This window comes from Callorhinchus milii, unplaced genomic scaffold, assembly GCF_018977255.1.
Source record: "Callorhinchus milii isolate IMCB2004 unplaced genomic scaffold, IMCB_Cmil_1.0 Scaffold10, whole genome shotgun sequence".
Taxonomy (NCBI): domain Eukaryota; kingdom Metazoa; phylum Chordata; class Chondrichthyes; order Chimaeriformes; family Callorhinchidae; genus Callorhinchus; species Callorhinchus milii.
The window spans coordinates 15,605,101-15,719,678 of record NW_024704751.1 but is presented as its reverse complement, the minus strand read 5'-3'; the positions used below and the strand labels follow the sequence as shown (position 1 = coordinate 15,719,678).

General features: G+C 47.1%; 4 protein-coding genes, 1 long non-coding RNA gene and 4 other non-coding genes across 14 annotated transcripts; 8 read left to right on the top strand and 1 right to left on the bottom strand.

Annotated features, from left to right (window-relative positions):
* Positions 1–12,840: 12,840 nt before the first annotated feature.
* On the top strand, positions 12,841–18,104 carry LOC103179532 (endothelin-2). Its single transcript, XM_007894869.2, has 5 exons — positions 12,841–12,950; positions 14,674–14,818; positions 15,965–16,084; positions 16,705–16,821; positions 17,371–18,104. Exons 1-5 carry the CDS (start codon positions 12,884–12,886, stop codon positions 17,477–17,479), a joined length of 558 nt encoding a protein of 185 aa, XP_007893060.1. The 5' UTR covers positions 12,841–12,883; the 3' UTR covers positions 17,480–18,104.
* Positions 18,105–47,165: 29,061 nt separating this feature from the next.
* phactr4b (phosphatase and actin regulator 4b) lies at positions 47,166–87,709 on the top strand. 2 transcript variants are annotated; one of them, XM_007894864.2, is made up of 14 exons: positions 47,166–47,295; positions 56,520–56,562; positions 69,062–69,226; positions 74,941–75,021; positions 77,000–77,209; positions 77,367–77,705; positions 78,327–78,867; positions 79,493–79,701; positions 80,251–80,407; positions 80,949–81,004; positions 81,506–81,567; positions 82,161–82,298; positions 82,594–82,670; positions 83,007–87,709. In XM_007894864.2, exons 2-14 carry the CDS (start codon positions 56,547–56,549, stop codon positions 83,020–83,022), a joined length of 2,067 nt encoding a protein of 688 aa, XP_007893055.2. In that variant the 5' UTR covers positions 47,166–47,295; positions 56,520–56,546; the 3' UTR covers positions 83,023–87,709. The 2 variants fall into 2 exon arrangements, with proteins under 2 accessions (XP_007893055.2, XP_042194388.1); XM_042338454.1 differs by lacking the exon at positions 74,941–75,021.
* Positions 87,710–88,369: 660 nt separating this feature from the next.
* Positions 88,370–93,204, top strand: LOC121849777. Its single transcript, XR_006085327.1, has 5 exons — positions 88,370–88,421; positions 90,240–90,313; positions 91,411–91,510; positions 92,172–92,243; positions 92,992–93,204. It is a non-coding gene; the product is annotated as an uncharacterized LOC121849777 (long non-coding RNA).
* Positions 89,849–90,071, top strand: LOC121849824. The gene has a single exon (XR_006085383.1). It is a non-coding gene; the product is annotated as a small nucleolar RNA SNORA73 family (small nucleolar RNA).
* Positions 91,078–91,299, top strand: LOC121849800. The gene has a single exon (XR_006085359.1). It is a non-coding gene; the product is annotated as a small nucleolar RNA SNORA73 family (small nucleolar RNA).
* Positions 91,545–91,767, top strand: LOC121849823. The gene has a single exon (XR_006085382.1). It is a non-coding gene; the product is annotated as a small nucleolar RNA SNORA73 family (small nucleolar RNA).
* Positions 92,277–92,497, top strand: LOC121849799. Its single transcript, XR_006085358.1, has one exon. It is a non-coding gene; the product is annotated as a small nucleolar RNA SNORA73 family (small nucleolar RNA).
* Positions 93,205–95,985: 2,781 nt separating the features above from the next.
* Positions 95,986–105,212, top strand: rcc1 (regulator of chromosome condensation 1). 5 transcript variants are annotated; one of them, XM_042338842.1, is made up of 10 exons: positions 95,986–96,065; positions 97,508–97,601; positions 98,698–98,888; positions 99,529–99,708; positions 99,802–99,898; positions 100,677–100,799; positions 101,335–101,487; positions 102,654–102,773; positions 103,309–103,461; positions 104,668–105,212. In XM_042338842.1, exons 2-10 carry the CDS (start codon positions 97,520–97,522, stop codon positions 104,841–104,843), a joined length of 1,275 nt encoding a protein of 424 aa, XP_042194776.1. In that variant the 5' UTR covers positions 95,986–96,065; positions 97,508–97,519; the 3' UTR covers positions 104,844–105,212. The 5 variants fall into 5 exon arrangements, with proteins under 5 accessions (XP_042194776.1, XP_042194775.1, XP_042194777.1 ...); XM_042338841.1 differs by having other exon boundaries at positions 97,423–97,601; XM_042338843.1 differs by lacking the exon at positions 95,986–96,065 and adding an exon at positions 96,100–96,139 and having other exon boundaries at positions 97,423–97,601.
* A 3,757-nt stretch (positions 105,213–108,969) lies between these two features.
* Positions 108,970–113,913, bottom strand: LOC103179617 (delta-type opioid receptor). Its single transcript, XM_007894992.2, has 3 exons — positions 113,838–113,913; positions 110,361–110,716; positions 108,970–109,496 (listed from the first exon to the last, which is right to left on the bottom strand). Exons 1-3 carry the CDS (start codon positions 113,852–113,854, stop codon positions 108,970–108,972), a joined length of 900 nt encoding a protein of 299 aa, XP_007893183.2. The 5' UTR covers positions 113,855–113,913.
* Between the last annotated feature and the right edge of the window lie 665 nt (positions 113,914–114,578).

Sequence of the window (114,578 nt, the reverse complement as noted above, 5' to 3'; positions counted from 1 at the left end):
CGAACCCAGCACTAGATCCGCTCGGAGTCTGTTGGAGCAGCACAGCAGCGGCTCGGTGAGGCAGGACGGCAGCCCCGACCGCTCGGAGCCATCTCCCCAGCCTTCCACCAGCGGAGAAGGAACCTCAAAGGATCCGAGCGAGTACCAGCGCTCGGTCGCCTGCTACGAGTCGGGCCGCACTTTAGCCACCAAACGCCGTCCGTTAGACGGAGTCGGCGGCGGCAGCAGCAGCAGCTCCTGCTCGGAACCCTCCAGCCCCTCGCACTCTTTCCAGCCCGCCAGGACTTTGCCCCGAAGGCAGGGTCACCCGTTCAGAACGCACAGGGACGCCGGCCCATCGCAGGGCGAGCACCATAGCGGCGCAGCACAGCTCGATGCAAAAAAGGACAGCAGTGATGCAGGAACTTCATAGCACCAACCCCACCGCCCCTTCCCTTCCCCCGCCCCCACCCCCCAGCCTGGCCCACTCCCCCACCTCCACACCCACACGTATACCCTGCAGGGTGGTCCAACCCTTTTGGCTGCTGAGGGACAGATGCCCCTATTTCCGAAACGTTCGCGGGCCCCATAAGCAATATTTTACACTTGATTGTCCAGTGCCATTGCCGGGCAGTGGCTGAGCCCCTGGTGAGCGACGGCCGATCGGCTCGAGGCCTGCGGGTGGGGCCCATACCTGCTCGTTCGGGGTGAGGAGGTTGGAAACGGTTTTCGTGGGCCAGATGCGGCCCGTGGGCCGCCAGTTGGACCACCCTGCAAGTTAGAGGAAACTTAACGGACATTTCTCAACACTAGATACCTTCTCTACGTCGCCGTGAATGTTGGTCAGGTGAAGCATTGTACAGCATGACCAAAATCTCCACAAGGTTTTTCCCCCTGTCTATTTCCGAGTCCAGTATTATTATGTACGCAGTTACTTGTGCCTTTCTTCTTTGATTTTTTTTTGTTCCTCCAAAAATAAAAATGTATTAGAGAGAGAGGGAGAGAGAGAGAGAGAATTAAATAAAATTATTGAGGCTGTGAATTTTTTTTATATATAAAAGGAGCTACTTAATCGATTCATATTGGCTTTTTTTTGGGGGGGGGAGCGGTGTTGGGTAGGGGGTGGTGGGGGATCTCTTTGGATCGGGGGAGGGAGGGAGTGAGTCACTATTGCAAAAAGAAAATATAAAAGGGAAAGCAATTTGTGTGATGAATGCACTGAAGCTGTATTTTTATATGGATAAAAACAGAACATTGTAAAACTTGTTTCCGTGTGTACAGAAAATAATTCTATGATGCATATTTATTGTATTCCTGTATTTAATTGTTTTTATAAATGGCTAATTTTTTCAGCATCCCGGTGGTCTCTGTGCGTTTTGGTAGCTTTTTCGAGTGGAGAAAACGAGTTACTTTTTAATCCGGACGAGAGAGAGAGAGAGAAAGAGAGAAAACAAATGAGGAAGAGTAGGAGGGTGTTTACCGTTTAATGGGTCCCACTCCCCTGAACTAAAAGAACAGAGGAATTCCTGAGTGGTACAGCTTTAAGAGCACCCGGGTAGGGGGGGGGGGGGGGGGGGTAACGGGAGAAAAGATTTGCTCCACCTGCCTCAATTTGGGGGTGGTGGGGGGGGGCGTGGGGGGACTTCACGAAAATAATTTAACAGATTAATCATTTACATCCTGAATCGCCGGCCGGTTCAGCTCTCTCCCTTTCTGAAGAATTCTATCCTCGTTTGCCCGTCTCCTCCCGTTTAATCGCAGTTTCGAGCAGACGAGGGGGAGATTGGGGGGACGGGGGGGAGAAGGGTATTTTAATAAGCTTGTGTTTCTTTTTTTTGAAAGACTTCTTCCCATTCGTTTTCCTTTTGACCTTCGATCTATTTCAAAGTCCCTTTTCTTGATGATGACGGGTGAGAGAGGGAGTGTGGGGATGGGTGAGGTGAGGGCGGGCAGTGGGTAGAGATCTTTTTGGCTTTTAATCACGTGATTCCCTCTCCGTCTCCAATCTCCCCGCAGCCCCCCCCCCAACCCATCCCCAAACCCCTGTCTCAGTAGAGCAACATACCTCAGAACGCAGTTGAACTTCTCATGACCAGCGTTCTGGAGCCATTCTCGTCAGTGCTTAACGAATGTAATTTTATAAATAAAATAAGTTTTAATATATTTTTTCGAAACAAAATGCACTTAGAGAACTATTTCAGGTACATTTTCCGATGGAATTGGTTGATGTGAAAAGAGTCCTTACTATTTTCCCTGGTTGGCAGTCCATAACCTTTGACTGCTCACATAATGGCTTCAAAGCACAGTATTATTTTAAATTTAGGTAGTGGGAAACTTTGTTTTAAAAAATAGAAAAGTTCCCCATCAGAAAGCAGTGGTGCAACAGCTTATCTGTGCTGTTTGTTACATTAAATCTAGCTGCAAACGCAGTATCATTGATTCACTTCCCGACCGTGTCTCTCAAACATTATTTCAATACTCTTGTTGTTAAATTGTAAGTTTTATCTCCAGCTTTTTGTGTATCTCTGCAGGCGGATAAGTATTGCTCCACTGTGCTCTGTGATCTTAAAGAGACAGAGAACCTTGTTTCCAGGTCTAACCGGGTTTGAGCACAATTGTTTATATGAAATAAAAATATGAATTTATTCTATAAGGCACTATATCAAATGCAAGGATTATTATTATTATTATTCATTCTTTCAAAACAAAATCAACGCCGTTATTTGGCAATACAATCCGACACAGTTTACATTGACACAGCGCCTTTCACGTCGGGAGGACGTCGCAAAGCATTTGCACTGCTGGTGGGCATCCGAGCCCGGGGGAAGGGGTGGGGGGGGGAGAGGGGAGAGAGAGGTTGGGTTGAGAGCCGAAGAGGGTGGATGCGGAGGAAGGAAAGGCGACCAAAAGCCCAGTCGTAGAGGCCATGACTCGGAATAAACGTAATTTAGGTAAAACTGGAAAGCAGGAAGGGGAATCTGTTCGCAGCTTAGTTTTATTGGGGAAGGTGCGGGGAGTGGGGTGTAATGGGAAGAGCGGGGTTATAGGGCAAGCCAGCGAAAGGGGGAATCTCATCTCTTTAAACATCAAACTCAAATTGATACCTGTTTGTTTACCGGCGCGCCCTTGAAGACTTTTATTATTTTTTAAGAAAAACAAAATAAAATCTTTTTTTATATATATATATATTAAAAAAAATGTACATTTGCATGATATCAACAGTATGGCACTTAGTCCCACTTTAAGTGTACGTCAGTATATAATATGTCTTGGTAAATTTGATATTTTTTTTGGAAGAAATAATGAATTGTTTTTTCCCCTTTGCAAAGGTTGTATGTAATCTTTAAAAACAAAATCATTGATTTAGTAAAAATGAATAAATAAATAATAATTCTATACATTTGGGGGATTCTTAAACTGAGGCAATACATTCCAAATGATAGTGTAAATGATGTATAGTTCTAACTGTGTATTTGGATTCATCTTATAACTTTATGTCTTGACAATAGATCTAGATTTTTGCACTTTTTTGCAACACTTGATCATGGGGACGAGATGTTATTACCTTCGAAAGCGAAAAATGCAGGTATTTAAAAAAAAAAAATGTGTGTGGAAAAAAAAAAGCACAGGAGCCGGTCGTTAATGAATTAATTCATATATAAAAAAAAATGTAACCAAAAAAAAAAAGGGAGAGAGGGATCAAAAACTAGAGAAAAAAAAACTCCCCACGAAAAACTGCTAGGATTCAGCATTGGATGTCTGTAATTTTATTGTAACATTTACATCTGTACTGTGAATGGATATGTTTTTACCAGGTATTCGATCAGCCTCTGCCATAGTTATGGATGGCAGAGAGATCGGGCATATTTTTTAAAAGCATGTTGGAATAAATTTTACAAACTCAATGTGTTTCCAGGGTTGTCTCATTACCTCAGCCACCCCCATCCCCCCCGCTCACTCTCCTCCTCCCATATCTCTGTCTTTCCTTCGCCTCCCTCCCTCTATTCCCCTCTCCCTCCTCTCTCTTTCCTGTTCTCCCCTCTCTCTCTCTCTCTTGTGCTTTGGCCCAACAACAGCCTTTCCTAATGATCGCTGGCCTATTTTACAACCTGTGTTAAATCATTTCTACTTTCCCATCGAACGTTCACTTTCACTGCTCTGAACGATTGAAAAATATTTATTTCAGGACCTTCAGGAAATAAAATATAGATTTTCCTTGCAATCTCCAGCCCAGATAGCTCGGACGCTACCCTAACGTGAGGGGCACTACGTAAGATGCAAGTTGTAATAGTGGTTGGTTGGGTGCTTTTAATGACACGTTTTAACCAACAGAGCGTGAGGAGAGAATTTTAATGGGCAAAATCGTCCTGAGCTAAACCCAGAAGATTTGTCTGAAGATTTAATATTGCACAGAAATGTGCCGTAAATCTAAGGGCAGATTCCGTGAAGTGCTTCTTTACATGATGACTGATCAGCAGCTGGAAGAGATTATCTAGAAGGTTGGTGAGCCAGGACACTGGGAGGGAGGGCAGACTGACAGGCGGGGGTTCTGGAAGGATGAGGCCAAAGAGCTTTCTTCAACCCAACCAATAATAATAATCCTTGCATTTGATACAGCGCTTTATCACGCCTTCGAGGCAACTCAAAGCCCTTCACAGCAATACGCTGTAAAGTGGGATGTCCTCCCGACGTGAAAGGCGCTATACAAATGTCATTTCGTTGTTGTTTAAGGGTGAAACACAGCCAATTGCGCACAGAGGCGTCCCACAAACTTGTGGATTGAGTGACAAAATTATTGTTATTATTTTTTCCTCGTTCAGCCCATGTGAGGACGTGAGAGCGAGGACAAAAAAGAAACCCAGGAATCTTCCTTTCTTTCTGGCGCCGTCCTTCCTGGAAATCTCAGGAAAGGGAGGAAATAGAAAATGAGCGTAAAGGAGCCGTCTCCATGGCGATGAGCTTGCAAGGATGCATGCGAGTTTAATGGTACTTGATCTCTCACGAGCCCGGTCCCTTTGTGTTGCTCTTATTACGTTGCTGTTTGCGACATTGTGCCGTTGGTGGCTGTGCCTTCGGAAGGTAAACACTCTCCAACCCAACTCTCTCAGGGCCTCAAAGGGGTCTCTGTCCACCTTTGATAACCTGCAGATGTCACAATTAAAAGCAGTGTACGGCTAATTTGCAAGTTATGAAAAATAGCCTCGGGCAGGTTTCTGTTTGAACTCAGGAGACTGTGGCTCTTGCGGTTTGGGATGGGAACTGGTCATTCAGCGCCACCTATTGGGGAGTTCATCTGCATCATCGTCATCCGTACGTACGTGTGATACAGCGCAGGGTCTTCCACGTCGGGAGGACATCGCAAAGCACTTCTACAGGACAATTTGTGCAGAGCGGTGTTCTGCAAACAGCCATAGTACAAGCTTGTTAATTCAGGGGCAGTTTAAATGTTCAGTATTAATAATAATGACAATACTAATACATTGGTCACTTCAATCCCCACTGTTTGCGGGGACGCCGCTGTGCGCAGTTGGCTGCCGCGTTTCGCCCACAAATATACAGAGTCAATTCGCTTTACAGTCTATTGTGTGAGGCGCTTTGAGGCATCTTGAAGGCGTGAAAAGCGCCGTATCAAACGCAAAGATTATTATTAATATCATTATGGTAGACGACTCGTTCAAGCGCTCCGGGATCGCTACCCCGCGTGAAGGGCGCTGTGTAAATGCAAATTGTTGTTGTTGTTGAGCTCCTTGATGTGCCCTGGGTGAATACACAAACCCTCGGTCGGTCCTGATCTGCTTCAGATTAACTCATTAACCACAAACCAACCTTAATGCCAATGCAGAGGCCTGAAAACAGTCTTCGCCACAATATCATTGACCTCAACATTATGAGTGTGCAGAACTTCGGAAAATCTTTGAATTGGGTTTGAATTTGGAAGCCATTTTTCTCAGTTCCTTTGTGTGGGCGGTGGTGGTGGTGGTGGTGGGGGGGGGCGGCAGAGAGGGAGAGAGGCGGTAACCCCAGAAAAACAAAGCGGATTCGGCTGTCTCAAATCACTTTACAGGAAATCGCTGCCAAGTATAGTGACTGTATTTTCAGGCAAACGCATAGCAAAGTCTCCCAAACAGTCATGAGATGGCTTATCTGGTGGCCAGGACACAGGGAGACACTCCCTCCAGGGAGCAGAACATTAGCTAATGATTTTACTGAACTTTTGATGATTTTCCTGCCCTCGTGGCACGTTTTTGGCAAACTTTATATCCACTGCTGATTGAATGTTCTTAACTCTGATCTTCTCACATTACCCTATAGTAACAGCAGGTGGAGTCAGGAGCTGAAAACTACTGGAATAATCGCTGATTGCTTGTGCAGGTACAATTCAATTCATGTTTACGCAGCGTCTTTCACGTCAGGAGGATGTCTCCAACGGTTCGACAATGCTGGATGGCTGCCCAAGGTGGGGGTAGATATATAATAATAATACATAAGTGTGTGTTGTTGAGATGTTCTCTTCTGGCCAGTGACTGTATCGTTGCTCTGAATCTGGAATCTCGCTGTGTTTTACCTCCATAACAGCCTGACATGTTAACAACAACAACTTGCATTTATACAGCACCCTTCACAGAGAGGGGGTGATGCCTCGGCGAGAAGAACAATGTCATAACTTGACCTGAGCTGGGGGCGGCGGTGGGGGCAGGTTGAAGGAAGAAAGAGGTGTTCACCATTGGCGGTCAGGCCTTCAGCTTTTCTGCCCCCACCCTCTGGAACTCCATCTCAGTGCCCCTTCCACTTCGCCCCCTCCCTTGCCTCCTTCAAGGCACGTCTCAAGACTTTCCTCTTTGGTCATGCTTTCAGCCACGCTCCCAGCCCCTTACCCTCCAAGTCTCTTCAACCCTCGCTTAGGTGCAAGTTATTAAATGTCCAGTGCCTTGGGAAGTCCTTCCGATTTGAAAGACGCTGTTTAAGTGTCATTTGTTGTTGTGACTGAAGCCACAGTTGAAGAGTGTGTCTTCAGGTATGATCTGAAGATAGGTAAAGAGGGGCAGGAGGTTCAAGGCGGAGGGATTGAGGCAGAGAGTTCCAGAGGGTCGAGGCATAGTAGTTGACATAACAGCAATTCCCGAAGGTAGCTTTGCTTGTATACTGTATTTACTGTGTTTTTTTATGTGCTAGATTTACTTAGAAATCTGAGTAGTACTTTCCTCAATTCACTTATTTTTAAATGAAGAATTAACTGGATTTCTGCTCTGGGATGCATGTTGAGAAAAAACAGGGGCATTCTTATTATAAGGATAAAAAACATAACTTCCTTAACTTTTATCTGAAAGTATCAAACTCTTGTAAATAAACTCATATTAATTGAAACCAATGTCTTTTCCAGTACACAGATGTGTGGTTTATTCTGAGTTTGTACACATTGCTGTACTTGCATTCCAACTTGGATGCGTTTTTAATCCAGTGTATGATTTTCACTGAGAAATATTTTAACACTAACTAGAACCGCTTCTTCCTCTTTCTGTTGATCTAAATGTACTGCATTCAGCCAGTTTATAGTAGTACCAAATGTGATTTAGTTTCTTTGAAGGATCTTTGTTCCATAGCTTGATTTGATGGTCCATATTGCAAACTGTTTTAATTTGCTACATGCACACCATGATGATTGAAAAGGAAAATATGTCCTTGATGACTCGGTTGGTAAACCTATTGTGTGGAGTGAAACTGAGTCTTAAGACACCGAGTTTGATTCTTGGTCTGTTTTAGCGTATTAGGCACGGTGGGCATTTGGGTAGAGGAAGCTACACACCATCATGAATTGGTTTTCGAGAGGGAAGCACCATATACAAAGAGCTGCTCACAATATATAGTGAAGTACTAAAGTGTCCAGTAAAACAATTTTGTTGCTAATCCACTGTAATACTTATACAATTAGATTACACAATTAAGAAATCTACAATGTTTATTCTGTTTCCTATTGTGGAGTCCTGTAGGTCAGTGGTAAGAGTACTCGCCTTACAAGCAAGACACCTGGGTTCAATTCCAGGCCGGGCGAAACCTTGGGCAAGTTTCCTTACTCCGCACACCTGATAATAATCCCTCCAAAACAAAACAATAATAAATTGGTCATTTTCAATCCACGACTGTTTGTGGGACATTGCTGTGCGCAATTGGCTGCCGCGTTTCGCCCACAAATATACAGTCAATTCAGTTTACAGTGTATTCTGTGAAGCGCTTTGAGACGTCGAGAAGACGTGAAAAGCACAATATCAAATATCAAAAGATTATTATTATTGATATTATTACTGAGAACTTCTCAGAAGTCGGCAAGACTGCCCAGTGGCTTCATGCAGTCAGAGTGAAATTCTACACATTTGCGCTGTTAAGAAAATAAAGGTGAAGCCGCTTGCCAGCTCCTACCACTTGCCGGACTGAGTAACCTTTCAGGTTTAACATAACAGGGCAATAAATCAGGGATTGAACAGGAGTCTCCCAGGAACACTCGGACAGGCTGCCAGGATGTAATAACACTTTGTACGAGACTCTGGCCTCTCACCAGTGGGTGAGATTATCAAAGGCAAAGTATACACTGAGTAACGCACTTCCATAGAAAGTAAAGCTCTTTCAAAGGGTCCAGTCTGCACTTAGAGCAAGACTGCATGGGCAGGAATGTGACTGAGAAGGATGTGTGAGGGTATATGATGAGATTGACTATATTAATACCTGGACTGTGACTGTGATGACTGTGATAAGCGGCTGGTGGTGGGGTGGGGGTGGGGGGAGCTTGCTTTATGTTCCCTGGTGCTGAGGAGGAGCTGAGGAGCTTAAAGGGTTGTTCTGATCGAGGTGCTTTTGTTTTTTCTATGGTCAGCCGGGTGTCTGACACATGCAGAAACCTATCAACATGCTTAAGAGTGTCCAACAGACTGAGAATTCCATGCATCCCACCGAAAGGTGGAAATTCCAGAGATATTTGTTGCAATGGAATGGAATGCGCACTATTTCCCTGGAGAGACGCATCCTACTTAGCTAATTCCAGGAAGGACCAGGGTCGATTACTGGCCGGGACACAGGGTCAGTGCTAACCCACTGGAGGGCAACAGTGAGGTAAATGTCAGCTCAATGTACCTGGGACGTGAGGGGTTGGGAGGTGGGGGGTGGGGGGGGGGGGTGTAAAAGCAGGTGAGCTGCGACGTCATGTGCAGAATGGTCTCAGGAGACCAAGAGAGATCTGGTGAGTTTGCGAAACCAAATGGATTGGCGGATGGGGGAGGGAGGGGAGTAAGTAACAAAACAAAAACATAAGTTAATCAAACTTCCTACATAACTTCTCCGTGTGCATTTTTTGCCCATATTCCCCCCGTGGGGCGTGGGTTGTATATTCTCCCCCCGCCCCCCCCCCCCCCCCCCCCATGTGTATGCATTCCTGAGATGTGAGTATTCCAGGAATGTAATTGTTTCCATCCTTTGTGCTCTCACGCTAGTTCACACTGGAAAGTCACCAAGGAAACAAGGGCAAAACAGAGGAGAGTTTGCTCGTCTGATTTTGATCTCACAACCCTGGGAGGGTAAACCACAAATTATGAAAGACATCAAGGTAAATCAGCCAAGCTCACACCATCCCAGAGCTTTGAGTTCCTTTTAGCTCCCTCCCTCTGCCTGTTGACATTCAAGGCCACAATGTGGATGCAAGCAAACTCACCGTGACTGGCAGTTATGCAGTAAGTTTCACCCGGATGGCATCCGGGAAGCACTTCAGAGAGAGCGAGTGAGAAAAGAAGCAGAGTGTACCTAGAGTGCACCTGGAGAGGTAGGAGGGTGGGATAGTAATATTATGAGCATAATAATTATATAGCTGTTTTAGCTTGTATTGAACAGTAGAACCAGAGGACACGATTGAAAGGGGAGTAAATTCAGAACAAATCTGCGGAAACACTACCTCGGTGAGCGAGCAGTAAACATGTGGAACAGGGCCCCTAAGGAGACGGTGAAGGTAGAAAACGTCATCTGTTTCAAGAACAAATTAGACAATTTCTGTTAAAAAAAATAGTATCTCAGGATACAGTATACAGTTTGGGACACGACCTGTCAAAATAATTGCCAGGATGGTGGAAGATGAACTGGATGGACCTTGGTCTTGTTTCACCTAGCAAATTCTTATTGTTGTTATACAATGAGTGAAAGCAGAGCTTAGGACAAAATGTCTTCATACCGAAACTTGATGGGGTGTCGCCAAGTAAAGTGTTGGAGGCAGAGTCCAGTGTGGGGTTTCGAGAGGGAAGTGGACAGTTTACATGAAAGATAGAGGCTTGAAGGAGTTGAAGGATAGGGTGGGCAGAGGGATATAATGAAGCTTTCAAGGTAGATATCTTCTCATCCATCAGCCAGACACAACAACGACAAATTGCATTCGTATCGCGCCCTTCATGTCGGGAGGACGTCCCAAGGCGCTGGACAATGAGGGGTTTGGGAATCAGAGCGTGGTGGAGGGCAAGGGGGATGGCTTGAAAATTTATGGAACGCACAAAAACCCAGTCACTACACTTTGCAATAAATTCTGCGAAGCGCTTTGCACCATCCTCCTGACATGAAAGGCGCTGTAACCAAATGTAAGGTTTTACTTGAGCGATGAACTTTAAAGCAGATATTACTGAGTTGCGAATCAATTAAAGTGTGTTGTAATGAAATAAATCTTTATTTGGTTTCAGTGGCTTTGTTGAGTTATCCTGTGTTTAAGATGAACTTGAATTATAAATCCCCCAGATTTTAAAGAAATACTCACCTCAATCAGTGCTGATATCAGACCCAAACTATGTTTGTTACACACACCTGCATACCAGTCACACACATTCATGGCTTGAATATTGCAATTGCGTCGGTATCATTGGTAAATGATATGGATCTGATCATCGTTCAACAATAAAGTAGCATTTTTAGGTGCAACAGAGGCGCCAGATGATGTGTTCAAAGGGGGTGATTCACTCCAAGTGCTTTTCAGAGTGACACATGAATTCGTTTTATGATTCTGATTGTATAATCAGTTTAACTCTATCGACTGGCAATGGGTGTACCGTAATGAGCAGCATGAGTTGGATAGATTTTTGTTTCAAGGGATGTTGAGCAAAGGTGGGTTAATGGAATTGAGGTGCAGATCAGCCATGATCTAATAGATGGCCTGAGTGGCCTACTCCTGTTTCTATATTTCTTTGCATTGCGTTGGAAAGGTTAGAACAAGAAACTTGTACAATTCAGGACGAGGTTTGGAGGCAGACCTATTACACATCATGTTTCGGGGTCTATTTATGGGTAAACCATGTCTAAACCCCACGTACCCACCCTACCGCTGCGACCTCCTAACCCCCTACCAGCCCGCCCTTTCCCTCCGCTCAGTCGGCTCTGGCCTGCTCCACGTCCCCCGACCCACCTGGCCCACCATTGGCGGGAGAGCCTTCAGCCACTCCGCCTCGCCCCCTCCTTACCCTCCTTCCCGCCTCAAGACCCTCCTCTTCCACCATGCCATCGGCCACCCCCTTCCCCGCCCCCCAACCCCAGCTCAGGTCTGAAATGCTGTACACTGTCCAGCGCCTTGGGACGTCCTCCCGACGCGAAAGGCTCTGTACAAATGTAATGTTGTTGTTGTTGTCATAAAACTCCACCTTTCGCTATCCGACCTAGCCCAACACAGGGGGCTCTGGGTTAATCAGAGTGGAGGGAAAAGCGTTCAATGTTTAGACAAGCGCAGGCCTCCTGCCCGGCCTCAGGAGGCCCCCCCCCCCCCCCCCCCCCCCCCCGCCCCACCGGCCCGGGAGTGGGAGATTCCAGGCTAGCGCCTCGCTGACTGAGAAGTGGGAGATTTTGTGGCTTTCTCGCTTGGATTCCCAGTGAATATTTCACCTCTTGCACTAATAACTCAATGATTTTAACCCACAACGTCCTGATTCGCAAGATGACTAAAGCCAGGCTGATTGACTATTGAGTAATTTTTGGGTAAGATGCAATAAAAAAAAAGGTTCAGTACTGGTCAGTGTTTATGATATATCCGTTTGCTTCCAAAACACGCAGTCACTACACTTCCCGGAAAACTCTGCAAAGCTCTCTGAGATGTTTTCACACCGTTAAGGTTACATTGATTAATTGCAAGGAATCCTCGGATTTGAGAGACCGCCTAGAATTCTGAAATGCCTCAAAAGGAATTGTGATCAAGTGTAGTGACTATTTTTTGTAGGCAATGAGCCAGTGAGCCTCTCTGTCCCCTGGAGGATTCTTGGCCAGGATGTGGGTAAAACATTCCCTTCTCTACATTCTAAATATTTCGAGAGAGAGAGAGAGAGAGCGAAGGGAAATGGGTGACAGTGTGGAATGTGTGAGTCAGTTACACTCTGTCCCTCAGACACAAATCACCAAAAATGGCATTTCACCCGCAATATAAACTCACTGGTGTGTGTGTGTGTGTGTGTGAGGAAGTCAGTTATTATAACAACAACAACAATTTGCATTTATTTAGCGCCCTTCACACCGGATAGCGTCTCAGAGCGCTTAAAATCCCAATCTGTCCCTCAAACTTGGATCACCAAAAATGGCAATTCATGGCAAAGTGGAAGACTGTGTGTGTGTGTGTGTGTGTGGAGAGTGGGGGGGGGGGGGGTGAGGGGGAGTGGGGATGAATGGCTCTGTATATGATTGACATTTCTTGGTGATTGTGTACCAGGAAGGAGGGGACTGACCCAGTAAGCTGGTTTCTCTCAGAGTCTGTGTGCCAGCAGGTGTTTCCTCACTCAGTCATATATAAAGGAGGCACTGGAGCACAGAGGACAGCATAAAGCCAAACTTAGCGACTGCTAACAGCTACTCCCTGTCTCTGCCTCTCAGTCACTCACTGATTCACTAACTCACCCCCTCCTCAGAAGCAATGATGATGCCCGACCTGAAGGATCTGCTGTCTGTCACCACCACTCTGGTTATTTTACTGGATATTGGTAGGTTTGCTTTATAGCTGTATTTTTGGATGTAAAACCCTCAACACTGGGAATGCAATGAATGTCTTTGTGAGTTGTTGGTGGATTTGCACATTATTGTTTGCACCGTTGTTATATATATATTTTTTTTTGGGGGGGGGGGGTGATGCAGTTCAATTTGCAGTGCAGGGCAAGGGGGAGGGCAAATAGATTCTTTTATTTGAATTGCAAAATTATTTTTATTTGCTTTCGTTTCTCCCCCCCCCCCCCCAATAACGGAGCTTTGCAATTGGCTCCAACTCCGTTCGCTAAGGGGTTCGCTAATCCGGGGAAGTTTGCGCACAGCGCGTCTCAGGGACTTTGCGAATCCAGGATTCAGTAGTTGCAGAAATCTGCAATGATTTTTTTTTCCCCCCCTCTGAGGATTATTTCTATTTCTATCCCACAAGGCTGTTTTTTTTTTAAAATTTAATTGGTGTTTAATTCAATTTATTAAATGCATTTTCTCTTGGCAGAACGATTGCATTTTCTAAACCCTTTCAGCCGAGTTGTTGCACGTTTTTTTAATTTAACAAATAACAGATTAAATCGTTTTTTTTTCCCTTTTTAAAAAAAAATCCGCTTGAACCACTTCCTCGAAGCCTGTGCTCAGGGTATGTATGTGTCGATGAGATACAGGCACTTTAATAGTCACTTTAATAAGCTGCTCAATTACAAAATAGATTGCACACACGTTTAAAGATATTTCTATTAGCAAAACTTTTCCTGAAGGAGTTGCAAATCTGATTGCAACGCAAAAAAAATCTTCTGTGGCTGCTAGAAATGAAGCAAAAAGAAATAATAATCAAAAGACGATATTTAACTGATTAAAACTCTCGACAGCATTGCATTTGTTTGGAACAAGTAATTGCACAATTGAGTATTTTATTTATTGGAGTTCAAATCTGCTGTGAGGTTCTCTGGAGCTGCTGTGAGTGCATCAATTGGGACCTGAGGGGAAAGGGGAAAAAAAAAAACTCACGTTGCAAATAACCACAGGGAAATCCTGGCCACAGTTGGGTTGTTTTTTTTTTCTCGGTCCCTTTAAATGCAAAGCTATTAAAAAAAAGGCAACAGAGCTGAGAGAGGTTCCTGTCTGGAAAGAGAAGTGGATAAAGTAATTCGAACCCTCTACCTGTGTGTCTGTCTGTGTCTCTTGTGTGAAACTTGACGTGTGTGTGTGTGTCTCCTCTCTCACACTGTGTGTGTGTGTGTCTCTCACTGTCTGTGTGTACATCTCTCGCTCTCTGTGAAACTGACCCTCTATGTGCGTATCTCACTCAGTCTGTGCGGTCTATGTGTGTCTCTGTGTATGGGTGTGTCAGTCTGTGTCTGTCTGTGTATGTGTCTCAGTCTGTGTGTGTGTATGTTGTGTCTCGGTCTGTGTGTGTGTGTATGTGTCTCAGTCTGTGTGTGTGTGTGTGTATGTGTCTCAGTCTGTGTGTGTGTATGTGTCTCAGTCTGTGTGTGTGTGTATGTGTCTCAGTCTGTGTGTGTATATGTGTGTGTGTGTGTGTGTCTCAATCTGTGTGTGTGTGTATGTGTCTCAGTCTGTGTGTGAGTGTCTCAGTCTGTGTATGTGTGTGAATCTGACATGAAAACGGAAGTATTTTGAAAAAAGATTTTCAGTCTCCTTACACTACAAAAAAGGTGGATATTCCCCTCCCGATAACTTGCTGTAATCTTTCCGCATTCCTTTCTCCAGGTCATGGCTTCCCGCTGTCCGGATCCAGCCTGGGAGGCTCCAGCGGCCAACACCTGCGTGTGAAGCGCTGTTCCTGTAATAACTTCCGAGACAAGGAGTGCATCTATTTCTGCCACAAGGACATCATCTGGATCAACACACCAGGGTGAGCAGAGCAGTCTGCGGCATTCTGTGTGCCTGCCGGACATTAAAATACGCAGTCACTACACCTCACAGTGAAATCTCCACCACCTGATAAGGTGCAGTATTAAGTGTGAAGATTACAATAATAATAATCCTTGCATTTGATATAGCGCCTTATCACGTCGTATAGACATCTCAAAGTTTGTCTCAAAGCAGTTCGCAGGGTATACTGGACTGTCTTTTGTGCGCTCAGCAGCCAATTATAATACATCGCATAAACAACCTTGAAACAGTCACCTGTTGGTGAATTTAATAATCCTATAGCAAACCTTGTGTTTCTTATAACAAGTAACTGCATTTATACGCCATCCTCCATGTAGGGTAGCGTCTCAGAGCGCTACACAGCGACTGAGTTAGACGCCGAGCAAGAAAGAGGGAGGGGTTGAGTTGCAGTGCCTTTCATGCAGTCTCTTTCAGCTCTCCCTCACACCGCCCCCCCCCCCCCCAACCCCAACGTCCCCCCATTACCTCTATAAATTATGTCAAGAACCTTTAAGGGTTTCGGAATCCGCTCAGCGTGGCCAGGACAAGGTGTGGGAGTTTCCAAGCTCTCTCTCAGAGGGACTCACTGGTGCGGAACTGATGGGAATGGGCGGATGCTCTGGGGAATTTGACATTCAAAATGTGGAGATCTGGAAAGTCCCAGGGAATATTCCTGCTCCGTGCCCCGGAAACTGACCATACTCCCGGTGACGGTCGGGGCTCAGCGGGAACTTTAGAGCAGGAGAAAGCTGTTCCACCTAACCTTGGAGCTTAACCTTATTCCTTCTCCCCCACAAAATTCACTTAACAGTATATTCTGCGAACCGCTTTGAGATGCCTACTGACACGATAAGGCATTATATCTCGTCCCCCTCCCACCACACAAACATACCTTAGTTTCCCCCCCCTCCTTCCAAGAATACATTCCCAGTCCCATTACTCTCAGAGAAGCTGCCCCGGAGTTCGGTGCATTGGCATTTACCACAGCAGATGAAAACAGTACAATAAAAAGCAATTAAATGTCTGAATTTGCTGCTGATAGCCGGGCACTGTAGACTCTGGAGCTATAAAGGCTGGTTTAGAGTTGTTGCTAATCATATCCCCCCCCACCCGTGTTTTCCTACAGAAGGACTGTGCCTTATGGTTTGGGAAGTCCACCAAAGCGACGCAAGAGATCCAGCGCCCGGTGCCAGTGTTCGAATTCCAAGGACGGAATGTGCTCGCAGTTTTGCCAGTCAGACAACCGGTACGCGACAACGATTAAACATTAATGCTGCAGTGTGTACCCTTTGCCAAATGGCACCCAGTTACCCTGATCGGATGTCTTGATCAAGTAGAATGAGCGTCTCGACAGGCTTTGCAGGGATAATAATAGTAATAATAATACAGCACCTCAGCGCGTCACGGGATGTACTGTAAAGTGTAGTGACTGTGTGCTTTGTGGGCAAAACGAGGCAGCCAGTTGCTGCACAGCAGTGTACCATAACAACAAAATAAAAATGAGTGACGCATTTTATATTGGGAGGATTGTTGGCCGGGGGACACCGGGAGATAGAAACTCCATTCTCTTTGCGAATAGCGCCACGGGTTCTTTACCGTCCACCTGACCAGGCAGGCGAGACCTCAGTTTAACGTATCATCCGGAGGACAGGATGACGGGGAGGGGGCAAGAGGAGGGGGGAGAAGAGAAATTAATGGGAGTGGGCCAAAGTAGTGTCAAGAGAGAGAGAGAGATTGTTAAGAGAGAAGGAGCGAGGCTCCATCGAGTGACACCATCAGCGCTGGGAAGCGAGTTGGCAAAGGCTTCAGGCAGAGGTTTGCTGTGTGCTGACAGGCGGTGTGTAACCTGCCCTTGTTTCCCCTCAGGAGAAGCAGCGATACTCCAAGTGTTGGAAGGGAAAGTCGCCCACTCCACTCCCGAGGGCTCGGGGATCGTTCACGGTCCAGCGCGGCCGAGGGAGAGAGGATTCTCCACATCTTAAGGTCAGTTTTGAGTTATGAGAGTTATAATCGTTGCATTTGATACAGCGCCTTATCACGTCTTCGAGACGTCTCAAAGCGCTTTACAGTATATACTGCAAAGTGAATTGACTGTAGATATTGCGGGCGAAACGCGTCAGCCAATTGCGCACAGCGACGTCCCACAAAGTTAATCACAGAAACAAAGAACATCCCTGTAAACTTACTCCACGGCGGTTCGTGGGACGTCACCGCGTTTCACCTGCAGAACACACAGTCACTACGCTCTACAGGAAATCTCGGTGAAACGCTTTGAGAAGTCCACCCGATGTGAAAGGCGTGAAGCTTCTTAGAAGTAGTAACAAGGAGCTGGGGATCTTGTAACACATTAAAAGTACCTTTTTTTTTACAATGCGCTTGACAAGCGTGAGAGAGAGACAGCGAAAATACAATTTTAGGAGGTCATTGAGCGGATTGAGTGAGAAATTGTGAAGTGTTGCAGTTCGGGATTCATGCACTTGATGCTCTGTTCTTTCGGGCCCTGATTAAAGCTGTGCTTTTGACCCTCCACAGACGGATTTCTGCGTCGAACGCCCAAACCGTTCGTAGGAAAGGCCCCGTGAAGTGGGGAGAAGACGTGCCTTTAGCACGGAAGCGGCTGGGGGGAGAGGAGGGGAGATGACTCTCCCGCAATCGATGGCACTCGTTCCCGAGAGAAGACGGCACCTTTGCTTTCGGTCTCAATGGCCGTCCCAGCACTGGGGGAAAGAGAGCGAGCGAGATAGAGCACGAGGGCGAAGCAGAGAGGGAGCAATGGGCTCCCAGCAAGAGATCCGCATCACCCTGTGCTAAGGAGCAGACACCAAGGCACTGACTGTGTCAGACATCAGGGGGAAGAAACGTAGAGAGGCTGGGAATCCGGTCGAGTTCTGTGAAATCCCCAGAGAGGAGGGTCAGGAAACACTCAGTCGCTAGTGGTGGTAAGGCAGCGAGCAAAAGGCTGACCCCCTCCGCGAAGACTCCAGGAAAGGCAGATTTTGTCCTCAAACTGGAGCCAAAGTGATGACAAGCGCACTGGCCCAGATGCAGTAATGGAAGCGGAGACCTTAACCCGCTGAATTGAATGTCCGATCGTCCCAAAGCAGGGACGTGTCGGAAGCAAGTGCAGCAGCAAAGTCTCATGCACAGCCACAGAGATAACAACAACAACTTGCGCCCTTCACGCAGGGTAGCACCTCAGGTAGTTTAATTTAAGAACAACCAATTTTATCCGGGGTGATTGTTGGCCAGGACACTGGGAGAGAGGAACTTTAACGTCCGCCTGAACATTGCCGATGGGAACTCGGTTTAAAGTCCCGTCGAAAGGACGTGCTGTGGCTGACTAAGTTCAGTGAGTTGAAGCTGCTGCGATCACTTCTGTCCTCGGCTGGAAACTCGACGCAGTTTTGCGAAGCATTGCTCTGCCGATCCGAGGAATTCTTCTCAATGTCTATGAGAGAGAGAGAGAGAGAACTTTCACAATCTGTACTGTGCGATGTTTAGTCAGCACCTATTTGATTGGATACCTTTGGCTCTTTGATTGGTGCTATAGAAATAACTAGTGATTGGTACTGTGTTGTTGTTAATCCGATTCAGTTTATTCGCCTGTGTGGAACCTTTTACTCAGGGTGAAATGTATTTTACAATAAGCCTGTTAACAAAGCAGTTTAACCCTTTTTGGGGCGGCATTAAAAAAAACCGCGGGACCTAAATTGCAATTTTTTTAAAAAAAAGAACCAAGAAATCCATATTTATTGAATTTGATGCGTGGCAGATACTTGTTAATCTTGTGATTTGGTTACCGCAGTTCTTTAAAACCATGATGAAATGGCACAGGGTTTGAGCTCACAGGTCCAAGCTGATGCTCAAGTGCAGTGCTGGGGTGGGAGAGGTGCACGTCAGAGGTGTAGTCCTTCTGATGAGAGGTTAACCTGATGCCCTACCTGTGGCCTGTTTAGGTGGACGTTAAAGATCCCTCGGAGCTAATCTAAAAGAGATCTTGCCTCGCTCCCCCCCACCCCGGTAAAACCGCTTACTCACTTCGTGGGTGTTTGTGGGATGTTGCTGTGTGCAATTGGCTCACTATAAATACGCAATCACTGCACTTTACAGTACCTCCTGTGGGACAATGTGATAGAGCAATGCAAAATCTAAAGATTATTATAATTATTATTACTCTTGTTAATGTGTAACCAGTGCCTCCCCTCTCTTGTTATCTAGTAACGCACATAGCGGTTGAGGTGGTAACAATCTGTATGTATCCATATTAATGTAATAGCTTAACTCAATATTGTAAACCTTATTTATTTACAACTACTGTTGCGTAAATCTGCTGGTATTTAATTAATTTATGATGCACTGTAAATTATTGTATGTAATTCCGAGCTAATTATTTTGCCACATGAAATGTCTACCGTGGAAATAAAAGCACTGTGTGTTGTCACTAACTAACGTGTGTAGTCAGTATTTAGATATATACGATTGAATGTCTACAACTTAAACTCTTGAAACGTTTCTGTCCTCGGGTGAAACCTGTAATTCATATAGATTCTTTCCTAAGTGGGGAAGTGTGTGATCCCAGACGCCACACGCACAGTAGAGTCCGTAGCATAGTGGTTAGCGCGAGAGGTCCCAGATTCGATTCCCGGGCCGGGGCGAAATCTTAAGCAAGTGTTCTTACTCCAAATGCCTCTGTTTACCCAGCAGTAAGTTGGAACCGAGTTGTTATCGAGTGGCCGATCGTTTACCGGAGGTAATAAAAAAAATTGGTCATTCAATCCACAACTGTTTGTGTACAATTGGCTGCTGCATTTTATCAACAAAATACACAATCACTCCACTTTACAATATATTCTGCGAAGCGCTTTGAGATGACTCAAAGATGTGATAAGGCTCTATTTCAATTGCAAGGATTATTATCACTAAGTGCGAAGTTCTGGGTCATCCTCACACTCTGTCTGCCCGACCAAACACTCACGCTCAGACACAACATTGCTTACGCATCTTTTGTGTCTTTACCGCAAGCAGAAAGCCAGGAGTGGCCGCGGGTTGATGTAACGCAATGAGAAATTCCTCTTTTTTTATACAAAGTGGTGGGAGAGATAATCCGGTCGGCGCTAACATTGAAAAGTCGGTGAGAGAGGTAGCAGAAGGGAGGAAGGGATTAAGAGCGATGGAGAACGAGAGGGAAGGAGCTTGAAAGATGAACATTGGAACAGACAGGTAGGCTTAGTTAAAGGGTCTCCGTCCCATTTAAAGATCTTGTTTGACAATTACGGTTTGTTTGAGAGGGCTCAGGAGACGAGCAGTGCGTGATACGTAACAGTATTTGACCTCACCCCTTGGTTCGTGAAGAACAGAAGATGCAAAATACAGTCAATTCACGTCACAGTATATTCTCCGAAGCGCTTTGAGACATCTTGAAGACGTGATAAGGTGCTATATCCAATGCAAGGATTATTATTTTATTATCAGAATTGTTTGGGTCCAAAAATCACTCTCCCATGAAGATGCCCCCTTTTTAAAGTAACTCCAGGGCTTTACCCTCTTACCCTCGAGCCCTTTGGCATATCCTCCCGAGGTGGAAGGTCAAAGTTACCTTTCTGCTTTTTTGTCAGCTCGGAGGCAGAATGGGGGGTCACGCTGAGTCTAGGTGAAAGGTTAGTTCCTCGGAATAGTTATGCAAACAGTTGTTATTCTCTCTCTCTCTCTCTCTCTCTCTCTCACTCTCCCCTCCCATCCTTCCCCATCCACGAATGTCCTGCCCATCACGTAATTCGGTGAGAGTTGAGCTGAGTAAATAACTGCCGATGGACCATTCAGACGGTATCTTCCCTTTGTGTTTCCTCGCTGACTTGAGACGTTCGCCTCTGTCTGAGTTTGTGCAATGCAAATCCAGTATTTTTGCATATTGCAATCATCTCCCCTTGTGCAGGGCGGGCTAAGATAAGGGCTGCTGATATCCATCAGATATTCATGTTGCAGCTCACGAGGAATCAGAAACTTGATCGGAATGCTTACCATCTCTTGTGCCGGAGTCTATTCAATGCCTACGTGCAGCAGTGGATGTCCTTCAGTTTACTCCGAGTGTTGTAAACAGTTAGGAACTTGGGTGGTTGTCTGCGTCGCATAGCTCCAATCCGACACGGGATCTCTCAGGGGGAAACCTGGAGCACCGTAAAGCCGGGGTTTGCCCATAACTAGGACCTGGAGTGCATGGTGCATTCCAGGCTGCTTCCCCCTTCCCCCGTGCCCGTACCCTCATTCATTCCTGTGGTCTCTGAGGACACATCACTTCACCGTTAATATTCAGTGTGACGTCACTGCTCTTGCAGCAGCAAGGAGAGCAGAACCTGTTACAATCCTGGGTTTGTGTTGAGCGTCCTGAGCCACTGAGCTCGGCCTCCCTTTTGATGAGCTGCTGTTTGATGCTGGCCAGTGCAGCAGGTTGGAGTCCTGCAACGTAGCGGTTAGAGTGCTCTCCTCGCAAGCGCTAGGACCCGGGTTCAATTCCCAGGCAGGGCGAAATCTCGAGCAAGTTTCCTTGCTCCACACGTTTCTGTTTACCTAGCAGTAAATAGGAACCTGGTTGTTCGACAATTGATGGATTGCTTTCCAGGGGGTAATAATTCCCCTTTGAATGTTTACAATCAACAGATCGACAGAGCAGGGCTGGGACAAGGTAACGTCACCTCGCATTGCAGATCTCGACAAACAAGTGTTTTCATTGTTACTGCTATAATTGGAACATTGCAGATCTCTGTAAAGATTGTGCTCAAAGGGCAACATTCCTGCTTGGTCTCGGACCACTTTTGGTGCCAGTGAAGCTCTATTTTCAGGGCCGCTGGTTCCAGGTTGGGGTGGGGGGGGGGTACGTGTGTTGGAGGCGGGGTTGCAGCTCTATGCAGGTGTATTGTCTGTTCCTTGGAATAGTTATGTAAACAGTTGTCTGTAATACATAAATACATAATACATAAATAGTTATGTAAACAGTTCTTGCTCAACTCTTACCGGATTACGTGATGGACAAGATGTTCGTGGGGGGAGAGAGGGAGGGGGAGAGCGAGAGTAGAATAACAACTGTTTACATAACTATTCCAAGGAACAGACATTTCACCTTTCAATCTGGATTGTAAAATCTGTTTTACTGATTGTAAACTGCTCCTGATATCCGCTTGAGCCTTGCCATCCAATAAAGCCACCTCAATGTGGGCAAGTGTGCCTCGGTGTTTGGAATTTCAAGGCACCATCCGTAAAAATGTCCCATCCCCATTTACCCCTAGTTCCCCACCCCCTCACCCCCTTTCCCCCAGTGGTCAGCGAGAGAAAATCATCCTGGGAATTCTCGCCCATTTCCTAATGACTTGTTCAACATTGGCACAAAAGCCAACTTTGAGTCTGCGAGATAATAATAAGAATAATAATCCTTGCATTTGATGAGGCGCCTTATCACGTCTTCGAGACGTCTCAAAGCGCTTCACAGAATATACTGTGAATATATAAGTGAATTGTGATCCTCTGTGTAATGAGTGGAAAGGTGAGGTGAGAGCGGTCACATTGTTGGGAGACTATGGTATGAAGGAATCTTGAATAGACGACAAAAAACAAGCCAGGTTTACTCCTGACTCAACACGTTCACGGCAACAGTGAAACAATTTGGATCAGCGGATCTGCAATCTGACTTCCCTGAGGATGTTGCTCTCTTGCCTTGACTCGTCTCATCCGATCTTGCCTTGTTTTCATTGTCCCCCCCCACCACTTCTCTTTTGGGAGAAAAAGGGCAAAAACCCAGCCGGTGTAACAATCACCATTACTGCCTCCGGCAACAGTAATTCTCAGTATTTTGTTTGGTTTCAGGCATCTGCTTGTAGTTTGTGATGGACTTCAATCAAAGTATTTTTATCTGAATTGTAGCGATTACTAATCTCATTAAGGAGTGGAAAATATTCTCCCTTTTCTAAATTCAGTTCTTGGTTTAACTCTGAGCCTCTGACCTCTCTCTATCTCTCTCTTTGATCCAGCTCGGTTGAGTCTAGCCCTCTTACCTCTGTGTCAGAAAATTGTGGGTTCTAGCCCAATGTCTGGACTTTGTGCTCTGGGGTCGAGGCTGGCGCTTGGGGATTAAGACTAACAATTCTTGCATTTGATATAGTGACTTATCACGTCGTTGAGACGTCTCAAAGCGCTTCACAGAATATACTGTAAAGTGAACTGACTGTATATTTTGTGGGCGAAACGTGGCAGTCACTTGCGCAGAGCAGCGTCCAGGTGCAATGTTACAGATCCCACAGTGCTATTCGAAAAAGAAGGGAGAATAGGCGAGGGGATTAGGAGGAGGAGAGGCTGGCTGGTGTGAGATATAAACACCGTATGGATTAGTTGGACTGAACAGCTTAGCGTATGCATTGTGTCGTTCTATGGCTGTACTATTTATAGCAGTGGTTAATGATTGTTTATTCCCGATAGTGTCGTGTGGAGCCTCGTTGTTCGGTGTTGCTGATATTGAAGTGAACGCCTAAAGGCCAATAGAGCAGTGAGAACAATGGCCTTTCATCCCACGTTTTACAATCCAATCACAAACCATAAACCGATTGACACAGGAAAGTTAGAGAGAAGCAGTTCTCTGCCAGGCTGCCGTTTCTCCTTCTATCTGCCAGGCTACCTTTCGTCAACCTCTGTCTCTCTCTCTCTCTCTCTCTCTCTCGTTCCAGCCTCCCCCACTCCCGTGTCTATTTGCACCCAAACCTCATAATTCACAGGATCTTGGTGTATGGCCAGATTCCATTGCTGGAAATGAGACAAGAGAAGAAAGATAATAACCTGGTTCTTTTTATACTTCGGTATCAAAGCCGAACATCTCAAAAAACATTTCCCCATCATTTCTATGAAGTGAAGCGAGGGTTTTGGAGGCAAACGTAGCAGCCATTGCGTGCAGGGCAAAAGGTACCCTAAACAGCCACGAGGTGAACAAGTCCTGGGATTGTCGGCCAAGACGCCAGGATAGGGAAATCTCCAGTCTCTTTTCCAAAGCCTTGCAGGATCTTTATCGCCCACCTGAACAGGTACAGACAGATTTAATGTCTTATCTGAAGTACAGCATCACAGACAATGCAGAGCTCCCCCTTCACACCAATACTGGGCTGGAAAGTCAGACTAGACTATAAACTCAGAGACCCTGACACGTGGCTTGAACTTACTGTAAGTTATAGAAATATTTCTGATTGTGCTGGGTTGTTGCCCGCATGATTCTAGACTGATATCTTGGTGACATTTCCTCATGTGCACAATGCGCAATATAGGGAAGGTCTAACAGACTGGAATCTAATCACCAACATTGAAGGCTCGGTAACAATTATGGTTCGTTCTTATTGACAAATATCAGCTCATTGTATAATTGGAGCTTTCTCAAATCATAGGCTTAAAATTTCACCTGTAAAACCATTTTGCCTCACTGTCTGAGATTTCTCACCATTGTGGATTGNTTTTTTAATCCTTGTCTTGATTAAGTCCCGAGGCCAAATGACACTTTAACTTTGACAATTCTCTGCCAAAGATCGCGAGGTGCTATTGCAACCAGAGAAGCCAGCACTTCCCTGGGGCCTGGCTGATAATGCCTCAGATTTAAATGATAGTTTTCCTCACTGCTGCGTGTGGGACCTAGCCAAAAGGCTGCCAACCTCACAGTCACTGCACTTGATCATAATCAGTGCAAAGTGCTTTGATTGATTTGGCGTGATGCGCTCTGAGAGATGCGCCAGCCAAAGCACTTTTGAGAGGTCCTCCTGACTTGAAAGGAATTATGTAAATAAATGTACATTATATTGGAAGCCCTCGCTCAACAGGGTACCAGAGTCCTGTGAGTTGCGTGTGAATCATAGGGCTGGGGGGGCAAATGTACACAGGTGTAGTGGGAGGGTGAGAAAGAGAGAGACTAAGACTCGACCCCATTTCCACTCATCCAAATTGCACTCTTGTCAAAAAGAAAACACATGCCAACCTGCAATGACCATCTATCTGCGGCCAGATTTTATGGGTGGCATTTTGCAAATGCCTGCACCAGCCTAAGACGTAGTTTGTAAATGAATGTCCCCTTTCACATCAAGACATACCTCGCTGATTCCAGGCGTGCCCTTTGCTGTGCAGTATACAGCTAATAAACATTCCATTTCACAAAGTCCATGATCCAGAACCCTAACCCTTGGAGTGGTTTATAACTCACGCTTTGCTTATGGGTCTCTAACCTTAACCTGTGGCCCACTTTGTACGCAGACCGTGCTAGCTGCTCTCCAACTTCTGCACCCCCCCTTCCCCCGCCCCCACCACCTGACCCCTACACCCCCCACGTACCCCCCCATGAGCAGACAGAGACAATAATAATCCTTGCAATTGGTATAGCTTCGGAAGGACGTCTTCAAGAGCTTTACAGTATTTACTGTGAAATGGAGTGACAGTGTATTTGTAGGCAAACACAGAGGCACAATTGCACGCAGCAATGGCCCACACACAGATGGAGTGGAGTGGGTGACCAATTTGGGGGGGTGTTCTTGGCCAGGCACCGGACCAACAATCCTTTCCCTTTCAAATAGTACTGTGGGATCTTTAACGTTCAAGAACTTGGTCTAACGTGTAACATGACTACACTACAGTACAGTGATGCTATGTTTGGTGTGGGTTGGATTGGGTAGGGTAGAGTAGGAATGCCAGGATAATGGCATGCTTGACACAAACCACTGAGTGCTAAAGCCTATCCCGAATCCCAGCTCTCCAAATTCCCTCTGCTCTCAGCCTGCGGGACCATCTTGCCTTGGAGTCAGTGAGAGGCGCACAATCGTGGAAAATTCCCAAACTCAGCCTTCGTTCGGGGGACTTTGCTGTTTGGAAAAAAAAGGTCAGATTGTGACTTGCGCAAGAACATTTCCGAGATCCGATTGTTTCCTTATAAGGGAATCCCATTAAAAAAAAACCAGCTCGCCTTCCCCTCTCGCACGTCATTTTAGCTAAGAGGCGTTGTTATCAGCGAGCTTTAACGTCGGTGTGGAATGAAGGAAGGAATCCGAGAATGACCTGTGTATTCGTTCGTCTGAGGCTTCAGGTGACCGTTAGGAGAAAGCGCTCCAGTTTCAGAGCCAACACAGCAAAGGTCAGGCTCTTTATGACAAAAACAAAGGACGAAAAATAGAAAATAATCCCCCTTGAAGGCTTATTGTGTTCCACCAAAAGACTCTGTTCCAATTACACTAACTTCATCTGATGCTCCACACCCCATTAACTAGAATTACCTTGATCCTGGGCCAATTTGCTCAGTGTAAATTCCTCGCAATTTTCAGACTCCAGAGCCTCGTATTGCACTGGCTGTCACCTTGTTCTCAACATACTTGACGACGTTTGCCTCAAATTTGTCTTAAAAGGAAGTTTTCTGACAAAAGGTTGGGGGGTGGTTTTCCACTCGCTCGCTCGCTGGCTGTGAGGACCTTTTTAGCCTCAGAAGTGGAGCATGGGGGGGTTTGGGGGGTGTGGGGGAATCATAGGAACAGGAGAAGGCCATTCAGCCCCTCGAGAGTTCTCTTGAGTTCGGCTAAAATATCTGGAACAAATAAGGATTTTTATTACTCGTTCGAAGATTCGGTTTAACTTATCGGTCGAAGGACTGCGCTGCCCTCAGCTCTCCCTCTCCCTCTCCCCCCACACCCCACCCAGCACTGCACTGGGGCGTCAGTCTAAACCGTGAGCTCAAAGTCCTGACATTGTGATCTCTGAACCAGAAGAGATTGTGCCACTTTACGATGGATCCTCCTTACTCCTCCTGGACTTCCCGACTTACTAATATTGAATAATCAGGTCATTAAAGTGTGTCCTTGGTCTTTATAAATTGGAGTTAGGCCCAATGAATACAACACTGATTAATCTCTGGGTCCAGGGTGCAATACAGCAAAAACAGCTGTCAAGGACAACAACAACAACAATAACAACTTATATTTATACAGCATCTCACTTCTTGGCTGTTTGCAGGACCTTTCCATGTGCAAATTGTCTCCCGCTTCTGACTACAAATACACAGTCACTACACTTGACAGCAAGTTTTGGGACATTTTGCCATTACGGGCATTGCATTTAACGCGTGGATTCTTATTTAACACGATATGAGACACTGGTGTTTAGATGTAGACTGAGCCACGGGGTGCGGGTGGAGGAGAGGGCAGGAAGGTGATCAGTTGTGTTTCTCTCTTCCCCAGAGCTGGTGAAGTCAAGGAAAGGAACGCAGTTTGGCCGCCAAACAGCGTGTGATGGATTGATGGAACGGAATCTAAACCACGCAGAGTCCAACCCACCCCCAATCCGCTCCTATGCTCCAGCGACTGGCATCAATCCTGCTGCCGTCAGAAAATCAGTGACACCAGCTGTCGTGTTCTTACAGGCAAGCGAGGGAGCTTCTGCAAACAAACTGAAGAAAGCTTCCCCTATACACTGAGCGTGTCGTGCCGACCCTCTTATGTGGGCTACACATTGTGTGATGTTCATTTCTAATATCCCATGTCCCCAGCCAGCCTCTCGGCACGCTAACATTCTCCCCCTCCAAAACCGAGACTCTTTCTACAATTCTGGGGGTGAGGGTAGCGTGGGGGGGGGAGTAGAGAGAGCAACAACACAGACCCGATGGGCCGAATGGCATCAATGACAGTGGAAGAGTCCTGTAGCTCAGTGGTTAGAGCACTGGACAGGGCGAAATGTTGAGCAAGTTTCCTTACTCCGCACGCCTCTGTTTACTTAGCAGTAATCGGTTCTTAGTCGATTGGCGGATCACTTTCAGGGGGTAATAATCCCTTCAAAATTAAATAAAATAATAATTTGGTCACTCAATTCATAACTGGTTTGGGACACTGCTGCGTGCAATTTGCTGCCGCATTTTGCCCATAAAATGTACAGTCCATTCACTTTACAGTAAATCCTGTGAAGCGCTTTGAGACAGCTCAAAGATGTGATAAGGCGCTGTATCAAATGCAAGAATTATTATTATTGTTATTATAAATGGAAAATTCCATTGAAGCCCAAATCACATGCAAGGAATGCATCAGAAATATGTTAGCAAACCCAGTGCACCAGTATATTTGCGTGCATGCCTTTGTGTCGCCGTGTAAGCCAAGCATGGCTAAGAAAAACACATTTGCCTCGATTCACTCGAGAGAGGGCGAGAGAGAGAGATAGAGAGCGAGAGAGACGGCAGGGGGAGTGAGCATGCTGGGTGGGTGTGCGCTCTATATACCAAGTGCAACTTTCGCTGTCAACACAACTTGTTGTCATTCATCAATACCTGATGGTCCCAACGTATTCTGTCATCGAGTGCCGTGTGTTTTGCTGTGGGTTTGGTATATTCCCCTCTGGAATGTGGTTACATGGCACGAAATGGTTTGTGTAAATATCGCAGGTTGAATTGAGGATATTTTTTGTATTTCCCGATATTCCCCCACTCGCCCTCAACCACCACACCACCCCCCCCACCGCCCCCTCCCCCCCACCGCCCCCCACCCCCCCCAACCAACCACTGCCACCAAAGAAAATGGCTAAACACGGATTTTCACATGATCTGTCATCACCCAGGTGGGGGACAGAGGTCAGAGTGTACGGCAATTACTGATAGCACTCATCCATGCCATCAGCCCTGCATCCATTACCCACTTCACGGCCGATGGCTGCTGAGTGTAGTGACTGTGTATTTGGAGATGGCCAATTCCAGATGCAGTGAGGTGCGGATGAGTGATTAATCTGTATAAAGGCAGTAATTAATATTTTGTGGATGAAATGTGGCAGCCAATCGCACACAGCAGTGTCCCACAAACAGGCGTGGATTGAAGTGACCAATTTATTATTTTTTTTAAGCAATTATTACCCCCGGAAAAGCGATCTGCCAACCGGCTAACAACCGGGTTCCTACTTACTGCCAGGTAAACCGAGGCAAAGACCGAGAGGTTTAAAGTTAAGTGGAGAGGGTGAAGGGGGAGAAGGTCGGGGCGGGGAGACTAGTTCAGAGCTGCGGTAAGATATATCAGTGAATGGCAGTGGATCTCAGGAGCTGAATTGACGGCATCCATTCCCAACATTGCAACAGAGAGCTCTCAGGGAGGTGGAGAGCTTATTGTTCCAGTGTCTCATTTTGGTGGTGCGGGGCATGGGTGGGGGGGAGAAAGAGGGGTCAGATTGCCCGCTCAGGAATGCACTTAGAAATAAGCTGGTAAAAACAAAGGCACCTGTCGCTGATTCCTCCTCCCCATTTAACATCGGATCGTCCTCTCACCCCACATTGCATTCTGTGGAGAATGACGTTATTTGTCTGTGTGCCCTGCGGTCGATAAGGAATGCGGACTGGTTATTGTGTGGCCACTTCGAGGAATGTCTGAGCCGATTGCACAGTGAGCGGATAGTTTCGATCACCGCATTGTAAAGGTCATCAGTGATCAGGGAGCCAGAGAGAAAGAAAGAGAGAGAGAGAGAGAGAGCACACCTTTCACTTTCAGAAATAGTTCACATGGGAAATTGACAGACATTCTATCATCAGCTCATAAGCCTTCCACACAAAAGACTTCTCTGTGTTCCCACTCTCGCTATATTTCTCTCTCTCTCTCTCCCTGACTCAGCCCCGCGCTTTCGTCTGGCCCAGAAAGTTGTGGTTACAAGCCCCTCTCCCCCCTTTCTCCCTTCATCAGGAATATAGGATTAGGCCATTCAGCCCCCGGAGCCTGTTGCGCCCATTCTATTAGTTCATGGCTGATCTGAGTCTCTAACCTCACTGACTAGGCTGATGCTCCAGTGCAGCAGGTGGGAGTCCTGCATTGTCGGAGGAGCTGTTCTTCGGATGAGATGTCAAATCGAGCTCCCCTGCCCCCACCCGCCTCGCTCAGGCATTAAAGATCTCACATGGTTAAAGATCTCACAGTGCTGTACATAAAGAGTTTCTCCCGGTCTCCAGTGAGTGGGGGGAATAGAGGAATGAGCTGTTGCTTTGCTTGGAGTGAATGAGACGTTCGGAATTAAAGGTAAAGTCCATGTCAGGGCAAGTGCCAGGCTGTAAATGTCAGAGATTCAGGCACAAACAGGCAACAGCGAACACATGAGGTGAGAGCAGAGGGGAAGGACAGAGAACAAAGTTATAAACCTCGTTATCAGTCGCTGATAAAGCCTCGCTTTGTGTCGGTGCAATCGCTTGGTAGCTGTTCCATTTTACCCAAGATTCGCCCGTTCCCATCACTGCTGCCATTGCCGAAATGTTAACAGGTTGTGGACAACTTGGTTTGATGGAGTATGAACGATCTTTGGATATTAGCTGGCGGGAAAGGGTGGACCCCCACATTGAGAAGGGTGGGGGAGGTGTCTGTGTGTGTGTGACCTGAGGGTCTCCAGGTGCTGAGAGCTTTTGCCTTATATCTTCGGACCCCGTAGGCTGTTCCCAAGCCTATCGCGTGGGGCAAAGGTATATGAGCAGCAAGGATTAACGGTAATAAAACAAAGTTTCCACACCATTAAGTTTCCTCCAGGCCGAAACAATCAGCACCACATCAATAATAGTGAGCCTTGAATTTGATATGGAACCTTATCACATTGACTCAAAGCGCTTCACATAATTGTACTGTAAAGTGGAAGCGACTGTGCATTTTGTTGGCAAAGGCGGCAGTCAATTTGCGTACAGCGAGTTCCTACAACGGGCTATAAAGTGACTGAGTGATTTTATCGGGGAGCGAAAAATTAACCAGGACACTGACTGGAAGAAACTCTCTTCTCTTTCCCGATAGCGCACCGGGATAATTAACCTCCCCCGTGAACAGACGCAGACGTGGAGCTCAGTTTAACGTCTCACCCTGAAAGGTCTGCTTCTCAGGAAATGCAGGGTTCCCTCCCCTCCTCCCCTATCACTTTGCCTGTACTGTGAGTTTAAAGTCCCAGGCGTGGGGCTCGAACCCACAAACTTCTGATGGGGTTGGGTGGAACACTGCAAAGTGAGCCAAGCCACAATCTGTAAACATCGGACAATAAAATTGCATATCACGGGAGCTTTGCTGCCAAGCGAAACTGAACACTAACTGGGAAGCTCTTTATGACTTTCCAGCAGCGGAAAAATTCAGTGAATGTGTCACCACCTTTCACTGTCACCACAGGTCACAGACCAACCACAACAACAGCCCCCCCACCCCCCCCCACCCCCCCCCCCGCCATGCAGGGTAGAATCCCAGATCGCTTGACAGTGGGGGAGCACTACATTAGATGAGGAACAGCAAGCGGCTGTGTCAACGCAGAGCTCAGATAGTGTTTTGTTTCAGTCCCTTCTCGCAGGGAATGGCTGAGGAAATTTAGCCATTTCACCGTGTGTTTTGTTGGGACAAAATACACAGTCAATTCACTTCGCAGTATATCCTGTGAAGCCTTTGAGACGTCTCAACGATGTGATAAGGTGTTAAATCGAATGCAAGGATTATTATTTATTATAATAATATTATTATTATAAATCTTGCTTCGGGAATCAGCGATTAAGAAACTACACTCGTTCCACCTCGTTCCCCGATCGTAAACCCACGCGCATAAAAAATGTTCACTTTAATCTTCGCTTGCTGAAGTGTTGCAAACAAAGTTGATGTTTGAATGTGTTAGGTGATCTTTTTGATATGGAATTCTTGTCTCGGATCGTGAGTTCCAGGTCATTTCATGAATACAATGATGAGTGAGGCTCCAGTGTAATTTCCTCTCAAATAATACACTCCTCATGCAAGTCAGAGTTTCTTGGAAAAGGGCAGGGCAGAAGGAGTTATATGAAAGAGGACCGATAATTCAGGCTTTAATTTAGTCTTATTGTGTCACTAAGTGCTTCACGGGACAAGGGACTTTGAGCTCACAATCCTGGCCAACAATTCCACCCCCGCTCCCCGGCCCAGCTAAAAATGTTTGTTCATTTCATAGCTGTTGGCGGGAGGTTTATTGATATATATTGTATATAGTGTACATCTGGTGTAGTGTGTCTGTCTGGGGCATTTGGCGATTGGAGGTGGTGGGACACAGCGCTGGGGAGCGGTGGGTGGGGGAGGGGAGGGGGTACCTGTAAACATCGCAGGAAATGTTGAAGGTTGGGGTGAGCCTGGGATGTTGTAAGATAACGAGAGAACCTTCAAACCCTTCCTGAAGAGCATTTGGCAAACACAGCGTGAGAGAATGAGTCTAGTTTATTGCCATTCAGCACAATTCCCCTCCGTCTGGCTGATTCAGCGGTGATTGTGCCCACGGTAACGACGTGACTTTTTTTTTCCGATGGAAAAATTGCACGGATATTTCATTTGCGATAACTCCTGGTCGCGAGCTGTCAGAGGTCAATTAGTTTAGAACTCAATCGTTTTCATCCTTAACTGATCTCAAGTTACAGTAACTGAACCGTCAGGAGGGTGACGATTGATTGATACTCATCATACAAAAATGCGATCTGGTTGCTGGAGGCACTTACTTGTGTCCAACGATGGTCAACTGCAGCCTCGCTCCACCCTCCACCCCCTCCCGGTCCCAGCTTTCTTACGGTCTCAGCCTTAAGACCATGGCTTTCAAATTTCATGTGTTTTTTTTTGTGTGGAGCAAATTTTGAAGCATTTTCTCGGTGAACCAAAGCTCCCGTGTTCTCATATCACAAGAGCTCGTGAGAGTGACCAGCACACCACACAGTAAACCTTGTGAAGCGCTTTGAGAAGTCTTCCTGCGCTGTAAGGGATGCAAGGATTTTTCTTTCTATTCTTTCTCTCTTTTTCTCTACTCTCTTTCTCTTCGCTCACTCAGTCGCTGGACCAATTGAAATTTTCAAGAATGAGGTTGGTATGTAGATTTTTCTTAGGTCAGGGCATCAAGGGGATATGGAGCAAAGGCGGGTAAATAGATAGAGTTGAGGTGCAGATCAGCCGCGATCTAATAGAATGGCGGAACAGGCTCGAGGGGCTGAACGGCCTGACACCGTCACATGGATTGCACACACTTGACACCGCAGTGCGCGATCGATCTCAATAACAATCACAGGTGAAGGGCAGCTCGGAGAATTTTTTGCAGCTTTTTATGGCATGTTTGTCACACATCATCCAGCAACCCAGTCTCCGGGGTCTCGAAAAAAAACACATCCCAAAAACATCATTTGCCAAAAGTAAAACTTAACAGCGCATATAAAAAGATATAAAACCTGCCTGGAATTCCTCGCGTCAATGGAAGGGCTGTTAAAATGCCTTGTTATTATTGCAGTTAGGAAGATGTGGCAATATTGCACAGGCAATACAGCCAGCTTGTTGACCACTTGTGAATGGACTTTGCTTTGTTGTGGATCACAGAACACTGAAGGAGCTTCCTCGTTCTGCTCCACGTGTCAGTTTGGCTCCGTCAGTGATGTTCTTGTCTCTGGGTCTTAAGGAGGTCCCGTCTGTGCCTCTTCAGGACCCTAAAGGTCCGGAAATCGTAGATGGAGATGGAGGCCACATTTGGCCCATCGTGCCCGTGCAGGTTGTTTGAAAGAACTACTACCTCGTCCATTGCCCGCAGGACCCTGCTGTGCGTTGAGGTGCCCTCTCTACCCCTCGGGGCGCTCAGGCCAATTGTAGTGCTAACGGTGTGCACCAGATGGTGCCCTGACCGTCCGAACCCGAAGGCTGTAAGCGATCAAAGTGGCCACTGGATGGCAATGCTCTGCACGTAACCAAACCTCCATCTCTCTCTCCCGTTTACGCATCCCAGTGGATTCTCCACGTACAGCCTCTCTGGCGCTGCACATTCCCACAGTTATCAAACAGGATTTCCAAGATTCAGAACTGGAACCAGGGCTTATTTATTTACCCTTGCTAGCTCGTCCAGGCTGACCCCGCAGCACAGTGCTGGGGTGCTGCTTTGTTGGAGGTGCCGTCCTTTGGAACGAGAAGTAAACCCGTCCCGCCCATTCAGGTGGCTGTTACAGATCCCATTATTCCAAAGGAGAAGGGGGTTTCTCCCTATATGTCATGGCCGACAAACCCCCCAGATAAAATTGGTCGTTCGCTTCACGGCTGTTTGCGGGACTTTGCTGCGTTCAGACGGGTTAACGCATTCGCCTACAAAATGCACCATCGCTGCACTTTACAGTAGTTCCTGTGAAGCTCTTTGAGATGTCTCGGCGATGTGATAAGGCGCTGTGTGAAATGCAATGACGATACATAGAATCGTACAGCACAGAAGGAGGCCATCCGGCCCACAGTGCCTGTGCCAGGTCTTCTTTGAAAGAGCTATCCAATTAGTCCCACTGCCCTACTCTTTCCCAATAGCCTCACAATTTTTGTCTTTTCAAGTAAATATCCAATTCCCTTTTAAAAGTTATCAATGAACCTGCTTTCACCACCCTTTCAGGCAGTTCATTGCAGACCATTACAACTCGCTGCGTAAAAAAAAAAGATGTCTCCTCATCTCCCCTCTGGTTCTTTTGCTCCAACGATGAAGTACACCCCCAACTCTGTCCTGGAACGTGTAACGCGTAATGCATCCAAGAGCCTGACCTGGACAGGAAAGACTGTCTGGAAAATGAGAAGGAGCTGAGAGAAACATATTACAGCAGGCTGGAGAGACGGTAGCTTCAGCCTCAGAAAAAGCAACATTATATGACCTGAAAACATGATTTATTAATAAACACCACTGTGGTAAGTGGTTTGGCAACCGGAAAGACACTGACCTGATTAACGGGCTCCACATTAACCCCTTAAGAGCTCCATTAACCCCATTATTGCTCGCATCTATTGTTGTGAGTCATGCAAAGTGGTTGGAAGCGGGTGGGTGGGGGGAGGCGAAGAGTTATGTTGTACAAGATATTCACAAAGCCTCCCCCACCCCCCATCGCCACCATTTGGTTACTGACAGTTAATTTTTATTTTCTGTGGCAGATGACTCGAGTGTAACAATGTCTGATATGTGGTGACAGATCACTATCTGCCATGAAAATGATGGCACTCACACATACCGATCTTCTGGACGTTCTAAATGCAGTTGAATACTTGTACTGAATACAATTAATTACTTCTAAATACAGTTCTCATCATTCCGCCACTATAAAACAAATTATCATTCACTTCTTCGCCCGTGTGTGGAACGTTGCTGTCTGCAAATCGGCTGCTAAGTTCGCCTACGAATACACAGTCACTACACTCCAGGAGGCCGAATGGCAAGGATTCGTATCTCCTTCCTTGCTCTGCCCTGTGCTTAGCCTCTTTCCCTCCAGTGAGGTGATGTTCTGAGCGGGGAGGCTGGTTTGTGCATTGCCTTTGGGTCCTCGATGGCAGTTCTCCAGGGTCTGAACATCTGTTGCCTGGAAGAGGCTGAGGTTGGCACTGCTCCTGTTGTCCTGATGCCCTGGACCAGCGCCACAGTTCATGGCTGCGGAGTGAGCTTGGCCGCGATGGAGAGATAGACTTCACACGTGGTCTGGAGAATGGGTTGAAAACCAGAACACAGCAGTGATAAACTTGCACTAGTTTCGCCCACAAAACATACAGTCAATTCACTTTACAGTATAATCTGTGAAGAGCTTTGAAACGTCTCGAAGACGTGATACGGCGCGATATGAATTGCGAGAATTATTATCGTTAGATACAGCGCCTGACTTCACGCAGTGACATCGCACAGTGTTTTTGGCAGCAATAATCCTGTGAAACTTTGTGACGTTTCAACTACGTGATCAAATGCAAAGATTATTATGATGATTAACAATTATTTATAACAAGTGTAGTGACTGTGTAGGCGAACTCGGCATCCAATTTGCACACGTCATTGCCCCTCCCCCAGCGGACAATTTTTTTTAATTTGGAAAATTCTTCGGCCAGGACAGGGGGAGAAACTCACTTAAATTCATGGTGGAGTGGGGGGAGTAGGTGGTGGTGGTGGGAGGGGGGGATCAAAAAAAAAAGGGTACCCGGCCGCCTCACTTTTCGTTTCCAAAATTGACTCCGAGAACCAAACAATCAACTTCACGCCCGCCCGCAGGACTTCCACTGCGCATGAGCGGATGCGGATGCACGCCGGGAGTTGTAGTTTGCGGCCGCGGAACAGCGCTCTCTGACTACAGCTCCCGGCGGGCCGCGCGACCGGCTTCCGGTGGGTTAGGCGTTCGCTGCTCGGCGGCGACACCGAGAGACTCCGCGGTCGATCCCCGTCCGCCAACGCCGACAGAGGAGCCCCGGAGCCCGGGAGCCGCCTCCTCTCCCCCGACACAGGCGCCAGCTTCGCCCAGGTAACCCCTCGCGACCGGCACTGGCAATGGGGGCAATGGGGAGGCTGGCAATGGGGACATTGGGGGGGCTGGCAATGGGGTGTTGGGAGGCTGGCAATGGGGGCAATGGGAGGCTGGCAATGGGGGCAATGGGGAGGCTGGCAATGGGGAGGCTGACAATGGGGGCAATGGGGTGGCTGGCAATGGGGGCAATGGGGAGGCTGGCAATGGGGGCAATGGGGAGGCTGGCAATGGGGACATTGGGGGGGCTGGCAATGGGGGTGTTGGGGAGACTGGCAATGGGGGCAATGGGAGGCTGGCAATGGGGGCAATGGGGAGGCTGGCAATGGGGAGGCTGGCAATGGGGGCAATGGGGAGGCTGGCAATGGGGGCAATGGGGAGGCTGGCAATGGGGAGGCTGGCAATGGGGGCAATGGGGAGGCTGGCAATGGGGAGGCTGGCAATGGGGGCAATGGGGAGGCTGGTAGTGGGGGCAATGGGGAGGCTGGCAGTGGGGGCAATGAGAAGGCTGGCAATGGGGGCAGTGGGGAGAGTGGCACTGGGGCTGGTATCTGGCACCAGGCTGTTCGAACAAGAACTTTCTCATTTCCAATGGTAATGGACAGTGATGACTGGGGTGGATGGAACACTTTGCACAGGTGTTTGTGCCCCGGAAATATACTTGAGGCATCGGTGTGGATGGACAGTGATGGTTTTCCTGACATACTGACCTTTCCTTCTCACCACCCCGCGCCCCCCTTCCCTTCCCTCAAGTTGTTACCATGGTTTGCCAAAGGCTAGGGACCAAAAACGAGTTGGTTCTAATGGTGATTGCAGGATGGACGCAGGTCAGAATTCCTGAGATTTTTAATGATGCGCATCCTCCCACAGCTGTCTGCAGCTTTTGTTATTAACCTTGTAAACCCATTTTTAAGCAGTTGGTCTTGAAGGAGCAATGATTTGCCGGCTCTCATGGTATACGACAACTAAGGTTTATAGCCTCTGTGACCTCTGTGTCTTTGCGTGGGGTAGAGGAGGAGCCAAAATCCTAATGGGTGGGGTGGTCCAAGCTGGACAAGCGGCAGGAAAGCTTGCCAGACAGTGATATCGATGGCAAGCTATGTGGTTTTAGCTGGTTAGACTCCAGCAGTTACCCCCATTGCACGCTTGAAAAACAATTTGGCCGTTGCTGCCTGTGTCGAGCTGGATTTCCCCTATGCCTTACAGAACTCGGTGGATAGAATCTGATCAGTCCCGCAGTGAGCCATACAGGTTTAAAGCCCAGCCTGCGCTGAATTGGTCTATCTCAGACAATCAGAAGGAAAAGATGTCTCAAAGCGTCTACACTTTGGCCTTGGTGCTACTGGGCTTGGGAGGGAGAAAATAAGAGTTGGGCAGAATTTCCGCTCCTGTTTGCTGTCCAGTGACTGACCCCCTGCTGTAAGGTGGGAGTGAAAACAGAAGGCTTAGCCATGGCTGTTGTGCCCAAATAGGCGCTGTGATGAGGTCCCTTGTGAAGAAAAGTCACTCAGGTAGGGGTTGGAGGGCAGTGGAGTTGTGCCTTGTGACCTAGAGATATAGGAACTGGAGTAGGATATTCAGCCCCTCGAGCTTGTTCCACCATTCTATTAGATCGTGGCTGATTTCGCCCACAAAATGTACAGTCAATTGACTTTACAGTATATTCTGTGAAGTGCTTTGAGACATTTTGAAGATGTGATAAGGCGCTATATCAAGTACAAGAATTATTATCTGGACCTCAACTCCATTTACCCGTCTTTGCTCCGTATCCCTTGATAATAATATAGCGCCTTATCACGTCTTCGAGACGTCTCCAAGCGCTTCACAGAATATACTGTAAAGTGAATTGACTGCATATTTTGTGGGCGAAACGCGTCAGCCAATTGATACCCTTAGCTAAGAAAAATCTACCCACTTCAGCTCAGTCTTAAAAATTTTAATGGATCCAGCGTCTGCAATCTTTTCAGGGAGAGAGTTCCAGATTTCCACAAGCCTTTGCGTGAAAAGGCAATTTGTGTGAGACAATGCCTTTCGGGTGCGGAAAAAGTTTCTTCTGTGTTTTTTTTAAAAAAATTGGAGCTTGTTGTTTTGGATTCGGGCGATGTGCGGTCAGCTTCACTGTGAAAAGAAACACCACCTTGATGTAACATGCCACACCCCACATTGAGACTGTTCCTGGAGTGGACGCAATACATTTTACATTTTGTACAGCACCTTTCACGTCGCAAAGACGTCGCAAAGACATCCCAAACTCCTTGAGACGGTTCCCAAAGGGAGTGTTAAAGCAAGGAAGTGGCTGTTTAATCCTGCAAACCTACTTTACTGTGGGACACGTTTACCAACCCAACAAGTCTGTACTGGTGTTATTCTCCACATTACCTAACGTAATCCCATTCTCCCACTCGCTTGCTCCCATAACCTTTTTTCAAACGTCTATTAAATTCCCTTTTAAAGGAATCGATAGTCTCTGATTGAACAGCTAGTTTCAGTGTAGCATCCATTTTGAGCGATATACTAAGTGCTGTCTACCAATCCCTCCCACAGAACGTGCTTATAATTTGCCTGCGGCGTGGGGAGGGAGGTGAGAGGTTTGAAAGGGAATCTCAGGTCTAGCGACAACTCGGAAGAAATCACCAAGCAAGCCCTTTACAGCTGTGTCATTTGAATCCTGTATCCTGCCAATATTAGAGCCTTAAATTTTGTCTCTCCACCTGCCTATCCCCCGCAATACAGTAACCGGTATGACTCCTTTAGTTTGTCAGCTGAGCAGCAGGAGCCTATTGATTATCTGAATGTACATGTTTGCTCGGATCAAGTAAAACACGGGGGTGGGTGCAGGATAAAGAGGAGTTGAGTTGCGGTGGAGGATTTACTTAAGGCTGGTTAAATGTGTAGTGAGATGAGCACGATTGGGTTTGATTAACCTGGTTATGACTGACTGACAGTGCTGCTTATCCAGGAAAGTTAGCTTCAGATTAGTGGATTTGACTGCTCCGGCGGAGAATGGGTCTGGGCGGTCTCTGAGGGTGAGAATGGCAAGCCACAAGTTGCACAGCCGGCTGGAGGCTTGATCTGAGCGGGTCCTCACCTGCCCCCAGGCCAAACGGAAACAAGACAACAGTAGGTTTTGAGTTGGGGGAAACCAAAGGGTTTTTGTTTCTAGTTTGTACGCTCAACAAGCAATGGAAGATTTCTTAAATTTTAGTAATTCTCTCAGAAACTCCCTCCGCTTTTTGCTGTAACCTCAGGGAGAGCAGCGTGCCCTTTTGCCTCGCAAACGAGAGGACCTGGGTTCGATTCACGGGCAGGGCGAAACATAAGGCAAATTTCCTTACTCCACATGCCTCTGTTTATCTAGCAGTTCGTAGGAATCTGGTTGTTAGTCGACTAGCGGATCTCTATTCCAGGTGTAATAATCCTTTCAAAATTAAAAAAAAATGCGGTCATGCAATGCACGACTGTTTGTGGGACACTGCTTGAGCGCAATTGGCTGCCGCGTTTCGTGCACATACTTCACAGTAAATTCATTTGACGGTATATTCTGTGAAGCGCTTTTGAGACATCTCGAAAATGTCATAAGGCGCTTTATCAAATGCAAGGATTATTATTATAACTCACCACGTGAAAGCTAGAGGGGCTCCTGGATAGGTACCCAGCGCAAGACTCAGTGCCTTTAAATTTGAATTTAAATTTCTCACCTTAGACTTATTATATTATTATGTTATATCATTATTACTACTGATCCAAGCTTATCTCATAAAACACCTACATTTTATCATGTCCTTGGCACCCACTCAAAATATTGCGTTCATAAATAGCCTTTCTGGTGCGAATTGTATCATCAAGTTTTCTGTGGGTCCAATTCCGTACTCGTTTCTTTGTAAATTGTGAATTTCAATGCAGTGTAATGAATCGTGTTATCAAGCCCTCCCAGATAGAGAATGTGAAAGCGTTTGCCAGTGGGACCTATCATTCTTACTGGCCTTATTTAGCTTATTTTGAGATTAATTAAACCGTTGCTCTGCAAAGTGGATCGAGGGCCACAAATTCCTTGTGTCACTGAGTTGGACCAACATTGAGAAAGTAAGGTCGAGCCCATGTGTGAACGAATATCGATAGAGACTCTCTACATTGAGAGACGTAAGAAATCACATCCCCTTCACCCCCCCACTCCAACTCTCCCCCCCAGTGTGGGGAACCACTTCCCAGAAGTGTTGTCCTCTCCAGCTGGAGAAGGCTGTGGATGTCCTTGCGTGCAGCAGAGCATTTACACATCGTGGTGGTGGTTTTGGTCAACTTACACACTTTGTATTTGGCTTCTTTAAAACCACAGTTTGTCTGTCTGTCCTGAGGTGTTACTCAGTTGCTGCAAGTGTTGCTTAGAATCAAAGAATTATACGACAACAACAAATTACATTTGTATAGCGCCCTTCACGTCAGGAGGATGCCCCAAGGCGCTGACACGCTTTGCATATACAGTGCAGAAGGGAGGCCATTTGGCGCTTCTCCTCTGCCTTTTTACCATGTCATTTTATAGTTTAAACATTTGTTTAAATCCCTTTTTAGTAGCTTCCCTTTTATTGAGCTTTTATTGTTGTCGCCCAGACTTAATTATGCTCAGGTTGCCTAGGTCCCAATTCTATTGGCAGGAATGAACGAGCTGGGCGTCTACAGCGAACTGACGAGAAGGGCAGTGAACACAAAGTCTGGACTAATACAGAAGTTCCTGGGAACACTCAGAAGGTCTATGGAGAAAGGAAAGTGAGTCAACTTTTCAGGTCCACGGCCCTTCATCAGAACCGACAAAGTCTGGACTCTTGAGTTGACTTGTGAATTGTTCAATCGGTGACTGGAAAGAAAGTTGGTGGTGGTTGTTGGCGGGGGATGAGTTCATCGTAAAAGAACTGGGTGCGACTGCCTCAAAGGTTGAAAGGCGCATGCATGGTGCTGTGTAAAAACAGCTTGCATTCATATAGCGCTGTTCAGGCGGGATAGAGTCTCGGAAAGACTAACAGTGGCGGAGCTAAACCTTTACTTGCAGGGCAGTGACCAGTGTAGGAGGGAAGGCTGACATGTTGCCAAGCAATGGAGAGAGTATTAATCAGAAAGAGCTTGCATTTTTGGAAGCCTTACAACGTTCAAATGTGCAATCACTGCTTTTTAAGCAAATATGGCAGCCATTCGCACCAACATTTTACCTGGAGGATCCGTTGGCCGAGATGCTAGGAAAAAAACATCTTCTGTTTTTGTTTGGTGTCGGCGAGATACAATACAGTACAAACTTACATTTGTATAACATATTTCATGTCGGGAGGGAAGATGTCCCAAGGCGCTTGACAATCAGGGAGTTGGACACAAGATCTTTAACGTCCACCTGAACGGACATAGACGGGGTCTCGGTTTAATGTCTCTTGCTACCCCCGTAACTACATTGCAACTGCAGACTGGACTGTGAGCTCAATTCGAGACGTTGATTCAAACCCACAACCTTCTGACCCAGATACGAGGGCGCTACCAGCCAAGCTAGGCTAATGAGTGTGGCACTTTGGTGTGAGTTCATAATGTGCAATGTTGTACATTACTGTGAATCAAGGATTCTCGAGGCAACTCAACAGCAAATGTGCGCAAATTGACTTCCACACCCACCTCCAAAATACCTCCCATTTCACCTCTCTCTCCTGATTGTTTTGCTAATAATCCTGATGCAGATACTATGCACCTTCTCTACCTGCACCTTAGGAGACATCCGCCCGACTTAAAAGGCGCTATACAAATGTAATTTGTTGTTGTGGAGATAGCTTTATGCCTTGGTGTGCAATTTCAGGAACTTGAACACAAATGATAAGTCACAACATTAATAAATTCTGATGCATCGACCATGGTGGGGGGGTGGGAGTAACCAAGGTGAAAGGATTGAGGATACGGCAGTGTAGCTCACAGGAAGTGAGAGGGAGGGCAGACTGCACAGTCAGTCGGGTGACTTTTGTCTTCAGATTTTTTGGTGCTTTTTCTTCTGCGTTGGAGCCTGGAAAGATGTCAGCTGCAAATAAGAAGTTGGTATTTATCACAGGGCCAGCTGTTTCCTGTACGATATCTCTGAGCTTTCTCTGACACCCTCTCTTGTTTCATTTCAAGGCTTAAAGGTAATGTGAAGGAGATTAATTAAACGCACAGTGCAGCTGTGACGAGTGGTTTTCAATGAGCTGATGACGTAGGGCAGGCCTTCCTGTCACACCAAGAGGACGAGCACGTCTTTGCTTGTGTGTTCGCTGCCTGCAGGTAGCCGTCAAAGGTCCCATGACTCTCTGTGTCCCAGCCGACGATCCTCCAGATCATTCGCTCCGTGGCCGTTTGTGGAGCCTGACTACGCGCAAAATGGCTGCTGCGTCTGCGTTTACCCGCTAATAGTCGCTACACGTCAGCAGTTACCCGTGTAGCACTTTGCGGTGGTTTGAAGTTACATGCATTGCATAAAATGATGAAAAGCATTATGCAAAACAAAAGGCGAAATGCTACAGATGCTGGAAATCTGAACCGAAAACAGGGAATATGCAGAAGGTCAGGCAGCATCTATGGAGAGAGGAAAATGAGCTAATATTTCAGGTCGATGACCTTTCATCAGAACAGCATTATGTGAGTTTGACCCAAATTATATCCCCCCCTTAATTTAAGTAGATGGAGTCATGATTAAGTAGGAGGACCGTCTGCTTGTTTTGAGCAGTATTGATTTCAAATGCATTCTCTTTGTGCTCTGCCCACTTCTGGGCTCTCTTCCAGCGTTTGAAGACCATGCAACACTCAGTGGAGCTGGGCTTCTAAATGTAATTTCCTGGTGCTCTCCCCCCCCCCCCCCCGCCCCCACAAGGCTACCTGCTCCCCTCCCTGGATGAGTAGACAGTGAACTGGTTAATTTGCCAACTACAACAAAGAACGAGTGATGAAACGGGGAAGTGTGGCCTGTCTCTCTACAGCTGTAGCTGCCCTGGATGTCAACCTTAGCCTGAGGGCTTTGTGTGAGCCTGTGGTGTGATATTACTCCTGCACACTTCGTTATTTTCGGTCTTATTTTGGCTCCCTCTTTCTGTCTTGCCCGATGTATTTGGAGGTACATTGACTGGGTGACCGGCATGGGGTTGATGTTGTCTCGGATGATCTTAGGTTTAACCGTAGGTTAGAGACGAGGGCCCTGTAGGTCATGATGTCCTGATTTATTTCTTCCCACTGCCGTGAAGTGAGGGATTTTACTCCCTCGGTGAATGCCTCCCGATCAGCTCTGTATGTCTCCGATGTTATTAATAGATCGAAATCTGCCAATTATTCACTGCTGTTGAAGTAATACAGCAGAGCATCCACTCACAGCCACCTCTCATTGACCCGTGACCGCCATCAGACCTTATGCTCTGCGTTCTCGGTGTGTCATTCATGCCCTGACTGATGGTGGGAATAGTGCCAGAGCTGGGATTCAGCTACTACTCCTCTGCTGCCCAGTGAACGCAAGCGAGAGAAAGGCAGGCTTAACCTAGCCAGTCTCTCTATGTGTGTTTTTAATAAGAAATGACAATCATTGCATCTGATATGGTGACTTATCAAGTCAAAATATCTCAAAAGTGCTTTACAGATAATTACGGTCAAGTGTAGTGACTGGTTTTACGGTCGACCCCCACTGCAACAAGTAAGTAATGGAGGAGTGGGGAGAGGTGTCGATTAGAATAATAAGAGCTATCAGTCTAGGTTGTGTTCTGCAGGAAGTGTCTGCTTCCTGAGTATCCTGGTGATATGCCCTTGGCCCATTGCTGAGCGTTCCCACCATGACACTGACGGCTGAGAGCTGCGACCATCAACGAACAGTAAATTAATATAAATGGGATAAGCAAGGCTTTGGAAATCAGACCCGTCAGGTAAGAATGGAGGCAGGGCCTGTAGATTTGTTTTCTCCCGCGCCCATCTTAAATAGAATCTAGGTTATTCTTCGAACTCCATCTGCGTGGACGGGAAAGGTCACTGGCTGAGTATTAATCAAAAGCTTTCACTGCTGAATGGTGTCAGTGTACACAAGCAGAACCCTGATCCCGTTCTCCTCATTTGCAAGAAGCTGCTAAATTCACGCCTAGAAATAGCACTGGAAATCTGACAAATATTCCTCCACTTGAACACGCGCAGTCGGCTGTCAAATGTTAGCAAGGTGCTGCACATTTCTGTCAGATATCTTCGTGCAGCCGCTCGCCTTTTTGTCAGTTCAAAACATCCCGAATGCAAAGCAGTTGAACTCATTTATTACTTTTGCTGCCTGCCGTTTTGATACCGTGTAAGACTCCCTCCCATTCATCCAAGCTGAGCTAGCGGTGGATCTGTAGGAAGAATCGGTTCGTTTATCTCTTCATTTGGCGTTCATTCTCGTGCACTGTGGTGTCAGTGTCATGCATTGAATGAGCCCCAGTGAGCAACAGATCCTACAATCCATTTTCTGCTGCGCATGTATCAGTTGCCCAATGAAAAGACAGTGTATGTAATTTAGCCCAGCTAATGGATTGAGGGTTCATCTTCGACTTGCAGCTGTTGTAATGAGTGTCATCCAAAAATCTGATACTTCACCTCCTAGTAATAAGCTGGAGAGACGTCACAACACGTTTTGAAGTAGCTGCCGTCATCTTATTCCCAGTCAAGGTGCAACATTTCTCTTTGATATATTTGCACTGGTAAATTACATGCATGTTCCTTTCTAAGTAGCACATTTCCCCAAACTGCTCCGTACATCAATGAATACACAGTAGAAGCTATTTGAACGCTGCCACTTTCAGGCATGAGCTGAGCAATGTTCCATCTTTGCCTGTCCATTCCCTCCCCTGTTCCTTTGATGCACCCTACCTCTGAATCTTTTCAGTTGACAGTCCTTTTTGACAAATCCTTTTTGAAACCCATCGTATTTTCTTGTTCCACCGTCGTGTCGCTCTTTACTAAAACCACCAATAAATCACTCTCGCTTCCTGAGAAGATGTCACTCCTTTCAAAGATGAAAGCCACTTTTGTTATGGATTTTTGTAGGCGTCAGAAAAACGGATGTGAATCCAATTTTCCAAACTCAATTCTAATCGAATAGCTCTGTCGAGTTCTGTCTGATTCGTACAAAAATCCTAGGGTAGCCAAGCTTTCCTCGTAGCCTTGTGCCTTAGTTTAGAACAGTTAGTGAATTTGTTGACGTGGGTTAGCACTATTCGGTTATGTTCAGGTGCAGGATCTTTTGCTGACTATTTGTTTCTCTTCTCTCCCCATTGATGAGCCTCCGGCAGAGATTTGCTGGCTCAGCACAAACTAGGAATGGTTTGACTCAACCAGTCACTGGAGAGATTTCATTTTTTTTTGGATGTTTGTTCAGTTCAAGGCTACTTTAATGCAGATAAAGCACAAAGCAATCTGTCGCTATTGATGGTGTAACTGTGCTGGGTTCCAGCCATTGCGACGTGTATGTGGTCCTTTGTTTACCTAACAGTAAGTAGGAACCCGGTTGTTAGTCGATCGGCGGATCTCTTTTCCAGGGGTAATTATTCCTTTAAAAAAATAAAAATGAATTGGTCACTTTGATCCACGACTGTTTGTGACACTGCTGTGCGCAATTGGCTGCCGCGTTTCGCCCACAAATTATACAGTCAATTCACTTTATTCTGTGAAGCGCTTGGAGACGTCTCGAAGACGCGATAAGGCACTAAATCAAATGCAAGGATTATTATTGTTGTTGTGGGGCACACATCTGTGGAGCAGCAGAAACCAACCGCAGTCCCTTTCTTGGATTAATTTTGATGCTCGAATGGTCCACATAAGGCTTAATGAGGTTGTCAAGCTTTAATGGATTTGGGTATAAAGCTCTCGGCTTCCCGGAACATTACTGCACTGCACAGAGATGCAGATAACTGGAGTGAGTACATCCGTTCCCAGGAGAGAGAGAGATAGGGAAAACATCACATTCAAGTGTGCAAAGTGCTTTGTTGACTAATGGTGGGAGTGTGAATCTGTCAGGAAGAAAAGCAAGAAGTTGCATTTATAGCGTGTCGTCTCATCAAGGGTCCATCAGATAGCCACGAGGTGAAAGTCCGATTTATCTGCAGGATAGACTCCTGCACAAAAGATCCCTGTAATTGCATTTGGGTGGAACAGTAAAAACTAGCTGATGATCCAAGCAGCAGAAAATTGCTTCCTGCACAATTTTCTGTGTGAAACACTGAGAGGAAATCACAGAGGTGTATTTTCCACCCGCTTTCCCCACAGTTAAAACCCTTAATATTATTAAAATCCATAGGCGCTGGCGTCTCCAAAGCCTCTCCAGGGAAAGTAATCACATTTCCAGTGATCATCGTAGCTTCAGAGATACATGACCAGCTCCCTCCCCCTCCTGGTGTTTGGTATTTGCAGGAAGAGGTGAGGTGGGGGGGGAGGGGGGGCATTTGGATGCAAAAGTGGGGCCTGATGAGGAGATTTTGGACACATTTCTCTCCGTCAAACTTGTGAGGTTGGGGTGGGCGAGGGGTGGGGAGCTTGTTTGGTTCCAGGCCGGTAAATACTTCATGATCAAAGTGCATATCTGTGGGGATTCTTCACAGGGCCTGTCAACAGGAAACATCATGCCCTGTTTTTCCCATAAAATATAGTCAATCCACTTTACAGTACAACCTGTGAAGTGTTTTGAGACATCTGAACAAAGTGATGCTTGTGAATAATCCTCCAAAGCACCTCCCATGCTCGTCTGCACAACCTGATGTTTTGAGTGACTCCCATCGTTATTTGTAGACTGTAGAATCTGTGACAACATCTCCTTAAATCATTAACAGAAAGCAAACATTAAGTGGGATTCTTTACGTTTTACCTCGCAGGTCAGGCTGGCATGAATGGTGATGGTTTGAGTGCAGTTTCTTTTCACCAGAAAGTTGTTGCGTAAATTAGATTGGTCTTTAAAGCCCCACAGCATTCACGATTCCCCTTTAAAGGGTATAAAGTGTGCTGTAGTTAATTATAGCTCTTTGACGGACTGACTGTGCTGTCTGCCCGGCCAGGGTGCAGCATGGCTAATAAAAGAGAAACGCCTTGCTCTTATCTGGAACCTAATCCCAGAAAATTTGGTGGTGGGGAAGGATTATACTGTGGAGGGAACATGGTCTTTCTAGGAGTAACTGCCGAAGGTTCCTGCCCCTGAACCTGTGGTCGGAAGAGGACAAATATAACAGGTTGTGCTGCTTCTGATCGCTGTGATTCTCCTCCCTCTGCCCCTCCTTCTGGGTTGAATGGCTTTTGACGGTTGCTTTGCTGTCTGTCTGCTCTCTTGATGGTGAGTGAGGTAGCGGAGGGCTGGCTCTCACCTTGTGTCAGCACCTACGGGAGAGGAGGGAAACAAAAACACCCACCAGAGTAAAGCGAGCAGGAAGTGTTGACGTGGAATACTGTACTTGTTGGAAGGGTTCTTTTGCAACTGTATGGCTCACAGTTCAGGGTTACCATGTGAGAGCTTCTCATTGCTCGGTTCTTAAACTTGGCTGGGCGCTGTTAATGGATGGCTGGTTTTGACCTTGCCTTCTTCTGAAAATTGATTGACCATCATGCTGGCATGAGAGCTATTGGGCAACCTCGGGAAGATCAAGGAACTGCTGGTGTTGCACGGAATGTGCCCAGCGTTATTGTTGGAGCCCCTTGATGATCGTTCGGTACACGTACCCGGTGCAGCGCTCAGTCATTTGAACAAAACATTCGCAGCTTTGAATCTGCTCCATGCTGCTGTTGAGGCTGTAATTGGCTTAAGGGATTGGGTAAGAGAGGATAGCATTTTGCCGGGATGTCTGATTCTGCAGAATCGCTGCAGGATTGTCCTCGCTAGGTGAGGACAATCCTGTCCTCACCTAGCGAGGACAATCCTGCAGCGATTTGTGGGACATTGCTGTGCGCAATTGGCTGCCGCGTTCGCCCACAAATATACAGTCAATTCACTTTACAGTGTGTTCTGTGAAGCGCTTTGGGACGTCCTCCCGACGTGAAAAGCGCTATATCAAATGCAAGGATTATTATATTATTATTATTATTATTGATTTCCTCTGTGAGGGTTGTTGTTGGTGATGAAATTTGATGCATTTTTCCTTTTTAGCGTTTGGGGGGCGGTGAGGTATAGGTGTAGGGGGGTATCTGTAAGGTGTTCAGGTGTCCGGTGTGAAATACAGTACTGAAGCACTCCCTGTTCGAGAGGCATTCTCAATACACTAGGGCGTTATTGGGGATAACCTGAATTCTTTGAACAGCCAAGTACAAACCGGTCTGAGGGCGTGAGAATAATCCTGCAGCTATCAGACCTCTGGTTAAGTGAGTGACCCAGGAGATGGGGATCCCAGCTGTGAGCGGATTGGTTTTTGTTAGTCGGGCCTTTAATATTTCATGGTGATTTGAAGTTACATCTTATCCGGCTCCGATTTTACGTTGCCCCGCTGGGAGTACGTTCCTTCCTCGTTGAACAAATGGTTCAGAAATAATCTGATTTAAGTGAGAACGTAAGCCCAGCGCACATCGAATGTTTCCCTTCTCAGGCCCATGGGAAATCTTGGCACTTTTAACACTGACCTCCTGCCTCTGCCAGAACGTGCTTCCCTCTCGGAATGGGCCGTTTGATTTCTGCCACACATTGGTAGCAAAGTTGGGCTTGGACTGTTGAGTAACAGGCCTGTGTATGGCTGCTGATGCCGCCCATTTCAAGAGGGAAGCTTGTTCTGTGCTACTTACTTTTCTCTCTTTAACGTGCCGGCGCTCTGGGATGTTATCTTACGTGATGGGCGTTATATAAATGCAAGTTGTTGTTGCTGTTCTCAGCTTGGCTCAATCATTCTTGCCTTTGGGCCAGGCGTTTATTTGTTTGTGCATTAAATCGCCAAATTGAGTCTTGAGCTCAGATTCAGCTGACACTAGAATGAACTTTTGGGGAGATCTCTGAATTATTGGAGCTGCCGTATTTCAGAGGAAGCTTCAACCACAGTGCCTTCATTCAGTCTGTTCTTCAGTTGGGTGTCAAAGATCCTGTGACACTTCAAAAGTGTTCAAAAACGAGAAGAGTTTCTCACCATATCCTGGCCAATAATCCACCAGATAAATCACTCATTCATCCGGCTGTTTGTGGGACCTTGATTTGTGCAAAAATAGCTGCTGCATTTGCCTTCAAAATACGCCTATTACACTTGCCAGAGAACATTTTGAGATGTTTTGGCGTAATAGAGAGCTGTAAAAATGCGAGTTCTTATTCTTAGTCTTGGAAAAAGATATATTGGAGTGACGGGCGACAGGATATTTATTCCAAGATGATGAGAGCAAGACTAATTCCGTGAAACCTATTCTTGGAATTCAATTTGAAGCTGCAATGCTTTTTGACATGATGAGAAGTCACATTGACTGTGCAATTGCTATTTGGGATCTAAATACAAGACTGGTATTGGCAGGAGATAAGGGACCAATTTTATACTGCCTCAGAGTTTAACGTTAAATTCCTTTCCTCTCCTGAAGACGTAATGTTGGGTGTGATTGGGGCTTACTACTGTACACTACCATGCCAAAAGTTCCCATCTTCCTACGTAAACTGGGCAATTAGCAGGCTGTTTGACTGTGGGACTGTCAGATAAAAGGTTAAATCTGCCCTCACCGAGTGACCATATATTGGCAAGGGGAGAAAGCCTTTTGGCTGTGTACTTGCATTGTATTCCCATCTTCTGTTAGTTTGGGTGATATTTCAAACAAACCTATGGGCCAAAAAAAATATTCTTGTGTACTTGGTTGCAGGATGGGGTGGTCAGGCCATCAGTTTGTTCTGTTTAATGTCAAGAATGAGCAAGCTTTGTTTGAACTCTCTTCCTGTATCTGGATGTAAAACCACCAGCAAGGAATGTGTATTGCGATGAAAAGGGTTCCTTACCCTGTGATTAACTTGTGAAGCTCTCTCTCTCTTCGTGGCCTAGCAGTTAAAGGAGACTGTCCTGCACAGCCATACAGGATCACAAGCTGTGTGTGAAGTGTGGACTGGGCTGTTAACCTGGACCGTGAGCTCAAATTCCAATGAGGGGCTTGAACCCGCAAACCTATGACCTAAAGGAGAGAGAGCGCTAACCGGCTGAACCAAGCTGGTACTGCCAAGCTACAGATGGTGCCCTGCAAATTGGTCACTCAATCCATGACTGTTTGTGGGTCACTGCTGTGCGCTATTTCAAATGCAACGATTATTATTATTTATTGCACATGGCAACTTGTGTGTGATCACTGCACTTGGAAAGGGCTGTGTAACTGCTCAAAGACTGACTCACCTGCCTAACGTTCCTGGGCTGGCAGACATGTTAAAGCAAGACCCTCTGAACTTGGGTCAACTGTAGGTGCTTTGCTAAGAGAGGCAGAGATTTTACGCAATGGGTTTAAAGAATTTATTGAAGATTCAGTTGTGGGCAGAGCAAGCAGCGACTTGTTTCAGGAATCCTTTGAATGTTTTATGTTGCCGAGCCTGAAAAATATTTGTGGTCAAAAACGTAAGTCGCTTTCTTCAACAATATTAACTTACCACGAGTATGGCGCCTTTGGTGTAGTGGGAACATTTACAGTGTCTGTCTACTGGGGCATGAACCCCAGGGCTTCACTTGATACCACCACCAACCAGTGGAGGAGGAAGGAGTGAGCGTTATTAGGAGCTTTAAGAGAGAGAACAAAGGTTGAGAGAGCGCGAGAGAATGTTACAGTACATTTCTTCTCTTGCGGCCAATCTGGAACCAAAATACGCCCGCAGGCCCATTGTATAAAACGCCAGAGCTTCCGAGCAGACAGAAACAGCAGCGTGAGTTTGATTCGAGCACGGAGTAGATGGTAAGTGGGTCACTTTCATCTTCTCCTGTCCGGGGCTTTGATTAATAATCCCAGCGCTTCCATGGTCTCTGCTGAACAGCTGTTTCACTGAGGTTGAGTCTTGACGCCAGGCGGATTCTCTGGGGCTTTGGGTTTCGCAGCTCAATCAAACTCAATCGGTTTGGTTTCTAGTAAAACCAGTTTGGGCGACAGACAAGCCTGATGGTTACCTGCAAGTGGGATGGTGCAGCCAGGCTGAAGTCTCTCGATTCTTGGAGCAGGACAGTTTGCGTGTAACTCGAGTTTCTCTGTGTGTTCGAAAGAACCTGAGTAAAAGTTTCCCCTTGAATGATGTTGTGCCACGGCCAGTCACCTGCTGCAACTCTCACTGCAGAAAGGCTGACCAAACAACCTCGTGAGACGTGACATGAGTCACAAGCGGTGATATTTATCATTTTTCTGACATTGTCTATTTAAGAGGCTTCACTGTACCTTTCCTTCGGAAACTTGAATTTTAATGAGTGTTATTTTGGTCGATCAACACCACGCAAAAGTGCTGTCACTCTGCCAGCTTGATGCACAGCGTGTTAATGGGATTTTTTTTGTCGACTTCCTTTATCAGCACAAAGTGTTAGGTAAGAAGCATCACCTAACATTCTACCTCACGGCCTGGGGAAGTTTGGGGTTTGTGCTCCTTTTGCTCCCCGGGTTTGTCCCGTGGCCACGTCTCCTCCATCGGTAATCCGGAATGAACAGCCGACGGGTTTTCCCAATGCTCTGCTCAGAGTCACATCTCGCGGAGCTGACCTTGGCACCATCCCAATTAGCGAGTAGAACTGTTGCTGGGAAAGCAAATTGGTAAGGTCATCTTCAGAAGCTCCAATGTGTGCGCAGTGGAAAGCGGTAAAATCCATATTAGCGAGAGGGGCTGGGGCGACACATTACTGATAAGCACTGGCTTCTCCGCTCTGCGTTCCAGACTCCCAGCTTTGACCGGCGGCCAGTAAAGCCTCCCCCCTCTCTCCGGATCTTTTGTGAAATGCACTCAGGCCGGTCTCATCCCAAAGTCCGCTCTGAGCGGGATTTCACAATCCCTTTCTGAGTGGACGTTGACGAAAATGGAGCTATTTGAGCCAAGCCGCAGGAAAACCAACAACAGACTACATACGGGCTGGATTCAATGGTGGTCCGCGCCATTTCTGTCTCACTTCTACGCCATCATCGGTTGGGCCTTGAGTCTCTCCGCCCTCACCGTTTGGAACTCCATCACACATTCCCTTTACCTTGCTCCTTGCCTTGCCTCTTCAAGGCACATCTCAAGACCCTTCTCGAGTGTGCCCTCGGCCACCCTCTCTGTCCTCTACCCTCCCTACCCTCCACCTTCCCTTACTTCAACCCCCACCCCTCAGCCTGCTCGTGTCCAAATCCCTGACTGTCCTTGGGATGTCCTCCCGACGTGAAAGGCACAATACAAATGACATTTTTTATTTTATTAACACAAAGGTCCCCGCCCTCCCTGCTGTGCAATCGCCCCATTTTCAGTTCCACATCTGTGATTCTTGCAGCCTTTCGTGACCGAAACCTGGAGAGATTTGTGCTGTTAAAATCATTTCCTTTTGATAACTGGGATTTTTATTTGGTTAACTGAAAATCTGGCTCGATTTTTTCCACCCCCCCCCCACCCCCAACACCACTCCCCGCAGTGTTCGACAATCTCCAGTCCCAGCTCTCTGAAGCAGCGTACTTACTGTATATTCTGTTTACAGGGTCCTGAAATAGCATCTCGCAGATAAATTAAAGCATTTGTGGTTTTTGACCAATTGTCGAGCTTGTGGGTTTTAAGAGCCCATTAAAGAGATTGGCTTCCGAAGTGATCCCATTATTTTTGTTCCTTTTTTTCCTCTCTATTTTCTTACCACAAATTAACAAGAAGCCCCTCACAGTTGATAAGAGAATAATATATTAACATGCAGCACCCCACCCCAACCCCAGCCCCCCCCCCCGCAACCTGCTCCTCTTTGCCTAATGATGTGGCCACTGCTGTATGCAAATGAAATCATATGTTAATTGGTTCCCGGGTAGCGTGTAGAATGTGGTTTGGATGGCGTGATCCTTGGCTGGTGAGGGGAGGTGAGAGGAAGTAGTGCAATACACACAGAATCCACGTTTAAAATCTGTCTTACCTGAGTATTGAAGTACTACAGGGTGTCCACTAAGTTCCCCCCCCCCCATTCCAACCACCGTCCCCCCGTTAAAAAAAAACAAGGATATGAAACTATGGAGGAACTGAAACAAACTGCCATAGATGCGTTTCGCCTCCTCGCTCCATGATGGCGCTCACTTACACACACACACATACCCATCCTCTGGACGTCTAAATACAATCAAGTACTTCTAAATCCAATTATCATCATTCTTCCACATGTTGCACCAGTTGGTCAGTAGGCACTGTAGGCAAAAAAACATGGGATACCAGAACTTTGTGGACACCCAGTACAATATAAAGTTCCCATTTGCATAACACCTTTCGCCTCAAGAGGACGTCCCAAGGCGCTGAACTGCAGCGACCTTGGTCGTCTAACTGAGCGTAGAGCTTTGAGTCTGGAGTGAATTGATGAAGAATTGGAGTTGGGAACTGACGTGCAAATTAACAGCTGCATTCACTTTTTAAAGCTTTTTGTTAAAAAAAGAGCAATGAAGTTGTAATATAATATTAAAAGTTGCTCAATTGGATCTTTCATCTTTACCATGAGATCAATATCAGCATCTGCAGTACTTCTGTTCTGACGAAGGGTCGTGGACCCGAACCCTTGACTCACTTTCCTTTCTCTATAGATACTGCCTGACCTGCTGAGTTTTCTCAGCTCTCTCTGTTTTTGTCTGCAGTACTTTGCCTTTTGATCAATGTCTGTAATTGTCTACCAAACAGGCAATGTTATTGAGATACCGTGAAGCATGTTCTGCAGCACAGGAGAAATATAAAAGATCTATTGGTTTAAATATATGTTTGTATCTGCAAACATCTTCAGCCGTTAACTCGGGATGTCCTCCCGACAGGAAAAGTGCTATGTAAATGTCAGTTGTATCCGAGAGAAGTCACTGGATTAATGAGTATAGCTCGAATTGTGCCTTGTTTGATATTATCGCAATGACCTTCCTTGTCTGAGTCACGTTAGCGCTTAATAGCAGCAGATGTTAATCAGATCAATAGGTCACGCTTTGTTTACCATCAGGAGATAGATCTTCGAGGCCTGTGCGGGCAATTCCTGTCTTAAGGTGCTGAAGATAAATCAACAGCTGTGGAGCAAAGAGCCGCTGGCGCTAGCCCCAGTTCCTGGTTCTGGAAGTTTAAGGAGTCTTTTTCTTGCCTGTTTCATGCCTGAGAACTCCTGGTTTGGGAAAGATGTTTTGGGTGGGACACGATCCTGCGATTGTATGATTTCTTTCTAACGTTGTCGAGGTCTCTGGAGCGGTGTAATATACCAAATGTAATGTACCAAACAAGATCACCTATAACAACAACAACAACAACAAGATTCCATTTATAAAGCGCCTTTCACGTCAGGAGGACGTCCCAAGGCGCTATAACCTGGTGCTCTACAGACTACTACAAAACCACTGCCGCATCCCCTAATCTCAGTTTGGAATGACTGGCCACGATAAGAGCAACCCCCACTTATAAAGTTGCCTTGGCTATAGGAGAAACATTCACATCAGCGATGTGAGTCACCGGCGGGGAGGAAAGGAAAGGAGGGGGAATTTTGAGGGAACAGTAAAAGAGATAAAAAGGCAGATAGAGGCCTTCAGAGGAGAAAACTAATAATAATTAAACTAAAACTCAAACCAAAAAACTAACTGAAACTCAGCGGCAAAAAGAAATTGTGAAATTATGATATGAATTTTCTTATTGTATCTGTTGAATTAATTGTATGTTTCCATTTCGGAAAGATCCTGGAGCGAGCACTGATTTATCTGTGGGGTTGGTGGGGGCGGGGGACGTACGTTTTTCTTTTAATTATCAGTGAGAGGATCTCCGGTATCTGTCTTTAAACGGATTATTTAACTCCGGGATGATTAGTATTCATTAGTTTCAGTCTGTACTAATGGCATTGTTGATGAGCGACTGACTCTGACTGAAACTACAGCCAAAATCTGCAGGAGCAGGAGTGGATTACTGACTAACATTTGCTTTGAGATTAAGGGCAGACGAGGGGAGGGAGTAGGTGGCAGGATAATGTGGTGCAAGGACGCCTGCCCTAATTGGATCATGCAAGACCAAAATGTAATCTTCAGATCATGTTTTTGTAATTTATCTCACTGCATGATTTGTACGAGTTGTTGTTCTACAGCCCTCGTTCATACTTCTGTTTGGGACAGTTATCTGTGAGCTTGGCTCAGTCGCTAGCTCACTCGCCTCTAGGCCAGGACCTCACGGTTATAATAAATAATAATAATAATCCTTGCATTTGATACGTCTCAAAGTGCTTCACAGAATATACTGCGAAGTGAATTGACTGTATTTTGGGGCGAAAGGTTGTGGATTCATTTGTACCTGTAGGCAGTGTAGACTCTACACTTACATTCCAGCTCAGTACTTCAGGGGAGCCCAGGATTGCAGGAGGTGCCATGAGGTGGACAGTGATAGAATTGGAAAAGAGAAGGGGGGGTCTTTTCTCCTGGTGATAAACTGTTCACTCAATTCCCAGCGGCTGTTTGCAGAACTTTGCCGTACAACAAATTGGCTGCCGCGGGTACCTAGAAATGCAGTCTCTACACTTGACAGCAATTAGGTGAAAAAACATTTCGAGGAGTTTCGAAATTACATGCGCTACCTTAAGCGCAAGGATGATTGTAATGTAAATTGAGCATTGGGTCTGCGAGAATAGTGTTAGTGGGTTGGAGTTCATTTCAGCCCTTAAAGTGCATGCGCTTTTCTCTTTGACCGCTGCTATCTGGAGAGGGCCGATGGCGGGGTGAGGGGGGGGGGGAACGGGAGAGACCACTCCGTTCCACCTTTGGTGGCCGCGTTTTCAGCCACGGTGCCCCGAAACTCTGGAACACTCTTCCTCTATCCCCCACCGCCTTGCCCCTTCCTTCCCCATCTTCTGAAGACCTTCCTATTCGACAGTGCTTGCGGTCATCTGCCTCCTCCCACCACCCCGGCTCGGCCTGGTGCCTCCGCCACTGTCAAGCGCTCTGGGACCCTCCGCCGCAGACGAGGGGTCGCTGCATAAACCCAAGTTGTTGTGGTTGTTGTGCAGGCGCTCCTCCCACAGTGACGTCATGAATGAAGAGCCCCACAACGTACTGCTGCCCATTCATGACGTCACAACCAGGAGGGGAACAGTGCAACAGTGACATGTCTGCTGCCCGGGGCACCATCAGGCGCTCCAGCCTCAAAAAAAACATGGCCCTAAAACCCTTATAAGCCGCTGAAATCCAGCAAGTGTCCCCGTTCGGCTCGGTGCAGGTCCAGATGGCTGGGGGCGGTCTGCGTTGCGGGGCTGTGGAGCAGGGCACCCGGCAAGCACCCAGCCTCCGCTCTCGTGCGACACTGAGCCAGTGCGACCCAGTAACCTTGTCTCTCGCTCTCTCTTTGCAGTTCCGCTCCAGAGAAGTGTAACTGGGAATGGAAAACCGCATAGGTGAGTGGCACCCACCCTCGCTCCTCTCGCTGCCTCGAAGCTCTGATAAAGCGACCGGTTGGCGCTCTTAGGATTGTTTCGCCAAAAGAAAACCCTGTAGACTTCTTATTCTGAGAAACGTGAGGCGTGGTTGTAAATGCTCGGGTGTAGTTTGTGGTTACGGGTTTGTGAGCAAAGCACTGGCTTTCAGGCTTTGCCGTAAGCATTGACGCTGCCCCCAACATCTCAGCTGTCCTGTGAGGAACTACAATTGGCTTCACCCTCCCCCGGGGTTAAGGAGAATTTAAAAAAAAAATCTACCATGCTTCCCCTCCTGGCCTGTGTCTCGTATTAAAACCTGTTGACTTCTGATGTGTAATAACCCCGAGAGATGCTAAGGCCTGAAACAACCACTTGAGTTACAATGTCGTGGCGCTGCCCTAATGGATTCTCCTTTGGGAAGGCAGAAATTTACAGGACACTCTATTCCCTCTTTTAAAATCTTACTTTTCAGGGGGTTTTAAGCCTCAGTGAAACTGAACCCAGCCCCTGCCCCCTCTCCCCCTTCTCTCACTCTTCCCACTCCTCTCTCACTCCCCTCTTCCCCGCCGCCCACCATACAGAACGAGATTTGTAGGTTCTGCGAGTAGCCGCCTGCTCTCCCAAGAATTGATTGTCCTTTTCGTTCCCTTATTTTTCTTAATTCCTATTTTTCAAAAATGTCTCAGTGTGACAAGAGCGGCTGAGCTCCAGGTAGGTGCAGTTATGAAGCTTTAACAGGGGAGGGGGTGGAAGAGAGGGGAAGTTGGGACAGTAACAGTGAGGTGAGCCACACCTTTTGCTGCTGGTGTGGCACTGGGTCACCCTAACCTTGAGAAGGAAACACGGCAGCAGTTGTCTCAGCCGCTGTCGGAGGCGAGTTTCGCCCTCTGACGTAGTCGCTCAATCGCTCGTAAAGTGCTGAAAGGCTCGTTCTGCTCCATGTTCCAAAGTCCAATGAACTCCCAGTTCTGTTACCCAGTAACCACATTAGTGGTTAATGCCGTACAGTACATGATGTAACAGTCACGCAGGCCTCCCAATGCGAGGGAGGGAGGGGGAGGGAACGAGGGAATGTGACTACCTGGTTTCGGCTGGAGCTCAACACTGAGAAGGATCTGGGTGCAGCAACACACAGAGAGGGAGCCTGTCACCCCTTGTTGGATTATCATCTGTGAAACCTGCCCTGAGAGGAACTCTGGCGCGCCAGGTGTTAATTAAACAGAGAGGACACTCTGGCATTCATGGTCAGTGGCTGTGATTTGTTTTACTCTTATAATTCTCGCTTGTTGGTAACTATTATCAACGACTTTTAGCCGGGGGGCCTCGGTTGTATGGTGCTAACGTGGCTGTAAAGTTTGCTTCTTGTATTCAAGCTTTACTGAACTTGTTGTGTGGCATTAGATGGATGAGTAATAGCGACCAGTTTAATAATTTGCGCCGAATGGTCTTGAACATGTGGGTGGGGGTAGGGGGAATTGAGTCACTTTAGGCAGAGAGCGGTGATGGAATGCACAGCCAGAGGGAGGCAGTCGAGGAAGATTGTGCCCAGTAAATTCAAGAAAGAATTGCAGGCTCAGTGTGAGGTCATAACTTGTTTTGGTTTTGATTTATTGGATTCCGCTTTGTAACGGGAACCCGGACAACACTGTGAGACTGAAGGGTTGGACGATCTTGCTAACTCGGACATCGACTGACTGCAACGTGTAGCTCTCTAGATTGGCTTTTTGTGCTGCTGCTTGCTATATTTGGAGGTAATAATAAAAATAATGATCCTTGCATTTGGTGTAAGGTTAACTCTATAGTCAGAACCATGTTTCAAAGCGCTTCACATATTTGTTTGAGTGTTGACACTCGAGACGTTCTCGCACGTCTCCCTTGTGTTCTTCTCCACCCCTTTCCTCTCTTTTCCCCCCTGCCCCTACCCCCTCCATCACGCAAACATCCATTTTAATGAATTGCATGTTCCAATCTCGAGTCTGGAAATCGGATCACAATGTCCTGACTTTCCATGGTGCCGTTTGCTGTCTGAAAAGAGAGTTTGGGAATAAAAGCCGTTTGTTTTTCCGGAGACCGAGATTGGTAAACGTTGGGCTGTGCGTTTTCTGTCTTTGTGCGTCTCACTCTGTAAAGCTTCGATTGTTTCTGGTGACGTTAGTGCTGTGTCAGAGTCAGTGTCTGTGCTCAGTGAACTAGCACATGTTATACACTCAGTGCCTTTTGTCCCTGTAATTCCCCCCGCACCGCCCCCTGCTTTGTAGTGAATGGCTGTAGGTTTGGGAATTTTGCTGACCTGCTGTCACAAGCCACAGTCACCAGCAGCCGGCCTGGATGTCTTAACGCCTGCCTCTCTGCGGCCAGTAACGGAAGACCCTTCTGAGAAATTGTGCATCTGCTATCCTCGGGAGTGTAGCTTCTCGATCCAGATTGTTTCCGTGGCTGATAATATTCCTTGACGCTGGAGTGTCAACCTGAATGGTGAATTAACTCAAACCCCGATGTTGGGTCTTGAACCCACAACCTTCCGACCCAGAGGCGAGAGAGAGAGAGAGAGAGGGAGAGAGCGAGCGACCGAGCCAGGCTGACACCATTGAGCAGCTCAGCTCCCAGGTGTTAATCCCACACGTGACGAAAGCAAGACTACAGCCGTGCAAATTAAAATTGAGCTGCGGCAGACTGCTTGGAGTATGGCAGAGAGCAAAGCGCAGGGAGCTGGGCTGCTGAGTTACTGAGTTACTGTCTGTGCGCGCTCGCTCGCTCGCTCACAGAGGAATGAGCATTAAAAAAGAATTTTTTTTAAACATGGGGGTCTAGCTCAGAACTGTCACCAAAAATAACACTCTGGCCCTTTTTATACCACAAAGAATTTCCCGATTGCAGCGGAACGTTCAAATGTCGCTGATTGCCGGGCAACAGCCGCTTAGCTCCTAATTCACGTCAGAGACTCGGTGTGAAAGTAGAGTTGGGCTGTGACGGGGGGGGGAGAGGGGAGATTTGTAGTTGCTGCGCATGTGCATTGTAACCTGGTTTGCAACTTTACCTGAGCTGTGCATGAAGAGCAAGAGAGAGACTCACATACATGCTCATTCACACACACACACACACATGCTCGCGCACACACCCCTCGCTCGTACACACACACCTCCCTCCCTCGCTCACGTACACACACCCCTCGCTCGTACACACACACCTCCCTCCCTCGCTCACGCATACACACCCCTCGCTCGCACACACACACCCCTCGCTCGCACACACACACCCCTCGCTCGCACACACACCCCTCGCTCGCAGAACCCCTCGCTCGCACAACCCCTCGCTCGCACAACCCGTCTCTAGCGCACACCGCTCGCTCGCGCACACCGCTCGCTCGCACACGCACACACACACCGCTCGCGCTCACAAACATACCACTCACTCGCACACATACAAATGCTAGCACACCTGTGCAGACACCTGATGTTTGCACTGTTTTCATACTGTTTCCACTAATTAATAGACGCTATGCTTGTATGGCTGTGCTGTATTTAGAGCAGCTCCCTCCCCCAAAGACGGTGCAGTATGTGTTCAAAGCAATTGTAAATGCATTTTAGCGCTGGCGGGAAAGGATCCTTGGTTTTGTCACAGCCCTGGGAGCTATTACTGACTATTTCAAGTTGAGCTCCATCTGTCTGTATTCTGCTTTGTGTAATTTAGGCTGAGGGCTTGTGGGATGAACCACGATACCAGTTACTAATTATTCCAGACGGCTCACTTGCAGATTTTATTCTTCTTCCCACTGTTTCGATCATTTGTAGTTTCCTGCTGTCTTGCACGTCCCTTCCTTATAGAGACTAGAGAGGTGTTATCCCAGGCGCACCACAGCAGGTCTCGCAGTCTAGACTGACACCCAATGCAGTATTTGAGTGGGGCGAGGGCTGCATTGTTTGGATGCAATATTATGCCAAGGTCGTGACTATCTGTTCAGGTGCACGATAAGACCCTACGTCACTATTGGAGAGGAGAAGGGACCTCGTCCCAGTTTTCTGGCCGACAATCCTTGTAACTGTGTGTGGGTCTTTCCTTGCTGTACACAAAATCACTGCCGCATTTGCCCTCAAATACGCAGTCGTCTCACTCTATAGCATTCTTCTGTGAAGTGTGCGGGGATGTTTTACTGTAACAGTGCTACGTTAAATGCGCAGATTATTATTCTCATGGTATTGCGAAGTATTAGGAGGGTCAAAACCATTACCCTGTCTTGAGAAAGTTTGCTGCCAGAAATTACTATCCAAAGGTTAGATGCAGGGATCTGGAGGTGGTTCTGTGTGTGTATGTGTGTGAGTGTAACAGCAGGATGCTCTTATCCTGAGTGAGGCTGGCCAGTTTCATCCCATTGCTCCAGTGCTAATCCATATCCTCGAAAGACCTAGAATGCTTTAATGACAGCAGGTCCCTAATTAACTTTAAAATGCAGGCCCTCCAGGCCCCTTGGACTGTGTGGATGAAACGCTGGTTTAAAATCTTCCTTTGTGATCACTGATGAAACTGATTATGTCAGTGCAGACAGATTGTCATCTAGTTCAAGCGCTGTTAACTGTCCTCGTTCCTTCCGGCTACCAACTCCGTTGTTGGAGAAAGGTCTCTGGGTAGTTTGTAATTAGCAGGAAACGCTGCATTTTTGTTTGGGCACATTCCCTACAGTTTAACAAGGCCCTTTGTAAAACTGACCGACTCCTCTCAGTCTCTGCTAAACGGACCTGACCTGGGAATCATTGCGATGTAGTGTCAGTGCACCATCTGCTGGACATCGTCCTCATTGTGGGAACTTTTCTCACCCAGTTGCTTAGCCTTTCACGCCGTTGCATTGCCTGCTTTATTGTCTCGCACAACGTGCCCAAGCGGGACATTTCAATGCGTAAATGGCATGCACGGGCGGGGGTCTGCCTGGTTTCGATACTCCTTAGACACAGCGTTGGGTTTCCGCGCGTGTCAGACACCCGGCTGATGGGGGGGGGGAGGCGGGGGGGTGGGAGGGCAAAAATGGTCACAACTTTGAACGGAATTCAACAGTTCTGCGGACTCTGAAATGTGACATTGATGGAGAAAATTTCTAACCGAGTGTTCACTCTCCCAGCACTGCGCTGGAGAGTAAAACACTCGGACTGTGAGCTCAGGTGCTGACGTAGGGCCAAAACACACAATCACAGAGACAATATGACTGTCTGAGCCGGGCTGACACCTAACAGCAGAGCAACAAATCTTTTATTGTATAAACAATCTTTGCTTACACACCGCACGACTCAACCTATGTTTTTACATATGCTTCATAGTATTGGCGGTGATGACTCAGTCCGGGGAAGGAAGCAGCCTTGAGTACTCGGACATTTTTGTTTTGCTGCGAATCCTGAGCTGCAGTTTATTTTTCTGTCTATGGGCGGATCCTTGTGGCAGCCCGAGCCACTTTCTGTCAAACCTCACAGAAAACCCAGCCCTCAGAAAGAATTAAATCACCAGTTATTCTCGAGACTTACGCCCCCCACACCCCCCACCGCCGCCTCCTCCCCATTCCCCCACCCCAGGACTGAAGCAGGCTCAGACCAGAGAGGAAACTAGACCTTACCCCACTCAAATGTCAAACTTTTAAATGAGAAAGTTATTCAATAGCTGGTTGACCTCTGAGCTTTTTAATAACATGGAATGATTAGAGGGTGTCAAGGGCGCTGGGTAAGCAGAGCCTCCCACACACACACGCACTTGGGCAGACATCTGCCGAGCTCTCCATCTCCCTGACCAGAAAACTTGCCTCCCCAACTGTCAGTCGCGCCCCCTGAAAAGTCATAATAATTCCCTTCTGATAATTCTCAGTTTACATCTTTTTGTTACTGACGTGTCAGCCAGTGGAAATAGTCTAGTGTAAAAATATTCACAGTATAAAAACAATCTTAATTTTTGCAAGCCGATACTGAGATTATGGTTTGCCTATATATATAAAAAAGTCACTACACTTGAGAGTGAGCGCTTTGAGATGTTTTGTAGTGGTATAAGAATGCAAATTTTTATATACCTGTATGTTCGCACGCCTACACACAGACACACACGTTCACACAGACTTTGTTTGTTCCTTAAAAATAATAAATTGGTCACTTCAGTCCATGACCGTTTGTGGAACAATGCTGTGCGCAATTGGCTGCCATGTTTCGCCCACAAAATACAGTCAATTCACTTTGCAGTATATTCTGCGAAGCGCTTTGAGACGTCTCAAAGACGTGATAAGGCGGGATATCAAATGCAAGGACTATTATTATTATTTGTGCTCCAATCAAAATACCCCAGACTGTTTAAGCCTCTCCACGTAACTGCAGCCTCTCTCATGGCTCGTAAAAGTTTTTAAAAATATAATTTTAAAATGAACGTTTGTGTCTAATCATTACCCTAGCAGTTTTTAAACAGGGAATTAGTTTTGCCTGCAAAATACACAGTCAATTCACTTAACAGCATATTCTGTGAAGCGCTTTGAGACGTCTCGAAGGCCCTATAATTCGCAATATCAAATGCAAGGATTATTATTACTGTCGCCTGTCAGGAATGCCTTAGGATGTTTTTCTTTGCGGTGGGATGTGAGAAACAAGAAACAAATAATGAATGGGGATGGTATTAACGCCATAGTTTGCGTAATGGATCCAAGCTGCTGTCTTTGTTGAATGCAATAACGAGTTCAGTGTGACCAGCCGGTGCTCTCTGGTGCTGGAGCAGAGAGTATTGCGAAGGCTTTGCAGTCACATCGCTTGTGGGTGTGTAGTGGCAACACAAACGGAGCAGTTGATTTGTAACTCAGATCCCTCCCTCTAACCTCTGACTGCAAATAATCTGCATTGAGGAATGATAGGCATTCATCTGTGAAAGGAAATAGTAAGTCACCTTATTTATGTACACCAGAGAGATCGGGGGAGAGAGAGGAGCAAAGTTGTGCTGTATCACTTGACTGGAAAGCCTGACCATCTGATGTTACGTGTAAATGATCCCAGGACTGTATGGTGGTCGGAATAAATAGAGTAGGAGGAACATTTGGAATGGGACAGACTTCCCTGTCTAAGTCGGCCGAGCCAAGCGAGAGCGGTGAGTATTCTGCACTCGCAGTGAGTGCTCTTACCACAGGTGAAGGGAGCGAGAGAAAGAGAGAGAGAGAGAAAGAGATCAGAATCGAGAGCCTTGTGTGGAATGGTGCTGTGTCTCAGGTTTCACCAGACAGGAGCCACTTTAGGATATTCGCGTTTAGCTGCTGTTTTGAGGCATGCGTTCGGTGGGTGAATGGAGGGGGTGGTGGGGGGGGGGGTGGTGGGGGCTGTCAGTGGAGGAGAGCTGCTTCGTAAAGCACTTTGTCTCTGCTGTTCAATACCGCAGCTCAGAGGGAAGAGTCCACCCTGTCTCGGAGTTTAGCCGTGGTTTTCACTTCCCCGAGGAACGACTCAAGTACAGTGGGTTGAGCCAGGATCCTGCTGAAACCAGGACGGATTGCCGGCAGCAGTGACTGCCCGAGGGTGGGGGGGTTGTGGGGGTTGGATTGACTCCTTTTTAATTAGACAAGTTCCTCGTAAAAGTGAAGATCGATTGCCGAAGGGCCGCCAGAGAGTTTTAAAATTTAACTCGCCTGCGGAACGAACAGAGGTAGAGGAATCTTCGGCTCGCAGTCTTGAATAGTTAATCGGGGCTTTTGTGTGTTTTTTTGCCTTGTGCCAGCCTTGTTTGCGGTGTGACGTCTCTAACCTAGGCACGAGCGAGCTGCTGGGCAGAATTTCCCAGCTTGCTGGAAGGAAGGGCTGAGAGGGCAGCCGTTTCCTTGCTGGTGCAGGAACTGGGTTGGGTTGGATTTGTTACAAGAATAATCTTCGTTACGTGATACTGCACCGATAATGTCTCAAACATCCTCGCAGGGGTTTTGCTGTAGGAAAACCCGGCAGCCAGTGTGCCCACGGCAAGGTCCTATGCCCAGCCATGAGGTGAATGGACAACTTATCTGGACATTTGTTGGTCAGGCCACAGGGAGAAACTCCCTTCTTTTTACCAGTAGGGCCGCGGGAGATCTGCCCCCAAAATATACAGTCAATTCACTTTAACTTATAACCTTAAAGCGCTTTGAGACATCTTGAAGAAATGATAAGGTGCTATATCAAATGCAAGGATTATTATTATTACTATCTTTAACGACCACCCGAACAAGCACAGACAGGGGTAATGGCTTCCCTCTGTTCAGGAAGGCTTCTGCACCTCCGATAATGCAGAGTTTCCCCCCCTCCTTCCGCCCAGCACTGCTCTGGAGCATCAGCTTAGACTGTGAAAAGTCTCCTTGTGGGACATGAACCCACACTCTACTAACCCCGGAGGCGAAAGTGCTACCAACTGAGGCCGATGGCACATACCATGACCTTGTCCTGAAAACATTGGAATGTTTCTTTTTTTTATAAGGTGATTGAAAGTATGTCCCTCTCCGAGGAGTAAGGGGGCCTGTGTTAATATTTTGGGGAACCTGGAACTGCAAAGTAAATTCATTCAAAGTGTTCATTGCTTTTAATTACAGTCTTTGGCAGCACAAGTTTAGCACAAGTTCCTGCGTTTGAGATCGGAGCCTCGAGATTTCTCATAGCCTCAGCTTTTAAGGCTTAAAATATCGTCAGAAGTAATTTTAGAAAATTCTTAATTGCAGACCTTTTTGAAGCTATGTTTCCGCAGTTTAAACGATACAGTACTTTATCATGGCCTCGAGACGTGTCAAAGCCCTTCGCAGGATTTTAATGTAAAGAGTCGTGACTGTGTGTTTGTAGGCAAACTCAGCAGCCAGTTTGTCCACAACAAATGGTCTGTCGTCGCTGGTTGAGACCCGGTGGAAATGGTGCCCGTTGACTCTTGCCAGCAAGAGCTGGTGGAAGTCGGACAGAGTACGGGCAGCATTGAGCTGACATTCCTGTGAGCCTTCACGTCTTGAGTGCTATCAGCGGCAAGCTACACAGTTTCAGTTACCCCCAACTCACACTCTGGCGTCCCCAAACCTTGGCTCTGGCCAAGCGGCGCCTACTACGTTCTGGAATTAGATAAGCAGGATGATGCCTTCCCTCCAGGGAGAGAGTGCGCATTGCATTGCAACAACCTGTCGTTGGAATTTCCATGACGAGGCAGGATGCATGGAATTCTCAGTTCGGTTTGGTTGCACTTAAACATGGTGATGGGTTTCCACGTGTGTCAGACACCCAGCTGACCAAAAAAAACCCCACAGTGAATGAAATGCTTGTGGTTTGTGCTGTGGATCCACTGACTGACCGAGAGAGCCTGAGGAAGCCTTACATTTCTTCCAACTTGTTTCTTATTGAGCAGGCACAGCTTTGGGGAAGTTTGTGAGTGTTGGTGTGGGCTGGGGGGAGCGAAAGGAAGTTTGTGTGTGAGAGACATTCCTGCGATTCCTTCACTGTGTATGAGACCTGGGTGTGGTGTGAGTGACTCACTCCTTGGATCCATGAGCCAGCTTCTTGTTGGGATGCAGCCATTTTCAACCATGTTGTGTTGGGTTTCTCTGTTTGGAGGAGGAGGTGCCATGAGCCTGGCATGGAGCTAACGCTAGCATTATTGCCAAAATACCCTGTTACGAAACCCAACACCACTGAGTGTATTTTGCTTTGCTTAGAAGTGCTTGATTGCATTCTGTTTTTGGCACTGAATTGTTGTTACCTACTGCATAACATCCTTCCATGGAGGCGGGGTGGACTGGGGGTGGAGAGTAGTGTTTTAAGCCCTATAGTTGCGGATTCGGGGGGGAAATAGAGTTCATAAATTTCCAACCAGCCCCAGTAACAGGCGCGATCGCCAGTCAACGCTGCCATATTGTGATGTTGCTTGGTTACGTGACTTATTTTGAAGCACGGGTGTAGGCCGGGTTTGTGTTGCTTTTTCTGGATAAAATGTCGGGGGGGGGGGAGAGATTGCAGTGTAAATAGCAGTAACAACTTGTATTTCTCTAGCACCCCCCTACACATGGGGTAACGTCTCGGAACCACAACAACTCAGCATTATAACAGATCTCTACTGTACTTTGAAGTGTGAAATCAATTGATCCAAGCTGTTTATTTCCCTTACGGATTGGCGGGAGGAAGAGTGTGGGGGGGGTTCAGTTATTAGCGGAACATGTGTGAAACAACTACACCAACAAATTACATTTACGCGGCACCTTTCGCATCAGAAGGTCATCCCAAGGTGCTGGACAGGCAAGGATTTGCACCCAAGCTGGGGATTGGCATCAGGAGGGGTGGAGGATAGGGACAGTTGGGATATGAGAGTGACCAAAGGCACAGTCGAATAGAAGGGTCTTGAAACACTTTATAATGAATAAAATAATTAAAGGGTGAAAAAGTCTACATTGAGGGTGGCAGGAATGTTGAATTCACTTCCACAAACCATGAATGTGGGGGAGTCTTTAAATTCTTTTTTTTTTAAAAAGGGGAAGTAAATAGATGCTTGACAAAAGAATATTAAAGTGCGTAGGAGTAAGTGGGATTAAATTGTGTGGTTCAAGTAGGGATGAGCACTTGTGTAGACCTGATGGGCCGAATGGCGTTTTTCTGAGCTACAGTAACTTTCTGTGATCTTTACCTGTGACTGTGTAGCTTTAGATCTCTCGTCATTCCAGGTATAGAATTATTCTTTTTTGGTTGAGAGCCAAGCATGAGGAGTCAGCAGATAAGAGAGTCGCTTTTTCTTTCCGCCTGTTTGTGTGTGCGAGTTGTCAGCGAGTTTCCAAGTACAGACTTTGTTTGGAAGCCTCTGACACCTGAGATGCGAGACATCACACAGAGAAGTTTGAAAATCCAGGCTTTATTTGGAAGATGGTTCCTTTTAAGAACTGCAGAAGAAGTTTAAGAACTTAGAATTGAAGACTCTTAACCCCCAATCCCATCCTCCCAAAAATATTATGCACAAGTTTAGGATTTTGGGGTCCTGCAGCTCAGTGGTTAGAGCACTTGCCTCGCAAGCGAGAGACCTGGATTCGATTCCCAACTGGGCGAAATGTTCGGCAAGTTTCCTTACTCCACACGCCTCTGTATACCTAGCAGTGAGTAGGAATGCGAGTGAGTTAGTCGATTGGCGGATCACTTTTACGGGGGTAATAATTCCTGAAAAAAAAATTGGTCACTTCAACCCACGACTGTTTGTGCGTCACTGCTGTGTACAATTGGCTGCCGAGTTTCAACCACAAACTATAGTTAATTCACTTTACAGTATATTCTGTGAAGAGCTTTGGGACACCTTGAAGACATGATAAGGCGTTTTATCAAATGCAATGATTACTATTATTTTAAGTCAACAACCACAAAATTACATTTGTGAAGCATCTTTCACGTCGGGAGGACGGCCCAAGGAGCTGAACAGTTGGGGATCAGGGCCTGAGGGTGGTGGGGCAAGATGGGGATGAGGGAGGGTAGAGAGGGAGGAGGGCGGCTGAAAGCAAGGTCGAAAAGGATGGTCTTGAATCATGCCTTGAAGGAGGTAAGAGAGGGAGCGAGGCAAAAGGATTGTGGGATGGAGTTCCAAAGGGTGGGGAGAGGCTGAAAGCTCGGTCACCAATGGTAGGGTGGGTCGGGCGGGAGACATCAAGCAAGTGGAGCCTACTGAACAGAGGGAGCGGACAGGTTGGTAGAGGTAAGGATGGGGAGCCAGTGGAGCCGGGCGAGGGTGGGGGTGATGGAGTCTCGGAGCCTGGTGCGGAAGAGGACACGAGTTGCAGAATTCTGGATGATCCACAGCTTGTGGAGGGAAGAGCTGGGGAGGCTGACAAGGAGGGAGTTTCGGTAGTCGAGCCTTGAGGTGATGAATGCATGTATGAGGGCCTCAGCGCCCTGAGGAGTGAGGCTACGATCATGGGAAATTCCAGGGCTGCAGTGCTAAACGAAGCCAGTTCCCATGTCGCCCCAGGATAGTAATCTTATAATAACAATCTTTGCATTTAATATGGGCCTTATCATGTTGTTGAGATGTCTCAAGGCGTTACACATACTATATTGTAAAGGGGGTTGACTTGTACATTTTGTGAGTAAAACACGGCAGGTAATTGCACACAACAGCATCCCACAAACAGTCGTGGATTGAGTGACCGCATTTTTTTGTTGAAGGGATTATTACCTCAGAAAGCAGCCGGGTTCCCACTTACTGCTAGCTAAATCGAGGCGCGTGGAGTAAGGAAACTTGCCCATGGTTTCACCACACCCGGGAATGGAACCCAGATCCTCTCGCTTGCGTGGCGAGAGCGCTAACCACTACGCTACGGTACACCATGTTTGCACAAACCACTACGCTACGGTACACCATTGCTTCTGAAGAGAGTTTGGAGAGAGCTGCAGTTCTGCACGGATCTAATCGGCCATTTGCTGCAGAGATCGTTTCTCCACCGCCCCTCTAATGTGCGTTAATTTGTTATTTTCTTTCTTTCTCCCCCCTGCGACCCCCACGCCACCCTCTCCAGCTGAGGAGGAGGAACAGCTTCCGCCAGTGGTCTCCGACAATGTCTCCAGCTCGTCCACCCCTCCGTCCCGGAGGAAGGGGAAGTTTCCCGGATTTGGGAAAATATTCAAACCATGGAAGTGGCGGAAAAAGAAAAGCAGCGAAAAATTCAAAGAAGCCTCTGCGGGTGAGTAGCGGGTGGGGTGTGGAGGGAGAGAGTGGGAGGGGACTAGTCTGTGGACCATTTGATCGAACAATTTGATATAAGAATCTCGCCAATTTAAGCTTTCAGTTCAAAGGACCCTTAGAGGACAGTGACGGACTTTGGTGGAATAATAATGGGGACTACTTGGTTTCTCACAGTGACTTTTCTGCAGTTGCTGCCTCAGGTCCCCACTATCTAAGGTGTTAGACGTTCCTGTTCCCCCTGCTCGCTGTGTAAAGAGGAGGTGAGATTTCACAGAACGTTTCAGCGAATTGGTGTTAGTGGGTTATAGGGGCTGGGGGTGGGAATGGGGTGGGGGTGCTGCATTGGTTCGTGCGAGAAGGGATAAGGGTGCAGTGTCACGATGTGCTAAGCGGCTGTTGCCAGGTCAGAGTTGTTTATTGCAACCTGGTCAGGCCTCGCTAACCTGCTGCTCGCTCTCACAGCAAACAGGTAAGTCGGCCACGGGTTCCCATGTTATGTGTTATTATTTAGCCCTCAGTGTGAACATGGACTTGTTTCTCACAACCTGCACGTCGTATCCCAGATGCCACTTTCATTGCGGGCAGCACTGCCGTCAGCAAATCGATCACCACAGTGAAGTTTTGGGTTGCCAGGCATTTTGGAATATGTTTCTCTATACAGAATTAACGCTTCCATTTGAGAGCTTTCATCCCTTGCGCTCCAAAGGCCTGAAATTCTCAGGGTCTCGGCCTTAAGCTCATTGCCTTCAAATTTAATATTGGGCAGAAATGTGGAAAATGCGGTAGATTTCCCCAAATTCTTGAAAAGGAAATCGACTTCCAAACTAAGACTGGATTTAAGAATTTTCTACACTGGAAGATTAAGGATAACATCACAAGAAATGACCTTGGTGCTGGAGGGTTAAGAAGGTAAAGGAGCTGTTTGGTCCACCAAGCCCACTTTTTCAACATAAGATATCCGGTGGTGGACCACACCTCATCTACCCTCGAGAGTGACTGCCTGCTTTAATTCTAGAGCATCTCAGTGACTGAGAATCTTCGTCCATGCAAGCACTTAGCAGTAACCCAACAACAAGCTTTCAAAACCCTCTTTAAATCGACTTTGGCCGATTCTTTGGTTAACGTCCTCAAATTCCTCTCCTGCTCGGCGATTGATCTCCACCGTGGTCTTTGTGAGGCACTTCGATCCATTGTGAGGGATTGTTTTACAAGTGCAGACTCTTGTTGAGAAAAGTGTGTCTGGATAGTCTGGTGTCAAGTGCACAAAGTGGCATGGCAAGTCAGTGTTCAAGCAAAATCTAAATTGTACTTTAGACAAGACACTTAACAATACAGGCTTGAATGGGTAACAAGGGTTTATCACTGGAAGAGTTGAAGGGAGTTTAGAAGACACTTTGCACGCAGAAAAAGATTCGCCGAAAGTGGCTGCGGTAGTTAAGACGCACATCATTTACAAACAAATTAATCCGTAGTTGAAGAGGAACATATAAAAGGGGGAAAGAGCAGGTGAGTTGGGATACAGTAAATAGCTTCAGTTAGTAGCTAGCACCAGCACAAGCTAAGTGGCATCCTGTGCAATCATTCATTTCTCTGATACCAGGCTGCTTGTACACAGTGTATTTGGTACAGTTCCTGTGATTTAGGTCCAGATAAACATGTTGTGATGAGCAAGCTTTAAATTGTTTGGGAAACTTGAAATTGGGCTTATAAATCAACCGGATCTGGGCGTTGCTGTTTGTCTTGAGCAGGAAGCAGGGTATAGAACAGCCCATATCAAATCTAAAGTGAACTTTTGCTCCTTCTTTTGGGCCTCTATTTTACTGACTGTCTCTCGCAGGTTTTACAGGAGTATAACTTTGGCTAACTATCTTTTAATTAAAGGGGTTTAGTTTCCAGTGTTGATGGGGTGGTACTGAGTCTCTCCAGTAATGGATTTACACTGAGCGCTTTGCTATAGGTGGCTATTAAGGCCAAGAACGCAGTGTTTGAAGGGAATCGGATATGTTTCTGGAGTTAGAAAAGGGTCACGGAGAAAAGATAGATCAGGCTCCCAACTCATTAAATCTCCAAGTTTTAGACATTGAACCACTGCAACTGCTCGGCATTGTGCTCCGCTTGATTGATGGATCTTTTTACACTCTTTCCTCGCTGAGTATAAATACTAATGCTGGCGTCTGATACAGCGCCATCACCTTTGTAACATCTCAAAAGCGCTTCACAGGGAACCAGTGTAAAGTGTAGTGACCGTGCCTTGTTGGTGAAATGTGACAGGCAAATAGCATAGTGAACACCTACGTTTTTATACAAATGTTTCACTAACTCTGTCAGGTCTGCGGTCTGCCTGTCACAGCATTGCAGTTTTATACTAATAATAATAACCTTGCATTTGATATAGCGCCTTATCAAGTCACTGAGATGTCTCGAAGCACTTCACAGAATATACTGTAAAATGGATTGACTGTATATTTTGTCGGTGAAACGCAGCAGCAGTGTCTCACAAACAGTCGTGGATTAAATGATCAAATTATTATTAGTAGTAGTAGTTTTTTTGGAAGGGATTATTACCCCTGGATAGCACCATTGACTAACAACTGAGTTCCTACTTACTGCTAGTAAACAGAGACATGTGCAGCAAGCAAACTTGCCTAAGGTTTCGCCTTAAGTTCTCTGAAAGGCAGTTTTGCTTTTTAAAGAGCTGCGGAAAACCGGTTTCCAAACTGGGACTGAACTTATGAATATTTTCCACGCGTTTTTTTTAAAAAAAGACAGAACGGTCACATGGGCTGAGTTGAGGTGGAATTTCGAGCTTCAGGTGGGTTGTGAAAACAAAATATGGGCTGAGTGCGGATTGCAAACTATCCACTCTCATTACTTACTGCAACTCCATTTTCACCTTTGTTTATATGCAAACCCTGACTGAAAGATACTTGGCATCCAGGCTGCGGCGATGGTTATCAGCAGAATGCAGACTCGCATGCTTCCGTGGGATTATTAGGCAGGATTGAGGGCAGGTCAAGTTTCTCCTTTGCTTCAGCTCTTCAGATCCCGACATAATCGTTGCCCTGCAGACCGTTCCTGTCCGATAGCACCACGCACAGTGCCCACCCACTCCCCCCAGCGCCTGCTGGACGCACCCAGAAATTGCAGTCACCAGAGTGCAGGGTTATTTGCAGCCGAAAAGCTTTGAGCGTTTTGAGTCCCATCAAACATCTCAAAAAGCTTTACAGTCATTGATAAGTTGCGGTGACTTTTATTACGGCCAAACGTGGCATCCATTTTGCTAGCAGCGTGGTCCCACCCAAGGCTGTGAAGTGAATGAAAGATTATCTGGAGGAGTGTTGGTCGAGAGAAACTTCTTTTTTTAATAGTATCGCGGGTCCTTTAATGTCCAGGATATTCAGGAGAGAGCGGGGTAGTGGGATTGAATTGGACAACTCTTTTCAAAGAGGTGGTACAGACACGATGGCCCGAATGGTCTCCTTCTGTGCTGTATAATTGTATGATTTTTATGGAACAGGCAGTTTAGTATCACTCCCAGCAGCTCTGACAATGCAGCCAGTACTCCATTAGCACTGTGATGATATTATAATAATAATACTAATTCTTGGATTTGATATAGTGCCTTATCACGTTGTTGAGACGTTTCAAGGCGCTTCACAGTCCTGTAGCTTAGTGGTTAGAGCACTCGCTTTGCAAGCGAGAGACCTGAGTTCAATTCCAGGCAGAGGGCGAAACCTTGGGCAAGTTTCCTTACTCCACACAGAGCCTAATAATAATCCCTCCAAAACCCAAAACAATAACAAATTGGTCATTTTCAATCTACCACTGTTTGTGGGACATTGCTGTGCGCAATTGGCTGCCGCGTTCGCCCACAAATATACTGTCAATTCACTTTACAGTGTGTTCTGTGAAGCGCTTTGGGACGTCCTCCCGCCGTGAAAAGCGCTATATAATAATAATAATAATAATCCTTGCATTTGATATAGCGCTTTTCACGTCAGGAGGACGTCCCAAAGCGCTTCACAGAACACACTGTAAAGTGAATTGACTGTATTTGTGGGCGAACGCGGCAGCCAATTGCGCACAGCAATGTCCCACAAACAGTCGTAGATTGAAAATGACTAATTTAATTATTGTTTTTGGTTTTTTTGGAGGGATTATTATTAGGTTCTGTGTGGAGTAAGGAAACTTGCCCAAGGTCTCGCCCTGTCTGGAATTGAACTCAGGTCTCTCACTTGCAAAGCGAGTGCTCTAACCACTGAGCTACAGGACTCCATATCAAATGCAAGGATTATTATTATTATATTGTAAAGAGGATTGACTGTATTTTGTGGACAAAACAAACACATTGACTCTGAGCTGAGGTTCTGGAGTCAGGTCTTGTGTGAAACTCAGCTGGAAATGCCATTGATCTTTTGTGGCAGAAATCTCAAGTATTGAAATACAGTACTTCCTAACATCAGGACGAGGGCATGAGAGAGAGAAAAAAAAAGAGGGACACAGATTATGATTATTGCTGATATGCTCACTGATACCTGGATCGCCGGTACGTGTTTCACTTACTCAGACAGAAGCTCAATCTAAAGCCGTGTGGTGTAGACTGCTCCGCTTGCTTTATTTTGCGAACGAGATCCATCAGGGGTCGCTCTGGCTATAACAACAAAAAAATACATTTACTTAGAGCCTTTCACGTTGGGAGGATATCGCAAAGCGCTAGACCTTCAAGGATTTGCACCTGAGCTGGGGGTTGGGATCAGGAGTGGTGGAGGCCAGGGAAGGTGGAGATATGCAAGGTCGAAGAGGAGGGCCTTGAGACATATATATGAGACAGCTATAGGCAAACTTAGGGCACCAGATTTCTCGACCGGGGCTACAACAGGTGCCATGTGCTAGCACCTGCAGGTGTGTTGAGGTAAATTCATCAAGCTATCGATAAAGCTATCGAACTTCTAAGGGGGTAAGACTTGTGAAGTTTCGCCAGAGTGGCAGATTGTCTTGAGCGGTTTCTGAGGTCGATACAGTGTTGGAAGTGTTTAGATATCGTTCACTCAGTATACCCCTATCCTTTCCATGCTCCATTAGTTTCCCAGCAGATCGACTTCCAGGATTCCCGTTGCGACCTTCAGTTCCTCTCTGTGGTCCTATGCTGCTGTTCTTGACTTCAATCTGCTGCTGGTAACTTGCTCTGCCAGCGGTTGGCCAAATCTTCACCTCGGCTCTCTGGAATTCTCACAAAATCCCTTCTTCGCCTTGTGCCTTCCCTCCCTGACTTCAGAACCCTCTTTACCCTACATCTTGTCAACACCTTCCTTTGCTGGCTCCATGCTCTGTGCTCCATGCTCATTCGACAGACTCTTTGAGTCCTTTGAAAGGAGCCTTTTTACGAATGCAAGTTGTTGTTGTGAGAGTTACAGTCTTAGGGGAGAGTGGTTCAAGAGCTCATTTGGCCAATTTCTGAGGATTCAAGTGCTATTATAACGGGTTTGACTTGTGAGAAGAGATGGCCTGAATATGTAATTTACCCCACTTAACTGAGCAGACATCTCTTGAAGCTTAAATGTTTAATCACGTTGAAAGCATTCGCAGCTAGTTCCGTTGCTGGTGACCCAAGTCCTGATTTGTGTTTCATGTTGTTACCCCAAGGAGATTGTGGAGATGAGTTTCTGAAACTATTCTTGGTTCGTGCTCACAGACGTCTCTTTATAATTCCAGTTTTGGACAGGAAGTTATCTGTGAGGCAAAGCAGAGCTGAACTGATTAAGAAGGGAGTGTTGAAAGAGATCCCTGAACAGGGTGAGTATGACGTGTGCACAGTATGGAGAGCGATTTTGATTCGGGTTAGGCTTTGATTGTGATCCACAAGAATATAGTCAGTCAGTAAAGATCTAGGCATTCTCCCAAATACCTGAGCAATCTCACTCTGCACGTTTCCTGCTTAACTCCAGCTTGCTTGGCAATTCTGACTGTCCTTTCGCTGAGGGCTATGGGTCAATGTGCCATTTCTTGAGCACAGACATTTCCCTGGAAGTGATTTTAACCCCATCACTGCCAGCCCAGCCCGGTCTGACTTTGATTCCCTATCTTGTCTGCGCCTGCCTGTGCGTGACTGAGACCGGTTGAAGTGCTGAACCTGTGCAGACAACACTGTACAGAGATTTTATTTATTACAGTCTGGGACGTCATTAGTTTTGTTTGTGTACTTTTGGACAGTTCAATTTTATCGCTGTTTGTTTCCATGCTGAAGTAGTGCAGGACAGTAACACAGTAACTTAGCCTTAGCTGAAATTTTTGCCATATTGAACACGACTGCAACACGCATGTCTTTGAACACACAGCGTCCAGGGTAGAGAGCCTGTCCCTGACGTGGGAATTCCATTATCTAAGCAATGGAAAAGAAACTCTTTGGGTTCAGGTCTCTGGCCTGAACTTTGCACTCAGAATTTCTATCTCTTGGCTTTCGAATCGTTTCTGAACTAATTAGTTGGCGGATTAAATCAATTCAGAGGCTGTTTTGCGTTTGCAACACGGGGTGTTGATTAAGGCTGTTTGTCACATTAAGGTGTAAATGACCCATTGTTGCACGATAAATGCTTTCTCTGGTGTATGCCGTGCGCAAATCATGTGCAAACAGATATGGACAGAGGGAATTCTTTAATTAGACAATGGGAAGGGTCCTTCATTCCATCATTAAAGGGCACCTGTAATTCCTTCTGTACATACACGTTTGCGCATGGTTTACACCATGGAGCTATATAATAGATCCTTGCGTAAACCAGCTCCAGACCAGTTTATCCATGAGCCGGTAGTCACATCTCTGGTTTTAGTTCTTCTGAGCGAAAGCGAGCTGATTCGTTTGCGTCTGGTTCGCCTGCTGAGAGAGGACTGAGCCATGTACACAGTCTACACAAGTGTCCTCACCAGTTTGAGAAAAGAACGTATCAAAGCGCTTCACAAGTACAGCATTTTGCACCGAGCAGGGAAACAAATAGGTTTAAAGATGTTTGACCAAGGAGCGTCAAAGAAACGTGTGTTCAGCAGGTTTTGATGTGACACCAGGCAGAGAGGCAATAACAACAACAAAATTACATTTGCATAGCGCCTTTAACGTCAGGAGGATGTCTCAAGGCGCTGGGCAGAGTTGGGACCCTCGCTGATGGTCGGGATTGGAGAGGGTGGAAGCAGTGGGGGAAAGCAGGGTGATCAAAAGCACGGTCGAAGAAGCAGTGGAAGAAGAGAGTCCCAGATGACAGCTTGGTCACTGATAGTGGGATGAGGGAAAACGCTGGGGTCTAATTTGCGTTGTGAAAAGTATCTTTCTTGTTGTTTAGTTGTTTTGTTCTGCCCATCAGTGCTGCGCCCCCCCAGCCCCCATTCCTCCCCCACCCCCCTCCCTGACCCCAGTAATCTCCGCTGTCCCTTTGTGTGGAAAGTAATAATAATAATCCTTGCATTTGATATAGGGTCTTGTCGCATCGTTGAGACGTTTCAAATGCTTTACAAAACATATTACAAAGTGTAGTATTTTGTGGGAGAAATATCAATATTTCTTACCTCTGATTTTCCGGGGCTCTGGTTGGGTTTCGGCGGTGGAACTAGTAGTAATGTAATAATAATCCTTGCATTTGATATCACACCTTATGACGCCTGCGAGACCTCTCAAAGCGCTTCACAGAATATACTGCAAAGTGAATTCACTGTGTATTGAATAGAGCGATCTGATTCAATCAGTGCCGGGGTTTTGGGGGTCACGCACGGTTCTTTTGTGCTGCAGATGGTGACATCACCACCCAGAACAGCGCGTTGAAGAACGGGCACACGGTACCAGTGGGCAACCTGCCCGTCTCAGAGGATGTGAAGTCCACGGCTGAAGGCGAGAAGAGAAACAGCGTTTCCAAACCCCCAGTGGAGGTGGAAGCCGAGCCCGAGAAAAGACTAAACCTCCCGAAGGCTGTCACTGTGGAGGAGCCCAGAAGAATCAGAGGTAAGAAATGATAATAATAATAATAATCCTGGCCTTTGATATAGCGCCTTATCACTCTTCGAAACGTCTCAAAGCGCTTCACAGGATACACTGTAAAGTGACTGTGTATTTACGATTTGTGAGTTTTACTGTATGGATTTTTTTTTGACATGAGCAGAGATGGCGGAGAGACGGCCAGTGTCGGAGTTGCCTCCCCGAGAACATCCATACAAGCAACCCTTGCTCCCCCCGAAGAGACCGCTTTCTGCTCCAATTCCTGAAGCGGGGGAGGGGCAGGGGCAGGCCAGAGCGCCACTGGCTCCCATCACCATTGCCACTAAGCCTACGATACCTCTGGCTTCGAGCTCCATCTCAACGAGCAGTTCCTCCACCTTCACCACAGCCACCAATTCCACCACCACCACTACCACCACCACCACTACGAACACCACCGTCCCTGCCAAGCAGCCTCCTGTCCCACCGCCAAAACCCAACCGGAATAGCAATCCTCTATTTGGTGAGTGTCTGCTTTGCTGTCGCATGGGGCAGGAGCATAGGTGGGTGGGGAAGGGAGAAGTGTTCAATCCGACTTCGATAACTTCATCACAGGGAATTGTTGCTGTAGTGACTGTACTTGTAGGCGAACACAGAAACTGATTCACACATCCCACACACAAGTCAACCAAGAGTTTGGAGTCATGTGAGTGTGTGAGAGTGTGAGACAGAGAGAGTGTGTGTGTGTGTATGTGCGTGTGTGTGTGCTTCTGTGTGTATGTGAGTGTGTGTCAGAGAATTTGTGCGTGTGTGTGTGGGGGATATGAGAAGAGTGAGTGTGTGAGAGAGAGAGTGTGTGAGAGAGAGAGTGTGTGAGAGAGAGAGTCTGAGAAAATGTGTGTTGTGAGAGATAATGATGCACAATTGATTTGAGATTCCGCCAGGCCAGAATCGGGGAGGGAAGCACCTTGAGGGCGAGCCTTCGTGACTAGGTCAGCACTGTAGCGCGGGACATTCTGGTGCAGCTCACCCAGAGTGAGACTAAGACACTGCTGCCTCTCTCGTGCGAGGAGGCTCCTGAGTGAATGCGGCTGGTGTTTCCGAAGCTGCAGAGACCGACTTTTCTTTCCACTTTCTCTTTCAGCGGAGCTCACTCAAGCGCTGGGGCCCTCCTCTGCTGCCAGGCTGAGCAAACAGTCGCCCTTGCTGCCCCACAAGAGGATAAGCTTCAACGTGAACGTGAACGAGGTTTCCAGCTGCGCCAAAGATCTGCCTGAACTCGAGGAGCTTTGCCAGCAGCCCCCGTCTCCACCATTGCCTACGCACGTTCCTCCCGCTCCTGACGGGGCCACCCAGCAACCTCCAGCAAAACCGCCAGGCAGGACCATCCCCCCAGCGCTATCCTTAACGCAGCCAAACCTACAGTCAGACAAGGACAGGACAGCGGCAGAGCTGGAGAGGTTACGACTGTCTCAACCTCCGTCAGACGATTACCCGGAGCTCCTCCCAACTCGGCAGTCCCAGATCCCCTTGCACATAATGATCCAGCAGGCGCTGTGTAGCCCTCGGCCCGTCCTCTCGGCCAGCGAGGGCTCGAACTCGGCTCAGGCCTTGCTGTTTGACAGCAGCTTCGAAGATGCCAGTAAGAACAAAGCTCTACAGGTCACCTTGCAGAAACTGAAGTGGTGAGTGGGTGGTTGGGTGGGTTTGGGGAACTCGGGGTGGGGAGCTCGTTTTCTCTGCGGTTTGACTGCACTGACAACAACAACTTGCATTTATACCGCGCTTTTCACGTCGAGACGATGTCCAAAGGCAGGTGCTGGATAGTAAGGGGTTTGCACACGAGCTTATAGTCACCTCCTCCCTATCCCCGGCTCAGCGATAGGCTCCGCCACTATTAAAACACTCCGAAACACCACCCCTCATCAAGGGGCTGTATAAATTCAAGTTGTTGTTGTTTTTGTTGTTGTGTATGCGAGTTACTAAAGGATACAACCAGTTTGGTGGTTCCCCGGGTGACTAACCCACCAGAGTTTGAAGCAGATTCATTTCATATTTCATCCTCTTCACCACCAATATTTTTTTCTGCTCTTCAGAAAGTGCCTGTACAGGAGGAGGCCATTCAGGCCACCAAAACTGTTCCTCTGGTGGATTACCGTAGATCTTTTAATCCTCTTCTCTTCCTACCACCCCCCTTCCACACAATCTCTGACTCTGATCGCCCCCTCCGTCACTCACTCACTCACTCACTCACTGCCCCTCCACTTGCCCTCTTCTATCTGACCGGCCACATGTGATTTGTTTAATTAGTCCGTCTGACGAGGAGACCACGGAGGACGAGGAGGAAGAGGAGCCGAGCCCAGAGAGACGGAATTTCCCAAGCTTCCTTCCCTCGGTAGTCATCATTCCGGAGCTGGAGAGGCAGGAAGAGGAGGAGACGACCGACTCGGATGAGGACGGGCCGGTGCTGTACAAAGACGACTACGATGAGGATGAAGATGAGGAAGATGACCAAGCCAGTACGTACACTGGCATTCAGTAACTCACTCTCGGTCTGCTGCTTGCCTGAATATGTCTGCCATAAGTCAGCTGTGAATGTATCTCTGTATACATCCTGCAGCAGTGGCCCAGAGTTTTACTCTCCGACCGTCAAAGAAAGCTTAGCCTGGGTTTGAGGTTTTCTGCTGTTCTTTTAAAAAAAAGGCTTCCAAATTAACGCTGAATTTAAGGATTTTCAACAATTCCACACTGCGCCTCTTAAATTCTATAGCTGTTGTTTGGAGTCTCGTGGGCTGAGACAGCGTGGAATTCCAAAGTACATGGCGATTGGACTCGTGTAACTCGTCTGTGAATATTTGCAAACCTGGCCTACAGATGGGAGGATGGTGAATGTGCCATGTTTCCTATTCCTGGTCGCTGCCAGGCCTGTCCGCTATCTCAGACATTTAGTGAGAAATCCCTCGTGGAATCATCACCCGTGGGTCTGGCCACAGGTGGCTCTGGCGGGGCTTTTGTTTGCTTCTGATACCAGCTTGCATTTGTGACGTCTGCTCCAATCTCTGCCGCAGGTTCTCTGGCCAACAAGGTGAAGCGAAAAGATACTCTGGCCCTTAAACTGAGCAACCGGCCCACAAAACAGAGGCTGATAGAGAAGAATATCCTCCCTCAGCAGTCAGACCAAGAGAGAATGGAGCTCCGGCAGCAGATCGGGACAGAGCTGATTAGGTAAAAAAAAAAACCAAAGCGATTACATTTACACAATACCTTTCACGTAGGAGGACGTCCCAAGATGCTGGACAGTCAGGGATCCACAACGAAACCGGTGGTTGGGATCAGGAGGGGTGGAGAGGTTAGGGATAGGAGGGTGACCGAAGAGGGGTCAAAGAGGGGTGTCTTGAGATGGATCTGGAAGGAGGCAAGGGAAGGGGCGAGGTCCCTGAAAGCTGAGATGTGGCACTGTGAGACTGTACAGTTAGCACTGCACACCTACCATTGCAGGCTGCCCAAGATCAGGTGGGTTAGTCCACCAGCTCCACTCCCTCATCCGGTACTCCATGCCCACTTAGACAGCCAGACCGTTTGTGTTGGAAACTTGGGGTCCAATATCTGGGGGTGAAGGGGGGGGCCAAAGATTTTAAGAAGCTTTGGATCTTAACGGATACCCATACCTGACGTCTGTTGTGTGTTTACCTCTGGGTCAGTGTTATGAAAAGCCGCTGTGTGACTAATAGCCTTCGCCTCTCTGTCTCCCCTCCCTCCCCTTTAGGCGACTGAGCCAAAGACCGACAGCAGAAGAGCTGGAGCAGAGGAACATCCTTAAACGTTAGTACTTATTTCACCCTTGATCACTGAGTGCGTTTAACCAGTTGCGAAACTGCTTGGTGTTTTACTGGCTGTATTTTAAATTCCCGCACATTCTCCCTAAAGCCCAGTGGTTTACTTGTGTCAGGAATAGGTACTGAGACACAAAAGGTTCAGTGGGTGTAAAAGGTGCCCGAACCACGTGACTGCCAGAAAAGCATCCTCAGCATAAGCTATCTTTCCTCTCAGGAACCTCTTGAGGGTCAGGCAGACTCAGCAGCACAGTTCGCTACTCGTACAGTCCCTCACGTAGGAAAATATCTCAACAAGTACCACATACGTTTCCTGCGTAAAGCATTCTGTGGGCGGGGGGAGAGGGAGGTGGGCAATGGCGCAGTCAAAGATTTTTTTTTAAACCTTTCGGAGGTGTATGCGCTATTTGGGTACTTTGTCAGCACCCCCCCACCCACCCTCACGAGATGCTGAAATCTGATGGATGTGGCTTTCCTTCCCCTTTCACAGAGAAGGACGATGAACAGCATCAGGCGGAGAAACGGGAGATCAAACGACGGCTCACTAGGAAGGTACGGAAATGATTTGTTACATTCCGGGCTTTAGAGTCAGGCATCATAAAGCTTTGTGTTCAGGCGAAAAGCTCTGGAAACGTGAGGTGCTGACTTTCAAATTGAGAATGAATTGAAGGATTTACCACAACTCTTCTCCACCTTACATTTGATGGGCTTAAAGCGTATGTGGGATTGGGGTGGAGTCTGGTGCTTGTGTGACCGACACTCGCTGTCTGAAGTCAAATGGGGGGAATATGTTTCTGTGGGCCCAATGGTCGTTGTTGTGTGTGTGTGTCGGGAGGGAGGGGGGTAGCGGCACAAGAGGGGGAAGAAGAGGGGGATTGAGCCATGACTGTTGTTCCTTGAGGGAACTTTTCTGTTTGACTTTGGTGACGTCTGGTTAGCGTCAAAAACTGGGAAAGTCTGTGTTGGGAAGACTGAACGCGGCAAGTCTCCCTACCCCCATTCTCCCTGTTCCCCATCCACAGCTCGGATTGAAATTCCAGCTGTCGAGCGCCTCCTGACGTGAAAAGGCGCTACGATACAAATGTCATTTGTTGACGTGAACGTTATCCTTACTGTCCTGCTTTGTCGCGACCTGTTTAATTCAGCTCAGCGCCAGACCCACGGTGGCAGAGCTTCAGGCTCGAAATATCCTGCGTTTCCACGAATACGTCGAGGTGACGGACGCCTATGATTACGACCGCCGTGCAGAAAAGCCGTGGACAAAACTAACACCAGCAGATAAGGTGAGAAGCTCCTGCCTGCAGCGTTGTGGAGATTTAAACTGCTTTTATATCCCAATATTGTCATTGTTGATTCAATAAGTTTTTTTTCTGGTAATTAATCGATTTCCCACGATAAAGCCCCACTAGGTTAGACGAATGGCATGGGAAAACACTGCGTGGATTTTAACAAGGGCTGGAACATTGCCCTGAGTTAATCGGCTAAGGTCGTTCACTCCAGCTCAACGCTGGCCCATTCCTGTCCCATCCCTTCTGTTGCAACGAGTTTCTTATTGTCAAATCAATTGTCCCGTTTTAGGCAGCAATACGAAAAGAGCTAAATGAATTCAAGAGTACAGAGATGGAGGTGCATGAGGAAAGTCGGATGTACACAAGGTACCGTTTACATTCTTTCCCTCACTCTCTCTCACTCGCACTCTCTATCTCACTCACACTCTCTCTCGCTCACACACTCACTCACACACTCTCACACACACACAGTCTTTCAGACTCTCTCACACTTTCTATCTCACACACTTTTATTCTTTTGCTTTTCACACATACACACTCATGCTCTCTCTCACTCACACTTTGTCACTTTCTCTCTCACAGCGTTTAACCTGACAGATTAGATAATAGGGCAACTAGTAACTAGTTATGGGTTTGTGACCTGCAGGATGTCTGGGGTTTCGGATGAACTCACTTGGTCTGAATTTCACTTTCTGCCTGTAGGTTTCATCGACCATAATGACAAGTACAAGCTAGAAGCTGGCGTCTCTCTGTGCGGTCGGTGTCTGTGCGGAGATGGGGATGAATTCCCCAGAGTATTGTGCGGGAAGCCACATTGTGCAGACACCTGTATACAAATGCATTTAACACACATTCAGTGAACCCGGTGCTACGGATGGTGAAATCGATCCTTTGCTTCGCCGTTTCGTACGTAAATCCTGCTTCCACCAGTTAACGCATCCCCGAGGAAGGATTCCCTCCCCGATCCTATTCTGCTCGAACGCTTGCTGTCTGTCCACACCTTCACATCGGTCCAACACCCGCGATTCGGGTGAAACCCGCGACAGTGCAAACAGTGCGGAGACGCTGGAAGTGCTCGTGGTGATGTCTTTCTCTTAACTTTTTTTTCCCTGGAGGCAAAAAAGGACTGATTGCGAGGTGGGGTGGGGGGTGGGATTTGTGAGTACAACGCTGATTTTAGCTGTCTTTCAGGGGTTTTTATTCTTCTAAACTGTGGTGGCTGTTTATCTTTTGCTTGGATCGTCAGAGAGTGAGCGAGAGGAGGTAGAGCTTGAAATTGAACCCGGCAATGTGATGCAGATTCCCTAACCCTCTCTTCCCCCCCCCCCCGTCCCGTCTCTCCTACACGCATAGCCCTCGCGCCTTTACATCTCGGTTTCTTGAGGTGATGCACGGCTCTCCAAACGAAGACAAAACCGCAGCTCTCCTGCCGTTAATTCCGTGCAAGAGCATTTTTTTGTTGTTGCTTTTTTCGTCCAATTGTATCGAGGAGCACTTTTCCAAACAAAAATAATAGATCGAGGGAAGCCTCCATTCGAAGATCCGTCTTATTCCGTGCCGTGAGCATCTTGGTCCAGGACCTCACCACGGTGCAAATCGACCCCCTTTCTCCACCCCCCCCCTCTCTAAATTGTGGGGAAAATGGTTTGTGCCGGGAGAGTATACACGTGCCACTGGAGAAATTCCATGCCACCGCAAATGACCACTGTATAAAGTGTCGCTTTAAGAAATAAGTCAATATGTGTAAATCTGTCTTCCTGTTTTAAATCTAAATATTGAATAAAAAGTATTATAGTGGCTTTTTAAAAAATATATATATATATATATGTGTGTATATCAGAATCCACTTTAAAACACTACTGGGGTATTTCAACGCTACTGGAACATAGTCCACGGTTCATTATGTGGCTGTTTGCAACTTTGGGAATTCCTGATCGTTTTTTTTTTGCTGTGTTGTCATTTTAACCCCCAGCTCGTTCCATCGGTTGCTAAGAAGCTGATATGCTTCCCCCAGGCTGGAGGTGTGGAGATGGTGACTTTTTTCCTCACCCCTTCTCCCCATTTCTGTTTCTTGCCGTGTGCCACCAAGCAAGAAACAGACTCTTGGTGGGGGGGCAGGGGTGTTTTAAATTTGGGATGGTTTGGTAAATTTGGGTCCTATTGTATTGCGTATTTCTGGGACGTGCAGTGAATCAGTTGAAGTAATTTACTTAAGTGGCTCAATTTGTTATCACACCATTGAGGCACTTCTCTAGATTTTATTTGCTTCTGCTTGGCCTTCTGGCACAAGCAGCTAAACGCTTGTTGATGACATCTTTATCCATGTAGGGAAATGGGGGCGCGTTTGGTGTTTTAACTTTTTAACGCTGAGTTTCCTGGGTGGGAGTTTAGAGAAGGAAGGTATAATGAACCAGGATCCCCATTTTAATAACTGTTCAGTGACCCCAAGTGGCATGTTTGGACCCTGGGTGAGGACAGAATTGGATTGTGCTGCAATGCCATCATCTTCTTTCCCACCCCGCTACCCCCCCAACCGACACCCTCCCCCAATCAAATAGGCCGTCAACGCTCATTGTCTGTCCTTGCGTTTGAACGCTCTGTAAACCTGCCTATATTTTCTGATACAACTGGCGAGAGAGCGTTGAACCTGTAGCACTGAGGTAGGAAGAATGTTATTTGCATTGTGTGAGGTTGTCCTGAGTATGTGGAACCCTTCACTGATAAGAATCAGCAAAGCAGGGAGAGTGTGGGGGAATTTGAAGGTGAAATCAAAAAGTGTAGCGGACTGAGAAGGTGAAGGACATGCGGGCTGGTTTCAGTGTACAGGCCAATCGCATTATTACGCAGTAGTTTCAGTCCATAAACTCAGACCCACGTTAAAGAGGAGGTGGGGGGGATGTTAAAAATGGGTCTTCAGGTCGTTACTGACGTTGCTTTTCCAGTGCGTGTGTGTTCTATCAGCGAGCAGCGCAGCTGACCTCCCGGTGTTAGCCGAGCAGGTTATCATGGGCCCGGCTTGTGTTAACATTCTCAGAATTGTTGGGGTTTTGGGCGGGCGACCCTGGCTCGGGTTGTGCTGCGATGGAAGTCTGTCTGGATCGGGCACTTTGACATGGGTCACACCTTCCACCCAACCCTCCTCCCATCACTGTTCATTGTGGCTCTCTGTTCTGCTTTCTTTCTGTCTACAGCGCTATTCCATTGGAGGTATGAAGAGGTGATGGGGTGGTGGTGGTGGTGGGGGGGAGAGAGAGCGTGAGGATAAGCTTGGAAAATCCCAAGCATTCCGCCTCAGCAACTCTGGTGGCCGCTCAGAGAGAAGCAGCGCTGGTTGGTTCAGTGTCTGGTTGAATCAGTGCATTGGCCTCGTGCTTCCTCCCCTCTTCTGCAGCATTTGGTTAATAGTTATGAGTTGAGCCACAGCTTGGCGTTTGCTCAATACCTCCTTTGGGTTGAAACCAGCGCTTGGGAATAAGGCAGAACAAAGACACACATTTTAGAAAAGAGAATGCTTGCACATGTATGTAAGATAAAGCAAAACTGTTGGTATATTTTCTTTTTTGTAACCAGTTGGGGGCTTATTTTAAGCTTGTCTTTACCGCTTCTGATACAGCTGGCAAATTCATCATCAGAGGTGTGTGCTTTATCACATTAAACCTGACTGACATAGAAAGAATATTAATTCCGCCTGCTTTGTACATAGGCAATAAAACACAGCTGTACGGAAGGCAGGTTACAAAGACCAGGTTAAAATCCAGCGTCCTAATTTAGGAATTGTCTTTTTTTAAAGAAAAATCCCCACAAAAAACAACTTTAATTTTTTGCAGTCTGTATAGTTGATGTATGTACATTTTCGTATGAGGTGTAAATAATCGAACATTGCTTTTACATTTGTTTTTATTTCATGTATTTTGTTCTCTATAAGTGCTGCTTTCTCATTAATTTTTTTAACAAAAAAAAAAGCAGTTCCCTACTTGTCATGACAGGGGCTGAATCCAACATCAAACCTACACCATCTACTTTTCCACATAATCCGGTCAGTCAATGCACTCCAGGATATTAGAGATTACATCCCTCCCCCCCCCCCGTTGCTAACAGCCACTCTAAAGTCACCTGCAAAGGTAATTTAGCGATTTGGTTTAAACTTTACATTCTGATGTGCATTTAAGGATCCGAGGAGTGAGGTGCGGCCCAATGCAGGGTAACATACTCATATTATCCTGGTCCATTTGATTCAATTCTTGGAACAAATCTCTAATTGGGCAAATACGTCATTGGCACTGCTCTTAACTCAGGTAAACCTTACACTTGGCATTCCATTGCCTGCACCCCTGTGGTGCCAAAGCGCTGTAATGTAAAGCTAGCTCTTCATCTGCGGAGAGATCTGACTGACTGGTGTAGTTCTGATGTTTGTACCAACCAGTTTCCTCCCTGGTTGGGGAGCTTTTATGTTTTGTTGCTGTTGTCTGCAAACAGACCTGTGTGACCCAACAAAGCTGAGGAAGTGATAGCTAAAGAAAAACTTTCCAGCCCCGAAGGGCAAATCTTTCCGTGAATATAAAGACCAACGAACCTCATTGCTTCTCATCTTTAATTCTCCTCACTCTCCTTCCCTCCCCCACCCCAAACCCCCCACTATGTTTATCTGCACACACAGTGTCTACCATCTCACCACTTCTCATTAACTGGAAGGTCCAGGCCAGTTGGGCTGTGGACAGCTCCAAGTTCCATCTGGTGCTGGTTCGCAAATCACTGTCTGGTAGTGTTCACGTGATTAACGACATTCATCTCCCATCGATTCCTATTCTTTTGACCCCACCCCCCCCCATTCAAAAAATAAAATGTGAGGTGCTTCTTGGAGCCGAGACGAGAAAGTCCAAACTTTATTTCTGATAGAAGTAGTTGGTTGACGCTAGCAATTCCTATTGGGAAATAGGTGCTGCGTCGCCAATGCTGCAGAGCCAGTATTTCCGAGCTCGAATGTCATGAATCCAGAGGCCAACTCAAACAGTAACTCAGGTTTTAAGTAGTTTTCTGCTTCGTAGCATATCGGTGGGGGGGGGGGGAATGGTCTGTTTGGGCTCCGACCAATTTGGCTGCCAAGCAGAGAGCAGAAACTTCCAATGCTGAGCTGGAAACGGCATAAGTTCCATTAATGGCCTTGACAAAATGTTCTATGTACAACGCAACCAACTTTTGTGTTCAACTGGATGTTTGTAGCCATGCTTTTAATGTTTTAAAAGAAACCTATCCATGTCATGTCTGACTCCCATATGACCTGCTTACCGTTTGCTTTTCCATTTCTTTTAAGGGAGAGGTGCCTTAACATCTTGGCTTTGCTCATTCATTTTCCCGTAAGACGTGACATTTTTAAACCTTGAATAAAAAGAACAACCGTACCCTGAGCTCGAACTCTTGTGTCGCTTGATTCATTTGCACGTCCGTATCAAACCAATGGACGTGGACGTCGGATGGGACATCCATTTAGCAAACTGGCAGTGATCGAACCGCGTTTCGCCCCCAAAAATACGCAGTACATTGTCGTAGCCTCACACAGCATTCAGTTATATCGTATTATATAATATAATTATTATAATTATTATATTGTAAATTATATTACAACACATACTCCCGCGAAAGTGTTTGGGGTGTGACGGTGCCGCGATACGGCACTGTGTCAAAATAAAATTGGCCACTCAATCCCCGACTGTTCGTGCGACACCGCCGTGCGCTATTGGCTGCCGGGTTGGCCGCCAAATGCACAGTCACTACACTTTACAGTGTAGCCCCGTGAAGCGCTCTGGGACGCCTCGAGGCCGTGATAAGGCGCCGGATCGAACGCCAGGGATATCACCATTGGGACGGCCAGGATTGCCCACTATCGCCTCGCGCACAGTCACTACACCCGATGCTATCTGCATGGAGGCGGTTGCGGGGGTCAGGGGCAGTGGCGGCCTCCAGCCGGCGGGGGGCGCTGTGCGCGGAGCTGACGCTGAGTACACACGCGGTCTCCCCCCCACCCACCACCCCCCATCCGGGTCCTCCCGCACTATATAAGCGTCGCTCAAAGGACCGCTCAGTCTTTCAACGGCGGGAACCCGGAGAAGAAGGTCTGAGGTGAGCGCGACCCTAAGGGAAGGCCCGAGATCCCCGGCCTCTGGTGGCCTGACTCCCCCCTCGGGGGGTGGGGTGGGTTGGGGGGGAAGGCGAGGAAAAGAGGCGCCGCTCGTGGCCTCCTGTACGGCCACAGTTTTATTGCGTTCACATCAATTATTCTCTTCGCTTCAGTTCTAAATGTCTTTTCTGGTGACTTCGTGGTGGTGGTGGGGGGTTTTTTAAAAAAAAAAAAATCGCGATCAGATTCACTCTCTCACGAGTGAAACCGTTTAAAGTTGTGTTTTGACGCGAGCGAACATTGGTAGAATTATAAAAAAGGTTATCATTTAAAGTGAAACTGGGCTTTTTCCCCTCCTCCCCTCCTCCTCATTCCCCCTCCTGATCCCCCCCTCCTCCTGATCCCCCCCTCCTCCTGATCCCCCCCCCTCCTCCTCATTCCTCCTCATCATCTCCCCCTTCTCATCCCCCCCTCCCCTCCTCATTCCCCTCCTGATCCCCCTCTCCTCCTGATCCCCCCTCTCCTGATCCCCCCCTCCTCCTGATCCCCCCTCCTCCTGATCCCCCCTCCTCTTCCCCCCCTCCCCTCCTGCTCATTCCTCCTCATCATCTCCCCTCCTCATCCCCCCTCCCCTCCTCATTCCCCCTCCTGATCCCCCCTCTCCTCCTGATCCCCCCTCTCCTCCTGATCCCCCCCTCCCCTCCTCATTTCCCTTCCTGATCCCCCCTCCTCCTAATCCCCCCTCTCCTGATCTCCCCTCTCCTGATCCCCCCCTCCTCATCCCCCCTCCCCATCCCCCCCATCCCTCATCTACTTGCAGTGACTTTCCTGTGGTTATCATGGAATAATAATCCCTCCAAAACCAAAAACAATAATAAATTGGTCATTTTCAATCTACGACTGTTTGTGGGACATTGCTGTGCGCAATTGGCTGCCGCGTTCTCCCACAAATATACAGTCAATTCACTTTACAGTGTGTTCTGTGAAGCGCTTTGGGACGTCCTCCCGAAGTGAAAAGCGCTATATCAAATGCAAGGATTATTATTATTATTAATTGTACCCGCCCTGAGCTGGAGGAAGGATTGACCAGACTGTGGAGCGCACGTGGGCACTGGAGTTCTGAGGTCAATATAAATATAGTCATAATAATAATCATAATAATTCTTGCATTTGATATTGCGCCAATATGCAGCCGATATTTGCGTAAAGAATAACCGCGGCGTTCGGTGGAGGGATCCTGGTGCTGGGCGTCGCTCGGTGCTTTGCAAGGGTTCTGTGCCGTCACTGGGCATCTTAACGCTCCTCGCATGGTCATGTAGCCCCTTATGCCGTCGAGGCGTCTCAAGGTGGCTTTGCCGGACATTTTGTGCAGTGGTGAGGCCGTGTGTACTTTGTGGGTTTATCTGTAGGCGAAGGTGGATTTTAAACCCCAACGAGGGCATCCATGGGAGTTCACTCTCCCGTGGCTCTGTCCGAGTGGCGTATGGGAGCGTAGGCCTCTGGGCCCGTGCCGTACAGTCCTGTTCCACAGCGTTGGAGAGAGTGTCTGTCCCCGGCCCTTGGGCCGGTGAGGACAGCAGCCTGTATATTCCTATACCTTCTCAGAGCCCAGCGGGCAGTGACTGAGGAGATAAACCATGCAGGGTACAGTTACATTATTAGCATAATTGGGGAATTAGATGAACCTCAAAGATATAATTTTCGTTTCGAGGCAATGTTAGACGCACGGAGAAGCTTTCCTACTTGACGGGAGAGGTGTTATATGGTTGTTTGGTTTCAATTACATTAAGTCAAACTGATTTGCTTCCTTCTCATATTAGAGTGAAATGATCTGTCTGGAGGCTCCTGAGAATTGGACCAGAAGAATATGCTGGCCCCCTCAGCAATGTCTCGGGTAAGTTTTGTATATGCTTTAGGTTGTCGTTCTTGCAGCCTCATACAATCTCAATATTATATAGAGGCAGTGTTTGAATGTGTAACTGGAGACATAATGGGAAATGGTTGTGTGCAATTTGAAAACCTTTAAAGTGAGGTCCTTTTTTAACGCACTCCTCACCGGTTTCCCCAACTCCACTATTCAAAAAGTTAGACTCTTTCAGAACTCTGCCACTGCATATTTACCCGGACCAAACCCACATCTCACCAATTCTGGCCTGGTTCCATCGAATGGAGCAACTTCAAGATTCTCACACTTGTGTTCAAATTCCTTCACTCTCTGGCAACTCCCTACCACCCCGATCTCCTCACTCCCCAATCCACCACTGGGCGACTCCGCTCGTCTGGCACTGGCCTCCTGCTCACCCTTTGCGCCCTCCACCCTACCATCGGAGGTCGCGCTTTCAGCTACTACGTCCGGAATCTCTGGAATGCTCTTCCTCGGTTGCTCCACCTTGTCCCTTTTTCAAGTCCGGCCTGAAAACCTTCCTCTTTGACTGCTTACGGCCTCCTCCCCCCTGGCTCGGAGTCGGGCTCTCTTAACGCTCTGAAACACTATCTTGCGTGGAGGGCAAGTACAAGTTGTTGTCGTTTTAGCAGATGGTACCAGTGTCGGTGTTAGATCAGAACATCTATAGATGCAGACACTTAAGGCAATTTTGGGTGTTGGATAGAGATTAAGCAATTTGTTCAGCTCTAATAGATTAACAAGAGGATTAAACCCCAACAAGGACATCCGTGGGAGATCACTCCCATGGCTCTGTCTGGGTGGCATATGGGAGCGTAGGCCGCTAGGCCTGAGGCATGCAGTCCCTTTCCACAGCGTTGGAGAGAGTGTCTGTCCCAGCCCTTGACCTGGTGACGACAGCAGCCTATATAATCCTATACCTTCCCAGAGAGTCCAGTGGACAGTGACTGAGGAGATAAACCATGCAGGGTACATCCCCTCCTCTGTTCAGGCTGAAAAAGGTTGAGTGAGTGTTTGGATGTGTGTGATCTAGCAAACTATTAGCTGGAGTGTGTGTATTAATCCTTCCTGCATTCTGACCATTACAGACAAATTCCTTGCTGATGCTGAAGTAACCCTGGGTTCTGCCTGGCTGATGAACTGAAAGCCAGGAAGAAAGGTCAATGGCAGCTTCCTTGGGACTGTGGGGTAAGTTCTGCTTTGTTTAGAAAGAGGAAAGATCCCAATGAGGGCGTCCATGGGAGTTCGCTCTCCCGTGGCTCTGTCCGAGTGGCGTATGGGAGCGTAGGCCTCTGGGCCCTTGACGTACAGTCCCATTCCACAGCGTTGGAGAGAGTGCCTGTCCCCGGCCCTTGGGCTGGTGAGGACAGCAGCCTGTATATTCCTATACCTTCTCAGAGTCCAGCGGGCAATGACTGAGGAGATAAACCATGCAGGGTACAATTACATTATTAAGCATTGTTGGGGAATTAAATGAGCATTAAGGATATGGAAACAGTAGGAGGCAGTGCTTTCTGTTGAACCTGCTTCACCATTTCTCTTGCTTTTTCCATATTTGCAAACTCCCACCCGCGCCCCCGGCATGCTTGGGTCCAAATCCTTGACTGTCTTATCGCCTTGGGACATCATTGTGTATTCTGTAACACCTGACATCTCCATGCAAACTTTTAGGTTGATTCTTTATGCAGTTTTTTTCCCCCACACTTTCTCAGGACTTTTAAGAATCTGTTTATATTTACTTTTTAACTCATTTCTAATTTTAGGCTCACATTAGTGGGTATTTAGGGGTTTAATGTTTAGCAAGGCCACATAATTCTTTATGTTCAACTCTATTTTCTTCATTCTGCAGTCGAGAGATTGTTTTTGTCCTGAACTTGTCGAAGGAGCAATAGGACTACAGACGAAAGCAATCGTTTCTGAGGTAAATATTCATGCTTGATGAGGAAGTATAAACCCAACGAGGGCATCCATGGGAGGTCACTCCTATGGTTCTGTCCGCGTGGCGTATGGGAGCGTAGGCCTCTGGGCCCTTGACGTATAGTCCTGTTCCACAGCGTTGGAGAGAGTGTCTGTCCCCGGCCCTTGGGCCGGTGAGGATAGCAGCCTGTATATTCCTATACCTTCTCAGAGCCCAGCGGGCAGTGACTGAGGAGATAAACCATGCAGGGTACATCCCCTCATCTGTTCAGTCTCAGAATATTTATCCGCGACTCACCCTCGGGACAAGGATATGCTAAGAAAATGGATTTCAATCATTAATTTCTAGGGAATTGTTTTAAATTTAAGAGTGGAAGAAACTTTCTGGTGCATGTATAATAATGATATAATTATGATCCTTACATTTGATATAGCTGTTTATCACATCGTTGAGATGTCTCACAAAGCGCTACTCAGGATATACTGTAAAGTGAATTCACTGTATTATAGGTGAAACATGGAAGCCATTTAATTTTTAAGTTTCAGTTTATGCGTTTAAGTGTAATGTGTTCTGGGACCTGGTGGAAGAATATTAACCAGCTTGACATGTTTCGGTGTGATACAAGTGGCAGAGAGTTGGAGTTGAACATTGTGGGGTGGGGGGGGGGGGGCTCAGAAATTAATATTGGGGTAACTATCTGCCAGTTAGTTGTAATCGAGTGCAATCTGATTCAGTTTCTGTTTACTTTAAGATCGTATGGGACCTCTTCGAGCTTGCAAGATCTTCGAACGAGATTTCAAGATCTATGGCTCGTCTTAGCAACTTCAGCCCACGAACAAAGCGGTCCAATGTTGCCAGATGGACCATCAGCTACTTGTTGAAATTTTAAATTGGTTTTGAAGCTCCGCATACAGTTAAGAACCTGCGTATGAGCCGGTTTGAAATAAAAGTCAAATCGAAGTAACTGCTGTCGGTTTCACATTACGGGTGAATATTGGGGAATTACTTACCGAGCAACTAATATGCTTGCAAGACCTTTTTGAGGAGGCATTCCAGTTCTGGGGAAGTGGTTGTAAGATGGGTCACAGGTGCTGTGTATAGGCGTACTACCTGCATCGGTATGTTTGGGATGGTCAGGACACCGGGAGTACTTTACATAACAACAACGCACAATTCATTGTGCGCAAACCCAAGAGAGGAAGCAGTGAGGATCGATTTCAAGACTCGCTTTCAAATCCCTTCGTGCCCCCGGCACCGCCCACCCCCCACTACCCTCTCCGTCCTGCTTCCCCGCCAACCTACAAACCCCCGCCTCTGCTCGGCTGGCTCCGGCCTCCTGCGTGTCCCTCAAACAATCTGTTCCGCCATCGCTGGCCGCGCTTTCAGCCGCTGTGCCCCTTGTCCCATCTTCGGTTGGTGTCTTAACGGCCTTCCTCTTCGTCTGTGCCTACGGTCACCCCCCCCCCCCCCCCTCCCGTCTCGGTGTCGTGCTCCGTCACTGTCGAGCGTGCTCTGCGTGGCGGGGGGGCGGGGGGGTCTATTAAGTGTGAGCTGTTGTTGCTGTTGCATTGCCCTCTGACCGGTTACTGAATGAAGACTTCAGATCACTTTGGAGTGGGTTGAGACGCTCAGCGAATCGCGGGCTTGTGATTGGCTGACGCCGTGTGAGCGGCCCAGGCCCCGCCCCCGCACAGGGTCAGTGCGCAGGCGCAGTGGTGAGAAGCTGCAGCCAGAGGGCAGTGGCCACCAACACACATCCTACAGACACCCTATACACATCCTACAGACACCCTATACACATCCTACAGACACCCTATACACATCCTACATACACCCTATACACATCCTACAGACACCCTGTACACATCCTACAGACACCCTGTACACATCCTACAGACACCCTGTACACATCCTACAGACACCCTGTACACATCCTACAGACACCCTGTACACATCCTACAGACACCCTGTACACATCCTACAGACACCCTGTACACATCCTACAGACACCCTATACACATCCTACAGACACCCTGTACACATCCTACAGACACCCTGTACACATCCTACAGACACCCTGTACACATCCTACAGACACCCTGTACACATCCTACAGACACCCTGTACACATCCTACAGACACCCTGTACACATCCTACAGACACCCTGTACACATCCTACAGACACCCTGTACACATCCTACAGACACCCTGTACACATCCTACAGACACCCTGTACACATCCTACAGACACCCTGTACACATCCTACAGACACCCTGTACACATCCTACAGACACCCTGTACACATCCTCCAGACACCCTGTACACATCCTACATACACCCTGTACACATCCTACAGACACCCTGTACACATCCTACATACACCCTGTACACATCCTACAGACACACCCTATACACATCCTACAGACACACCCTATACACATCCTACAGACACAACCCATACACATCCTACAGACACACCCTATACACATCCTACAGACACACCCTATACACATCCTACAGACACACCTTATACACATGCTACAGACACGCACGTACACAGGACTTGATATACACTGTGATGCAAAACATCACATACAGCAACCCTCAACATACTGTGACACACGGCTTAATATGTACTGTGATCTAGAATATACTATGTAGGATTTAATATATATGATAGAATATACTACACATAATGGTTAAAGTACAGTGGGTTATTTGGGCTTCATATAGGCAATGTATGTGTAGGGGTCAGTATTGTTCATTGTTTGTTATAGATTGTATAATTACTAATACCTTATACACTAAACTATAAACTCAGAAAGAGTGGTGTTAGAGTCTTATATAATGTATAGACGGGATTATATGTATGTATGTTCACATAAACCTGGACATAAGAGAGAGGGAATGGTACCTTATATACAGCAAGATAACAGACAGGCCAGTGTTTCATACACAGTAGAACATATATTATAGTAAGAACATACATTGTACAATTAATATAGAATATATTTAGAGAGCATACGCAGAATATATACACGGAATATATATAGAAAGCAGTATAATATAAAATATATAAGTAGAGAGAGCATACACAACATAATATATATATAATCGTGCATTTAATATAGAGCCTCATCACGTCTTCCAGATGTCTGAGTGCTTCAAATATATAGATAGAGAGCATTCACCGTTATAATATATATGTATAAAACAATAAAAATTAGTCACTTCAATCCACGACTGTTTGCAGGATGTTGCTGAGCGCATTTGTCTGTCGCGTTTCGCCCACTAATATACACAGTCAATTACATATTATATACAGAGAGAGCATTCACAGGATAATATATATATATATACTATATACATACTCTATATAGAGAGAGTACATTCACAATATAGATATATACATACTGCATACGTACTCTATATATAGAGAGAACATTCACGGGATAATATAGACCTATATGCATACATACTGTATATATACTGTATATAGAGAGAGTGCATTTATAGATATATATACACACAGTATACATTTACATACAGAGAGCATTCACTGGATAATATAGATATAATATATACTGTATACATATATAGAGTATTCACAGGATAATGTAGATATAATATATACTGTATACATATATAGAGCATCCACAGGATAATATAGATATATACACATATACACACATACTGTATATATATATAGAGAGAGAGACAGAGAGCATTCACAGGACATACGAGTGATAGCGGGAGGAGGGCCAGTGCTCAGTGTGGGGCTGTGGGAGGCGGGAGAGGCTGTGTGTGTGTGGGGAGGATTCAGGTGAGTGAGTGAGTGAAGATCACCGGTGGTGATCCACTGACTGAGGGCGATGTGCGGAGTGTGTACAGTGTGGGGTGTGTGGGGGGTGGGGCTGTGGGGGTCGGGGCTGGTGGGGTGGGGGGGGGTCGGGGCTGGTGGGGTGTGGGCTGTGGGGGTGGCTGTGGGGTCGGGGCTGTGGGCTGTGGGGTGTGGGGGTGATGTGTGTATTGATTGTAAAAGCCGCGGGTCAGTGTGTGGGGGGAGGACAGGGAGGGCTCGGCGGCTCCACCGGCCACACAGGCCCCGGGCCCGGGCCTCGAGGGTTCGGCTTCAAGCGCCGGCTCCCGGCCTCAGGCCTCAGGCTCCGGGCCCAGGGTCAGGGCCGGGCCCAGGGTCAGGGCTCAGGCTCCGGGCCCAGGGTCAGGGCCGGGCCCAGGGTCAGGGCTCAGGCTCCGGGCCCAGGGTCAGGCTCAGGGCTCAGGGCTCAGGGCTCGGGGTCGGGCCCCGCCTGTTCCTGGCGGTTCTCCGCCCGCGTTTTCGGTTTGAAATTGGCGCCCGCGGCCTCCTCCAGTCTCCGGGAGAGAGAGAGAGAGGGGGGGAGGGAGGGAGGCCTGGGCCCTGGGGGGGGATCAGGGGTAAAAGGGGGAGATCAGGGGGTAAAAGAAGGTAAAAGGGGGGGATCAGGGGTAAAGGAGGGGGTAAAGGGGGATCAGGGGGTAAAAGAAGGGGTAAAAGGGGGGGATCAGGGGGTAAAAGAGGGGGTAAAGGGGGGATCAGGGGGTAAAAGAGGGGGATCAGGGGGTAAAAGAAGGGGTAAAAGGGGGGGATCAGGGGGTAAAAGGGGGGGAATCAGGGGGTAAAAGAGGGGGTAAAAGGGGGTTAAAATCAGCCTTACATTTAAAGCTGTTGCTCCCCCCCCCCCCCTCTCCCCTCTCCCCCTCCTCTCCCCCTTTAGGCTATTTTTTTTTCCTTTTTTTAAAAAAAACCTTTTTTTTTAAATATGAAAAAAAGTATTTAAAGAGTCATTTGTTAAAAAAAAAGACATAGAGGTAAATCCGTCTCTCTCAACTTTTCATTTGGAACTTTTCCGAAAGGATCATCCAGGTTTTAGGACAATTTTTTAAAAAAAAACATTATATTATATCGCTTATACTTTGTTAAATAATATACCTGGTGTCCGCGCGCGCGTGTGTGTGTGTGTATATATATATATATATACGCACAGTCTCTTGTATTATTAATTGTGAATATTATTCTATATATTGGGAACCGTATCATTTCAGTGCGTTGTACAAGGCGGCGGTTATATTCTCTCGACAGCTGAACTCTCTCTCTCTCTCCCCCCCCTTTCTCTCTCCCCTCTTCATTTTCTATACAGCGCATATATAGATATATCGCCCTCCGCGTGTTTACCTGTCACTGATTCCACCCCCGCGCCACTGTGTATGTTGTTGTAAAAGCAGGACGGGGACACGATGTCCGGGAAAAAGACGGTCAAACGATCCAACAAGTCGCCCGACCAGAAGAAGCAGCCGGAAGAAAGCAAGAGAGTAAAAAGTGAGTCGACGAGACCTTCCCCGTTTCTAACCCGTTCCGGTCCGAAATACGCAATCAGTTCGCTTTGCAGTGCATTCTGTTAAGCGCTTTTGAGACGTCTCGACAACGTGATAAGGGGATCAAATGCAAGTATTATTGTTATTATTATTATTATTATTATTATTATCTCTGTATCAACGCCGCGTGGCTACCTATCCACATTCTCTGTATCAGCGCTCTCAAACCCTAACCCCCCGCCCCACCCCAAGAGGGACGATATATAAATGCAAGAAGTTGTTCTAAACGCAGCGTGGCTCGCTATCTTAAGTTCTCTCTATAAACACTGTGACCCACTATATCCGTCCGTGTGCATTCTCTTGATACGCCCGAGTATGATGCTTGCTCTCGCATCACAAAGCTTCAGCTCACAGGTATCCGGGTTGCTCCCTACCTCTTGAGTAGCATCGCCGCACTTGTGACATCGCAGCTGTTGAGCCCGTGTGCTAGCCCTCCACGTTCATAGTTACGTCTTGAAACATCACTGAAGGAGCCCGACCTTGTTGTCCGTTCAATACGTTGCCTCGACGTATGTATTTTGGTTATGTACAGCTGAGGAAATCCGTCGACTTTCACTCCTGGCAACGAGGATGTGGAAAAGAGTGTGAGTGTTTAAGGCTGCCATGCTTTAACTGTGTGCAGCATGAACTGGAAAGCACGTGTAACTGCACTGAAGACTTTGGGCAGCTGGAGAGTAAGTGGCGAATATATCTGATATTGCATATAACACTGTAACTGCTCACAAGTGCAGTGATTGTGCGTGTAGGAAAATTGCCAATGTGGACACAGCAAGCTCCCACAAACAGCCACAAAATCGCACAAAGTGAGTGACCAATTTACCTGCTAGATTATTGGTCAAGACACCGAGGAGAGATTAATTAACTTTCTTTTTCAATCGATTCGTGGGATCTTTAAAATCCATCTGAGCAGGGTTTGGGGTTTTTTAACGTCTGATTTGAGGGACGTCACTCCCGACGTTTGTTGTGTTAACTGTTCCTTTGCAGCATTTTCTGTTTTACGAATTGTGCGCCTCAATAATTGTCCGTTTGCTTTGTTTCAGTCTCCCATTCCTCCCACAAAAATATCCCGGGGATCGTGCTGACACTGGGCCAGGGTGACGTGGGCCAACTGGGGCTTGGGGAGAATGTGTTGGTGCGGAAGAAACCAGCCTTCGTCAAATTGCTGCCGGAGAAGATTACTCAGGCTGAAGCCGGGGGGATGCACACCGTGTGCTTGAGTGTCACTGGGAATGTGAGTACCATACGGTACACAGGGAACTGTTATGGTCAGGATGGAGAATTCAAATGGTTGGGCGAGTTCTCTCTGCATTACCACAGGGAAAACTTGCAAGTTTCTGTTTTGTGTGGTGCATTTCCAACATCAGCGCCTGGAATGCATAGATTTGGTGAGGGCAGGATAGGTTCAATTGTCCATTCTCCCTCCCTCATTCACTAAACATCTAACAGCCTGGCCAACCTCACGATCTGTATTCGTATATAACGAATTGCCGCTTGAGTCCCTTTGCCTCGCTTCCTCCCTTGCATCCTTCAAGGCCGGTCTCAAGACCCTTCTCTTCGACCGTGCCTTTGGTCTCCCTCCCATCTCTCTGCCTTCCCTCACCCCTACGCCATCCCTCTCCCATGCTCGGGCCCTGACATCTGGCTGTTCAGCGCTTTGGGACGTCCTATAAATGTCATTTTGTTGTTGTTGAGTGACGTACTGGTCCGCTCCACAGTGCTTCCCCAGAGCAGTCTTGAGATCCGGTCACCTTGGGGTTAAATACTTCTGGCAGAGATGTAGTATGGGGTGGTCTGGGAAGTGGATTGGAGGATTTGATTGCTGGTGCATGAACTGCTTTGAAATGACTGTTGTCTGATTGTGCGACGCGCAGGTTTACACTTTTGGCTGCAATGATGACGGTGCCCTTGGACGAGAAACATCGGAGGAGGGATCAGAAATGGTCCCAGAAAGAGTCATCCTGAACGAGCACGTGGTTCAGGTTTCTGCTGGAGACAGTCACACAGCAGCTCTCACGGACATCGGTGAAGTCTACATCTGGGGCTCATTCAGGGTAGGTATCGAGGGCAGCAACTTTTGGGCCTTAAAAGAAATATTGAACGGGCTCCAAACATGCTGTCTAATATCCACTCTGGTTCCCTTACAGGATAACACTGGGATAATAGGATTGCTGGAACCAATGAAGAAGAGCTGCCTGCCTCTGAAAATCCCGCTCGATGTTGCTATAGTTAAGATATCATCAGGTGAGAAAACTTTGTTGGTTCGGCAGAGATTTGAGGGTGTTTTCTGTGTCTGCTGACTGAAGGGACGCACTGGGTATGTATTGCGATCGTAACCAGTTTAAACCCTCGATTCCAGGACCCACTGCTGTCCTGACAGAATGTCTGTCAGACAACAAGTCCTGGATGAGAGCTAACTTTCTACAGTTGAACGCCAACAAGGCCCTCCTGATTGGCTCCCGTCAGCGCCTCCTCACTTCAGGCGCTGAAAGCATCACCATCCAAGGATGCACACTCCACCTTACTAGGCCAGTCCGTAACCTTGGCATCTTGTTTGAACCTCAACTATCCTTTCTACTCCACATCCATGCCATGGCCCGTTCTGCCTTCTCCCAACTCCACAACATCGTCCAGCTCTGCCACTGTCTCACACCATAAGCTGCTCAGACCCTCCTACACGCATTCATAACATCCAGGCTCAACTAGTCAAACTCTCTGCTTGTCGGTCTCCCCAACGCCTCCATCCATAGGCTACAATTCATGCAGAACTCTGCAGCCAATGTCTTTTCCTGCACCTGGCTCCGCGACCCTATCATCATTGGCGGGAAGGCCTTCAGTTACTCTGCCCCCACTCTGTAGAACTCCACCCCACAGGCCCTCCGCCTCGCCCCCTCTCCCTTGCCTCCTTCAAGACCCTTGCACAAACCACTACGCCACAGTACTCCCAACATAATCTGATCTGTAGGTTCAATATAAATAACAATAACAACAATATAAACTAAAGGTTCCATTCTCTTTGTAGGTAATGACCATCTGGCCATGCTGTCTATTGATGGTGACATTTATACCTCGGGTAGTGGAGATCAGGGACAACTGGGGAGAGTGGCAGAGTGCTTCACAAACCGCGGAGGAAGACGAGGTTTAGGTAAGCTTCAAATATTGAGGAATATGGGAGGACGGTGAGTGGACAGAGGGGTGTTTAACAAAAGGGGTGATTTAAAAAAAAGATCTTAGATAGAGGTACGGACAGGATGGATTTAACTACTTCTCTCTGGGCTGAAACTTTCTATGCAAGAGCAGCACCGTTTCCTGGAACAGTGGCAATGGAGCAAAATCATTCTTGTGTATTTAGAGTGAGGATTTCTGAGACCTGAGCACAATGCAGAATAATATAATAAATAATAATAATATTGCTTGCATTTGATATAGCGCCTTATTCCGTCTCCTCGAGACATCTCAAAGCGCTTCACAGAATATACTGTAGAGTGAATTGACTGTATATTTGTGGGCGAAACACGGCAGACAATTGCGCAGAGTGGTGTCCCGCAAACAATTGTGGATTGAGTGAACAATTTATTATTGTCTGAATGCGAAGGTGCTCAGAGTGTCAGGACACCCTTGCAATCCATTGTTGCCTCTGCCAGTGAACTGAGTGTAATCCCTCCATCCCTTCCTCCTAGACCGTCTCCTGATTCCAAAAAGCCTGTACCTGAGAGCCAAAGGTGGCGGACGGGTGACATTTCGGGATGTTTTCTGTGGAGCTTATTTGACATTCGCCATCTCAAAGGAAGGACACGTGTACGGTTTCGGGCTCTCGAACTACCACCAGTTGGGTAAGCACTAATCCGTCAGCTCCACGAGCAACGTAGAGAATTGCATTTGTTTTATTTTCATTCTTCCACACCGCCCCCAGGTTTATGACTTTTTTTCCATGCCTTTGTCACCTCTCGGCTGGACTACTCCAACGCCCTCCTCGCCGGTCTCCCATCCACTACCATCCATAAAAGCCAAATCATTGAAAACTCTGCCGCCCGCATTCTCACCTGCACCAAACTCCACTCCCCGATCACCCCAGTCCTTGTCAGACTGCACTGGCTCCCTATCCCAGAGAGGATCGATTTCAAGATCCTCACCCTTGTATATTCAAGGCCCTGCACGCCTCTGCACCCCTCTACCTCTCTGACCTCCTCTCCTCAAAACAGTACCCGTTGCCTTCATTCCTCCGGGTCTGGCCTCCTCGTCCCCCGAGTCCTCCAGTCCACCCTCGGCGGCCGTGCCTTCAGGCACTATGCCCCAAGGCTCTGGAACTGCCTTCCTCACTCCCTTCACCTCGCTCCCTCCCTTGCCATTTTCAGGTTTCTGCTGAAGACCTTTCTTTTCGACCGCGCCTTTGGTCACCTTCCCCGCCCCCACCACCTCTCCCCCTGGCTCGGTCCCGAGATCCTCAACTGTAAAGCACTCTGAGATACCCATGTTTAAGCTTCAGGGGTGGCATGTGCGGGAGGCAGTAAAGGCAAGCCCAAAGCTGCCCTCGCCTGCCTGATGTCCATATACACAGCGCACCTTCCACCCAGCCAGCCCTCTGGATCAAGAGTTCCTTAACCCATAGCTCTGAGGCCTGTTCTAAAGCCCAGGCTGAGACCAGTTGCCTCACACGGCATCCAGTGCAGCCTTGAGCCAGTGCCTTTACCCACTAGAACATCTGGGAGCTCAGCCGAGTGACTTGCATTTGATATAACGCCTTATCACGTCGTTGAGACGTCTCAATGCGCTTCACAGAATATACTGTAAAGTGGATTGATTGTGTATTTTGTGGGTGAAACGCGCATGCAGCAGCGTGTAATAATATTGCTGGGTTATCAAGTGGCCCCTGCGATCCCACTGGTATACTGTTGCAGCTGTTGTTCACTGTCTATATCCCAATATCGGACCCCAAACTGGGTGAGGTGATAATGAGTGTTTGAATTCAAGTGGGCTGAGGTATGTTTTGCTGTTACAGGAACACCAAGCCCAACACTCTGCTTTGTAGCCCAGAAGCTGACAGCATTCAAGAACTCTGCAAAGTCTTGGGTCAAATTCTCTGGTGGCTTACATCATACAATCTGCTTGGACTCAGAAGGTCAGTTTTTAAGGAAATCTGAACCCGGTTCATAGCGAAGGACTTTGTAAAACAGCGTAAATGAATATAATCCTATGATGTCCTAACGACCGACAGCATTTGGTAGGGATTTGCTCAGAGAAGACAGGATCTGATAGAAGTTTTAAGTTTAATTCTTAAATGGCGGAGTCTGGCTGCTGGGTTTATTTCCTGCTGAGTGAATTCTGGAAGTGGGTTTCTTGTGCCTTTTACGTTCAGGGGGCTGAAAATTTGGGGAAGGTGGATCGAGGTGGCACATGATGGAGTGGTAGTAAGGAGGTTGTAAGGAGGGAGAGGGAACCTTAGCCAGAGAGATAGAGAGATGGAGAACGTCACAAGCATCAAAGAGTGAATTTGGGGTGGAATGCGTTAAAAGCTACATTGTCGTGCATAGAAACTGCTCCCTCGGAGTTTGTGAATATTTAGTTGTTCTGCACAAAACCGTTTGCCTGTGAAGAGGTTTTTATTTTTTCACCTCAGTGTAAGGAAGCCTCAAACTTTTCCTCTTTCCCACAAGGCAACGTGTACAGTCTGGGGCGATCGGAGTACGGCCGGCTGGGCTTGGGAGAGGACACCACTGAGAGGAGCAAGCCATCCCTCGTCCCTGGTCTGTCTGACGTGAAGTCAGTGTGTTGTGGGACTGCCGTTAGTTACGCTGTCACTAAGGATGGTAAGGGAACCTGCCTCCATTCGTAGCTGTGAGAGCTTTGAGACGTCTCGAAGATGTGATAAGGCGCTATATCAAATGCAAGAATTATTAGTATTGCTGTGAATTCTCTTAACCGCAAAGTATATCTGGGGAGGGGCGGGGTGGGGAATTAAAGCTGGCGAGACTCAATGCAGATTGTAACCATTTCAGCGCCGGGTAGGCTCAGGAATGTGGCTTTCAAGGTGGTGAAATCGAACAATTTATTTCTGATCACCCTTTGATCTTAGCCCCTCTGGTTTCTCCCATCCTTTCTTCTTTGTACGATAATCTCTTAAGAGGTAGAACAATGTGAGACCTGTATTCATACTTTAGATATCCAGCATGGTATCTCTCTTTCCTTCCTTAGCGTTGCTTAGCCTGTGCTTGTCTCTCTCCTACACTTTTGCACCTGTTGAAGTGTCCCTGATCAACCAGGAATGAACCAGTGCACTCGGGGGAGTGGGTGGGAGCATGAGGTTTGTGAGTTGGCCACTGCAGATACAATGAGCCTTTTGTTGCTTTGACAGCAAGTGCAAAATGCACTTGGCTGCACACATCAGCGGGGACAGACAAGTGCTTGGCAGTCTCCCAACAACGTCCCCATCCATTACTGAGATTGTACGCAAAATCCTAGAATTTTAGAAGGAGGCTATTCAGCCCATTGTGGCTGTGCCTCTCTGACTGTCTTCTCTGTTCAGTCTGCTCTGCCCCTTTCCCGCGCACTTTTTGATATTCTGATTTCAAGTGTATCCAATTCCCACTAATAGCTATTACAGATTCTGCTTCAATCACTGCATTTAGTCAGACGTTCCAAAGCCTAATAAGCATTGAGTCCTGTAGGGTAGTGGTTAGTGCACTTGCCTCGCGAGAACCGGAGACGACCCAAGTTCGATTCCCGGGCAGCGCGAACCCTTCGGCAAGTTTTTTTACTCCACACGCCTCTGTTTACCTAGCAGTAAGTAGGAACCTAGTTGTCAGTCGATTAGCAGATCATTTTTCTGTAGTAAGAATCCCTCAAAAAACAGTGTGGTCTCTCAATCCACGATATCCACAAAATACACAGTTAATCCATGTTGCAGTATATTCTGTGAATAGAATTTTCACTTTGAGACGTATCAGCGACATGATAAGGCACTACATCAAATAAAGGAGCATTATTATTAATATTGTGCATCTATCTACCTTTAGGGCAGGCCTACGCCTGGGGGATGGGAACAAACTTCCAGCTGAGTACAAGTGAGGAGGAGGACGTGTGGAGCCCAATCGAAATGTCAGGCCAGCAACTGGCGAGCAGGGAAGTGCTGTCCATCTCCAGCGGGGGCCAACACACTGTGCTGCTTGTTCAAGAAAAGCAACACAGCTGATAACGTGAGGCCACCTGACATGCTGTTGCCAAAACCACCAGAGACTGAGCCTTGTGCCTTTTCAGCTCCGTAACTCAAAGCTCAGCTATTGCAAAGGGGGAAAGCATTTGTCTTCTAATTGGGTTTGGAATACAAATTGATCCTCGTATGTAAATTTTCTGACGTTATTTCTCCCCCCCATTCCCTCCCGCCCCGCCCTCCTGTTCAGATGATTTTATTTTCTTCGCCAGTAGAGTTAATTCATTTTGTTGTATTAATGAGCACGAACATTTCAGCTTTGTCCCCACGTTGTGTTGCTCCAGATTTAATTTTGAATGTTCGATGCTGTAGAGTCGTGGTGCTCGTTTACATGGGCTGGGGGAGTGAGGGGGTGGGTGGGGGGAAGGGGCTGGATGCGAGAGAGGGGTGGGGGGTTGGCATTGGGACCTCTGCTTTCCCTTCACCTGTGCCCCCTTTCCTATCTTCCCTCTTCCTCCCCCATCCACCCCAGCAGAACCTCCCTCGCCCAACTGTTCAGTTCTATTTACGGCCGTCCCAAGTTTCGGCCTCGTGACTGAGCCGGGATACAACACTCCCTCCGTCTTATTCTCGCTCTCAGGTGAAAGGCTGCGAAGGGACATTGTATTAGGAGCAGCAAGCCGACTGGAAGATTAAGGCTTACCTGCCTCCTGAATGGCAACTCCCTGTTTTATTTAATACTAATGTTGTTCTTATAATTGTAATTTTTTTGCTCTTCCGATCGGTACGGGGGCGTTGAAATCAGTCGCTCACTGTGCGCGTGTGTGAGAGGCGACTGGTGCTCTGTAGCACAGGGCAGTGTATCTCCCACCCCCTCGGGATTGGGGTTGGGGGTGGGGGTGCTTGGGCAGGGGGGGAAATGCATGGGGAGGGATAACATTTAGAGAAAGGAGAAAAAAAAGCATATTCTTTTAAAATCAAATAAATACTTTTTGTGATAGTTTATTAAATAAGGTTTTTTTGGTGTCTTGCAGTCATTCCAACCGACCGAGACTGAGGGTTTTGTCCTGTGTGCTTCTCTTTTTATACACTGGGTGAATCAAGTCCTTTACGAATAAGAGTTTTTGATGATTCATTTTTTTTAAGACAACATTGGTAGAGAATGTGCAGTTATGACAGGAGGTGTCTTTCATTGCGTTCGTGAAAGATTTAGTCACCTGTGTGGAAAGGTCTACACGTCATGTGGCTACACACTGGTTCTGTGCAGATCGAGACCATTTCATTGAAACGTAAAAGCACCATTCAGGCACATTAAGGAAAGGGAAAAGAGATTTATTTTACATACACAACTTACATAGCAGAGTGCAGTGAACAGGAATTTACTGCAATGCAGCTCACAGTTACTTCAAGAAAATCTAATTCATACCAAAGCAGAAAATAACCCTCCTCCCCCCCACTCCCTAATTATCAAATTCACAACTTGATGCCTTGCTCTATTTATTGTATGAAGCTGATACTTGCTGCTCTTCAAACTCCCAGCGCAGAGTTGATCTGTGTGGCTTCAGCTCTGAATCTCAGTCTGTGTTCACTGTGTAACTGACCTTGGTGCCACTTGGCCAAGGACAAGGAGAGGAAAATACCTCTTTTGCACCAGGTCAGCAGCGCTACATTGCAGTGTGAACTGAGGCAAGACCTCGTGGTGTGAGTGAACCTGTACCAGTTACGTGTGCGCGTGCGCATTCAAGAAGCCTGAAATTCCACCCAGCCTTAGGCTCCGAGAACACTTTTGGAGATCTCAACTTCATTTAAATTGCCCGAGATTCTGAACTCGGGGTTAATTTGGAAGTTGGTCTTTTTCTAAGAACTATGGAAAAACTGGATGTCAAATTCAGGTCAAACATAAAACAAATAAATATTTCTGCATCCTTCCAAACTAAGATCAAGTGGAATTTCAGGGAGCCTGAGGGCAATCCAGTGACTGTCCTCCCTCCATCCCTAACTAGCTGAGGACAGGGTTTGATGCCCTCACACTTCCACCTACTGTAAGGCTGTCCTGGAGATTATCCAGGCATTGATGGAGAGTTGACTGAATCCAGCAGCAGCAAGTGCCATTCCTGATTTTATAAGTGTTCTCATATTTCTTCATGGAGCCGTGCCCGTTGGCTATTAGTCTGTGCCGTTAAACCTGTTCAACTGTAAAATAGGAGTCAGGTTGGGCTCGTTTGCAGTGATTCACATCAAGTACTGTGAAGCATCTTCAGAACTTACTCCTCAGGGGGGAAAAAAACCCTGAACTGCAATAAATATACACAAAGATGCCTCTTGGGAGCGTTGTATCCAAGGTTGGGGTTTGAGAGGAAATGACAGGACGTCAACTACTATAGCGAAGCCAAGCTCCGTCTGTTAACTATCAAACATGACTGTTCTGTCAGAGACGTTATTACTTACTTTAAAACCAAAGGCTATAAAGAGAGACCATTATTCATACACAGAGCCTAGGTAGACTATAAAACTGAGCGTATTGAAATATTTTACATGAGTTGAAAGCTCTTCTCATCATTTTTAAAATTGATCCAACTCTAGCCTTGCATCCTCCCCGATGAGTAGTAAAACTATTGCTCCTGACAAACTGTGATCACAGGTGTAGCGTTCTGTTAAAATTCACCTTGAACAAATACACGAACAGGAGGAGGACATTCAGCATCTTGGGACGTCATCCCGACGTGAAAGGCGCTATACAAATGTAATTTTGTATTGTATTGTATGCAGCCAATTGAGTCTGCCTCGCCAGTTGATTTCCTCCATCCTACTCCATCTTTGTAAAGATTTTTACCCCTTATGTGAAGGGTGGTGGGCTCTCACATCCCTCTGAAAAAAATGTTTGCTGATCTCACTTCCAACTGTGTTAGCTCTTACTGTAAAACTATGTCTCTGTTTTGGAAAACTTCCACTAGAGGGAAGAGTGGTGCAAGGCAGATCGCTCTGAGGGCAATGCCACTATTATTTCCTTCTATTATTGCGTTCAGCAGAATCCATCTGTTTCCATGAGGTGGCAGCAGTCCTCGAGACAATGGCAATTGATGCAAGTTTCTGGTTTGGAACGGGTTAAAAAAAAAACATGCAGAGAAAAGCGTTTTCATCTAAAGACGGAGCTTGGGCGCAGTGGACCACTCTGAACGTCATATTCACCGCAAGTCTTACAGCGATTATGCATTTAAAAATAAGTTGAAACCTCAGCATCTGCACGAGCTATTCGATATCGGAGAGTCAGTTTTGGGTCCGGCGAGGTCGTACTCGAGTAAAAGACTTCACTTCCGTTCGGGTTTGTTTGATGGTTCCATCTCGCTCTGTGGCCGAAGTGAATCAGCCACCCAAATCAAATTTGATTGTCACTTTACAGCATATTCTGTGAAGTGCTTTGCCTCGTCTCAACGAAGTGATAAGGCTCCATATCAAATGCAAGGATTATTATGATTAAGTATAGGATGTCGCCAGATCCTGATAGCGATTCCCGGGTGAAGCACTTTGAGCCGTTCCACCGGCTGTATCAAATGCAAGGAATATCCTAATACCGCAGTGATCTTGGAAGGCTGTTCACTGATCATAGCACAGAAACGTCTGACACTTTTCACCACGAGAGCCAGAAACTCTTTGAAATCTCGCTTACAAAAAGATGGGATAGTGCGAGTCAAACATTTCGTACCACACACAGCAAAGTGCTGCGGGAATAGGCGATGTGAATAGTGCACCGTAGTCAAGTTTTAAATCTGCATTTTGTCCCGTGAGCATATTCATTCCTAATTGTGGAAAGGATGCGGCATTGTGCAAAACCTTATTGGAATCAGGAAATCCTCCCCCTCCACTCCCCCCACCACCCCCACCCCCACCCCACTCCCCCTAAAGCAGGTCAAAAGATTCCTAGTTAAGCAGATCATCACAGCGATGAGCAATCGCTTCCCTTCCTGTCGACGTGACAGCCAACGTGCGCGTGTGATTCGTACGGTTTGGGGGAAACTCCTGGTGAACGAGTCCTTTTTTGGGCAAAAGTTCTCCGAAAGCCAAATTTAAAGACTGCGAATTAGAATTCGGTCGTGATCTGAGTCACTTCAGAGTTGAGCTCCTGCCCTCTCCTAAAGTGCGACGCAGCCTTGCGTCTGTCCACGCCTAGTCATACGGGATTGTTGACCATTTCGGAGGGGGTGCAGGCACACACGGAGTCCCTCGTGGCGTTCTTGGCCCGGGTGAAGCTGTTCTGCTCCAGCCTGGAGCGCAGGGGCAGGCAGAACTCCCTGAAGCACCTCTTGAAATTCTCGTCCAGGAAAGCGTAGAGCACTGGGTTCAGGCAGCTGTTGGTGTAGCCCAGCGCGATGCAGAAATGCCAGCTGGCCGTGACCAGGGGAGTGGGATTGATCTTCACCAGGGTCTTGATGATGACGAAGATGTGGATGGGGGTCCAGCAGATGATGAAGATGGCCACCACCACCAGGACCATCCTGGTGATCCTCCGCAGGTTGCGGTCCTTCTCTTTTGAGCCCGACAGGAGACGCACGCTCTTCAGCCGCATGATCATCAGCCCGTAGCAGATGGTGATGACCAGAACGGGCACCACGAAGGCAAAGATGAAGACGCAGATCTTGGTGACGTTGTTCCAGTACCGAGTGGGCCCAGGGAACTTGAGAATGCAGCTCACTTTACCTGGGTGGGCGAGGTGAAAGGCATGTACACATATATATGTTAATTAAAAAAAAGTCTGCTTTGTGTTGTAAAAAAAAACTTCAGGAGTTTCTTCCGGTATCCTGGCCAGCAATGCTTCAAATAAAATTCGCCCACAAAATATAGTCAATTAACTTTACAGCATATTCTGTGAAGGGCTTTGAGACGTCTCGAAGATAAGGTGCTTCAAATGCAAGGGTTATTATTATTAAAATTGCCCATTCACAGCTCAGGAGAAGTAGTTGTGATCTTTAATGTTTATTCTCCAAAATATTGAATACTAGGAGCATAAATATATATATAAATCAAAGTTTATACCTACATAAATATTAAGCATAGTTCCCTCTCCTTTTCTCCATATCCCTTAATATGGTAAGTCCCATCTTCTGTACCTACGACCTTCTGCAGCAGTGATTGGCCTCTGATTGGAATTTTACCAAATTTAAAGCACGGAGCTCTCTAATCTCATTCCCCTTCTCTTTCCTCCTTGTGTGAATGCTGGTGCTCACTCCTCCCCTGGAGCTGTCTCCTCTAATCCCACCTCCTGTTCTTTATTACACTCCTCTGTTTACCTCGCAGTGAGTAGGAACCCGGTTGTTAATCGATTGGCAGTTTGCTCTCCAGCCAATCCCTCAGAAAAATTTGTGACTGTTTGTAGGACATTGCTGGGCGGAATTGGCTGCCACGTTTCGTCCACAAAATACAATCAATCCACTTCACAATATATTCTACGAAGCACTTTGAGACGTCTCAATGACGCGATAAGGCGCTGTATCGAATGCGAGGACTATTATTATTATTTAACCAACTCTGTTTACAAAGGGTGGTTGTGGTTGAGGGACTCACCGTGTTCTTCGTTCTTTGTGACCGCCATAACCATGACTGGGACGCCAACGGCAGACGAAAGGATCCACACGCACACGTTGATGATCTTGGCTTTCAAGGGGGTGCGGAAATCCAGAGCCTTGATGGGGTGGCAGACAGCAATGTAGCGATCGACGCTCATCATAGTGAGCGTGAAGATGCTGGTGAACATGTTGTAGTAGTCGATGGACATCACCGTCTTGCACAGCAGCTCCCCAAACGGCCAGGTTTCCATCAGGTACTTGGCGCTCTGGAAGGGCAGGGTGCTTGTGGCCAAAGCGTCCGCTAGAGCCAGGTTGAATATGTAAATATTAGTGGCCGTCTTCATTTTGGTGTATCTGTAAATCGAGCAAAAGTCGTACAGTTAAAGTCATAGAACCATGGCAAGTTACAGCTCAAGAACCTCTTGTTACAGAGCCATAAGCATGAGCTAACACCAATTGTGGCCAATTACCGAGGCCATCTTGGCTCAAGGTAAGGTAACGTAACACACACCAGGGACCCTGCCATCTTCTGGTCTGTGTATATAATTATATTAATGATAATCATAATCATTCTTACATTTGATACAGCGTCTTATCACGTCGTTGAGACATCTCAAAGACCTTCACGGGATTTACTGTAAAGTGGATTGATTGTGTGTTTGTGGGTGAAGCCTGATAGGGCATCTTATGCTGCTTTCATCAGGTCAGGCTGGCACTGCCATCAATTTTCTTCCAGGTACAGATTTCAAGTTAGTTTTACAACCTCAGAAAATTCAATCTGCTGTCAAACTCCACATTTCTAATCTGCCAATCATAAACTTTGTTTTAAAAAGGCTCAGACTTCCAGCTCCTCTTAGCCTGTAAAAAGACCAATTTGTATTAAAAACGTACGGTGGGAAATATCTGCAGTGCTGAAAAACGACTAGCTACCAAAGCGAGATAGAATTTAAGAATTTCTCCACAGTTCTGCACCATCTTCAGGGAGATTGTAGGCAGCGGATAAGAAAGGAAATCCGTTTTCCAGCCAGTTTTGGTTTCCCCAACGCTATTTAATTACGTATTACGCTATTTAATACAAGGGCTCTTTGTCATGGTTCAACCTATTTTGATTTGGGGTTTGGGGGGGCTGCGGAGCGGGGAGAAGTTGTGATAGTGGGGAGAATTTAGAGGCTAGAATTATCATTATTATTATTGATCAGTGTTATTACCCTGTGATTGTGCTATTGCCCTGTGAGATTCTATTCTGAGATGCTTTAGGGGCACTATATTATTATAATAATAACAATAATAACACTTGCATTTGATATAGCACCTTATCACGTAGTTCAGACATCTCAAAACACTTCACAGAATATACCGTAAAGTGTAGTGACTGTGCATTTTGTGGGCTGTTAATTAACACCGTGAGCTTCAGAGACACAACAGGACTGAGTTTCAGATTTTTACTCAATCGATTTTTGAATAAAGCAAACAAAAGAAACCCGAGAAGCTGACCGATTAATCTCTTTAACTCTGCATTGGTGAAGTTAATGAAGATCAGGACCTCAAGGCAGTGCACTTTGTGGACTAGCGTAGACTGGCAGAGTGATTTATCTCAATTTCGTCCTCTTAATACACAGCATTACTTACTTGCAATAACTTTGCCCCTCCTCCCAGCCTTCCCGGGTCCTACATTTTTTCCAAACACCGGGCGAGGCAGACACAAACAGCCAATACTTACTTCAAAACAGAGCGAACTAAGAGGAATGGTTGCTTTTGAGAGCTTTTTCTCCCAGCAATAATGGGAGCACTGACTAATGTGAGAGAGGGCGGGTACGAGTTTTTTTTTAATCAAATAAAAACACAGACTTGTGGTGTTTTTTTTTGCATGAAACATGAAACGGGAATCAGTTTCGACGACAACAATTTATATTTGTATGCAGCACCTTTCGAAGGTAGAGACGGGGAGTTCCAAAGAGCTGCCTTTCAGCTCACACAAGCAGCCAGCCTGAATCACTGAGTATAGTACTGCATATTATAAATTAATAATAATAATCCTTGCATTTAATATAGCGCCTTATCACATTCTTGAGACGTCTCAAAGCGTTTCACAGGGTGTACTGTGAAATGGATTGACTGTATACTCCCACGAACAGTCATAGAGTGAATGAGCGATTATATTTGGGGGGATTGTTAACCAGGACACCGGGGAGAGAAAATCCCTGTGCCTTACAGAGCTGCTTTAGCAACGAAATCACAAGAGGCAAAGCCTTAAATAACAATCCGCTGCCCTCTCCCCCTCCCTTCCCTTAAAAGCTAAATAGCATTTTTTTAAAAAAAGTATAATATAAAACACTTTTCTATTAAAATACACAAAACAACTAAAAAGAATGACGGAGCGTGGGGGGGGGGGGGTGACTTCATCATTTTTTTAAATAAATAAAACAGCATCTTAAATTTTAATCCACTCTCACTGGGCAGCGTTCTCAGGCGCTTGTGAAGATGGGACGAGGGCGGGAGAGATAGGGGCAGAAGTTCGGTCGCAGATTTAAGAAGGGCTGGAAAGGTTAACCCCAGGGGAGTGGGGGATTTGGGGGGTGGGGGGGGGGGGGGAAACAAAGCATTTTTTATGGGGGTCAGCTACGTGCTTATAAGAATATCCCAAACTGAGAATTCCATGCATCCCAACGTCACACTGAAATTCCAGAGATAGATTGTTGGAATGGAATGGATTGCGCACTCTCTCTCTCTCTCTCCCTGGAGAGACACATCCTGCTTACCTAATTCCAGAAAGTATTAGGCGGAGGTTGGTGAGAGCCAAGGCTTGGGGAGTGGGAGGGGGGGGGAGGGGATGGGCTCAGAGCGTGTGTTGGGGTCTAACCAGCTAAAACCACATCACTTTGCCATCGATATTGCTGTCTGGTCAGCTTTCCCGCTGCTTGTCCAGCTCGGACCACCCTACCCATTCGGGCTGTGGCTTGTGGGTGGGAGGTGGGGTGGGGGGGGGTAACAGAAGCCGAGTAAGAAGATTGATTGATTGATTGATTGATTAATTGATTGAGTGATCGATCGATCGATCGATTGATTCCCCACCTCCAGATTTTCGGGAACGCAAATTGACGTCACCACTCTCTCGTCTCTTAATAATAACAGCAAAACAATAACAACACAAATAATAATAATAGTAGTAGTAATAATCCTCCACTGACTCACTCACTCACTCACTCACTCATCACCGACTCACTCACTCATCACTTGCTCACTCACTCATCAGTCGCTCACTCACTCATCAGTCGCTCGCTCGCTCGTCTCTTACCTGAATTGGAGCGATTCAAGTTAGGAAATCATATCTCGGGATACAATACATATAAATAGAATGATAATATGATTTAGTTTAGCGACAGGACGTGTGCAAGCGACTACCAGGATGAATTGGATGGAACCTTTGGCGCTTTTTTTTTGTTTAATTGCCTGGCAAATTCTTGGATGTCCTTACCTGACTATCAGGTACATGACCAGGAAGTTGCCGATCAGCCCCAGCACCGACACCACGGAATACAGGGCGGTGATGGCGATGGCGATGGCCGTGGAGGTGAAGCTTCTCACCGGGAAGGGCTCGGAGCTGCCGTTCACACTCCCGTTGAATCCCGAAGGCGACGATGGGAAGTCGCCATCCGAGGAGTTGAGCAGCAAATCCGAGTGGGTTTCAGCACCAGGTGTGGAGAACAGCTCCATCCTCTCTGTGTCTCTGTCTGTGTCTCTGTCTGTGTCTCTGTCTGTGTCTCTGTCTGTGTCTCTGTCTGTGTCTCTGTCTGTCTGTCTCTGTCTGTCTGTGTGTGTCTCTCTCTCTGTCTGTATCTCTGTCTCTCTGTCCGTCTGTGTCTCTGTCTCTCTGTGTGTCTCTCTGTCTCTATCTCTCTGTGTATGTGTTTCTCTCTATCTGTCTGTGTCTCTGTCTCTCTGTGTGTCTCTGTCTGGCTGTGTGTCTCTGTCTCTGTCTGTCTGTGTGTACCTCTCTGTATCTCTGTCTGTCTGTGTTTCTGTCTGGCTCTATCTTCGTGTGTGTGTGTGTGTCTTTCTCTGTCTGTGTCTACCTCTGTCTGTATGTGTCTGTCTGTCTCTATGTGTATGTCTCTCTCTGTCTTTGTATCTGTCTGTGTGTCTGTGTGTGTGTGTGACTCCCTCTGTCTGTCTGGTGTGTCTCTCTATCTCTGTCTCTCTATCTTGTTCTCTGTGT

Coding starts and splice junctions, on each gene's coding strand:
- LOC103179532 (XM_007894869.2), top strand. CDS start 12,884: ATGATGATGCCCGACCTGAAGGATCTGCTGTCTGTCACCACCACTCTG. Junction 12,951..14,673: donor GGTTATTTTACTGGATATTG/GTAGGTTTGCTT, acceptor TCCTTTCTCCAG/GTCATGGCTTCCCGCTGTCC. Junction 16,822..17,370: donor AGGATTCTCCACATCTTAAG/GTCAGTTTTGAG, acceptor GACCCTCCACAG/ACGGATTTCTGCGTCGAACG.
- phactr4b (XM_007894864.2), top strand. Junction 77,210..77,366: donor GGAGCCCAGAAGAATCAGAG/GTAAGAAATGAT, acceptor TGACATGAGCAG/AGATGGCGGAGAGACGGCCA. Junction 77,706..78,326: donor GAATAGCAATCCTCTATTTG/GTGAGTGTCTGC, acceptor TTTCTCTTTCAG/CGGAGCTCACTCAAGCGCTG.
- rcc1 (XM_042338840.1), top strand. Junction 97,602..98,697: donor AGAAAGCAAGAGAGTAAAAA/GTGAGTCGACGA, acceptor GCTTTGTTTCAG/TCTCCCATTCCTCCCACAAA. Junction 99,899..100,676: donor TATAGTTAAGATATCATCAG/GTGAGAAAACTT, acceptor TTCTCTTTGTAG/GTAATGACCATCTGGCCATG.
- LOC103179617 (XM_007894992.2), bottom strand. Junction 109,497..110,360: donor CACAAAGAACGAAGAACACG/GTGAGTCCCTCA, acceptor TCGCCCACCCAG/GTAAAGTGAGCTGCATTCTC.